This window comes from Anas acuta, chromosome Z (assembly GCF_963932015.1).
Source record: "Anas acuta chromosome Z, bAnaAcu1.1, whole genome shotgun sequence".
Taxonomy (NCBI): Eukaryota; Metazoa; Chordata; class Aves; order Anseriformes; family Anatidae; genus Anas; species Anas acuta.
In genome coordinates this window covers 45,383,162-45,527,340 of record NC_089017.1, presented here as the reverse complement: position 1 = coordinate 45,527,340, position 144,179 = coordinate 45,383,162, and the positions used below count along the sequence as shown (strand labels likewise).

General features: G+C 41.0%; 1 protein-coding gene across 3 annotated transcripts; it reads left to right on the top strand.

Annotated features, from left to right (window-relative positions):
• Positions 1-41,853: 41,853 nt before the first annotated feature.
• Positions 41,854-142,608, top strand: MEGF10 (multiple EGF like domains 10). Of its 3 annotated transcripts, XM_068666692.1 has the most exons (27): positions 41,854-41,967; positions 53,299-53,400; positions 64,897-64,942; positions 68,979-69,105; positions 72,150-72,251; positions 73,216-73,316; positions 81,219-81,311; positions 95,509-95,755; positions 96,359-96,479; positions 98,459-98,595; positions 101,897-102,109; positions 108,070-108,244; positions 109,118-109,238; positions 112,156-112,319; positions 115,420-115,522; positions 125,552-125,698; positions 127,916-128,050; positions 128,424-128,552; positions 130,253-130,381; positions 132,017-132,145; positions 134,576-134,704; positions 135,276-135,512; positions 136,834-136,961; positions 137,125-137,248; positions 138,290-138,334; positions 139,820-140,026; positions 141,006-142,608. In XM_068666692.1, exons 4-27 carry the CDS (start codon positions 68,996-68,998, stop codon positions 141,164-141,166), a joined length of 3,387 nt encoding a protein of 1,128 aa, XP_068522793.1. In that variant the 5' UTR covers positions 41,854-41,967; positions 53,299-53,400; positions 64,897-64,942; positions 68,979-68,995; the 3' UTR covers positions 141,167-142,608. The 3 variants fall into 3 exon arrangements, with proteins under 3 accessions (XP_068522793.1, XP_068522791.1, XP_068522792.1); XM_068666690.1 differs by lacking the exon at positions 64,897-64,942; XM_068666691.1 differs by lacking the exons at positions 41,854-41,967; positions 64,897-64,942 and adding an exon at positions 44,361-44,380.
• The last annotated feature ends 1,571 nt before the right edge of the window (positions 142,609-144,179 follow it).

The following is a 144,179-nucleotide window of genomic DNA, read 5'->3' as shown; positions in this document are numbered from 1 at the left end:
CCAGGTCATTATGTGATACTCATGATCTGATGAAAGAGTCATTTTAGAGTGAGAGATAAAATAGTCCACTCCAGAGACATACATTTTGCACTTGACTCCATATATGCAATGTAACAGGTCTGTAGTTGTCTCATGGTTTTCCATTCATGTTAATAAGTCTTCTCACCTTGTCATTTGGTCGGCAAATTTGTATTTGTGTCCTTGCCAAAACAGTGTTAAGTAGCCTATGTAGAGAATAAAATTTAAATACAGTTACAAATCTGATGATTTTTTTTTTTTTTTTAATTCTTAGTATATCTACAATGTTTTGACATCATATGACTTTAACATAAATTCAGGACAATATCTTAGTGAGTTTTACTTTATGCCCAACTTTTCTGAAATCCTTTTATTCAAATACTCACAGTCCAGTAATAACACCAACTGTATCGACCTACCTGATGTTCCTGAGGAGCTTGTGGATAACTCACAGGGCAGGTAATCAGTGATTATTATCAGTTACTGAATTTTAAAATATAAATATTACCCATGAATTTGAAGAAAACTTCCCATGTCAGAACTAAAGAATTCTTGAACCCAAAGGAGACAACACACATTTCCAAGGGTGTGATTTCCAGAAAATACCGAACAGTTTGTTTGAAAATCTGACCCTTTTAAGCTATGCTTTGCTTAAGACAGTTAAGGTTTTTATTTTGTTTTGTTCACCTTCCTCCCCCACCATTTGTATTTATATATATATATATTTTGGATATATAGTGATAACTGTATGGTAAGAATTATCACACAAGATAATTTGTTATTGATTTTTCTATTTAGTATCATATTACAAATGATGAGTTTAGGGGCTAGAAAAAACTTATGCTTATAAATCCAGATAATATGTCTACTGAATATCTTATGGTAAGTCCTGAGGAAATTAAATAAATAACCTATTTTCCATCCCTTCTTAGTAATAAGTTGAACTTGTCTGCCAGTATAGTAAGCATTCTAATTCAGTGGCATAACATTTTTCACAATCAGATTTTGATACTACTGTTCTGATAGTACACACAGCAATATTTTATCCATTGCAAAGTTCGTTGATATGTAATTTTATATTTGGCTCTACTGTTCATTTTGCATTACACATGGAGGTGTTGGTGACTGCTTCCTGTACTTCAGACATCAGAACTCCAGAACGGGAATTGTAGGTAAGATTCAAGTTTTTAGCTGAGAACTAAGACGAGGAATATGACCACCACTAATTGATTCAAAGAATCAATAAAGTGAGCTGAAGTTGCATATCTTCTGTTTGTCCCACTTCTACAACAACTGATGGAGAAGGAATGATCAGAAGTTTGTGTGATGATGGAGTGGAAATAAACCAAAGTTGTTTCAGAAACTGTCAGTATCTGTCTCTGTAAATTGTACTCCCTTCTGTAGTTGCTTCACTTATGCCGAATTTCACTTCTCTTTATAATGGTTTTAATTGTACTGGAGCAATCATAACAGACCTCAGTTACTCAGGGACAGTCATCAGGAAACCACATCGTTCCTTGGTTCTTCTAACTGCATTTCATAGCACCGTTTACAACGTTCCCTATCGTTCTTTCTTGGGCAATAAAATGCAGAAAAATGTTGTTTGACAGCGGGAATAGCGGCACCCTGTGGCTTGTGCTCCACTTTGCAACACTCCAAATACTACAGTAAAGTCTGCTAGATGATGGTTATTATTAAACGCGCATGCAAATGGCTATTAAATGCAGATTTTGTTTAGAAACTTCGATTCTCTGCACATGAGATAGAGTGTATTCAGAGCAAGAAAATAACTTCCACTTAGGAAAGCTATCTAAAATAAACAGTTTTCACTCTGCTTCACCACTTTTCTGTTATTCACAGAATGCTACAAAGTCATCTCTGAGCACATACACAGGCGTATATGTATGCAGTGGTATGGAATCAAGTGTGAATCAAGTTGGTCGGGACCTCCAGCTGTGCTTCATTCATCTGTGCTTCATTCTGCGTTTTACCAGCCTAGAAACCCAATATGTACTATTTAAATTCAGGTGGGAAGTTAAGTAAACCTGCTAGTCGCAGAGTGTTCAGATTATAATGAATAAATGCAAGCACATATTCCAGTTTCAGGAGGCCCTGTGTACCCTTTTTGGCATGTGCAAAGGGCACTAAATAATGAGATAATGTTCTGTACACCTTCCAGTGTTGCACCTATTGCACACCAGCATCTGGCTATTGTGGCAAAGATTGGGAGGTCTCTGCAGCTTCTTTGGGTGTCTGTCATTAATGATGTTTTGACAAAATTCAGCCACAACAGTTACAAATATGAGACGGTGACATAATGACAAAGGATGCTATTGTTTGTGCTCTTACTCAACTGTTTTACTTACTCTTTGTAAACCAGCCCTAAAATCACTACAGCTTCTTTCACAACTGATGTAATGGTATACCACTCTTAATAAACACACCAGAGTTTGGTTCTCTACTTGGGAAGAAATGGAAACAGTGACAAGGGTCTGCTTTGATAGCCACCAAATTTATGGTGCTTTGCAGGGTTCAAACAACCCTGGTTGATGGATTTTGTTCCAAAATCACAAACTCTAAATCCTGGTCCTGAACACCCAATATAAACCATAAACTGTGTTTCTTGGTCAGTAAAGTATACCTAAAGAACATGGAGAAGTGTAAGGGATGATGTCTGGACTGAGTTTGGGTGAAATTTTGGTTATATTGATGAAAGCATGGCTTAACTTGTTGCTCAAAACCAGCCCAGACATTTCTAGCAATAATTTTCAGTTATTTTGTTTACATACAGGTAATGATGGAGGTGCTTGTTTCATATGTCACATCCAAGCTAATGTATGCCAATTTTTCTCATGCATGCTAATTTTTCACTATTTTTTTCAGACATTTGCCTTAGGCGTTGAAACAAGAACTGGGTAGGCTCTGATAACAGATTGTTTCTCAGATACATTTAAATGAAGGTGACCATTTCAGAGTGAGCAATGGTATCTGTTTGTGGCTGGGATGGAAGCAACAATACTGAGGCATGAAATCCCAGAGCAACTCAAGTGACAAATGTAAGAAAACAAAGGGAAAGAGGGCTGAACAAATGGTTTTGTGGATGCTAAAATGGGAGGAAAAAAGATCCTTTTTAAAAATTTATTTATTTATTTATTTCATCTTTGACAGCTATCTATCTATCTATCAGATTATCCTTTCATGCAGAAAAAAGATGGAAACAAAGAATAGGGATGCCTGAGATTGTTTTAAACTGGCTTCATGCAATACTTAGCAGCTTTGCTGTACAATTATAGAGCTCAGTGGGGAATTAGTCTTAATGAGAAGTTAACTAGCACATTTATGTACTAATAGCTACTTACTCTCACAGTCAATAGTTCTAATGGCTACGTATTATCAATACTTAACAATACCAATCATGTCTTTCAGGTTTGGACTGTTACATATTCTGCCAAATGTTCAGGAGCCAGCTCCTTTTGAATGACAAAACTATAACATTGAAAATTTAGTGAGCAGGTCTTAAGGAAATACTCCTCACATTTCAAGTGGATTTGAGAAAAGAAAGCATGATTTTGGCCTCTGAATCATTAGGTGTCATAAGTACCTTTGCAATCATTTATCCTTTTACATTCTAATGCAGAACAGAAATAATAATTCTGACATGTTTAGAGAAACATACTGAAATCTGTCAGTATGAGATTTCAGTAACTGTGCTGTGTTCTGCCTATGGTTATTGATGGATGGAGTTGTTAGCAGTTCAAGACCTTCTATAATGAGATCCTTAGACTTAAGAGAAGTCTGAGAATGAGATTTAAGGTATTGGGAGGTTTCTAGGTCAAATCTTGCTTGTGTTTATCTCCAAATGTATAAAGATGAATATGAAATTCAAAAGAACAATCCAATTATTCAAAATATGATATGAAAGATATGTGTTTTTTTCCAAAATATGTGTTGTATTTAACATTTGAAGAATTTTCCAGACATATCCTGGGCTGCATCAAAAGCAGTGTCGTCAAAATGCATCCGCATTATAGTGGATGGAGTGTCTGCAATTGTTTGTGGGATAGTACAGTGAACTACAGAACACAATACCATGCAAGTATTCCCCCACTACCGTATTATGACTCTGCTGGTTGTGAATCTATAACATAACTAAGGGAACACACATTAATAGGCACCACATAGACTTCCAAATCTTTCAAATTCTGACATGCGAAAATAATTTGTCATTTCTACGAGTGAAGTTAATATTCACTTTAGGCAAAATGAACTTCATAATTAGTAAAATAAACAGTAACACTTCTCAGCAAAGTGTAGGGAAAAAAGAAAAAGTTGTGCATACTTTCCAGTAGCATGTGAAGGTAGACTACTTCATGAAAAAGGGAAAAAAGGTAGTTACATAAAACCCAAAGGTTATAATAATGCTATCAATGCACGCTGAGCTGCAATGTGGTTGCTCTCCAGTCTGAGACTCACACAAGTTTCTGTACTTGATCTATTGCCCTCAACACCATAGGGATTTTGCCAGTAGCACTGCATTGCTGCAAATATAATTGCCTTATTGATTTCTGTCCTCTGAGATATCAATGTGTGCAGCAGGAGAAGAGAGCTGTGTTGAACACAGACACATTTGCAATGTCTCAGGGTTGCATGCAACATCTGTATGTTTTCTGTGCATCCTATTTCCATATATCCTTTGTAATGCAACCATCCCATATCCCATTTATGTTGCACTTAGGGCAGTGGGCAACATTACTTCCAGATGTCCCACGTGTTACAAAAATTGGAAATGTACAACTACATAATGAAAATAAATGTCCAGGACTTGAGTTAGTGCAGAGTGCATGTAGCAAATAACCTATGGCATATAATTGGTTTTCAGGCTATGGAATTACATTGGAGGGAATGTGGCAGTATTTTGAACTTTCATTTTTCTAGCCTGGCAGGCTTTTCTAGACTTTTAAATTCCCAACTCTGACAGAAAAACGTACCTATAAATATAGCTTGCATTAACTTTGAATAACATGCCTTTAGCAAAGAAGACTAATAAGATGTTTAACCTAAATTTGCAATTCAAAAGGCATAATCCCACAACACAATTTTCTTAAAAAAGTAAATAAAAAAGCACTAAATCTTTAAGGAGGGTTAATTAAATGCTCCACAGTTTTACATGCTACAGAATCTGAAACATTTAAACATGTATTTGAATATATAAGGCACCTCTGACAATTCCCAAAGCAAGCCAGTATGTCAGCAGTCAATGCCAGGCAGCACGCAGCACTCCAGTGTTTGTGGACCTAATTGAGTGATAATTTACTTCTGTTCCCTGCGTGTAAAGGTTTGATTGATTTACACTGCACTCAGTTTTATGACGCTCTGAACATCTTAATTTTTTTCTCCAAACTTTGTAGATGGATTTGTGTAAAAGCACATAATTCACTACTTAGCTTTAAATTTTTGGTAAAACAGATTAGATTTAAAACAAAACAAAACAAACAAACAAAAAAGAAACAAAACAAGACAAACAAACACAAAGTGAAGAAATTCTTAACAGCCAATTTGCATATGAATTTGCCTCATTTATCTCGTTTCTGTGTTCTTGTTAATGTTAAATATCATCCTCAGGATTTTTGTAGCTAGGTTGTGTGTTGAGATTTCTACTTGGATACCTCTGCAGCAAATGAACAATTTCCTTTGCTTCCTTATGCTAATGTGATGTACCTTACTGAGAGGTTATAATGAACTGGAAAATTAATTCTGTTTTCTTATAAGGTACTAGAACCTACAAAAGAAGCACTATATTCTTCCAATGGGTTCAGGAAAATCTTTTGCCTTTATGTAATGCAACAAAATTAAATGTTTAAATATGTTACTTAAAAAAACACACCACATAACTAACTTCAAACAATGCTCTTTATTTGTGTGCATTTTTTCCCTACTGTGTTGTCTCAATGCTAGTTTGTCAACACCAACTTGATAGGCTATGTACAAAATTACTTGAGACACAAGTGATCTCAAAACTTACCGAGCTTATTCCTGTCACCTCAAACCACGTATTCCTCATTCATATATGTAGAATCTAATATTGGAATAGGATAAATTATAGTTTTATACTAGACACTGAATAAACAAAATTGCCATGGCTCTTTTGGCTACAGACACTTCTCCTGGAGTATGTGAGTGAGTACAGAGAACAGAGCCTCATCTATTGTCATCATGTTCATGAAAATGTCTTTGCTAGATTGGAATTGTTTCTTGGTATAGACTGTCATATATATTCATTTTTGTTTATATGTAATGTCACAGACAGAATACCTGCATTTGTTGGTGCAGAAGATTGTATGCTGGGCCTGAAGTATTTTTCCAGAAATGAAATTTGAAGACCTTACTAGCAACCTTGAAGAATTTGAAGTGACAGCCAGTCAGCCTCTAGTGCAATCAGAGATTTTGGGCTATGTTTTTCAAAAGCTACTTGTAATGGGGAGAGGGGGGAAACAAGGATCCTAATAGAGAAGCTGTTGAAGTAGGGACTGGATGAGCTGACAGTGAGGTGGATCAAAAAGTGACAGAATGGCTGCATCCAGAGGGTTGTGGTTAAACTTTAGCTGGAGACCAGAAATGAGTAGAGTACCCAAGGGGTCAATAATGGTTCCACTCCTCTTTAACATCTGTATTAATAATCTGGAAAATGTGGTAGAACGCACCTTCAGAAAACTTGCAGACCACATAAAACTACAGAGAGCGGCTGACTCACCAGATTGTCATGTTGCTATCCAGAGGAACATTGACAATCTGAAGGACAGAGTGGCTGGAAAGCTACGCAGAGGAAAAGGATCTGGGGGTGTTGATTGACACTCATGATCGAACATGAGCTGTCAGTATGCCCAGGTGGCCAAGAAGGCCAATGGTATCCTGGCTTGTATCAGGAATAGTGTAGCCTAGAGAGTAGGTGACTGTCTCCCTGTACTCTGCTATGGAGATGCATCACTTCAAGTACTATATTCAGTTTTGGACCCATGAAGTGTCCAAAAGAAAGGCATCAAGGCCCTGGAGCATGTCCAGAGAAGGGCTACGAAGTTGGTGACGGACCTGGAGCACAAGTCCTGTGAGGAGCGGCTGAGGGAACTGGGGTTGTTTAGTCTGGAGAAGAGGAGGCTCGGGGGAGACCTCACTGCTCTCTACAGCTACCTGAAAGGAAGGGGTGGCGATCAGGGGGTCAGCCTCTTCTCACCGATAATTAGTGATAGGACTGGAGGGAATGGCTTGGGAGTTTCAGGATGGAAATTAAGAGATATTTCTTCTCCTGTAGAGTAGTTAGGCATTGGAATGGGTTGCTCAGGGAGGTGGTGGAGCCATTGTCTGTGGGCGTGTTGTGACTGCTGTGAGCCTTCCGGTCCCCCATGCTTGGCAGCATGTGCCACACATGCCATCTCAGCCCCGGCATCGCCAGCTCCTGGGGCACTGTTGAAAAAGAGCAGTGAGTGCCCTTCTTTCCTCGGCCTGCCTGCATGCACTGTTGTAGAAGCATGTAATCTTCCAGGTTGGAAAAGACCCACAAGATTATCAGGTCCAAACATCAGCCTCACCCGGACAGTACCATGACGAGGCCGTGTCCTTTGGGCCACAACCACTTGCCACTTAAATACCTCCAGAGATGGGGATCGCACCTCATCCCTGGGCAGCCCGTCCCGAGGCTGGAGAAGCCTCTCCATGAAGAAACGCTTCCTAACAGGCAAGCCTGCTGCAGCTGGAGCTGCACCCTGCGCATTGCACGCTGGCTCTGCTTTGGCCAACAGCGGGTCCCTTGTGGGGGAGCCAGCTCCATCCCACTTCTGGCAGAAGCCGTCCCTGCAGCTCCCCTTCATGGCCTTGCCACGTCAGCCCAACGCACTTTCGTGCTCAGCATTACAAGGGAAGGTAGTGATAGGAGAAAGGGTGACGCTTCTATACTTCAAGAGGGTAGATGTAGATCAGACTTGAGGCAGACGTTCTTTGCTCAGAGAGTGCTGAAGCACTGCAACGGCTTGCTCGGAGAAGCTGTGGTTTCCCCTTCGCTGGAAGCGGTCAAGACCACAGTGGACGGAGATTTGGGCCTCCTCAATTAACGGCAGGTGTTCGTGGCCATGGCGGGGCATGCTGGGAGGGGTAGTGTGACTGGGTGCTCGTGAGGGACCCTTCCAACCCAACCCACTCTGCGATCCTATGGTTCCAAGGTGGTGTCCAGCAGGACCCCAGATCCTTCCCAGCAAAGCCCTTCTCCCCAGCTGGACAGCTCCCAGCGAGTGCTGCTTCCTGGGGCCGTTCTTGCTCAGCTGCAGGACTTTGCCCTTCACCTCGTTGAGCTTCTTGGGGTTCCTGCCTTGTCTGCACACCGAGCAGCTGCAGACGTGCAGGCCTGCAAATGGGCAGCATGTGTTTTTGGGGGGAGCGGCTCAGTGGTGCCTTGTACGTGGGGAAAAATCACACCAACACCAACACCCCAGCTGGCCCTGCGAAGGGCTGCATCGACGTATCCTTCGGCCACCTGTCTGAAGCCAATGGCCTTCGGGTCCAGCAGACACACGAGGAAGCGGTGGGAACATCAGGAGGCAAAGGGGGAGAAAGCAGCGAGGGTAGGGACAGAGACACCAACTGTCTTGTCACAAATACTGAGACGTTTTCTGCAGTTTTCCTGGCTTTATTTGCTTTGTCTAAAAGCCTTAGAGTGCTGTGCGCCTCCCTGTTCCCCCCCGGTTGCCGGCGTGTGCCCCATGTGCTGGCCCAGCCCCAGCTAGGCCAGCTCCTGGGGCACTGCGCTAGTGTCGCCGGCGGGGTGGCCTCTTTGTGGGTGGGGCAGAGTCCTGGGAAGTGGGGGCCCTCCTCTTGGCAGCTCGCCGGGGCCCCCTGCGTCTTTGGTCCCCACCCTGGCCAGCAGTGGAGGGACCAGCCCCGGCCTCCTCCGGCTCCTCTGCTGCCGCTTGTTGGTTTCCAGGTGCAGGAACCGGGCTGGATGGACGGCGGCTGGGTCCCCGGCGGAGGGCAGCGGTTGAGGTCCCAGAGAGCTCCTGTGCGTTGGTTCCCTCGGAGCTCTCTGGGCCGGCTGCTGGTGTCCCCAGCGATGCGGCAGCGTGTCTGGGGACTGCTGCAGGGCTGCCCTCCTGTCCTGCGGCAGCTGGGGAGGCCCCCAGGCCCAGGATGTTTCGGGCCTCCCCACTGCAGCGCTGCACGGCAGCGGCAAGGAGCCGCTGCACGAAGCCGGCCGTCTGCCTGCCCAGGGAGGTCCTGAGCAGCAGGGCGAGGGCCCCCTCGTCCAGGCCAAAGAAGCGCAGCCCTGAGATGACGTTGCGCTGCGCTTCTGAGGCTGCCCTGCCGTCATCCCTGAGGAGCTGCCCCAGCTCGTGGCGCAGCCAGGGCAGCAGGGGCTGGAGCACAGCAGGGTAGACGCGGAAGAGGGACGCCCAGGCGAAGGGGTGGAGGCCGCCCACAGAGGCTGCGGGCACTGGTCCTGCAGCCTCTGGTCGGGCAGCTGGCTGGGCAGGAGCTGCGTCTGCCTGCTGGGCGCCGAGCGGTGCCTCCGCAGGTGGTGGGATGACGAGCTCCTTGAAGCTGTTGTCCGCCCGCACCGAGTGCACGATGGAGCTCACCCTGCGCTTGCACAGGGGGCACTCGGGCTTGCTCTCAGCCCACCGCTGGATGCAGGCGAAGCAGAAGCGGTGGAGGCATGGCAGCACGTAGCTGGGGTTCACCTGGCTGTCCAGACAGATGGGACAGCGGGCGTCCAGCTCCGTGGCCATGCTCTCCACCTGCTGAGGTGAGCTGGGGAGAAGTGGTGATGACGAGCCGCTCCCTCTCACCGGCGCTGCAGCAGCAGGAGTCACGCTGCAAAAGGCAGACAAGAGGCCATGGGCATGGGCCGAGCCGGGGCCGACTGCAAGAGTTGTGCAGCTCCCTCAAGGAGGAAACCCTTCCAGCTGCCCAGGGCCCAGGGCCCGGGACAAGGTGTCCCCAGCGCGCTCACCTCTGCTGCTCTGAGCGCTCGTCCTGGGTCTCCCGACGGCCCGAACGACGCAGGGCCGCCGAAGAAGCTCCGATGGCTCTGGGAAGGGCACTGAGAGCTACTGCAGCAACTCCCAGGGCACGACACCAGCACCAAGGCCAACCTCGCTCCTCACTCCAGACCTCACGTAACCGCTCAGCCGGAGTGCGGGCACTAGCCGGCGCGGTGGGACTCTGCGCCCGCATATGAGCAGCCAGGGCCACGCAGTCACAATGCGTCGCTCACGGCTCTCACAGTGCATCGCTCGGAGACATCACAATGGGCTCGCTCTGGCAGGGCTCTGGCCCCAGCACCTGCGTCTGTGCCTAGCACAATGCCATTACCACTCTGCCCCACAAAGTGGTTGTCTTCTTCTCGGCATCGGTGTTCTCCACCAGGCACTGCAGCCTTGGCCGTGTCTCCCCAGCGCACCAGCAGCTCATTCTGGCCACGGCAGACATCTCCAAGTCCATTCAACGACAGTGTCCAGTCCATAAAACCCCACGCCTGCCTTTGAGGCAGCACCACAGAGTCCCATAAACTCTCCCCACCCTCCAGCTCTGCTGGCCAGTTCTCTGAGTTGCCCTGCTTCTCCCCATAGCAGGCTCAAGGCAGCCCTTGGCTTGCCCTCGGGGATCTCCTTGATTCTGACCCTCTCTGGGGGGAGCAGGGCGTTCCCCTCTGCTTAGCACCCATCAGGCCTCATCCGGGCATCGCGTCCTCCTTGGGGTCCCGGGCGGGAGAGGCGTCCACCAGCTGGAGGAGTTGAGGGCAGAGCATTGATGCGGTGGGGCTGGAGCACTGGCCCCGTGAGGAGCGTGTGGGGCCGGGACTGGTTCAGCATGGACCCGAGTAGGCTTAGGGGCACAGCGTGGTGCCTGTGGGGAGGGGATGGCTGGAACGGGGACAAGATCTTCCCAGCAGTAGCTGGCAGGAGGAGCGGAGGCAGATCTGGGCCTGGACAAGTCCAGGCTGGTGATAGGGAAAAGCAGAGAGTTGTCCTCTCAGGGTTACAAAGAAGAGTCAGGAAGCCCTGTCGGGCTTCGGAGTGGGTTTTCTAGCAAGGTGGCGTCACCCCTGAGCATGGAGGTTTTCAAGAGCTGAGCGGACCCAGCCCAGAGCACAAAGGAGCTCACAAGCCTGTGAAGGGACACACGGGGAAGTCCCGGCAGGGAAAGCGTCGCCCGTGTGAAATGGAGACAGGGTTCCCAAATGAGCTCATTGCAGCCAAGCAAGCCGTATGGAAACAGAGGAGCCAGCTCCATTGGGCTCTCTCTGCTCAGGGCCCAGAGCCCCTAGGAGAGCACACGTCTCTGAAGAGCTCAGATCACGGCCCAGGGTCCATAGTTGTCAAAGACGGGGAAAGAAGTCCGAAGGCCGGGCCCCATGGTGCTGCGGTGAGGGGAAGGAAGCCCTCAAGACTAGGGACAGCCTCATGGTGCTTGGGTAGGGGCTCAGGTGCCCTGCAAGAGCAGACGATGAATTGCCATGGCACAGGCACCGTGCAATGCCATGGTGCCTGGAGTGGTGGCACACGAATTTGCCGATGGGAAGTAGCGAATGAATTCCTTGGTTTTGCTTGGCTCGTGCGGGTGGCTTTCGCTTTACCTAGTAAACTGTCTGTATCGCAAGCCGTGAGTTCTTGCACTTTCTTTCACCTTGCTGATTCTCTCTCTCATCCAACCGGGGAGAGTGAGCGAGTGGCTGTGTGCTCTGATCTTTTGTGGGATTTGCTGCTCCAGCTGGGTGCATATCAGTCTATGGGGCCCAATGGTGTGTGAACCAATCTGCAGCCAGTAACACAGGCTCAGACCATGCAGGCTCACAGTAATAAACCCAATACCACTAGGTTCTGGAATACTGTCTTTCACAGACTTGTCACCTCTTGCAGTGCCCAGATTGTATCTAGAGTGTTATTTTGTAATTCTTCAGCGATGGCTGAGTTATTCACAATAGCCTTTTTTAATTCACTCACCCCTAACCAATGGATAAAGCACCGCACCCAACTGTGAAATGCCGTGTTCCTTTTCACTAGAGGATTACCTGGAGTCCGCTTCATTCTGCGTGTATGGATCCCAAGGGGCCTTTGGCTTTGTATGTCTTCATTAAGAGTTGCATTTGGAATGATTGCCCCCAGGGTGCAAGCTCTCTTACATCTTAGGGGCAACACCTTCCTGGCTTCATTTCCACATAGCCACTACCACCCCTTGCCATTTGGGACCAGCCATCAGGTTACAGGATGATTCCCAGGTTGTGTCTGGTGTGCATTATATACAATAGCATTCCTATAATTACCATATTCAGTACACTATGGATAATTCCTTACCTCCCAGTTAACATTCCCACACCCCCTGAAATTCCATTACTATGAATAATAATATACATACTAATGTAAAAAATAAAACAAAACAAAATAAAACAAAAGGAAAGAAAAAATAAAATAAAATAAAATAAAATAAAATAAAATAAAATAAAATAAAATAAAATAAAATAAAATAAAATAAAATAAAATAAAATAAAATAAAATAAAATAAAATAAAATAAAATAAAATAAAATAAAGTAAAATAAGAACAGAATTCCTTGGGAACACTGTGTAATCCAACTCTTTTCCCCAGTTACACACTGTATTCCTTATTTTTCCCCAAGGAGAATTTAAGAGTTAATTTACAGCTTTGATTGACAAATTTTCCTAATTTTTAACTCTAAAGGTTCTCCTAGAGGGACAGTCTCTCAGGTCTCAGGGTCAACTGCTGCCTTCACGCAGGCGTAACGAGTGTGATGACTCCACCTTTTCTCAGCTGTTCTTACTGGCACCTCAGTGGTCAGGAGTACTTGCAATGGTCAGTCTCACTCAGGTTATAGCTTTGATTCCCTCCATATTCATATCAGAACCCAATCTGCTGCTCGGAATGGATGGATCAGGACTTCCCAGGGTGGGATATGGGCTAACAATCCACTTGTCCTGAGAGATGCCAAAGAGGACGACAGCCCAAGTTTACAGTTTTTAAGAAAAGCATCTTTTGTCCAGAATTGAGGTAATTCACTCCCTTTGCACAGGTGCAGCAATCCAAATAATAGGAAACATGGTGAAACTACCACTTCTTTTCTTGGTGCCGTTTGCACTCAGAGCAGTGCCAAAAGTAAGCATTTTGTTCACGGGAGCAGAGTTTCCAGAATTAACTTAGTCAGTTGCTCCTTTCCTGTCTGATCCACTGCACCCTTCCAGAAGAGGAGGGATGCCAAGGAGTGTGAAATTCCCTTTTAATTCCTACAGTCTGTGTTAGCCCTTGCAATATTGGTGATGTAAAGTGACTTCCTTGATCAGAGTCAATATTTTCAATGGTCCTGGAGCTGGGAATTATCTGCTCTAGAATTACCTTAGCTACTGTGCTCACAGTAGCAGATACAGAATGGCAAACTTTCACCTGCCCTGAGACATGATCGACCAAGACTAATAAGTATGTAAATCTACCTACTCTAGGGAGTTCTGCAAAAACTACCCATACGCTTTGGAAGGGTTGAATTCCTGGGTATTGCCTCCCTTTAGGATGTCTGTGGATAATTTTCCTATTTACCTTTTGACATACTACACAACTCCTGCATACTTGTTTAGCCAGAATATATATCATCCTACACACACGTATTTCCATAGCACAATGTGTGGATCACACATTGCTTGAACTCCCCAGTGACTCCCTCGATATAAAATAGTTCATATTGGTGCTTTATTTGGCATTTAAGAGACAACCAGTTTGTCTCCTGAGCATATGCTTCTATCCATAATTGACATTATCCCATTAACCCCCCAAACTTCCGTAGTTCTCTCTTAGTTTTGGGTAGGGGTAGCTCACCAGTTCCCTGAATCTTCTCTAGATTTATTCTTTATTTTTTCCTCAGACACCACATGCCCTAAATACTTGACTTCTCGTTCTACACATTGTAGTTTATTTCTTGATACTCAAGCCCTGTTTTCTTCCTTTAATAGCATGTTAGTGGCTTTCTTTACAACTGGTTTCTCCCCTTCTGACAATAAAAAATCATTCACAGATTGTAACAGTAGCACTCCCTCCAGAGGTTGGAATTGCTCCAAAATCTGTTCTAGAACTTGCCCCAAAATTTCAGGGACTCTCTATACCCCAAGGTAAAACTGGCCACCTGTATTGTTGCTTTCGCCCCATTTCAGGCTCTTGTCACTCAAAGGCGAATCTATCTTTGCTCTCAGGGCCTGAGAGCACCCCGTTAATAACACTTTGATTTCAGTCTAAAAACTGATTATTCAAATGTCCAGTTTCATCATCAAATCCCTTACCAGCAAGTTAGTCCTTGCCTCGGGTACTTATAGTAATTGCCCAGTGATCATTTTATCCCCTGGTCTCAGCTTGGTGTCCACCAAAAGTAGCACTGTTACCCCAGTCCTTTCTACCCCTGTCAGCTTCAGGGTTTCATTAGTTAATTTCAGCCCTGATACTTTATGGGCCAGCAAAGACAAAGCTGCTCCAGTGTATTGGGTTTACACGGCAAGGGTTTGGTACTGGGGAGCTGCAGAAGTGGCTCCTGTGAGAAGAGCCGAGCAGCTGCCCCATGTCACATAAGGGCTAGCTTCAGCCAGATCCAAAGGGAGCCAGAGCCGAGCCATGAGTGACACTGTGCTTCTGTGAGAGCACACCCAAGAAAAGGTGGGGGAAAAAAAGAAAACAAACAAACAAACAGAAAATTGCTGTGCAACTGCAGCTGGGAGAGAGAGGATTGTGAAAGCGTGAGAGAAGCAGCCCTGCAGCTCCCAAGAGAAGGGCCGCAGGAGGGCAGGAGGTGCTGCAGGCAGGCAGGCAGCAGCAGTTCCCCTGCGGGCTGTGCAGGGAGAGGCCCCTGGTGGAGCAGGCTGTCCCCCTGCAGCCCATGGGTCCCCCATGGAGCAGATCTCCACGCTGCAGCCCCCCCATGGGTGGAGGAGCCCCCGCTGGAGCAGGTGGATGTGGCCTGGAGGAGGCTGCGGCCCATGGAGAGCCCCCGCAGGAGCAGGCCCCGGGCCGCAGCTGCAGCCCGTGGAGAGGAGCCCACGCAGGAGCAGGGGGTCTGGGGGGCAGGAGGTGTGTGGGTTCAAAATCAGCTGCCTGTGGGAGTCCCAAGCCTGAGCAACATGCTCCTGACGGATGGACCCCGTGACAAAGGCCCACACCTGGAGCAGCTCCCAGAGAGCCGCTGCCTGTGGAGAAACCCACACAGGAGCAGTCCTGGAGGGACGGCACCCCGCAGAAGGGACCCCATGCCAAAGCAGGGGAGAGAGCGACCGTGAAGGAGTAGTGAGAATGAAGCACCACGGACTGACCACAGCCCCCACTCCTGGCCTCCCTGCCTCACTCAAGGCCAGGAGGAGGTGGACGAGATTGCAAGGGGGGAGGTGCCCCTAGCTTGTTTCTTTGTTTCTCACTGCTCCAGAGGGTCAGTGCTAAATGGTATTCATCTCCCTATGCTAAGTGTGTTTTGCCCATGACAATCATTGTAGACTGATCTCCCTGTCTTTACCTCAACCCTTGAGCCCTTCTCGTTTATCAAGGCCTCTCAGTGGGACTAGCTTTCTGAGAAGCACTGGCTCCCCTGGTCTGAATTTAGAACAGCAAACCATGTGTCCTCCTTCTTCCACTCTGGATACTCCTATTGGGAGCGGCCATGGAGCTTGGCCACATTTAAACAGCTTCTCAAAGCCTGTCCCTGCTAGGATTTAGGTTGCAACACAGGCAGCTTTCCTTGCCTGCCATCCCTATGTCTTTCTTCCTCTCCCTTCTCTCCTGGGTCCAACTTCCCCTGGAAGTTTTCTCCAAACTTGATCTCCAAACCTCTGCCCCACCACCTGGTCCCCTGTGAACACTATTAGTTTTGCTCTCTGCTTTTCCTTCTCATCTTCCCTCCTGACATACACCTTCTGGTCCTCCTGCAGGAGCATCTCTAGTGACCGTTCTCTCCATCCTCCCACCTTCTGGAGCTTTTTCTGTCTATCTGGCCAGGCTTTCATCACAAAATGAACTTTCAGGAGCCCTTGGGCTACAGGATCCTCAGGACTCATCCGCGAGTACTTTCTCATTCTGACCCGAAGTCTCTCGTATGGTTTCCGTGTTGTGGGTCATTATTATCCCAGTTGGATAAGCAGGTATGTCTGAGCTATCAGAATTACTCCCAGTCCGGGGGGGTCGGTTCTTTCCCATTCTTGCACAGCTGCCTGCCGAATCAGTCCCCTCCTAAACATTCTTCTCCAGTCAATAACATACTCAAGACTGACTGCTAGGGTCGAGGTGTATTTTCCACCCCACTTCCTCCTGTCCTTCTCCAATCATGCAGGTAAAACCACAGGGTGGCATGTGGTGTGCCTGCACCGTGCCTCTCTCTTGAGTAGAGGAACTGCTGCTCCTCCCAGCTGAGACACAGGTCCCTGCGGGTGAGGAGGAAGGCGTCATTCTCTTCAAGCCAATGAACCTCGAGGCTCTAGAAGATTGCAGGGGCTGCCTGTGCTGCCCTTGTTGTCTTACATTGTCCAAGGCCAGGTCGAAAATAACTTCATTGTATTTCTGCAGAAAAAAATCTTCCTCCGTGTGATTGATCCCTGCACTAGAAAGCCCATGGATAAGAAGACAATACTTGAAAATGCAAGAGCAACCAAAGGCAGAATCATCAGCATGGAGGACCACTACCCCTACCATTGGAAAAGCGGTGCGCGCTGCACTAGTGGGGGAGCCTGGTATCACAGTCAACCACTTGGCTGTAGCTCACGTACCACGAAGTGGGAAGTCAGCTGAGCTCCTGAGGAGGTTTGGCACTGACAAAGATGCCGTTGTGCAAGCTGTTCAGGTGGCAGTGTCCAAATCAAGAAATGCGGAGTACTTTCAAGCATCTTGTGCTGTGTTACACAAAAGCAGTGTTCAGAGAATAGCAGCTTAAAAATTGATACATACATATATATATATTATATATATATATAAGAGGGGGGGTGGGGAAAGGGAAAGGAAAAGGAAAAAAAAAGAAAAATAAAAACAACAAGTGCACCCTGGACTGGAGGGAATGGTGTCAAGCTGCCACAGGGGAGGTTCAGGCTGGATATCGGGAAGAGGTTCTTCGCTGAGAGGGTTGTTATGCTCTGGACCAGGCTCCCCAGGGATGTAGTCACAGCACCAAGCCTGTTGGAGTTTAAGAAGCATTTAGACTGTACTCTTAGTCATACAGTCTGAATTTTTGGGTAGACCTGTGTGGTGCCAGGAGTTGGAGTCGATGATCCTTATGGGTGCCTTCCAACTCGGGATATTCTGTGATTCTCTGATTCTAGGATAACCTGTTGGGACAGGTTCTCCACAGCCAAGATGCAGACTACAGGATGCAGGGAGGAAGAGAGATTTTGTTGGCATTGCTAGGGTTGTTGGGCCACTGCATCCACTGCTGGTTCCTCTCCATCCTTCCAGCTCCTTGGAGCCACCATAGCACTATGTTGGCTTGAATATTCCCAGGAGATTTAAAATTCTCAAGAACTTTGTAGCTGGACAGGGGCAAAAGGAAAGGTGGAAGGAGAAGGGGAAGGTTCTGCTCCTTGCCTCCTGCAAAGGTTGGCTCTCCGAAGAGAAAAGTCTGATTGTGAATCAGCACAAGAGATGGTTCCTGAACTACAAGGGTGATAGCAGTGCTCTGTGCAAACACTGGACAAGGTTCATGACCCGTGCTTTTATCACACCCCCAGTGAGTGCTGCCCAGCACTTCAAAGACAGAAAGCCAAAAGCAACCTTAAGGCAGACCCCAGAGGTGATACACAGTAAAAGAGGGAGTATAAATGGCAAGGAAGGGCGACACAACACAACTTGGAGAGCAAGTAAAGCAGCACTGTGACTGGCAACTATGGAATGAATATCAGGCCCCTAACTAATCCTAAACAAATATCCTCTCTCTAACAGGCTCTGCACAGATTTATGCCAAGTCTTTGTGCCCCGTGTTTGACACCTGGAAGACTACTTTTAGCCAGCAGGCAGCAAAGCACCATGAAGCAATTGGCTCACTCTCCCCAGAGTGGAATAGGGTCTGAAATGAAAGAAGGGAAAGGAACAGAACTCGTGAGCTGATATGAGGACACTTTAAAAAGTAAGTAAGTATAAAAGAAAACAAAATTACAAAAACAAACAAACAAACAAAAAGATGCCCCAAACAATTGCTCACCACAAGCTTTGCCCCACTTCTAACAAAAGCCGTCCCTGCAGCTCCCCTCTGCTTCCACAGCCTTGCCATGTCAACCCAGTACACTTCTCTGCTCACCATTGCTCTGCCCAGTGCTGGTTGCTGAGGGTATTATTTATTTACTTTTTTGTAAAACTCTTTACAAGGGAGGGTACTGACAGCAGAAAAGGTGATGGTTTTCAACTAAAAGACGGTAGATTTAGATCAGACTTGAGGCAGACGTTCTTTGCTCAGAGAGTGCTGAAGCACTGCAATGGCTTGCTCGGAGAAGCTGTGGTTTCCCCTTCGCTGGAAGCGGTCAAGACCACAGTGGACGGAGATTTGGGCCTCCTCAATTAACGGCAGGTGTTCGTGGCCATGGCGGGGCATGCTGGGAGGGGTAGTGTGACTGGGTGCTCGTGAGGGACCCTTCCAACCCAACCCATTCTGCGATCCTATGGTTCCAAGGTGGTGTCCAGCAGGACCCCAGATCCTTCCCAGCAAAGCCCTTCTCCCCAGCTGGACAGCTCCCAGCGAGTGCTGCTTCCTGGGGCCGTTCTTGCTCAGCTGCAGGACTTTGCCCTTCACCTCGTTGAGCTTCTTGGGGTTCCTGCCTTGTCTGCACACCGAGCAGCTGCAGACGTGCAGGCCTGCAAATGGGCAGCATGTGTTTTTGGGGGGAGCGGCTCAGTGGTGCCTTGTACGTGGGGAAAAATCACACCAACACCGACACCCCAGCCGGCCCTGCGAAGGGCTGCATCGACGTATCCTTCGGCCACCTGTCTGAAGCCAATGGCCTTCGGGTCCAGCAGACACACGAGGAAGCGGTGGGAACATCAGGAGGCAAAGGGGGAGAAAGCAGCGAGGGTAGGGACAGAGACACCAACTGTCTTGTCACAAATACTGAGACGTTTTCTGCAGTTTTCCTGGCTTTATTTGCTTTGTCTAAAAGCCTTAGAGTGCTGTGCGCCTCCCTGTTCCCCCCGAGTTGCCGGCGTGTGCCCCATGTGCTGGCCCAGCCCCAGCTAGGCCAGCTCCTGGGGCACTGCGCTAGTGTCGCCGGCGGGGTGGCCTCTTTGCGGGTGGGGCAGAGTCCTGGGAAGTGGGGGCCCTCCTCTTGGCAGCTCGCCGGGGCCCCCTGCGTCTTTGGTCCCCACCCTGGCCAGCAGTGGAGGGACCAGCCCCGGCCACCTCCGGCTCCTCTGCTGCCGCTTGTTGGTTTCCAGGTGCAGGAACCGGGCTGGATGGACGGCGGCTGGGTCCCCGGCGGAGGGCAGCGGTTGAGGTCCCAGAGAGCTCCTGTGCGTTGGTTCCCTCGGAGCTCTCTGGGCCGGCTGCTGGTGTCCCCAGCGATGCGGCAGCGTGTCTGGGGACTGCTGCAGGGCTGCCCTCCTGTCCTGCGGCAGCTGGGGAGGCCCCCAGGCCCAGGATGTTTCGGGCCTCCCCGCTGCAGCGCTGCACGGCAGCGGCAAGGAGCCGCTGCACGAAGCCGGCCGTCTGCCTGCCCAGGGAGGTCCTGAGCAGCAGGGCGAGGGCCCCCTCGTCCAGACCAAAGAAGCGCAGCCCTGAGATGACGTTGCGCTGCGCTTCTGAGGCTGCCCTGCCGTCATCCCCGAGGAGCTGCCCCAGCTCGTGGCGCAGCCAGGGCAGCAGGGGCTGGAGCACAGCAGGGTAGACGCGGAAGAGGGACGCCCAGGCGAAGGGGTGGAGGCCGCCCACAGAGGCTGCGGGCACTGGTCCTGCAGCCTCTGGTCGGGCAGCTGGCTGGGCAGGAGCTGCGTCTGCCTGCTGGGCGCCGAGCGCTGCCTCCGCAGGTGGTGGGATGACGAGCTCCTTGAAGCTGTTGTCCGCCCGCACCGAGTGCACGATGGAGCTCACCCTGCGCTTGCACAGGGGGCACTCGGGCTTGCTCTCAGCCCACCGCTGGATGCAGGCGAAGCAGAAGCGGTGGAGGCATGGCAGCACGTAGCTGGGGTTCACCTGGCTGTCCAGACAGATGGGACAGCGGGCGTCCAGCTCCGTGGCCATGCTCTCCACCTGCTGAGGTGAGCTGGGGAGAAGTGGCGATGACGAGCCGCTCCCTCTCACCGGCGCTGCAGCAGCAGGACTCACGCTGCAAAAGGCAGACAAGAGGCCATGGGCATGGGCCGAGCCGGGGCCGGCTGCAAGAGTTGTGCAGCTCCCTCAAGGAGGAAACCCTTCCAGCTGCCCAGGGCCCAGGGCCCGGGACAAGGTGTCCCCAGCGCGCTCACCTCTGCTGCTCTGAGCGCTCGTCCTGGGTCTCCCGACGGCCCGAACGACGCAGGGCCGCCGAAGAAGCTCCGATGGCTCTGGGAAGGGCACTGAGAGCTACTGCAGCAACTCCCAGGGCACGACACCAGCACCAAGGCCAACCTCGCTCCTCACTCCAGACCTCACGTAACCGCTCAGCCGGAGTGCGGGCACTAGCCGGTGGGGTGGGACTCTGCGCCCGCATATGAGCAGCCAGGGCCACGCAGTCACAATGCGTCGCTCACGGCTCTCACAGTGCATCGCTCGGAGACATCACAATGGGCCGTCCTGCCCCGCAGTGCTTGCTCTGGCAGGGCTCTGGCCCCGGCACCTGCGTCTGTGCCTAGCACAATGCCATTACCACTCTGCCCCACAAAGTGGTTGTCTTCTTCTCGGCATCGGTGTTCTCCACCAGGCACTGCAGCCTTGGCCGTGTCTCCCCAGGGCACCAGCAGCTCACCCTGGCCACGGCAGACATCTCCAAGTCCATTCAACGACAGTGTCCAGTCCATAAAACCCCACGCCTGCCTTTGAGGCACACCACACAGTCCCACAAGCTCTCCCCACCCTCCAGCTCTGCTGGCCAGTTCTCTGAGTTGCCCTGCTTCTCCCCATAGCAGGCTCAAGGCAGCCCTTGGCTTGCCCTCGGGGATCTCCTTGATTCTGAGCCTCTCTGGGGGGAGCAGGGCGTTCCCCTCTGCTTAGCACCCATCAGGCCTCATCCGGGCATCGCGTCCTCCTTGGGGTCCCGGGCGGGAGAGGCGTCCACCAGCTGGAGGAGTTGAGGGCAGAGCATTGATGCGGTGGGGCTGGAGCACTGGCCCCGTGAGGAGCGTGTGGGGCCGGGACTGGTTCAGCATGGACCCGAGTAGGCTTAGGGGCACAGCGTGGTGCCTGTGGGGAGGGGATGGCTGGAACGGGGACAAGATCTTCCCAGCAGTAGCTGGCAGGAGGAGCGGAGGCAGATCTGGGCCTGGACAAGTCCAGGCTGGTGATAGGGAAAAGCAGAGAGTTGTCCTCTCAGGGTTACAAAGAAGAGTCAGGAAGCCCTGTCGGGCTTCGGAGTGGGTTTTCTAGCAAGGTGGCGTCACCCCTGAGCATGGAGGTTTTCAAGAGCTGAGCGGACCCAGCCCAGAGCACAAAGGAGCTCACAAGCCTGTGAAGGGACACACGGGGAAGTCCCGGCAGGGAAAGCGTCGCCCGTGTGAAATGGAGACAGGGTTCCCAAATGAGCTCATTGCAGCCAAGCAAGCCGTATGGAAACAGAGGCCCCAGCTCCATTGGGCTCTCTCTGCTCAGGGCCCAGAGCCCCTAGGAGAGCACACGTCTCTGAAGAGCTCAGATCACGGCCCAGGGTCCATAGTTGTCAAAGACGGGGAAAGAAGTTCGAAGGCCGGGCCCCATGGTGCTGCGGTGAGGGGAAGGAAGCCCTCAAGACTAGGGACAGCCTCATGGTGCTTGGGTAGGGGCTCAGGTGCCCTGCAAGAGCAGACGATGAATTGCCATGGCACAGGCACCGTGCAATGCCGTGGTGCCTGGAGTGGTGGCACACGAATTTGCCGATGGGAAGTAGCGAATGAATTCCTTGGTTTTGCTTGGCTCGTGCGGGTGGCTTTCGCTTTACCTAGTAAACTGTCTGTATCGCAAGCCGTGAGTTCTTGCACTTTCTTTCACCTTGCTGATTCTCTCCCTCATCCAACCGGGGAGAGTGAGCGAGTGGCTGTGTGCTCTGATCTTTTGTGGGATTTGCTGCTCCAGCTGGGTGCATATCAGTCTATGGGGCCCAATGGTGTGTGAACCAATCTGCAGCCAGTAACACAGGCTCAGACCATGCAGGCTCACAGTAATAAACCCAATACCACTAGGTTCTGGAATACTGTCTTTCACAGACTTGTCACCTCTTGCAGTGCCCAGATTGTATCTAGAGTGTTATTTTGTAATTCTTCAGCGATGGCTGAGTTATTCACAATAGCCTTTTTTAATTCACTCACCCCTAACCAATGGATAAAGCACCGCACCCAACTGTGAAATGCCGTGTTCCTTTTCACTAGAGGATTACCTGGAGTCCGCTTCATTCTGCGTGTATGGATCCCAAGGGGCCTTTGGCTTTGTATGTCTTCATTAAGAGTTGCATTTGGAATGATTGCCCCCAGGGTACAAGCTCTCTTACATCTTAGGGGCAACACCTTCCTGGCTTCATTTCCACATAGCCACTACCACCCCTTGCCATTTGGGACCAGCCATCAGGTTACAGGATGATTCCCAGGTTGTGTCTGGTGTGCATTATATACAACAGCATTCCTATAATTACCATATTCAGTACACTATGGATAATTCCTTACCTCCCAGTTAACATTCCCACACCCCCTGAAATTCCATTACTATGAATAATGATATACATACTAATGTAAAAAAAAATAAAATAAAAATAATAAAACAAAACAAAATAAAACAAAAGAAAAAATAAAATAAAATAAAATAAAATAAAATAAAATAAAATAAAATAAAATAAAATAAAATAAAATAATAAAATAAAATAAAATAAAATAAAATAAAATAAAATAATAAAATAAAATAAAATAAAATAAAATAAAATAAAATAAAATAAAATAAAATAAAATAAAATAAAATAAAATAAAATAAAATAAAATAAAAAAAAGTAAAATAAGAACAGAATTCCTTGGGAACACTGTGTAATCCAACTCTTTTCCCCACTTACACACTGTATTCCTTATTTTTCCCCAAGGAGAATTTAAGAGTTAATTTACAGCTTTGATTGACAAATTTTCCTAATTTTTAACTCTAAAGGTTCTCCTAGAGGGACAGTCTCTCAGGTCTCAGGGTCAACTGCTGCCTTCACGCAGGCGTAACGAGTGTGATGACTCCACCTTTTCTCAGCTGTTCTTACTGGCACCTCAGTGGTCAGGAGTACTTGCAATGGTCAGTCTCACTCAGGTTATAGCTTTGATTCCCTCCATATTCATATCAGAACCCAATCTGCTGCTCGGAATGGATGGATCAGGACTTCCCAGGGTGGGATATGGGCTAACAATCCACTTGTCCTGAGAGATGCCAAAGAGGACGACAGCCCAAGTTTACAGTTTTTAAGAAAAGCATCTTTTGTCCCGAATTGAGGTAATTCACTCCCTTTGCACAGGTGCAGCAATCCACATAATAGGAAACATGGTGAAACTACCACTTCTTTTCTTGGTGCCGTTTGCACTCAGAGCAGTGCCAAAAGTAAGCATTTTGTTCACGGGAGCAGAGTTTCCAGAATTAACTTAGTCAGTTGCTCCTTTCCTGTCTGATCCACTGCACCCTTCCAGAAGAGGAGGGATGCCAAGGAGTGTGAAATTCCCATTTAATTCCTACAGTCTGTGTTAGCCCTTGCAATATTGGCGATGTAAAGTGACTTCCTTGATCAGAGTCAATATTTTCAATGGTCCTGGAGCTGGGAATTATCTGCTCTAGAATTACCTTAGCTACTGTGCTCACAGTAGCAGATACAGAATGGCAAACTTTCACCTGCCCTGAGACATGATCGACCAAGACTAATAAGTATGTAAATCTACCTACTCTAGGGAGTTCTGCAAAAACTACCCATACGCTTTGGAAGGGTTGAATTCCTGGGTATTGCCTCCCTTTAGGATGTCTGTGGATAATTTTCCTATTTACCTTTTGACATACTACACAACTCCTGCATATTTGTTTAGCCAGAATATATATCATCCTACACACACGTATTTCCATAGCACAATGTGTGGATCACACATTGCTTGAACTCCCCAGTGACTCCCTCGATACAAAATAGTTCATATTGGTGCTTTATTTGGCATTTAAGAGACAACCAGTTTGTCTCCTGAGCATATGCTTCTATCCATAATTGACATTATCCCATTAACCCCCCAAACTTCCGTAGTTCTCTCTTAGTTTTGGGTAGGGGTAGCTCACCAGTTCCCTGAATCTTCTCTAGATTTATTCTTTATTTTTTCCTCAGACACCACATGCCCTAAATACTTGACTTCTCTTTCTACACATTGTAGTTTCTTTCTTGATACTCAAGCCCTGTTTTCTTCCTTTAATAGCATGTTAGTGGCTTTCTTTACAACTGTTTTCTCCCCTTCTGACAATAAAAAATCATTCACAGATTGTAACAGTAGCACTCCCTCCAGAGGTTGGAATTGCTCCAAAATCTGTTCTAGAACTTGCCCCAAAATTTCAGGGACTCTCTATACCCCAAGGTAAAACTGGCCACCTGTATTGTTGCTTTCGCCCCATTTCAGGCTCTTGTCACTCAAAGGCGAATCTATCTTTGCTCTCAGGGCCTGAGAGCACCCCGTTAATAACACTTTGATTTCAGTCTAAAAACTGATTATTCAAATGTCCAGTTTCATCATCAAATCCCTTACCAGCAAGTTAGTCCTTGCCTCGGGTACTTATAGTAATTGCCCAGTGATCATTTTATCCCCTGGTCTCAGCTTGGTGTCCACCAAAAGTAGCACTGTTACCCCAGTCCTTTCTACCCCTGTCAGCTACAGGGTTTCATTAGTTAATTTCAGCCCTGATACTTTATGGGCCAGCAAAGACAAAGCTGCTCCAGTGTATTGGGTTTACACGGCAAGGGTTTGGTACTGGGGAGCTGCAGAAGTGGCTCCTGTGAGAAGAGCCGAGCAGCTGCCCCATGTCACATAAGGGCTAGCTTCAGCCAGATCCAAAGGGAGCCAGAGCCGAGCCATGAGTGACACTGTGCTTCTGTGAGAGCACACCCAAGCAAAGGTGGGGGAAAAAAAGAAAACAAACAAACAAACAGAAAATTGCTGTGCAACTGCAGCTGGGAGAGAGGATTGTGAAAGTGTGAGAGAAGCAGCCCTGCAGCCCCCAGGTGAGTGCCGCAGGAGGGCAGGAGGTGCTGCAGGCAGGCAGGCAGCAGCAGTTCCCCTGCGGGCTGTGCAGGGAGAGGCCCCTGGTGGAGCAGGCTGTCCCCCTGCAGCCCATGGGTCCCCCATGGAGCAGATCTCCACGCTGCAGCCCCCCCATGGGTGGAGGAGCCCCCGCTGGAGCAGGTGGATGTGGCCTGGAGGAGGCTGCGGCCCATGGAGAGCCCCCGCAGGAGCAGGCCCCGGGCCGCAGCTGCAGCCCGTGGAGAGGAGCCCCCGCAGGAGCAGGGGGTCTGGGGGGCAGGAGGTGTGTGGGTTCAAAATCAGCTGCCTGTGGGAGTCCCAAGCCTGAGCAACATGCTCCTGACGGATGGACCCCGTGACAAAGGCCCACACCTGGAGCAGCTCCCAGAGAGCCGCTGCCTGTGGAGAAACCCACACAGGAGCAGTCCTGGAGGGACGGCACCCCGCAGAAGGGACCCCATGACAAAGCAGGGGAGAGAGCGACCGTGAAGGAGTAGTGAGAACGAAGCACCACGGACTGACCACAGCCCCCACTCCTGGCCTCCCTGCCTCACTCAAGGCCAGGAGGAGGTGGACGAGATTGCAAGGGGGGAGGTGCCCCTAGCTTGTTTCTTTGTTTCTCACTGCTCCAGAGGGTCAGTGCTAAACGGTATTCATCTCCCTATGCTAAGTGTGTTTTGCCCATGACAATCATTGTAGAGTGATCTCCCTGTCTTTACCTCAACCCTTGAGCCCTTCTCGTTTATCAAGGCCTCTCAGTGGGACTAGCTTTCTGAGAAGCACTGGCTCCCCTGGTCTGAATTTAGAACAGCAAACCATGCGTCCTCCTTCTTCCACTCTGGATATTCCTATTGGGAGTGGCCATGGAGTTTGGCCACATTTAAACAGCTTCTCAAAGCCTGTCCCTGCTAGGATTTAGGTTGCAACACAGGCAGCTTTCCTTGCCTGCCATCCCTATGTCTTTCTTCCTCTCCCTTCTCTCCTGGGTCCAACTTCCCCTGGAAGTTTTCTCCAAACTTGATCTCCAAACCTCTGCCCCACCACCTGGTCCCCTGTGAACACTATTAGTTTTGCTCTCTGCTTTTCCTTCTCATCTTCCCTCCTAACATGGTCCTCCTGCAGGAGCATCTCTAGTGACCGTTCTCTCCATCCTCCCACCTTCTGGAGCTTTTTCTGTCTATCTGGCCAGGCTTTCATCACAAAATGAACTTTCAGGAGCCCTTGGGCTACAGGATCCTCAGGACTCATCTGCGAGTCCTTTCTCATTCTGACCCGAAGTCTCTCGTATGGTTTCCGTGTTGTGGGTCATTATTATCCCAGTTGGATAAGCAGGTATGTCTGAGCTATCAGAATTACTCCCAGTCCGGGGGGGTCGGTTCTTTCCCATTCTTGCACAGCTGCCTGCCGAATCAGTCCCCTCCTAAACATTCTTCTCCAGTCAATAACATACTCAAGACTGACTGCTAGGGTCGAGGTGTATTTTCCACCCCACTTCCTCCTGTCCTTCTCCAATCACGCAGGTAAAACCACAGGCTGGCATGTGGTGTGCCTGCACCGTGCCTCTCTCTTGAGTAGAGGAACTGCTGCTCCTCCCAGCTGAGACACAGGTCCCTGTGGGTGAGGAGGAAGGCGTCATTCTCTTCAAGCCAATGAACCTCGAGGCTCTAGAAGATTGCAGGGGCTGCCTGTGCTGCCCTTGTTGTCTTACATTGTCCAAGGCCAGGTCGAAAATAACTTCATTGTATTTCTGCAGAAAAAAATCTTCCTCCGTGTGATTGATCCCTGCACTAGAAAGCCCATGGATAAGAAGACAATACTTGAAAATGCAAGAGCAACCAAAGGCAGAATCATCACCATGGAGGACCACTACCCCTACCATTGGAAAAGCGGTGCGTGCTGCACTAGTGGGGGAGCCTGGTATCACAGTCAACCACTTGGCTGTAGCTCACGTACCACGAAGTGGGAAGTCAGCTGAGCTCCTGAGGAGGTTTGGCACTGACAAAGATGCCGTTGTGCAAGCTGTTCAGGTGGCAGTGTCCAAATCAAGAAATGTGGAGTACTTTCAAGCATCTTGTGCTGTGTTACACAAAAGCAGTGTTCAGAGAATAGCAGCTTAAAAATTAATACATACATATATATATATATATATCTTATATATATATAAGAGGGGGGGTGGGGAAAGGGAAAGGAAAAGGAAAAAAAAGAAAAATAAAAACAACAACTGCACCCTGGACTGGAGGGAATGGTGTCAAGCTGCCACAGGGGAGGTTCAGGCTGGATATCGGGAAGAGGTTCTTCGCTGAGAGGGTTGTTATGCACTGGACCAGGCTCCTCAGGGATGTAGTCACAGCACCAAGCCTGTTGGAGTTTAAGAAGCATTTAGACTGTACTCATAGTCATACAGTCTAATTTTTTGGGTAGACCTGTGTGGTGCCAGGAGTTGGAGTCGATGATTGGACTGTGCACTTAGTCACATGGTCTGAACTTGGGTAGACCTGTGCGGTGTCAAGAGTTGGACTTGATGATCCTTAAGGGTCCCTTCCAACTCAGGATATTCTATGATTCTATGATCCTTATGGGTGCCTTCCAACTCGGGATATTCTGTGATTCTCTGATTCTAGGATAACCTGTTGGGACAGGTTCTCCACAGCCAAGATGCAGACTACAGGATGCAGGGAGGAAGAGAGATTTTGTTGGCATTGCTAGGGTTGTTGGGCCACTGCATCCACTGCTGGTTCCTCTCCATCCTTCCAGCTCCTTGGAGCCACCATAGCAATATGTTGGCTTGAATATTCCCAGGAGATTTAAAATTCTCAAGAACTTTGTAGCTGGACAGGGGCAAAAGGAAAGGTGGAAGGAGAAGGGGAAGGTTCTGCTCCTTGCCTCCTGCAAAGGTTGGCTCTCCGAAGAGAAAAGTCTGATTGTGAATCAGCACAGGAGATGGTTCCTGAACTACAAGGGTGATAGCAGTGCTCTGTGCAAACACTGGACAAGGTTCATGACCCGTGCTTTTATCACACCCCCAGTGAGTGCTGCCCAGCACTTCAAAGACAGAAAGCCAAAAGCAACCTTAAGGCAGACCCCAGAGGTGATACACAGTAAAAGAGGGAGTATAAATGGCAAGGAAGGGCGACACAACACAACTTGGAGAGCAAGTAAAGCAGCACTGTGACTGGCAACTATGGAATGAATATCAGGCCCCTAACTAATCCTAAACAAATATCCTCTCTCTAACAGGCTCTGCACAGATTTATGCCAAGTCTTTGTGCCCCGTGTTTGACACCTGGAAGACTACTTTTAGCCAGCAGGCAGCAAAGCACCATGAAGCAATTGGCTCACTCTGCCCAGAGTGGAATAGGGTCTGAAATGAAAGAAGGGAAAGGAACAGAACTCGTGAGCTGATATGAGGACACTTTAAAAAGTAAGTAAGTATAAAAGAAAACAAAATTACAAAAACAAACAAACAAACTAACAAAAAGATGCCCCAAACAATTGCTCACCACAAGCTTTGCCCCACTTCTAACAAAAGCCGTCCCTGCAGCTCCCCTCTGCTTCCACAGCCTTGCCATGTCAACCCAATACACTTCTCTGCTCACCATTGCTCTGCCCAGTGCTGGTTGCTGAGGGTATTATTTATTTACTTTTTTGTAAAACTCTTTACAAGGGAGGGTACTGACAGCAGAAAAGGTGATGGTTTTCAACTAAAAGACGGTAGATTTAGATCAGACTTGAGGCAGACGTTCTTTGCTCAGAGAGTGCTGAAGCACTGCAATGGCTTGCTCGGAGAAGCTGTGGTTTCCCCTTCGCTGGAAGCGGTCAAGACCACAGTGGACGGAGATTTGGGCCTCCTCAATTAACGGCAGGTGTTCGTGGCCATGGCGGGGCATGCTGGGAGGGGTAGTGTGACTGGGTGCTCGTGAGGGACCCTTCCAACCCAACCCATTCTGCGATCCTATGGTTCCAAGGTGGTGTCCAGCAGGACCCCAGATCCTTCCCAGCAAAGCCCTTCTCCCCAGCTGGACAGCTCCCAGCGAGTGCTGCTTCCTGGGGCCGTTCTTGCTCAGCTGCAGGACTTTGCCCTTCACCTCGTTGAGCTTCTTGGGGTTCCTGCCTTGTCTGCACACCGAGCAGCTGCAGACGTGCAGGCCTGCAAATGGGCAGCATGTGTTTTTGGGGGGAGCGGCTCAGTGGTGCCTTGTACGTGGGGAAAAATCACACCAACACCGACACCCCAGCTGGCCCTGCGAAGGGCTGCATCGACATATCCTTCGGCCACCTGTCTGAAGCCAATGGCCTTCGGGTCCAGCAGACACACGAGGAAGCGGTGGGAACATCAGGAGGCAAAGGGGGAGAAAGCAGCGAGGGTAGGGACAGAGACACCAACTGTCTTGTCACAAATACTGAGACGTTTTCTGCAGTTTTCCTGGCTTTATTTGCTTTGTCTAAAAGCCTTAGAGTGCTGTGCGCCTCCCTGTTCCCCCCCGGTTGCCGGCGTGTGCCCCATGTGCTGGCCCAGCCCCAGCTAGGCCAGCTCCTGGGGCACTGCGCTAGTGTCGCCGGCGGGGTGGCCTCTTTGTGGGTGGGGCAGAGTCCTGGGAAGTGGGGGCCCTCCTCTTGGCAGCTCGCCGGGGCCCCCTGCGTCTTTGGTCCCCACCCTGGCCAGCAGTGGAGGGACCAGCCCCGGCCTCCTCCGGCTCCTCTGCTGCCGCTTGTTGGTTTCCAGGTGCAGGAACCGGGCTGGATGGACGGCGGCTGGGTCCCCGGCGGAGGGCAGCGGTTGAGGTCCCAGAGAGCTCCTCTGCGTTGGTTCCCTCGGAGCTCTCTGGGCCGGCTGCTGGTGTCCCCAGCGATGCGGCAGTGTGTCTGGGGACTGCTGCAGGGCTGCCCTCCTGTCCTGCGGCAGCTGGGGAGGCCCCCAGGCCCAGGATGGTTCGGGCCTCCCCGCTGCAGCGCTGCACGGCAGCGGCAAGGAGCCGCTGCACGAAGCCGGCCGTCTGCCTGCCCAGGGAGGTCCTGAGCAGCAGGGCGAGGGCCCCCTCGTCCAGGCCAAAGAAGCGCAGCCCTGAGATGACGTTGCGCTGCGCTTCTGAGGCTGCCCTGCCGTCATCCCCGAGGAGCTGCCCCAGCTCGTGGCGCAGCCAGGGCAGCAGGGGCTGGAGCACAGCAGGGTAGACGCGGAAGAGGGACGCCCAGGCGAAGGGGTGGAGGCCGCCCACAGAGGCTGCGGGCACTGGTCCTGCAGCCTCTGGTCGGGCAGCTGGCTGGGCAGGAGCTGCGTCTGCCTGCTGGGCGCCGAGCGGTGCCTCCGCAGGTGGTGGGATGACGAGCTCCTTGAAGCTGTTGTCCGCCCGCACCGAGTGCACGATGGAGCTCACCCTGCGCTTGCACAGGGGGCACTCGGGCTTGCTCTCAGCCCACCGCTGGATGCAGGCGAAGCAGAAGCGGTGGAGGCATGGCAGCACGTAGCTGGGGTTCACCTGGCTGTCCAGACAGATGGGACAGCGGGTGTCCAGCTCCGTGGCCATGCTCTCCACCTGCTGAGGTGAGCTGGGGAGAAGTGGCGATGACGAGCCGCTCCCTCTCACCGGCGCTGCAGCAGCAGGAGTCACGCTGCAAAAGGCAGACAAGAGGCCATGGGCATGGGCCGAGCCGGGGCCGGCTGCAAGAGTTGTGCAGCTCCCTCAAGGAGGAAACCCTACCAGCTGCCCAGGGCCCAGGGCCCAGGACAAGGTGTCCCCAGCGCGCTCACCTCTGCTGCTCTGAGCGCTCGTCCTGGGTCTCCCAACGGCCCGAACGACGCAGGGCCGCCGAAGAAGCTCCGATGGCTCTGGGAACGGCACTGAGAGCTACTGCAGCAACTCTCAGGGCACGACACCAGCACCAAGGCCAACCTCGCTCCTCACTCCAGACCTCACGTAACCGCTCAGCCGGAGTGCGGGCACTAGCCGGCGCGGTGGGACTCTGCGCCCGCATATGAGCAGCCAGGGCCACGCAGTCACAATGCGTCGCTCACGGCTCTCACAGTGCATCGCTCGGAGACATCACAATGGGCCGTCCTGCCCCGCAGCGCTTGCTCTGGCAGGGCTCTGGCCCCGGCACCTGCGTCTGTGTCTAGCACAATGCCATTACCACTCTGCCCCACAAAGTGGTTGTCTTCTTCTCGGCATCGATGTTATCCACCAGGCACTGCAGCCTTGGCCGTGTCTCCCCAGGGCACCACCAGCTCATTCTGGCCACGGCAGACCTCTCCAAGTCCATTTGACGACAGTGTCCAGTCCATAAAACCCCACGCCTGCCTTTGAGGCAGCACCACACAGTCCCACAAGCTCTCCCCACCCTCCAGCTCTGCTGGCCAGTTCTCTGAGTTGCCCTGCTTCTTCCCATGCCAAGCCAAATGCAGCCCTTGACTTGTTCTCAGTGTTTTTCTCCCTTCTTTCACCCCTCTCTGGGGTCATCTGCTCTGCTCAGCACTTGTCCTCCTTGGGGTCCTGGGTGGGAGAGACATCAACAAGCCAGAGGGGTTCAGGAGAGGCCGCTGATGCGGTGGGGCTGGAGCACTTGCCCTGTGAGGAGGGTGCGTGGAGCTGGGGCTGGCTCAGCGCTGACCAGAGGAGGCTTAGGGACACCTGACAGCACTGCCTGGTGCCTGGGAGAAGGGATGACAGGGATGGGGACAGGCTCTTTCCAGCAGTGCCTGGCAGCAGGAGCAGAGAAAAGCAGCATCAGCTGGGACTGGGGAGGTTCAGGCTGGAGATCAGGAAATACCAAAAGTTCTGGGAGGCTCCCAAAACACCTGAATGGTTTGTCCAGCAAGTTGTTGGCATCCCAGAGCTTGAAGGTTTTTGAAAGCTGTGTGGGCCCAACCCAGGACACAAGTGTCACAAGCCCATGTAGGGACGGACTCCTGGGGAAGTCCAGGAAGATACAGCATTGCCAGTGTGAAATCCAGCAAAGATTTCCAAATATGCAAGAAATTCCAGAAGTAACTGTTTCAGAGGGTCCATTGGCTGCAGAGCTTCACCCAGCTCAGCTTTTCCCCAGGTTCCTGCTGTGTGTCTGCAGGGTCCGATGTGGCTCTGCCATTGGGACCTGGGTCTCCCTGGAGGACCCTGCAGCAACTCTTGGTGCTCCAAAGCAGCAGTGACTCCAAGGTGGAGTCCAGCAGGACCCCAGATGCTTCCCAGCAAAGCCCTTCTCCCCAGCTGGACAGCTCCCAGAGAGTGCTGCTTCCTGGGGCCGTTCTTGCTCAGCTGCAGGACTTTGCCCTTCACCTCGTTGAAGATCTTCCCCGCTGTAGCTGGCACTGCTCTCTACAACCATACAGCCTCCTGAAAGGAAGTTTTGGAGAGCTGGGGTTCCGCCTTTTGTCACCGATAACTAGTGATAGTACTAGAGGGAAAGGCCAAGGTAGTTTCTCAATGGAAATTAGGAGATATTTCTTTTCCTGTATCGTATTCAGGCCTTGGTTGGTGTTACCCGGGAAAGTGGTGGAGTCACTGTCCTTGCAGCTGTTTAAGGAAGAGCGGATGTGGTACAGAAACATGATTTATTGGGCAATATTGATGGCAGGGGCAAGGTTGTACCAAATGATCTTGGATGTCTTTTCCTACTTTAATGATTCTATGATTTTCAGTCCTGCATGTGGTGAGGTGCAGCCCCAGGTACGAGGTGATGCTGGGAGTCACCCACATGAAAATCAACTTGGCAGAAAATGACCTGGAGGACACAAAGTTCTTCATGAAGCAGCAATGTGCTCTTGCTGCTAAGAATGCTAATGGTATTTTTGGCTGTATGAGGCGAAGTATCACCAGTAGATCAAGAGAGGTGATCCTTCTGTTCAGAATTGATGAGGCCACACCTGGATTATTGTCTTCAGTTCTGGTCCTCCCAATACAAGAAAGACTTGACCAAACTGGAAAGAGTCCAAGGTAAGACCACCAAGGTGATGAAGGGACTGGAGTATCTCTCCTGTAAGGAAAGGCTGATACAGCAGGGACTATTTACCCTAGAGAAGAAGAAGTTCAAAGAAGGTCTTATCAATGCACTTGACCTTAAAGAAAACTCTGCTGAACTTTTGGACCTTTGTGATTTCTGTAATTCTACAAGCAACACTAGTTATTAAATGAAGGAGACAATAGGTTTACTTCCAACAATGGGTATAAACATGTGGTAAAGTATATCTGATTGATTATTTCAGTTATTGTGTGCTATTCATGGCTTTATTGCTGCAAGGGATATTACTAGCTTGGTTGCATAAGCTGGAAATAGCTTCCTTCTATTGCATTGACTGTTCCACACATCAGAAATTGGTCTACAGTCTAGCACAGAAACATAAAAAATGAGTGAAATTAAAAGATGCTCCTCTTCTGAAAATGAATACATATCTTTTAACATCTTATGTGGGAATACTGAACTTGAATTAAACTGAACTCATGTTTCTGCATTAAAAAGATTTCAAGGACTAGATAACCGATCAGCCTGAAGTTTTGGCAACTCTCCTTCCTTCCTCCTGCTCCCTTCCCTCTCTGCCCCATCCCCTCCCATCCCAACCTTGTATTATAAATAGTTTTCGTACAAGTATAAGCATTGCTACAGAACTCTTTTGGAGTAGATTGCAGCTCTGTTGCCCTGCAACAGAAGTGTACTTCACTAATGTGAATGCTTTGGAACAGTATTATCATTTAGAAAAGAGAAAGTTCATTGTACATGGATATTCTTTAAATGTGCTGTTTAGATTTTTAAGTGGAAATATGTGAGTTTGGTCTGAGACAAACAAAAGAAACAGAAACATTAAATATTTTTTTGCTAAAGATAAAAGAATACCTGTAGCATTGTTAATTGAGGTGATGCTTAGCTGTTAGATGACCTGTTCAGATTATTCTTTTTATCACTGCGTACCACTTAGAGGATATAAATACAATATCATGTTGAAATATATATCTTTGCTTGTTGTCTATGCCAAGCTTGACCATATTCTGGAGCAGCATGAGGAAACCCCTTTCTGGCTTCTGCTACCAGCCTCGGTGCACTACTCTGAGCTGTTGTAAACTAGCAGAATGTTTGTGTCATATTGTGTGATCTGAACTGCCCATTTGTCTTCTTCCAGAAAGTCAAGAGCAGAGAGACAGTGAGAAGATATGGGGGCACACTTATGCAGAGCATTCCATGGGGAAGGGGAGGGAGGGGGCAGTCTCCTTGACTAGTGTCACCTCTGGTTAGAGTATAGTACCCCCTTGGGCATTACCAGTTCTGCTTACTGGAAAGTTACAAAGCAAAATCTTATTTAAAAAAATAAAATGCATTGCCTTAGTTTGCTGGAGTGTTTTTTAAAGAGAATGTACTTCTATTTCTGTCAGTAAGTCTGAAGATGCTGTTACAGCTGCTCTTTTTACCAGTGAGTAAAATCTGAGGTTTACTGAGAAGCACACCAGGCAATGCATTTCATTCTGAGGTTTCAGAGAAAACAAAACAAAACAAAACAAAACAAAACAAAACAAAAACAAAAACAAAAACAAAAACAAACAAACAAACAAACAAACAAAACACTAATTCCAAGTTTTAGTGGTGGTGTGGGGCTGTGTGTGGGGTATATTTGTAGCAGTGTAGAAGTCTGATATGTCTCATATGGTATTGGCAAATAGGGAATAAGGATTCAAGGCATTCACACTCATTAAAGATGTTAAGATAGGAGGAAGCCTAAGATGCAATGACCACACCCTGATTGCATTTGTGATCTCAAGGAATGTGGACCTGGCTAAGAGCAAAATCAGGACCCTGTACTTCAGAAGAGCCAAATTCTAGCTGTTCAAAGAATTAGTGGAAGAGATCCCATGGGACACAGTCCTTAGGGACAGAAGACCTGATCAGATCTGGCAACTCTTTAAGGATATTTTCTTTGGAGTGTAAGAGATCCCTATTCCCATACTTAATAAATAAAGCAGGGAGGTGAAAACTGGCATAGTTGAATAAGGATCGGCTGATCAAACTTGTGCAAAAGAAATAAAGTCGCAGATGGTGGAAACAAGGCCATTGTGCCCTGGGAAGAATATAAAAATGCAGTCTTGATGTTCAGGGATGGGATCAGGAAAGCCAAGGCACTGACAAAAATAAACTTGGCGAAGGATGCAAAGAATAACAAAAAGGGTTTCTACAGGTACTATGGCCACAAAAGAAAGACTAGGGAGAGTGTAGTGCTTCTGACAAATGAAGACAGAGAACATGTCTGATGACATGAATCCCAGGGAATTGGCTGATGTAGTTGCCAAGCCTCTCTCCATCCTCTTTGAAAGGCCTGGGCAGTCAGGTGAAGTTCCTGGTGACTGGAAAAAGGGAAACATCACTCTCATTTTTAAAAACAGTAGAAAAGAAAACAAGGGGAACTACAGACTGGTGAGACTCAGCTCTGTGCCTGGCAAGATCATGGAACAATGCTTCCTGGAGGCATTGTTAAGGCACATGCAAGACAAGGAAGAATCCAGAACAGCCAGCATGGCTTTGCCAAGGATAAATCATGCCTGACCAATCTGGTGGCCTTCTACGACAGAGTCACTGCATCAGTCAAAAAGGGAAGAGTGATTGATGTCATCTACCTGGACTTCTGTAAGGTCTTCAGCACAGTCCCACATGACATTCTGATCTCCAAATTGGAGAGATATGGAATTGAAGAGTGGACTATTTGGTGGATAAGGAATAGACTTGATGGCCAAACCCAGAGAGCTCTACCAGTCAAATGTTCTATGTCCAGGTGGAGACAGGTAACAAGCAGTGTCCCTCAGCGGTCTGTCTTGGGGCTGTTGCTTTTCAGCATCTTCATTAATGACATAGATGATGGGATTGAGCATACCCTCAGAAAATTTGCAAAAGACACCAAGCTGAATGGTGTGGTTGACGACAAAGAATGAAGAGATGCCATTGAAAAGGACCTGGACAGGCTGGAGAAGTGGGCCCATGTGAACTGCATGAGGTTCAACAAGGCCAAGTGCAAGGTGCTGCACATGGATCATGGCAATGCCAGACAAGAGCACAGACTGGGAGAAGAACTCATTGAGAGCAGCCCTGTGGAGAAGGACTTGGGGGTTCTGGTGGATGAAACGTTCAACATGAGCCAGCAGTGTGTGCTTGCAGCCCAGAAGGCCAACTGCATCCTGAGCTGTATCAAAATAGGTGTGACCAGCAGGTCAAGGGAGGTGATTGTCCCCTTCTGCTCTGTTCTTGTGAGGCCCCACCTGGAGTGCTGCGGACATGTTTGGGGCCCCCAGCATAAGAAAGACTCTGGTCTGATAGAGAGAGTCCAAAGGAGGACTACAAAGGTGATCAGAGGGGCTGGAGCACCTCTCCTATGAAGAAAGGCTGAGAGAGGTGGGGACGTTCAGCCTGGAGAAAAGAAAGCTCTGGGGTGACCTCATTGCAGCCTTTCAGTACTTGAAGAGGTCTTGTAAAAAAGATGGAGATGGACTGTTTACTTGTGTAGATAATGATAGGACAAGGGGGAATGGTCTTAAACTAAAAGAAGGAAGATTTCGACTAGACACTAGGAGGAAATTCTTCACTCAGGGGGTCGTGAGGCACTGGCACAGGTTGCCCAGAGAAGCTGTGGATGCCCCATCCCTGAGGTATTCAAGGCCAGGTTGGTTGGGGCCTTGGCCAACCTGGTCTAGTGAGTGGTATTCCTGCCTACGGAAGGGGGGTTGGAGTTAGATGGTCTTTAAGGTCCCTTCCAACCCAAGACATTCTATGATGATGTGGTCTGTTTTAAGCTCTATCAGTCAGCCAGGCGGAGTCTCTGTTTACTAGTGTATGTGAGATATATAAGGATCTCAAGATTCTCTGAATTAATGCTTGCAAGAAGCTGAGAGTTTTTTGATAAGTAGTGTTATAAAAGAGTGAAGAAATATTTTTAAGAACTCTACTTAAGTTACTTCTGTTTGTCATTTTATTGGCAGTAGGATAAGCAGTCCTGGATTTTCCTATTACATTCCTTTAAATATCACAAGCATGTGTTCACTGTGTTTTACACAGTGAAAACTTAGGAATTCCAACAATGTCTTTTTTTTTTTTTTTTCCTGTGTCTTCAAATAGTAGATGGTTCTATTGTTACACATAAGTTTTTGACATTTTTTATCTTACAGATTCATTTGAAAACCTGTAATGATGCATCCCCAATTCTACAACAAAAAGAAATGGAGATCTTTGTTAAAAGAAATAATTGTTGACTAGAATATTATGTTAAAAAATAGTCATTGATTTTTAAATTGTTCCATCCTATCTCAATGTCACATGTCACAGAAGGATTACCTCTGTTACTCGTGCCCAGAAATAGGCCCACAATACTACACAATACAGTACAATGCTGTAAAATGATAAGAAATTGTAAAAAAATATTACTGTTTTTCTTGTAATGCAGCATGGACTTAAAGACTCTGACAATTCATAAAACATTCTTGCATGTTCTCTTCTGTATATTTTTTCTTACACCTTTCTCCTTCCTTGGTCTACTTATTGCTTTGCCTTTTTATCCTTGCTATCTTTCTACTTTTCCACACTCATTTCCTTTCTTTCCTTACTTTTTTTCTCTTGTTTTCCCATCACCATTCCCCAGAGCCTTTTACATTCAAGTTTATGGCCAGCTGATGATCATTTCAACTTTTACTTCTGAAGGCGAAAGCACAAATAAGAGGAGACAGACTGATCTCAGTGACTCCCTTCTTTAACTTTTTCTCTTGCCTGTTTTTACAGTTTCTAACAAAGTAACACTTCCCATATCACACACACACACACACACAAAGAAAAAAAAAAAAAAAAAAAGAGTATAAAGAACCACTCAGAGAATGCAGCAGCATTACCATGCTTTCCTGAGCCATTGAAGAGGTTATGGGATGAGAAAACCACTTTGGACTGGGAGTCACACCATTTCTCTTCTTTGTACCTCATTTTCTGAGAAAGAATACCTCACCTTGAAATCATGACAGTGTGAAATTATAGACACAATCTGGACTGTGAATGCAGGTTTTGTGTTCTAATGAAACATGTTGCTGTGTTGCTGTTGAGTCAGTCAAGTTATTTATTTTCAGGTGTAATTATTTTCAGACCAAATAATTTTGCTTGATAAATTATTGGTGATAAATAGAAATGGTCCCAGTCTAGAAAATATTGGGTAGGTGTATTTGTAGATAACGCTTCTTGTGCTGTACTTATACATGCATATTTTATACCTCTGTAATTCTTTTTCTCAGTACACATTGTTCAGCACCTTTTCTCTTCTGTATCTGTACTCCTCCTGTTGCTGCTTTACTACTTACCCAGTGTCACTTTGGGGTGTTGCGTTACATTATGAGTGTGCTCAAAGGCTTTGAGATATTGGTATGACCAAAGATGATCCCCCTGTGATTTCTAATTGCTATCTAGAATCCAGAAGTTCCACAAAATAATTTAAAAGTCTTTCATACTGAAAAAAAAGAAAAAAAGAAAAAAAAAAAGAAAGAATCACAGACACCATCATACAATTTATTTTTTCTGGGCAGTCAAAGAGTGACAATGGCTATTTTGAAGAGGTACATCTGTGGAGAAATAATCACACTTACATAGAAATTAAGGCAGACCACATATGGACACTCCACTTGGAATGTTTTGAAACTAAGACTTGTTGGTTGAATTGAAGGGCATTACTGATAGCGGGAGAGCGTAGACATGAGAAGTCTCATTCTTTGTCCTTTAATCCTCAGAATTATTAATACTGTTTAGATCTCATTAACAAGTCAGGCATTTTTATCATCCAGCAGTATTCAAGATATACAGCTTCCTCCTACAATTCAGAACAGGAATTACATCTTCATTGCAAAATGAAGAGAAAAGAGAAAAGAGAAAGACTGCAGCTCACCATGAGCTTCTGTCTGGCAATCTGGAACTGCCTAGAACATCCCTGAGCATGCAGCATTGAGTGGCTTTCATCTCACACCACCTATCACTGTCTGAAAGCTAAACATCCAATCCAGGTTGTGTTTAGTCAGCAGTGATAGACAAACACCTTTAGAGGCCAATTCACCACATCCCAAGAGCAGTGTCTTACCACAGCCAAGTTGAATTGTCCTTTGCAATGATGACTAGCTTAACCTGATGTTTAACTTTCAGTGATGGCTGTATTTTCTTATAATGTTTGATCTTCTGCAGGTTCATAATTTTTAGAGTAACACGTGAACTGCCAAATGAGTTTGAGCATATTCCCTGAACAGTGTTACAAACTTTGTCTGATTAAGGAGGTCAGATTAAGATGGTTGAAATGAAAACACAATATTGTTCTACACTTGCAGTTACTGAGAATAATACTCCAAATAACCATAAAACAGTGTAGACTTTAAGACTGAGAAGTAGGAACTAGCTTCTAAAGCAAATAATGCTGTCTCTGTCCCTGATTTGTATGTGTCACAGACCTCTAAAATGGACACTGATTCTTAACCTAATAGTAAGATGTGGACTATCTGAAGATTTCCGTTGGAAGCCGTACAAAGAGAAAGAGAGAGAGAGAGAGAGAGAGAGAGAGAGGAACTTCTCAAAGGAGATGCAGTTTTCCAGTAGAAGATCTCTGTATCACTTGTTGCTAAGTTTGTTCATTTTCAACTTGGTATGTGCATTTCCATGACAACTGTGCTAAAGAGGAAGTTGTCTTCAAATGGGCACTTAGGGCCATATTCTTACAGCACAGTTCTTTCTGCAACTTCCCTTTAAGAAAATGATACAATTCACGAAAGAATGTGGTTCTCACTGCAAAAGGGGATGAGGAATATAAAGCACTATTCCCACTATTTCATGTGCATATGCATATGTAACAGTTGAGATTAAGAGAAACAGAGAAAATGTCCTTCAACTTGTAAGAGATGCCAAGGAGTAGCACAGCACTAGCATAACTTTTTTTTGATGTGCTGACTAGGATCTGAAAATGAATATTTAAGAATATCCCTTTCAGACACCAAAACTGGAGGAGCAGTGATTTGCAATTAAATTATGAATTTACCATTATTTGGAATGACTGTTGTGTTTTAAAACACCAATAAGTATTAAGGCACACATATTGAGAACGAACAAACTGATACATTCTCCCATGAAAGGCAATGAAGCTAAATTTAAGCAACAATCTCAAAAAAGAGAGTAGTAATCTTTTTCACTCGGGTAGAAACACTCCTTTTGCAGACAAATCCCACTTAGTTCTGGATAGTCTTAAAAAGTCTAATCAGGATTTTTAATCTGGTTCAACCTGGAAATAAACTTTTTATTATTATTATTATTATTATTATTTATTATTTGCCATCTTAATGTTAGTATTATTATTATTTTTAAATCACTTAGACTTGAGATCTGAACACCTTCTAGTGGGGAATGTCCCTTCCCATGGCAGGTGGGTTGGCATTAGATGATCTTCAACCCTTCAAACCATTCTGAGATCCTGTGAAAACTGCACTTAGCTCTAACAGGATCAGACACAGGGAATAGGAGTGTACGTAACAAGAGCGTTCGGCTCATCGATTTTCCTTTTTTTTTTTGTTTTGTTTTTTTCTTTTTTGATTTTGATTCCTGAGAGCTGAGGTGGAATCAGACCCGCGGGCCTTCACCTGCCGGGTCTCCAGGTGCCCGCGGAGCCGCTGCAGCTCCGCGCTGTGCCCGAGGGAGGGCGGAGGCGACCCGTCCCGGCAGGTGTCACTGCTCCCCACCGCACCCGGCAGAGGTCCTCGGGCCGAAACTCACCCGCTCTGCCGGGAAGCCGAAGATGCTGCCTTGGCACAGCTTCCCCGTGCGGGAACAGCAGAGCCCGGACCTCCATTCCCGGGAGGAAACAGCGCTCAGTTTGCCCTGAGCAAAGGGCTTCTCCTTGCAACAGCCAATTTGGCAGGTTACATACTATCCTGGGTATTTATGGTTGCTTTTTTATATTTAAAGCGTATCAACCAACGCTGCAGAAGGTGTGCTAAGAGGAGTTTTAGGGGATAGGATTGCGTTTGTCCGTCCTTCTGGGGCTCTTCTGCAAGGCAGTGCTTGCTTAGCTTGGCGAAACATTTTCCTTCCACGTCCGATTCACCTGAAACGTGTGGGAAACAGCCCAAATCCTCTCCCCACTTAATTTCGCGTGAGCACACGGCAGCGGAAAAGCCGTGATGTCCTTCCCCACCCGAGCGGTGCCGAGGCGGGGGCACGGGACGTCTGTCTGTCCGGGCAGGGCTTCGCCCCTCGAGCACTACAATCCACCCAGCTTTTACCAAACAGCCTCCCCGGGTAATTTTCACGCCGCTCGAAAGGGACTGCACGGGGATTATTTGGGGAGGTGGTGCAGCCCTGCAGCGGCTGAGTGCCCGCCTGTCCCTCTGTCCGTCCGTCCGTCTTTCCGCTGGGGGGGAGGCGGGCCGGGCCGGGCCGGCGTTTGGGGCGGGCGGAGGGAAGGAGAGGAGGGAGGGAGAAAGAGAAGGGAGGGAGAGGAGGGAGGGAAGGAGGGGCAGCGCCCCGCCGGCCCCGCTGCTCACACCGACCGCCCCTCGCCCGGCGCAGCGGCGGCGGGGACCCGGCGGCGGCAGCCAGAGCCCGGTCGGACGGGGCAGGTGGGCACGGGGGGGCTGCGGGACGGAGGGGTGCGGAGGGGTGAGGAGGGGGGCTGAAGGGTCCTGCGGTGACCACTGGTGTCCCCCCGTCCTTGCGGAGCAGCTGGCAGCAGCCCCGCGCGCATCCCGCTCCGCGTCGCTGAATTTTTTGGGGGGGTCCGGCTCTCGTTGGCGGGGCTGCGGGTCTGGGGGTGTCGCTGCTGCCCCCCGAGCCCACGCTGCGGGGTAGGAGGCAGCTAGAAGCTCACCCCCTCCGCCGGCTTCGGGCGCGCTGGTTTGAGCGGTTTTATTTTGTTTTTCAAAGGTCACCATCGCTGTCGTGGAAAGCTTTCGGCAGTCCTGAACAGAGACTGAAAGTAGGGCGTACAGTGAGGGAGAGGGATGTTTGTGTGCGTATGTAAATAAGCATGACCTGCACATGGAAATGCACATCTGCCTAATAGCTTGACTTCGTTCCAGCAGACGTCTTTCTGCACAGGCTGCCTAGAAAAATTCGCACTTGTGTGGCATCCCGTACATATTTTGTTTTGGCTGCAGTCATAGAAGTGTAAATATTTCCTATTTTTTGTTTCAGCCAAGAAGGAGGTTCATATTGGAAATGTAGGTACAAATCAGTTAGGGAAAACGAAACACCCCAAAACAGCTGCTTTTCCTAGAATGAGCTGGGAATGTCGTCTTATTTGTAATCTTATAAATTACTTAAGTGTTGCTGCCAATCTCTGAGTGTTTTTGTGTAGTCAAAGCAGGTGTGCAATTTCAGTATCCCTAAATGAGCTCTGAAGTTTTGCTTGGGTACCTAACTTCTGTTTAGACAGAGTTTAAAACCTCAACTTGGAATATGCCATCAGTACTGAAGGTGTCTGATGTTGTACTTTCTCAGGTTTGTAATTGAGATTTGGCAGCAGCAGATTAATATAATGACTATATGTAGGAAAAAATGATTTTACCCACCAGCTTGGAAAAAAGAAAAAGTCTGGAGAGTGACATTTTTTTTCCCAAGAAGATAAACTACAGACCCGTGTGGAAAACTCTTAGATGCTTTGACTGACCAGCATGTCTGTCGTGAGACTGAAACTGAAAGCTGGCTTCAGGCATCAGTTTCCCTGTCAACACCCCTAAATGGCATTTGTGCCCAATAACACAATAATGGGAGGAAAGCAGACATAATTAGCCATGTGTGTTCTTCTTGAAGTGTGTAAGTGTGTGTGTGGGGAGGAGGGAGTATGCAACTCCAGAGAAAGAATTTAGGAAAAAACAGGCTGGGTGGGCAAATTGTCAGTTGCTACTCTGTGGACCTCCAAGTAAAACGGTGTTAGGAAGCCTGTTTTTGTCTTCCGCCTCCATTTCCACAGGACCTGGAGTTGAGGACCCTTATGGGTCCCTTCCAACTCAGGATATTCTGTGATTCCCTGATCTCGAGTCAGAAATGCTAGATGAGCAGGTGTGGTCTGGATTTTCCAATAGGTTGGACAAACAGTGTAATTTAGGTACAAGTTCCTAGTTGTTCATACAACTCATGTGGCTGCACAGCTTCAGAACATCAGACCTAATCTAGTAAAATGTAGTATTTCACTTCTCTTACAAAGGCAACTGCAATCACCATGTGCCGTTGTCATACAATCAAATTTAAATGCAGATCACTCCCACAAGAGGTAGATCAGTTGCATGATGCTAACACTGATTGTTAATAATGCTTTGGAGACAGTACGACTTTGCATTTGAGTTCTTTGGATGCTGAATTTGTTAGTGTTATAGATTTAAAGGAATCTCTGGTGGAAGCTGAGCAGCTCCCAGGACTGGCAGTGAATTGCTATTTCTTCCTCACTGGTTCAAATCCACATTTTGGGGAAAAAAAAAATAAATAAATCACAACTGCTGGCTGCTCAGTGACCTATGGGGAGTGAGTTGGTTGTGTCTATTTAATTTTCCTGGAAATCGCCTATCATACTAGCACTATTCTCCAGGGGCAGGACAGTGGACGCGTTTCAACCCTCCATAGGCAGCACCAGTAGACACAAACTGTGATGCCTTTGCCCCTGTTATGTGATTTTTCACCCCTTTTGTATACCATGACTGTTTAGCTGCTGTAGCTGAAATGTGCATAGCTAATGCCTACACTTCAAACACGATTAGAAGCCTGGAATTGTGTGGCAGGTATCCAGGGAGGGCAGAAGGTGGAGGAGGAAGGAGCCCAGGGGTGACAGTTTTGGCCTTGTGAGCCATTGGTGGCTTTCATAACCATGTTTTCCACAAAAGGATGTTCTACTAAATGGGGGTGTAGACCCAGGGAAGCAAAGGCACTTTAGCAAAAGCAGTTAGCTCAGCTGTGCAAAGAGCACAGGAACCACGCATTAACATACTTAAGTTTGATTAACATCTAACAGAGTTTGGAGTGGGCTTTTGACTGCAGCTGGTAAGTGTCCCTTAAATTTATATTCAAATTACTTGGCAGGAGTTTTGCACCATGTCTCTACATACCTTTTTGTTGTCTAGGCACTTTCACTTCTTCTCATTAGGGAAAGTAAGTGGCTTTTGAGGGGGAAAAAAAAAAAGATTCTCTTCACATGTGCTACAATTTTAGTCATAATTACAATAGGTTAATTCTTCTGTGGAGAATGCTGTAACATGGATGTGATATAGTTTGTTCATTTCTTTTTTTTTTTTTTTCTTTTTTTTTTTTTAAAGAACACAGAATACAGCAATAAAAATCCACAGTGAACCTTTTCTTAGGTGTGGGGTGGAATAGAGCAGTGGAATTACGGTAAAGGTTCTTACACCCATATTCCCGTTAGGTGGTGTCTTGCTTGATGAACGATGCCAGTGGCACTAGGTTTCACTATATGGTAGTTATGTTACCAACTGTCTGTCAGCAATACAATTTGGTTCTGATTTTTAATATTAAGAGATTGGTTTCAGAGTAATTGGTACTCATATTTCCCTTCAAAGATTTGAAACATGCACTAGAATCAATAGAATCATGAACTTAGATGAAAAAATAATGCAATGATATCTATGATTAGATTCTGTTTCTGGATATTCCAAATGTTTTTCTTATGAAAAGAATAATGTATGATCTAAAGCCATCTGTCAGAAAAGTAGGAGGAGTATTCTGGGCAAGGATTGGCTTTACTAGAATAGCTTTATTGATTGTGTCAGCATTCTTGTTAATTAACCCATTCAAACTGTCTGGATTTTAATTGATGTTTTGCTTGTGTAAGGATTTGTGGTTCATTTCTTTGGATGTACACATTAGGTTTATATTAAAATGTAGACAGCCAGCTCTTAGTGTTTTATCTGTGTTTTGTATCTGTTTGTCAGAGAAATTAGTCCACAGCCAGCAATGAGGCACTAATTCTGAGTCTTTTCAATATGCAAGACAATGAAACAATATAGATTGGTAATCAGAAAGCATAACTTTGACATTGACTTGCTGTGTGACCTCAGAAAAGATGTTGATTTTTTTTTTTTTCCCGTGGCTGTAAAAGAACACTGCTCCTAACGCTGCTACCAAATTATTTTTGTTGAAGAGATGCAAGTTAACATTTGCAAAGTTACTGGAATACAAAGACTTACTATAAAAGTATCTTATATTTAAAGTAGAAATACTAGCACTGCTAACAGCTGTAGGTTGTGCAGCTCTAGTAACAGGAGCTGTATAACAGCACAAAAACAAAAGCAAAAATGATCTTGCCTTTTATAGTCTAAAATCTAAGACAAAAGACAATAGGAAAAAAAAAAAAGAAGGACAATGAAATCATAAAAACAGCTGTCAAGCCACAGTCATAGTATTGTCCAGAAAAATCATGAAAATATTTGAAGAGGTTAATGTAAGTTTTTTCAGGTACTAACAGTTCCTCCTAAGTGGGGGTCTTTAAACAGAAGATGGCACAAAACTGTTTCCCTGCAGAACTAGTGTATTACCAGTGAGGGCTGGTGCCATGGCCCTTCCAACAAGATGCTGACCCCTTTTTTGGATACAAGAAATGATGGGTATGGGAAGAGGCCATGAAAGGCACGAGTTATGAAAACAGGAAGCAATTCAGGAAGTGTTTCAGTGAAAGCTGACATGTTGTCACATAGAAATGGGGAAATATTCTTTGTAGCAGTCTTCTGAAGGTATATGAAAAAGTATTGATCAGATTTCCAATTCACCAAAAAAAAAAAAAAAAGCTGCACTGGTCAGAAAGGTGTCAGGCTGCACAAGAGCTTTGTGTGTGGATAGGAAGTTATAATTTGGACATTTGCAGGAAACATCCAGGAAAATTGAATTCAAAACATAGGAATATTTAGAGAGAGAACTATATCAAAGATGATTCATCAGACACTGGCCCGAATGGCTAAAAGGATGGTGTCCCACAGATACCGAGAAGGTTTTCAGAAGAGATGAGAGCACTCCAGCTTTAGTGGTAAAGAATTTCATTTGATGTCCCAAGAGGCAGTAAGTGAAATAGCTTGAGATTGTGTGTTGGCTCAGAGGAGTCATGAGCTTATGGAGATGCAGAAGGCAGAGTTGTCAGCCTGGTCTAGAGAAAACCAGCAGGGCTTTGTGGTGTCAATGAAGGTGTCCAGACATGAAGATGGGGGATCCTGACCTGTCCTGGTGGTGTTTTTCAGGGGCAGTGCTGGTCCAGGAGGGAACGCTTGAAACAATAACAGAGGATGCTGAGAGCAGGGAGGGCTGGTTGATGCACCTAAAGAAAGAAACATGAACAAGAGAGCAATAATGTGTGCTTAGGGTGACTGACACATCTGTGAGAAGTAGTAGGATAGAATATGAAACCTGGGTTTAGCAGCAGCTATGTTGCTTTAAGGGACTACAACGGAAAGAAAAATGAACTGGGCAGGAAACAAATAAACAAGCTGGTAGTTTGTTGTTTTATGCACACTCCCATGTCTTTTGGAAAGAAGACATTGTTTTTTAAAGTTTTGCAAACATTGCAAGCACTATACTGTAAGTTTTACTACACTTATCTCCTTCAGGGTTAGATCCCATAAGCCCTCTTCAAAGTGAGTAGTACTATATCCCATAAGCAACAGTATGAAACAAATATATGCAGTGCAAAATGTTTCAAAGAGATGGTGAAGACATGAGGATGTAGTTCTTAACATATTTCAGTCTTAGCCTTGTGAGAAGACTTTGTATTAATGAAAACAAAGACATCTGTTTAGAGTCTCAATGAGTTCAGCATGTGCACAGCATCTTTTGAAGTTTCTCTTACACTAAAATCTTGTTTATCTACTTTTCAGGACATCTTTTTGTAACAGAGTCTGATTGGGTGCTCAGTAAATTTAAAGGATTAACATAACAAGTAATAATATTTTCACCTGCTAAGTTACTCATACTTATCTTGTAGAAATATTTTGATATAAATTTTATCTTGCAAGCATTTTTCTAAGGTACAGGAGAAAAATATTCAAGGTGGAGACGGAAAATTTCAAGTCAAATCTGTCTCAGGCTGTTATTTGGAACAAAATACTTGACTACCAAAAAAGCGTAGGTAAAGTCATGATGAGATCTTTAGCCATAGTCTGCAGTGTGTCTGGTGATGCTGTCCACTGACTGAGCTCGGCAGTCACACCACAGCTCTGCTGCAGTGCTAGCCCAGGTTTTGGGAGCTCTCCCAGAGCTCCCCAGCTTCAGCTCAGACCATGTGTGGGGGCTTCACATGAGGAACCAGCGTGTGCTCGAGGAAGCCATATGCTGCAGTCTCGTTGTGACATGCAGTTAAGACGTGGTCATAATTCATATCTAAAGATCAGGGCTGCAGGGTGCATCTGCCTTGCATTATAGACCCAGACAGGAACAATGAGGTTGTTAGCTGGTGGAACAAAGGGGAGGAATTTGCAGCTGTGATGCTGTGCTTGTCTTCTCCTAAGCTGGATTTTAGGGGGATCCCACTAACATGGTGGTATACTGGTTACATCACATACTGCAAAGGTGAACTAGATTGATTTTTTTTTCTGTTTTCACTCAGTGTTGGCCTTATTCAGACCTTTTGTACCATAGCTGTCTTTTTTTTTTATTAAGCACTTGAGTTTAATTTTGATTCATGCATAATGATTTAGCTGATGGTTATTTTACATTACTTGCCCCTTTCTTTACGTAGAGAAGTTTTGGAATCAGTTGATTTGGATGACAGCTTTTGAATCCTTATGTTTAAAGTTTCAGAATTGCTAAACTGATTAACTGCAGGAGCGAAAGAGTCTTCATCACAGGGCTCTGCCAAAAAGAGCCCCCAAAGTGAACGTTTTGTGTGAAAGCATGCCTTGCAGTTTAAGCCTGGAGTGACAATAATTGTAACACAACACTGTTCATGTGACAGCCAGACAAAGAGGCCATTATGCATGGCTGGCTGGCATCAGATCCTCCGAAAGCCAATAGTCAAACTAAGCTTGGTAGCCCTGAGAATGTGAATACGCTAGAAGCAGTTGCATGTTAAAAAGAAGGAAAAGACATGTATGTGTCCATGTGTACACACGTAGGTGTGCCAAGGTCTAGTTAAACTGTACTACAAAATAACATAACTGGTTTGTGTATTGTTTTAGGAAGTTGCTGTCAGGAATCAGCAATAAATAAATAAATAAATAAAAATGTAATGTAGAACTGAGAACAGACATGGTGGAAATCAGAAAGAGTATGTCAAGAGACCGTGCAGATCTTTCAGTTACTTTTGCCCTGTGCTTCTATACAGTGCACTTTTAAGCATGCATAATTGAGTTATAATTTCCCCTAGAGTGTTTACAGAACTTAGAACCACACTGGTCTGTCAACACATACATGTTATGGTTACTAGAACTTATGCACAGATAATGGTCATGTGTGTTTGTGGGAAGCACTTCTTTGGTGACTTAAAATCCCTCTTGAAAGGGTTCAAGTTGATATATGAAGAAATGTCTTTAACAACTTGTGAACTGCAGCAATCTTGGCCCCCGAGGCAGCATACTTGCATCAGCCATTGTAAATGTACTTAAAAAATAGGATACAGCAGCTGGAGTGGAAAGCTCTTCAATTAGAAATGTATTTGTATAATACCAACTGTTTTGCCTTTGCAGCCCTGAGGGCTGGATTGTCTTCTCCAGCACACATGCGGTTGCACCCAATGCTGGCCAGAGCTGCTGGGGATCATGCCTGGCAGAGGTGCCTTGGCCTCATTCCTCACATACTGCCATGCGTTACCTTTTTTGTTTGAATTCTGACGGAAGACTATTCAACTTGCCCGTAAGCCCTCAGCTGAAGGGAAATGTGATTTACAGTGGTCTTTGCCTATTTGTTGGTATATTAGTACTAGTATAAAAACAGAGCACTATGAGGTCAGTACCTTTAATTTCCTGAAAAGTTCAAATATGTGTTTTTCATTTGTGACTATTATAATTTTGAATATAGAATTCAGAATAAAAAAATAATTCTGTATTCTGTGGTTGTGTTTTGTTTACACTGACACATAATTCTTACTCTGTTTACACTTTCCTAGTGAATATTTTACATTAGAAAAGCTTTTGAAGTGCTCAGAGAAAGAAAGTTTTTTTTTTTTTTTTTTTTATGTAACTACTAACGGAGTTGTATTAAATAATTCATCTTCCTATTTATTCAGTCCTCTGTCATAAGGCTTTTTAGTGGAGGGTTTTTGTCTATACTTTTGGGAGAGGCTCTCACCAAAATTACTTATGCTTGTATTAAGAGTTCTGTGTCAGCAGAAGTAAGCTGGAGAGGGTTAGGCTGTATTTTGTGTTTGGGGTACAAATGATAAATCAAAAAGCATGGTATATTGATATTTGTATGTTAATAAGTGCCTGGAGAGCTGATTTTTGTTTCTTGCACTTGCACCAACAAAGGTCTGAGCTCTGCCCTGCTTCATCCAGCCTTTTGCCACCCTCACTTCCCACACACCAAAAACATCACTGTCAGGTGTTCTTGCAGGCTGTATATGGACTCAGCACAGATTATTTTTAATGACAAGTTGCTTGTGGTTGAAGGTCAAAAGTGGAGACCTTAATGACTTTATCTGAATTTTGTATGTCAATAAAAATCCCATCTAATTTTGACCTGGCCCCTGGACAGTTTTTGGTGCTTGTTGCTTCTTTCTTGTATCTTTAGTACACATGAAGGACACCGAAGAGTTTTGTTGGGAAAATACCAGGAGGTGTTGGTTTTGGGGATCAAGACAAGCATAGTTAGACTCCTGACCAGCTTCTTCAATACTTAAGTTATGTATTTTAGTAAGTTTTTGTAATAGAAAAAAATATATAGTGAGGATACAATTACTTTAAAGGAGGCTATAGTTAGGCGGGGATTGATCTCATCTTCCAAGCACCAGGTGGGTGATAAGACAAGAGGAAATAGCTTCAAGTTGAACCAGGGGAGGTTTAGGTTGGATATTATTAAAATACTTCACTGAACGGGTTGTGAAGTATTGGAACAGGCTGCCTAGGGAAGAAGTTGAGTCACCATCCCTGGAGGTCTTTAAAAAACATATAGATATAGTGCTTAAGGACATGGTTAAATAGTGAACTTGCCAGTGCCAGCTTAAAAGTTGGACCAGATATCTTAGAGATCTTTTCCAACCTAAATGATTTTATGATTCTGTGATACAGCCTAGCTGGCATCCAAGAGAGCTGATCTAAGAAATTCATCCCATTGATAAAGAAACCTGCTGGGATGAATGGTTAGTGAGTCAGATGAATAAAGGCTTCCCAATAGTAAAGCGGGGCTAAATAGGTTAATAGGCTGTTTGTTTTTTTGTTTGTTTATTTTTGTTTTGTTTTGTTTGTTTGTTTTTGGTGGCAGGAGGAAGGGAGGTGTGTGTTTTTTCTCCCCAAACAGTACTCAAGAAAAGGATTTGGTACTTCTCCATATTTTTAAACTGTGTTAGGAAGATGACAGCCTGTGTAGGAGCTGGGTTTCCCTTTTCTCCTGAAAGTGCCATGGAAATGATGCTTGTGATCTCTGTATGTGCTGCCACTAAAGGATGTTTGTAGGCCACAGCACAGCCTTTTTACTGCAGTGGATTTTAATTATCCATATAATTACTTTTTTTTTTTTTTGTGTGTGTGTGCATAAGAATCTCTTAAATTATAATGTCATTTCTAATGTCTTTAAAGTGCACATCATATGAAACAGGAAATTGTCCTTTTCCTAAAAACAGCAAAGCAAGAAGACTCTTCAAATATGAAATCTGTTTTCTCATGTGGCCATTATTCTCAGTGAGAGGAAATTGTTTTCAAATACCAACATTTGGATTTGTACAAATGAACTCATGTCCAAAGTATGTTTTTCTGTTAAGATCACATCTGTCTGTACCGTGTTTGTTTCTGAGGCCACAAAAGCAGGACATTTGAGTACGTATTTTAAAAATTACAGGTAGGGCATAATGCTGAGATGGCGCTGTATGTTTCTTGCTTATTTCATAGAGTTTGGTGTCACTGTCTTTCATGACATAAGATCCCACAGTCCTGCCTGATGCTGTCAGATTCTCCCAATCTTTTGGAATTTTCTGATGCATTGAAAGTATGCAAAATACTATGCTTGGTGACTATTATTATACTTTTATTATATATATGTTTTTTTCTTAATAAATACTGATATGTAAAATATATAAATAAACCAAAGTTTTAGTACATCAAAGTTTTCTCTTAGGCATATATCGTAGAATCATCAAACAGCATGGGCTGGAAGGGACCTTAAAGCTCACCTAATTCCAATTCCCCTGGCATGTTCTCTTGTGCCACCCACTAGACCAGGGTGCCCAGGGTCCCATCCAACCTCACTTTGAACACTTCCAGGGATGGGGCATCCACAGCTTCTCTGGGCAACCTGTTCAAGTGCCTCACCACCCTCTGAGTGAAAAATTTCCTCCTAACATCTAATCTAAATCTCCCTCTTTTAGTCTAAAACCTCTTTCCCCTTGTCCTGTCATTGTCTGCCTGAGAAAAAAAAGTTGCTCTCCACCTCTTTTATAAGCCCCTTTTAAGTATTGAAAGGCAGCAATGAGGTCACCCCAGAGTCACTCTCTTCTCCAGTCTGAGCAATCCAAGCTTTCTCAGGCTGTCTTTGTAGGAGAAGTGCTCCAGCCCTCTGATGTGTGTGTGCTTTTTTTTCATCATGGTTTACAACAATAATACCAATATAGAAAAAAATAAAGAAAAAATGACAAAGGGAAAAATAAAGAAATAAAAAAGTAGATAAGTAAGAGTGCATTATCAGTTTCTTTAGAGATGACCAAGTAACACACATTATAATAATTATTACTTAGTTACTATCATTGTCATAGCAGATTCTGTTTAACCAAATGATTGTTTCACGTGCCAATTGAGAAATAGTTTATTCTCCTGACATAACAAAGCCCTTGGCCAGTCTGGTGCTGCCACTGCTTTGTACCTGGGGTTGCCTTCCTGGCATAGTGTAAAGGAAAGAAAAAATACTGAAAACTGCAGTTTCTCAGAGTCGTGTTTACAAGCAGAAGAACTGGAAGCCAAAACCCACCCCCTCTGGAGCATGCTGATCTCCTCCACAGAGCTGGGCACTGGTGGCCTGCATGGGCGCTGTACCTATCAGTCACGCCTGGCCTGTGGGGCCTTGTTGTGAACTGTCAGCCCTCCCTGATTGCCTCTGCAATTGAGAAAAATCCGAGAAAAATTGATTCAGTCCCCTGTGCCCACGCATCCCCTGCCATGGGCGGTATGGGGGCCGTCTGGGCACTGCACCCCAGCATCGAGGGCTCCGTGGCCCCTGCGCCTCACGGCCTGGCCTGCCCCACCATGGTGCTACCCAGGCCCGCGCCACATGCGGGTGGGTGACCCGAGCAAACCCTGCGGGAAGACAGAAGCCCTGTTGTGTGCTTGCGGAGCAGTTGCTCAGAAGCTGGTGTACAGCTGTGGCCAGGCTTGTTTAGAAGTGAAGAGTAACTTGATCCTTTAATCTTTTTTTTTTTTTTTTTTTTTTCCCCAGACTGATATTGTAAATAACAACTGTTTCTGACGGGTATCTGCCAGTGAGATTGAAGTGTGTATTTTAAATTGAGGAGTACATGTCATGAAGATTTATGCTGTCTGCAAATATACGTATTTTAAATTTTACCTATTTTAATTTCTTCTAAAATAAAAGGCATAAGAGAACAGAGGCTGATGGCCTGGTGTTCCCACTGGCATCGAGTAAACCAGTTAAAGCTCAAGTGAAATCAGTGGTTAGGGGGTAGATGAGGTGAGGAGTATGAATGCACCATCTTCACACTTTGCCTGGGTAACGTGCATGTGAGCATTCATAAATCCCAGTGCTGCGTCCACAACCAGAACAATTTATCTCTTTTAAGAGATTATTATTTTTTTCTTTTATAGAAGAGCTGCATTGCCAACTCTGGGATGGACTCTGCTGAGGACGCATAACATCATTAGTGCCCTGTGTGCTTCAGAGTCACTTTGGATGCAGAGCTAGGTGTTGTAAGTATTGCTGTGCAGGTATACAACGGGGCTTCACCACTTTAAGACAGAAGATGGCACTGAACAGAAGTGAATTTCAGTAGTTCTGGGCAAGCTACCATGAATTCACAAAATAATCAAATTTTAATTATTGAGTAAGCAGGTTGGGTGAGTAGCTGTTGAAAACCAAAACAAAAGCACAGCAAGGAATATAATTCCTCACTGTAAATATCCCAGCTGCTGTCAGTAGATTTTTCCATCTCCATAACCCATTTCAGAGAGCCAGGAGACTTGGTCATATCTCTGAAATGGTATTGTTGTTCTGTAACTTTAATGCACTTTCAAGATGTGCTCAACTCTTTCTTGCTCAATGCTAGTTTATGCCAATTTGCATTATGTATGAATAACAACAGCCAGAAGTTGTGAAGTGAACCTCCAAGGATGCAGTGATTTGGAAAAAAGTCCAAATTTGCAGTCCTTGTCTGCACCACTAAAATACAGATTTTTTTTTTTCTTTTTTCAGTCTTTCAAAACTGTCAAGCTTTCTATGCACACCCCACCCTTTTACAAGTTGATTTCTGTTTTGACAGTGAATCAACTTCAGAAAATAGATTTTTGTTTGGTTTGGTTTGGTTTGCTAAAGTAGTATTGGGATGCAGGGAGGAAATGCTTTTCTCCTGGCAATGAGAAATGTAAAAAATTCCTAGCTTTCTGCTTCTTGTTATTTGGTAGGAAGCTGTTGGAATGAAGTAGAAATCCACTGCAGTCACTCCAAATATGTTTAGTGGAATTCAGAAACATCTGTGGAGGCTGCATGCGAGGACATACTTGAAGCTTCCTTTTCCTCTCCTGTGGGAGTCTCTTACCACACTTCCAAAAATTACCCTGCTTTCTTCTGTATTGCCTATCTCCAGGGAAATACCAAAGTTATAGTACATGAAGGTTTTCTCTTAGGCATGTGTGTGTGTTTTTCTTCATTGCAGTTTACAACAAGAACACCAGTGGGAAAAACACAGAAATGCAAAAGTGAACAGATAAGGGGGCATTACTGGCCTCTTCTGAGACAAACCAAATCTGTTAAAAAATTGTCTCAGTCATGATTCTCTGTGCAGTGATTCATTTGTGAATGCCCAGTACCCCCAAACGTGTCTTTTCAGGTTCTAATAATGATGCTACAGACATGGTATGCACAATGTGGCAAAATAATATGCTGGAGGTATTGAGTCCTGAGGGTTGGCTGAAAACAGGGACTAGGAGACCTAAATTCTATTTTCTGCTCTACTGTTGATGCCTTTTATGAAATTAAATAAAACATCTAGACAGAAGTTTAAATACTTTGTATACACAGTGTGTTTCTTGATAGTAGCCTAGAGAACAAAAAGCCTTACAGTGTTGGAAAAAATGTATAAATCGAAGGGAGTTATGCTGATAAAAATACAATATGCAAGATTTTTTCATGACATACACTTAAAAGTAATTTTGCTTAAGTAAGTGAAGCCTAAATTAAAGAGAATAAGGGAGATCAGGTATTTGCAAAAGGCATACAAGAAGAAAAAGACCTGCAAGGTAGAGAATTACGCAGGAACTTGCTGGAACTCCTTGTAGTCTGGAGAAGCCTTGGACTCCTGAGAGCACAACAAAGACCTTCAGACAGTAGCAGAGAGCATCTGCCCTGGCTCATCTCAGCCAGTGGGGAAGACTTTCCAAAAAATGTTCACTTATTGTCATGAAGGGAGTGAATTGGAGTGTCCCAGTCTGCCCTCCAAAGAGAAGAAAGGTTTATTCATAGATTAGTTCATGAGGCAGCTGATAGATTGGGTCGGATGAAGTGACTGTCTTTTGTCCCAGCCCATGGTAGACAGCTTTTTTTTTGGCTTTCAACATAAGGACATCCTGGTGCCTTTCAGGAGAGGATGCAACGGATATTGGTAGAGTTTTTGTTGCTCTTCTACGCATTCCTACCTTTCTTCTGACTTGCTAGCACAGAGCAGAAAATCAGTGAGGAAGGTCAAATAATCCCTTGCTCCTTACTGGATGAACTGGATGAAAAGAAGCAATTTTAAGCAATATGGCAGCTGGCCTGTCCATCTTCCTTGGTAACAATAGCAACATACATTTCTGTGCATTTAGTAAAAAGGCTGTGTGAAATTGGAAAAGAGCAGTTAGTTGAGGGAGAATGCCTGAGTAAGCTGAGTCATTTTGCTATGTCAGGACTAGTAGATGTGAATCATTTGGATTTTAGAGACAAAAGAGTATCAGCTGGTAGTAAAAACACTGTAACAGTGGTCATACACCAGCCTAGGTGTGGAGTTGTCATAGGTGTCATTACCATGAAACTGGGTCTTCAGTTATAAGAAGTCAGCTGTCAGCATCATCCAGCGTATCGCCATGGGCAGGAGGAGGGATGTGCTTCCTCCTAGCATCCCGCAGTTCTTCAGGGTGGCTTCTATGATTGCTCCCACTAACATGGGCTTTTACCTTACCTGCGTAACTGCAGTTAGGTTTGCTACCCCTGCATGAAGTGCCCAGTTAAGATGCCTGGGGCATCACTGCTGCAGTCAGCCAAGTGACCTGGCAAATGTTGGCAGCTTTGAGCTGTTGGGCTGCTCTGTATTTCAGAGGGAATAAGAAGTTTCATGACTTAATTCAGGTTTCATCCCAAATTTCCACACCAATCAGAGGAGAGTGTCCATGTTGTTTTTGTTCTTCCTAGAAGCTCCCTGACTGTGACTGTGCAATCCTTCTGCAAATTCTGCGCTGTTTTTCACTGTCCTCTCAGCTGGTTGCTCATCTGCTATCAAACTAAAACAGCAGTTGTACTACCCAATGTTAAATTTTCTCCTGGTTGGTTCTACGGATTGCTTATATTGCTCATTAATTAATGAGAGATGACAACATTCACACATTCAAATGGCCATTGCATTTCCTTCTGAATGTTGCAAATGCTTAAAAAAAAGCACTCTTTTTTTTTTTTTTTTTTCTTCCGATGAATGTCTGAATCAAGGCCAATGTTCCTGTAACTTTAACTGAGTAGCAGCAGAAGTTGTAACAGAGATGCTGTTAATACCAGTTGAGCTATAAGTTATAACTCTGCTTACAAAGTTTGCCTGTTTTCTGGCATGGTCTCTGACACATACACTCCAGTCAATCACAGTGAAGTGCCTAATAACAGATGTGGCAATTAAGCTGAAGAATTCTGTCTGTCTTTTAATTTTTATTACAGAGAATGACAAAGTACCTCATTAAACCCACCATCATAGAGATTCTTTGAGTTTGGCATACAAATGTCTGCAAAAATTAGATCTCTGAATAGAGTGCCTTGTTACTAAAGGTGCTTTGTCAGACAATGCTATCAATAGACCGTTTTTGTAATGACTGATATGTGCTCATGCTACTGCTGTCCTTTTACAACCCATACTGCAAAGAGGTACAGATTTAAAGAATGCAACATGTGTCCTAAAGGATAACAATTTGAGGGATTTAAGACCTTGTGCTCAAGTTAATAAAAATGCAGTCTTGATTCTTCTAGCTTCAAATTACACTGCTTTCAGCTGGAATTAGCAGCAGACATCATTTTTAGGAAGGTTTCAGATAACCTGGAACCAAAGCAAATTAACATATTTTAATAGGAAAATTTATCTTGAAAGAAATATTAATTAAAACCAGAAAGGTCTTCTTTTGATTGTTAGAGCTTCTAAGGCAATTGACTTCATTAGTTTCTTTTAATGATGAACCAGGCACTCTTTTTAAAGGAGATTCTGGTTCATCATTAAAATAAATGAATTTAAGAAAGTAATAATTTGGAATGTATTCAAAATTGAGGTAAGAGAAAACTGAAAATGATACAAATCATGACTGGGAACTTTGATATGAAATTACTTTCATATTATCAAAGTATTTTTATGCATAAAATGCACAGTTGTTTACTTTGTTATTGTTGGAAATAACATGTTTTATTACTACCAGTCACTAGTGTTGGGTAGCAGCTTTATTTCTTTAGAAGTAGTATTTATTCCCTAATGCACAGCACCTTGCCTTGCAGCTGCATCTAGTTAGCAAGTCGTATAGTGAATCTGTATGTGTCGGTGTGCATTTACCTGCATCTATATATATGCACCAGTGCGTGTGGATGTGTGCAGGTGTTCATGCATGCAAACGTGGGAGAGAGAAAACCTCTAGACCCCATAGGCCAAGCTGAACTTCTCTCCAGGGCTATCTTTTCCTCTCTGTTGACAAATAGGAACACTAAGTACTAAAATTACACAACCATAAATATATTTTTAAGTTTGATTTTTATTTTATTTTTATTTTTTATTAATGAAATGTTGGGTTTAGGTGTCTTAACTGATCAGCTGTTCCTTAACCCCTTGGTTATTTATACATCTGCAGATATTACAGGCTACAGATGGAGCAATATGACCAATCCAGATCATTACCCAGTAATGTCAAGGAGCAGTACAAATCAAACAAGCTAGTCTAAAGTAAAGGTCAGGGATTATTTAGAGAGAAGGCTTACACATGCAAGCATTGTTTTCAGAACTGCAGATGTTCATAAGCTTTACGAAGGGCATACAGTTAAGAGTAAAACAAAGTCTTGCCCATGCTCTCCTGGGGGCGGAGGCAATGAGGTAGAGCGACAATAAATGGACACGATGTGATCACTTGGCAGCATCTCTTAGGGTCTTCAGATGTAGTAAAGTAGCTGTGGTGAAGGAAAATAAGTGAGAAGTGAAATGACAAGATGGGAAAGTTGGCCTGATCTTGCACGTTAGTCTATGTCTTGTTCCATTTATTCCAGTTAGTAACAAATCCAAAAGATGCACTAAAAGGAGCTCCCACTGTTATTAAGCCACTTCACTGTGGTAACCATGGTCTCAACATGTTGTTCACTCTGTAGGTTAGCCTCAGTAGGTTATCTCCTAGGCTCACTGAAAGCTGTTCAGGGAAGAATCGCCTTTGACTTTAAGGGAGTAGGGTTTACTCCTTTAACTGTGGGCTTGCTATCTTCTAAATAGAATTATTCAGGCTCTTTTGGTTTTGCATTATGGTCTTCCATTTTCCCCTTTGAGGAAAGAATGGAGGAGTACTTTCCCATTCTAGTATCCATTCTAACTTAAATTTTAAAAGCCAAAGTGTGAAAGAAATGAATGAATGAAATGTGAAGGAAGTCATCTTCACAAAGTTCCTTGTTCTTTTATCAGAATGTTTTGGGTTTACTTTGTTGTGGGGAGGGGACTCTTGTTCAGGTCATAGATGTTTTGAAATAGATTGCTGGAGATTGAAAACAAAAGTTGGTGAGTAATGCATTAAAATGTTGAGAAGCTACATAGACTGTTAAAATGAGTTGGCATAAGAATTATTTTTTTTTCCTTTGAAACTTGAAGACTGTAACAAAGTTATGCGATAAGAATTTCCAGAAATGAAATGCTCAGTCTAAATAATGAAAACAGGAGTTAACTGGAGGAGTTGGAGGAGTTGTGGACTCTGTTGAGGGTGGAAAGGCCTTGCAGAGGGATCTGGATAGGTTGGAGAGCTGGGCGATCACCAACCGCATGAAGTTCAATAAGAGCAAGTGCCGGGTCCTGCACCTGGGACGGGGAAACCCTGGCTGCATGTACAGACTGGGCGATGAGACGCTGGAGAGCAGCCTAGAAGAGAGGGATCTGGGGGTCGTGGTAGACAGCAAGTTGAACATGAGCCGGCAGTGTGCCCTGGCAGCCAGGAGGGCCAACCGTGTCCTGGGGTGCATCAAGCACGGCATCGCTAGTAGGTCGAGGGAGGTGATTGTCCCGCTCTACTCTGCGCTGGTGCGGCCTCACCTCGAGTACTGTGTGCAGTTCTGGGCACCACAGTATAAAAAGGACATGAAACTGTTGGAAAGTGTCCAGAGGAGGGCTACGAAGATGGTGAAGGGCCTGGAGGGGAAGACGTACGAGGAACGGCTGAGGGCACTGGGCCTGTTCAGCCTGGAGAAGCGGAGGCTGAGGGGAGACCTCATCGCAGTATACAACTTCCTCGTAAGGGGGTGTTGAGAGGCAGGAGACCTTTTCTCCATTAACACCAGCGACAGGACCCGCGGGAACGGGGTTAAGCTGAGGCAGGGGAAGTTTAGGCTTGACATAAGGAGGGGGTTCTTCACAGAGAGAGTGGTTGCACACTGGAACAGGCTCCCCAGGGAAGTGGTCACTGCACCGAGCCTGTCTGAATTTAAGAAGAGATTGGACTGTGCACTTAGTCACATGGTCTGAACTTTTGGGTAGACCTGTGCGGTGTCAAGAGTTGGACTTGATGATCCTTAAGGGTCCCTTCCAACTTAGGATATTCTATGATTCTATGATTCTAACTGAAATAACAATTTTGTTTGCTAAAGTGTCATATGTAAATGACATTTCCTTGGATGATTTAAAAATATTAGTGTACTGACACAGTATTACCAACAAATTTATTCACAAATTACAGCTAGTTGTTAACAAGTAGAAGATATAAACAAATGAGGATGTTTATACCTGTGTTGTTCATAATGAAACATTATGAAATATTTCAGTGAAAATGCCAGTGAAAGGCTGTTGCAAGTGTGGGGAAGTGCAGACTGAAGATTTTTGTCAAGTGATAGCAGAGGCTATGTCAGGAAAGGAGAAGAATCTAATGTAGGAGGGCAATGTATGTGGAAAAAGAGAATGTGTATGTAATGGGGGAAGGAAAAAAAAACAACAGAGGAGGTCTTTGAAGAGAGCTGAAACAAGAAAGCAAAAGACTCTTACAGGAAGATGAACACATTTGAAATGGATCCTAAAATGCATAGGAAGCTCAGAGTCTTGTGGTTGTGCTCCTTTATCCACTGGCAAAAAGTTGGATACAATGTCTGGAAGGCTGGTGCTTGAGATAAAAGGAAAAGAAAGTTCACAAAAGCTACAGTCAAAAGAGGGTAAAACCATGAATTAAAATTTCCGCATAAGTGGAACCAGGGAATTGGTGTATTAAGGCGACCACAGGATTGTGCCAGGCAACTTGTCAGCAACCACAAAGTTTTCACAGTTGCATCCATGAATTCTATATCCTTAGGAAAACAAAACAAAACAAAATGAAAAAAAACAGATGTCTGGTCATGTTATCTGATAAAGGGACTATGCTAAAAATTCAGTGAAGATTACTTCCTGTGTTATTCTGTTAAAAACAGAGCTTTTATACATGCCATTAACATCTAAATTTAGAAATAATTAGTCCTAAACAAATGCATCTGGATAATCTGGATAGACCTTAGTGCTCTAGCCTTCACCTGTACTATTGAAACAGCACTGGGATTACCATATGGACTGATAGTCCAGGAAGGAGTGCGTTATTTGATTAAAAAGGAAAAAGGGAGGGGAAAAGTCTGTCTGTTTGGATATAGCTTCTAGATCAACTCCTGTAGTGCATAGCCTTTCTTAAAATGTATGTTATTTGCTTTCTGTTATCTGTCAACAGCCACGCTGGGAAGGATGCCCAGGGCTGATGGGTGCCATCTGTGTACGGACTGAAAGCTGCTGGTGCATCTCTGAACAGTCCCGTGCCTGCCAGCCCTGCAGACTTGCGCCTGGTGCCTGTCCCCCTATCACTGCAGCCCCCTGCACTGGTGGCATCGTCCCAGCCGGGGGAGGGCACCAGCCAAATCCCAGCTCCTGCATGTTCCTATGTCCTGACACTTTCTTCCAAAATGTGGTTGGTGGCTTCCCCTGGAGCAGCTGGCCAGACATGGTGCCTTCAGATGCTGTGAGAGGGGCTGGAAGGAGAGGAGGATGACCTCAAAGGTCTGGCTGGAGGGTGCAGGCAACAAACAGGTGTAGCAGCTTGCTTGTGTTCAGGTGGTCTGCTTGGAAATGGTAACCTCTGAACAGCTACAAAAAACCTGAGAGAAAATCAGGCAGGACAGGCTCCTGTATGCACTTCACTTTGTGTGGAAGAGAGAGACCAAGGTTCTCCACTGGTGAAAGCTGCAGGTTGCAGTGACCCTGAGGCAATGCTGCCATCAATGTACAGACACAACCTGTTAAGACTTTCAGTGATCTGTGTTTACAAAACTGGCTAATTATAAATTCTTCCCAGAACTAATTTCCATTTGTTTGTACTTCCTCATTTCACTTCTCTGTCCATCACTTACTCTTGTTACATTATTTGGCTTGGGATGAAGGAACATTAAACATATTGAGGAATTTCCTTCGTTTTGTTTTGTTTTGTTTTGTTTACTTTTTGTATGAGAACTAAATAAGTCATTCTCCAGGGATACCCAGAGCAGAAATAGATACTAAGATAGTAAGTACACTTACTTGACATAGTTTTATATGGTTCACTTCATGTTTCTTGTTTAAAAGAAGTTATATCAGGATTTATGCTCTAGCTGCCATTTCATCTTCTGGAAGTGTGCTTTTCAGATACTTTGGCTTGGATTCTAGACAGCTTTAACGGTCTTTATTTGGTAACTTTTCATCTGAGTAGAAAATAGGTGGACAGCACATTTAGCCAAAAGATTTATTTGTTAACAATTCATCCTTTCAGCTTCCTGTGTGAATTATCTTTAAACATGTTCAGTGTGCCATTCACACAGTTCCATGTGCTATGACTAACCTTAATGATCACAAGCTTGCATGTTAACGACCTGTACTTGTTATCTTCCCAGAAAAAGAGAAGGAAAAAAAAAAACAACACAACTTTTAATGCGAACAGTGCTCTAAGCACAATGACAGCTACAGTGAAATGACCCCATGCTTGTGATGTTTGGCAGCCTGCCCCAGAGGAATAATAATGAGTCCATCTGCAAAGGATCTGGCATGCTGGCATTTGTTCTTTACCATGCCTCCTTGCCCCATGCAAACTTGATTTCCACTGAACTTTCTTTACTTTTCCTTTTAATACTGATCTGAGGGAGGAGAAGGGGACTGATGAATGGATGTATCATCCCTGGCACCGTAACGCCTGTGGAAGTTCTCACTGTGCAGTCAGTGTGTTGCATGGCAGTGTGTGAGTCTGGTGAGCCAAAGAGAGTCTTATTTTTCAGGAGGCCTGAAGATCCTAGGGAAACTCCCATTTAGTCTTTTACAGTGAGGTTGTATATTGTGAAGAATACTGCTCAGTGACTTGCAGGGAAGTCCCAAGTGCTCAGGACAAACTACCAGTTTCATGGCTGTGATGGAACAGCGCTGTGTTTTGTGCCTGTACTGCAGTGTGATGCTGGGCAGCAGTGCTGCAGGGTTTCCAGCTGTCTGGACCGTGCTGCAGCACTGGGTGGCACAGCTAGCACAAAGCTGCAAGTTTGCTGAGGGTTAAAGATTTCTGATTCTTCCAACGTGCATAGTTACTCTATTTCATTCTGGAAATAGAAATGTCCTTGTAATTGAAGTCTGGAGCAATATGCAGTGTGACACTAGCCAGCTTCTCCAGGTTCCCACCTGAAGGTTTTCACACTTAAGTAGAAGGTGCTCCAAAACACAAATTAACAGGTGCTCTCTGTTATTTAATATAAAATCATGTATTAGTCCTCTTTTTATTTTGTTTTTATTTATTTATTTAGAAGAAGCAGTTCAGACATGCGGGCTATGAAATGATATCATTTGTTAAAGGATCCTGATGCCATAGCTTCCAAATCAGGCATTTCTGTGACTTATGGGCAAATAATTCCTGGTCATCTGCAGACATGGGTTGTCAGTGGATTCTCTGGAACTTGGTGAATCAAGACTTCTTTCCCTCCATTAACTTCACTTGAAATGACCATCAGATTTGGAATTTATTGGAACCATTGGGGCCAATACATATACACAATTAGTAGGACTACATAAGCCTCATTTTTTTTAGGAACTTCTATAATTAAAAGGACACAGAAAAAAAAAAGTAACTGAATCAAAAAACAGTGATTCATTATTTGTTTTTCTTCATAATGTTACCCTTGAAAAAAATAGCAAAACATCTGTCCCCATAAAGGAGAATTTTTCTAGCACACTCAGCCTTTAATTTGGTTATTTTACAGATATCAGCCTAACTTCACGTTTTTTCCATTTAATTTTCATGGTCTGTTTTAAAGAGCTTTGGACTCTTGAAAGTTTTCATTTTTTTCACTTTGAATCTTAAAGACGCTAGTTTTTAAGTTTGAGACTCTGTCTGAGATATAGCTGTTCTTGAGACTCTTAAGGATATTCGTGTCTTCATGCAAGACCTGCTAACAACTGAGAAAGGGTGTCTGGGACATTGCTGGGTTGCTGTGTTAACTGGTGTTAAACTTGTGTTAACTAGTGTAAATGGCTACCATCCCCCTAGACACTGCTGGTATGAAAAAACCATTGGAAGAATAAATGTGTAAGGAATGGAAGGCTGGAGGGACTAAGTAACTGGGGTCTTGTAGGATGTGGAATCAGGAAATCAACATCCTCTCTTGTGGGGACAACTTGCTTGGTGTCTGGGTTACTACATGTCATGGCTAGTCATACATCTAGCGTATTCAGCAAGCAAGGTCAGGTTGTCATTAAGCATGTGGCTGAAGTGGCCCATCAGTCAGTAGACATTTGGATGTGCATTACTGCTTAAAAGTAAAGAAGCACACATTAACAGAGTTAACTTGATTAAGCTGCACCAAGAAAGGGCCTCTCGTCATCTCTGATCATCAAGGTGTGAAAAAGTCCTGCAGTTTAGGGCCCTATCAGGTTATCACTTAGCTCCAGGTTCCACACATGTTCTGTCAAGCATGTTCCATACATGTTCTGTTCAGCCTTGCCAGATGAGTTGCAGTTTGGTCTCTTCTGCACTCCCCTAACTGGGGATGATGCCTTTGGAGTGACATATTTTGAGCACTCAAGAAAAGACAGTTGCTTTATTTACATCTGTAGTATTTTATTTTTATTTTTATTTTATTTTATTTTTATTTTATTTTTCTCCAGCCAGTCTAGGCTCTGTGTGATAATGCTGCCATTAAGGTTGGTTCATATTTGTTTTATGGGTGAAGTTCCATGTGACACCACATCTAACTGACAACCAAAGAAAAATCACCTCCTATTTTTCATCTATTAATTTTCAAATGTAATCAGTACAAGTAGTCACTTTTGTTTGTTTGTTTGCTTGTGGGTGTGTGTGGGTGTCTCTGATAGAGCAGCTGAACCTCGAGAGTGACAATAGTATAATGGTATGGAAAACACTAAATAGGAAGTGAAGAACCAAAGAACTCACCACAAAATCTTTACAAAAAGTCTTTTCTCATCTGGAGCTGTAATTTCTAGTGGGTACTAGCAGTCATTAAGCCTATTTTGGGTCTCTGGCTTAGTCATGGTATGGAGGTGGTGAAGGCAGAGGTGCTAGCAACAGAGTCTCCACTAATGAGTGTGAAGTTTACAGATTCAGTCTGGAAGTTCAGCTACAGTGGACAGAATGAAGATTTTTTTTTTTTTAATAGTATTTGCTGTATATGTAGGATAATGCAATGTTAGCATAATTAAAAACAACCCATTGGATTACAGCCCAGATAACATTATTTGACATACTTCTGCTGTATCACTGCAGGAAGATGGAAATGAGTGTTGTTAAACCTTGGATACACCATCACAGAGTATGAGAAGCTCTTACTATCCGGAAGTTCTTCCTCTAATTATATTGTATGTTCTTGCTTCATTTTTTATGTTGGAGTGGTAAAAACACTTTTGCAACAGTAATGAGAAAGCTACATCAGCATTTCCCTTGCTCTTGGGTCCATTATGTCATGTTAGCAACTGTATCATCGTATTCTCTATTGCTCATGCAGTGCTAATCCTGCTTAATTCACTAGCAGTGCTTGATTTTGCTGACCATAAAATATTTGTTCACAGCCTTAAGCAACCTTCACTTTCATGTTTTGCATTGCTTTGTCTCCCTCTTCACCCCCAGTTCCATCTATTTATTTTTATTTTTTTACCTTTTGTGCAGAGCAACATAAGGGAGAGCTGTGTGCTCTGTGTTCTGCTTGTAGCTCTGCTTGGGGCAGGTGGAGAAACTCATTTGAAATCATGACTTCATTTTCAGTAGATGGAGGAGAAATGTTTAGTTTTATTTTTTGTTTGTTTATTCTTTTTCTAGTTTTGATTTTGGACTGTACAGGGAAAAAAAAAAGTGTACAGAACTGGCAGCAGTCACAGAGAAGGTGCCTACAAATCTCAGATCACGTGTAGCATGGTTTAACCGTCTGTGTTTATGCAGTACACATACAGGCTTTGCCATCTGCTTACTAGTGGGATGAATATAATTCATCAAACGTATTTTAGGTGAATACCTGTAATTTCTAGGAGTATATTTTTGGGATAACTGTACACCTGTTATACCATCTTAAAAATGAACTTGATAGTAATTTTAATATGCCTTGGGATGATCAGAAAAAAGTGTTACTATGACTATTTTTGATTACTATTAATATCTTCACTTGATATAATAGAGATATCACTAGCTAAATTTATTTAATAGGAATAGAGAAATGCATGGGGGTAATCTGCAGATGTTTCATGCAGCTGTGCTGTTCTCCTATTAGAGTTTAAAAACCACAGACCTGTATTAAAGTTTGTGGAGACAGAGACATCTCAGAGCGAAACAGACCATGATCTCATATTGCACAGGCCTTGCCTTAAAGATCCTGCTCAAATGAGAGTAAAGCTGCAGCTTTGTCAACTAAAGTTTTTTCCTCTGATACAATGTCAAGGGGCAGTAAGATTTTAGTGCTCTCTTTAGATATACGTGTTCTGTTGTGCACTGTACTAATAGTACACTATAGCGTACAACGCTAGAAAGACCTGGCTGTAAAACACCTTAGGCTCACTTAAATTAATTGTGTGTTCAGTTAGATGTTGAAGTCATAGATTGAGAGAGTTGTACATGCTGGTTAACAATCCAAATGACTGGAATATGCATTTTGCTAGCTTCCCTATGACTTGGTCATTGCCATATCGCCTTAGCCAGCAGTTCTATAATTCTGCTTTTTGTTTAAATTCTTTAAACAAATTGTTTAAATTGTTTAATTGTTTAAATACAGTTTCAAAAGTGTCTTTTTTTTTTTTTTTTTTACTGTATATGCAAACGTGTTGCTGGATATTAGAGAGTGTTTGGGAACAACCATTTGCCTCTTTGAAGTTGTTCTTCATTGAGGTCAACAGTGCTTCTCACAGGAGAGGGCTGGATGACTTGTAGAAAGTGTTTATAGCTTGGGGATGTGAATTATAAATATATGCTGTACTAGGTTGGAGGAGCTTTCTGTTTTAGCCTGAATTACTATTTCCCTCATATTTGAACTAATCATTGATTTACATAGAGAAAGCATTCTGCAGAGTGAGCACTTTTAGTACTGAAACCACAGGTACTATGTATACATGTATGTATTTAGACAGCGAAGACACTGATGTTGTATTGGGTGAGATGATTTAAGCAATAAGCAAGAAGAAAAGTGAATCTCTTAACAGGGTATCTCAGTGCCAACTGCAGACAGCAAGAGTTAAATCAGTCATCTGCATTTTTTATTGCTAATATAAACACTTTAGCAATGCTAATCAGTGGTACTGATTTTCTGTTTTGATTTTCCTTAATAATTAAGCAAAAGATTGGGAATGCAATCAAGTTTTACACTAGGGGGTTCATGCAAATTATTATTTTTTTAATTTTAAATTTTGTTAAATGTATCCAAAAGGAAAGTTACTGAAGTTGAGAAGAAGAAGAAAAAAAGAAAATACAGTTTATAGTCTGCATAATCAAAGTGCATATTTCTAATGAGGGAAATCACCACTTCGTTGAAATTATTAACTGAAAATATAGCTGCTTTTATTCTGTCTTAAACTGCTCCACATTGACGACACTGCTATGCGGTGTTTGTGCACAGAAACAGTTATAGACCATGAAATGTCCTTCAGCAGCCATGGTTTTTCAAGAGGGATTTAGCAAAATGGGATCATCTCTGTGTCCTCAGATATCTTAAATATAATATTTTCATTTTTTTTGGTGAACTTTTTATGTTGACTTCTGAAGAAGTTCTTGTAAAGTAAGACTATTACATCTCTTTATTTTCATGGATAAGTGGACTTTTTTTTTTTGTCTTAATTATTGGTGTGTTTTACTCTATTCTGTTCCATAATATTTAAAGTAAAACATTTCCTAGTTATTTTACTTTGTTAAAAATATGTTATTTTTGTTAAAAATATTTAGAAGATAAAATTAGAAGTTATTTTTTTATTATCCTATGGATTACACCCAATTATCTCAATTTTTGGTGTGATATCAGAAACCAGTATTAAAATTTGTGTGAAAATGAAGATAAGAGGTCAAATGTTTCCCAGAAAGGGACGTTTGAATCATTACAGGTTACCTTCTGCCAGCTTTCATTCTGGCAATTTTGAACTAATGGTAGGTTAGATTGAAAGTGTTTTGGTATGCAAATGAAATCATTTGCTTGAAAACTAAGATAGACCCAGTCAAAGTACTGGGATAATCTTTTAGATTTTTATGTTATAATAGTAACTTTTTTATGAGCAGAAAGCTTTTTCTGTTTGGGAATTGTACAACTGGCATAGAAGGGGATATTTATGCAAACTATACTGGGAATTCAACTTAAAAGAGCAGTAACACTAGAGAATAAAATGTGAGACTGTCTGTTAACAATTTAAAGCAAAGTCATTTAAACCCTTCCCCTGACTGATTAATTTGCTTGCATGGGAATTATTAGTTAGTAAAAGGCACTGTGCCATTTTTAGCAAGTCCTGAGCTGACATTGTAGCTACTAATAATGATGTTTAACATCTTGAAGAACTGAGGAGCATTCATGCATATATATATATATAATTTCACGTATACATTTGCGTAAAAGAATAGCACACAGACACACACGCACCCATCACGGAACACTATAACACTGCTTTTTGCTCCTCTGACATCCATCTCTCTGCATTACGCTGCTGCGTCTCCCCACAGAGAGGCACCTGGGTTTGAGGCACTGCCCTCGTATTGAAGTACAGCCTTCCCCAAGCATCACCCCCCTGGTGGCCCAAGTATACTCAGTGCTCTGGCATCCCTAGGGATGTGCAGTCACTGTGTGATTTGGGGGTGAGCTTTTCACAGATGCTGCTACGTGGATTAAAGCTGCTTGAGGTGGGGCTTTATCTGGGGTGTTTAAGAAGTTGGTGCTGCTATGCACTTAACCAAAATGCTAATGGTGTAGCATTTTGGTTAAGTGGTCTTCAGGCTTTCTGGTGGCATGTTATCAGCAAAACCTTGAGCAAAGGTGTTTCTACTCTTGTGGTCTTGAGCAAGTGCCAATCTGTTTTAAAACTGCAGCTCTGTTACCTGGTATGTATGAGCCATCTCTAAACAGACTGACCCTGGCTGCCTGCAATGCGGTAGGACTTGCCGGCTGCCCTGCTACTTGCATTAATTACTCTATTTGTCTTCGTCTACCAAAATGGGCATGTATTTGCTGCTACTAGGCATGCTTCATGTGTTTCTTGAAGTACCTATTCATATATATCACTAAACCTTTGATTTTATGCATAGCCTAATAAAATGAGTCAATGGTTTTGGCTCCTGTATTGTTTATGTAATAATTAATGTATTTTATATATATATATTTTTTTTTCTTACAGGTCACCTTTTTGAAAAGATGGTTCTTAACTCCTTTTTTGGCTTTCCTGTCATACTCCTGTACCATTGGGTGGGGATAACTTTATCTTTGAACCTTGAAGATCCAAATGTGTGTAGCCACTGGGAAAGGTAATAATTTCTTTTATGTAAGACTTGACACAAATTCTGATTGTAAAAGTTTTGGTTTGTTGTGCTTATTACATTTTAATTGATTTATAGCTTTCAGTTAAATAATGATCCGGGAATAAAATTTTGCATAACCATGTGGGCAAGGTAAGTTCATGCATAACTAAAAGACTATTTCACAGTGGGTTGAAGTGCAGCCATCTTTGCAGTAGTGGTTAGGAAAAACACAACAGTGGCACCAGTAATATTACAGAACTGTCTAGGGACAAGAAAGAAATTAAAAATAGCTTTTTTCAATTTAAGTGAAAAGGAGCTTTTACATATGCAAAATGTAATTAGCCATATTGGAGTTTGGCCAAATTTGATTATGCTGATTCTTTCTTTTTCAACATTACTGGAATCTAAATTAAGATTTTTTTTTTTTTGATGAGGTTCAGAAATTTATAATGTGCAGCTATAAATTCATCAGTTTAGTTAGTCCAATTGTTCACCCAATTTCAGGTTAATTGCAAGTGGATTGCTCACAGTGGGTAGGAGAGGTTGAACCACAAGCATTTGTTGTAGTTTTCTTGAGCAAAGATTATAGTAGTGAAACCAGGCCTGAATGTCTCATTATTATTATTTAATTAAGCCCATGACTGATCAGCTAACCCCTGAGACAGTCTAACTGTTCATTTGAGACCATAAGTATTTCCTCCATTGGAGGTAAATTGTTTTTTATGTTTAGTTTCTGGAAATGCTGCTGAGCCACTGTACATATATTTGCAATTGTTTGGGCTAAACCTTTGTAGAGGAAGTTGAAACTTGTATTTAAATTTTTATGGTCTGTATATCAAAAAATGTACTTAAGGACTTCCCCCAGCCATTTATTTTAGCTTATGTGCAGCAAAGGTAGGAGCAGATTCTTGGTATGCAATTCGGCGTATACGAAATTGTGTTTATGAAGTAATTACCATACTAAATACCTGGTTACAATATTCAGGCACAAGACTAGATACCCATGGTTAGGAAAAACACAATAAGCCTGATACTACTCCATGTTGTGTACCATTTCTTAACTGTTTTTATCTATGCAAATGTTTTTTGAGGGAAGAAGCAGCATAGTGAAAGCAAAATGGAAAAAAAAAATAAAATATAGTGCATAATGTATTTTAAAACTAAGTAATTAAAGTCTACAGAAGAGAAAATACACTCATCACATGTTTCCAGTTTGTTGAACGAACTGAAAGATCTGTGCTGTGTCTCAGAGCAGGCAGCAGGGGAACATAGCTACGAATGAGTAAAACCGACAGATCCCAGTTCATTGCTGCTGCTGTCACTGGCAGCACTATATCCTTTAAATAAACCTACCCCGCCCTGTCATGAAACATTCTTTACAAATGAACTGTGATCACAGCAAGAGCGGATGGGCTGAGCATCGTGTCCAAAAACAAGCGCAGACGTTTTGTCGGGCTCGCTCTGACAGCTGGAGAGATTAGGGATGCTTGCCTCTATATGGGCATAGGGAAAACAGGGAGCAAGTGCTGGGCAGCGAGGAGTAAGTAGATCTGGACACGTTTTCTCTGAGTGTAGGTGATGACATTAGGAGGAGGAGACTGTGGCTTTTACCCTGTAGTAGGTGCTGAGGGGGTCAAAGACAGTGTGAGTAAAAGCCAGATGGGCTGTGCACTCAGCAAGTGTTTTGACTATTCCCAGGAACCAGCACTACAGCAGGAACGGACCACACGTTCCCATATTTTCTAACCCCCTTACGCAACCAAGGACTGTCGGACTGCCAGCACAAACAGTCTGTGCAAGAGTTTTCTAGGGTGATTCAATATTTTTCCCTTCTGCAGCAGCCTGTGTTCCTCTGGCCCCACTGACTGCTCTGGAGGCTCTGGATTTTCACTATACTCATAATTTGACAGGCAGAAGTAATAGGTCTTCAGTATAGTACTTCTGACCAAAAAATAAATAAATAAAATAAATAAGTAAATAAAAATCTCTGTTCAAAATTAGCCAGAAAACAAGAAAAAGTACACATTTAAGTATTTTATAATTTCTGATTGCTCAACAGACTGTTGGATGGTACAATTGTCCTATCTGTTTTCAGTAATTATTATGTGGGTGTACTTCTGTATTAACACCCACCTTTATATGTAAGTACATTGACAGACCTTTCCACTACCGATGAAGATGTTTTATTATGGATACAGCTACAGTTTTTAAAAAAATATTTTTTTTTTCAGAAAATCGTGTGAGATTTTTCTGTTTTGTATGACAAAAGAATAAATATAATCTTGTCTCTTAACTAGTTCTTCAGCTCTCGGGTGATGTTAGTAAAGCAGGAGAAAATGTGCCACACTTCTCATTGCCTTGCTGCTTCAGTTAGCTGCTCATTCGAGACAACAATTGCTTTTAGAATTTAGACATAATTACTTTTCTTTAAATGTCTAGTAGTACCATTTCATCAAATGTATTACACAGAGACATGATTGCTTTCTACATATACGTTTTTCTTCCCTTATGTTCTATTTTATAAAGTTAGCTGGTTCATATTTAGCCTAAACTTGCACTTGCTGTTTTGTTGCATATTAATATTTTGTTATTTTTTATATCCTTATTTTAAGCATTTCCTCATGAATTTTGATACATATTTTATGCCTCCCTTTTTAAAGAGGAAATTAAGAACTAGTAGCATTTAGATAGTTGTTAAAAACAATAGCAGACTATAATAGATCCTTTGTAACAGACAGCATTAGGCTGAAATTGACTAAACAACTTTGTGAGGGCTTATGGAGCACCTTTTTAGCGGACTCCTCACCTTAGAAAGCAAAGAAGTGTTTGTCAAAGCCATGTCTGTCTATTGCTAAGTGTGCTATGACTGTGTGTACATCCAGGAGTTACAGGATGTGCCTAAAAGGTGTGCCTTGTTATCTGTTCTTGTTATGTGCCTTGTTATCTGTTCTAACTACCGCTACTTACTAGGACTTTGTTAAAGACTTAATAAAATCACTGTATTGTAAAGGACTTGCTCAATAATTCACTCTCTCTCTCTTTTTCCACAGTTATTCAGTCACAGTGCAAGAGTCATATCCACATCCTTTTGATCAAATTTACTACACCAGCTGTACTGACATCCTAAACTGGTTTAAGTGCACACGACACAGGTGATGTATAATTGCAAAATTGTCAAACTGCTGATATTGTAGATACGTGTAGAGACCTTGTGTCTGCTAAAATCAAGCATGGCATATAGGATACTTCATTTATAGTGACTTATTTGTGTAGCACTGATTGTCTGAGTCAACTGAAAAATGTCTGATCCAAGCAAAGTCACATATCTGTCATTAGCATGTCAGGGTATATCACCCTACTGAGGGCTGACAGAAAAAGAACAGGTTAAGAAAAAAGCATGCAGTGCATGAAGTGAAATTCTCCAGATCCTACCAGGTGCATTTGTTCAAAAACTTCATGAGACACTTTGCTGCTTTGAACCTTATGTTCTGGGGAAAATGTGTGTAACTTGAAAAGGAAGTAAAAAGAAGGTTGGAAGGCACATCTGGAGGTTATCTGGTCCAACCCCTATGCTCAAGCAGAGCCACCTAGAGCAGGTTGCCCAGGATCATGTCCAGGTATCTCCTTAGAGATATTCAAGATATCTTCAAGTGTATTAACTAGCACTTCTCTTGTCTTAATCAACACTGTGTCTCTGCCCCAGAAACCAGACTCACCCTTGTAAGGATACACCCCAAGTAGTCTCTCCTTGGAAACTGACACCAGTAGTGATCAGGGAAATGGATTTGTTTTGCCACACTCTAGTCTCCACTGGGTATGCTAATGGCAATGATATTCTAGTTTCTGATTTGGTTAAGTAGCCAGAATCCTTAACGTTACTGCTGTCTGTCCAACCATGGAAATAAGGTTTATTGTGGAATCAACAAGACTATTAAATACATCAACAGATAAATAAAAGTCTCTTTCTGGAGATTTCTCTGAGATATCTCTGATATCTCTGATATTTATGAGATATCTTTACTGCTATCTGAAGATTTTAAAAAATATGTAAGCATATAAATGATTTAGTTTCTGAACCACGAAATATATGCATCAACCATTCATTCTTTTCTTTAGAATCAGTTACCGTACTGCCTACAGACATGGTGAAAAAACGATGTACAGACGTAAATCCCAGTGCTGCCCTGGATTTTATGAAAGCAGGGAAATGTGTGTCCGTAAGTCTAGCTTCTTTTTGCTTTGAAATTCCATACGTTCATTGCAGGGCTGGTTTGGCTCCCTTTTGTGGATGATTTGTGGGAGCTGCATTACTGGGGGCTCAGTTATTCATCAGTGGTGCGCATGCAGATCTTGTTGAAGTCAATTGGTGTTGTGCATATGGAAATGACAGGATAATTGGATCTCAGAAGTCTAAGTAACCAACCTTGATGTGATTCTCACTAATGATTATATGGCACATTACATCTCAGACAGCACAAGTGTCAGAGCACTTTTTAAAAACAAAAAATAAACACCAACAAAACCAGTAGGGAAATGCAAGGCCTCAGCATGGGCCCAGGTTGATCCCTGAGCAACTCTTGCAGGTATGAAGGTCTGTAACAACTGTTTGAAGGCAGCAGCACCACCCTGTTGTAGGGCACATGTTGCTGTCTCCAAAGCTTTCTAAATCTAGAATTTGAAGAACTCTGTCCAGACTGGCAGTGACCCTGGCTTGGCTCTCTTTCTCCCTCTTGTAAAGCCTTGTGAAGAACCTAGAAAGGTCTGATTCTTAAACTAATATTCATTCAAGATCACAGCAGAAAGGAGGAATGAAAATAGAGGGTGTGTTAATCCATAGCCTTGAGAGTATATGTGAGTGGCTGAACACAGGTCAGCTGGGAACTTGTTCAAAGCTGTACGGCAGAGTGGACAGCTAGGGGCTTCCACTGGCAAGAGTGACAGCGAGGAGCTTATAATAGGTGAGCACATGTGAAGGGCAGTGTGTCCTCAGAGATGTGTAAATGTGTACAGCTAAAAATAAAATTAATTCAGTATTTAACATTATTTTCCTCTGTGGATACACACGTACACAGCATGGACTGTAGCTGTAAATTTTCCAGAAGTCAGGACACTGAATTTGTCTTCAACTTTTAATCTCCTTGAAAAACTGGGTTTATCAGAGCCAGTCTTTTGTCAGTAATGTCATTTGTGGGTGTCTTTAAGAGCAGCCCAGCGAGGGGCTGGAGCCTCTGGATTGTGGGGGCTGGTCCCAGCTTGCCACCGAGTTGCTGAGCAGGCCTGTGCTTGGCAAGCCCAGCCAAGGGAAAAATGTGGCAAGCCCTACGTACTGGGAGAGCCACAGCGTGTATGCTGCCCTGTTGGACATGTGAGTTGCTTGCATGTGTAGATCAGCCTCATGTCCCCCCAGCCCAGGCCTGGCCCCCAGGGCCTGCACGGCGCAGCCTGCGGGTGGGCTCCTGCCATCCTGGGGCAGGGCAGGCCTTGGGCCCTGTCACCTTGTGTCTGTCACCACACACCTCCTGCCTAACCATCTACAGCACTCTTTACCTGGTGCTTATTCTCATCTGAGAGTGGGAGAAACAGAGATAATTTCATAGGTTTATCGCCTCCCTTACTGCTTCAAAGACAGTGGTGAAGCGTAGTGTTCAAAGTTTGGAGGAGCTGCTCCAGCAAAACGCTTTGCAAAATAACAGATAACAAGAGATTTGCCATTGCTTCTGGATTTTGCTAACCAGGTTAGGAGAATTCAGGACAGTGGATGCATCTTTGGTCTCTGGTAAACAGAGTCTGAAAAATTAGTATCAATACATACATTAACATTATTTATTCAATATAAATGTGAAACAGTGCCTAGATTTGTTCAGAGGCACAGTTCTGTGTTTTGTGAAGTGCATACTGGAAGTGACTGATTGGATTTAGTTGTATATTGGAAAATTGTACGCCGTGAATGTCAAAACATCATGAAATCCTCGTTTACTTTTTTTTTGTTTTATGGCACTCACTGGAATTTGAAAATAAAGCAGTAAGATCTTTGATTTAAAATGTATTTTCTGCACAAGACAAAGCAAAGTCAAAATGATACCAAAAAACCCACCCTACTTTAATAGAGAATCAATCTAAGATCAGATCAGCATTTTTTTATTTTTTTATTTTTTTTTAAACGTATTTATTAGACTTATAAGAACCAAATTTTGTCTATATTTGGTTATTATATAAATGAGAATGATCATAGAATCATAGAATCATTAGGTCAAAAGACCTCCAAGATCATCTGGTCCAACCATCCCCCTGCCACCAATATCACCCACTAGACCATGTTCCTAAGCACTACACCCAACCTTTCCCTAAGCACCCCCAAGGACAGTGATGTTTTTCATTTGATGTTTTGTTTGTTCCTTTGCTTGACTTCTCAGTTTAAAAAGCTCAATTAGAAAATTCTACTGGCAGATGATTTTGGTATGACTCAACACTTCAGTGCATTTAGTGATGAAGTGAAATCTTGTGACTTCCTTTTTAAAATACTAATTAGGAATTTACAGCATGAATACTCACCAGTACCTATTGTCCTAGTGGTAGCACTTTCTAATGGTAGTGCTACTGCACTATTGTGGGAAGAGAATTACTTGTCACTGTATAGAGTTATAGCAAGAATGTGGGTGCCTCACATTGCTGAAGTCTCTAAATGTAGTATTCACAAAGAAAAGAATGACCAACAGCCAGAGAAAAGCATTGGCTGAAATTTAAGTGGTTTGCATATATGTTTTTGATTTTTTCCAAGTTCAATCTGAACATATGAATTTGAATTTGTCTTAGGATATAAGTTTTATGTGGAATTGTGACTCTAACTTTCATAGCTGTTCCTAAAATCTTTCAGTTTCAGGTGGTTCAATAGGTGACACTTCTGTTAAGATTTCACTTTTCAGTTAAAATTACATTTGTGTTTTGTTTTTGGATTCAGTAAGTAAACTCATATGTGGAAAATATACAAACAGTCCTTTTTATCACTTAAACAATAATTTGTATTTTGTTTGTTCTTCAGTTGTATTTTGTTTGTTCTTCTCTAAACGACAAATTACTGTTGTAATGTAAACTGTTCAAACCCAGATTCAGAGTTTTAGTATTACCTTTTACTAATGCCATTGATAAGCCTATATATGGTGCTACAAAGTAAAAAATTAACAATATAAATACACATATGATTGCTCAAAAAAATCCAAACTCTTTCACCTTTTAGCCAAGAAACAGGCAAGTAACACTAGTGGTAGAGACTATAACAGAATATAACAGAATCAGATATTGTTAGCAGTATCAGTAGAAAAATATCATGACACTGTCTGTTAAAGTAGAGGTATTTACATGGATTGCATAATTCTGACTCGTCTTTTATTTAGTTAAGGAAGTGTAAAGCATTGTGAATACTGCAGCTCTCTTTTATTAATTAATTTATTTATTTTAATTTGGAATATGGATGCTAGTCTGGGCTACATGCTGAGACCTTTTTATTAAAAGTGTATTATTATTATTATTTATTAAGTTTACAAAATCCATTCAATTTTATCATGTTTCTGAAGCAAAAGGATTCAGGCTTTAAGACGTCTTCTGGTAGCTTTGCTGTAGATTAACGCACATAAAGTAGATTCATCCTTGTGGCATATTGGTAGCGTGAACATTAATTTACAGTTTCTGACAACATAGCAGGATTAAACCTGTTGAATTTCCTTGAGAAAGAAAATGGAGAATAGGCAGAATATAGGTAGAATTATGAAGCTATTTTACCACGTAACTGAATTTCCCTCACCTTAATAAAAAACAGATGGTAAACACAGAAAAAGAAAAAAAAAAAGAAAAAAAAAAAAAGGTTTAACCAAAGGATACGTTCTAGCATACAGTATGGAATTGAAGAATTTATTTGAAAGAACACATTTATAATGTAGTTTAAAAGTTATGTGTGTTTCATTTTTCACAGAAAATGCTGAGGGACTATATTTTAATTAATTTCAAGGAAGTCGAAGTTAAATCTTGTACAATATGTGGAAGAGTTCTTTTACATTTCCAATCTAACTTGGTTTATGCATTCAGTTTTCATTCACAAAATGTTGAGGACTTTAACAGATAAAGAAGCTTATTTTTTTTTTGAAAAGGGATATATCTCTTCAAATTACTCTTTCTGAAGACTCTAGGAATCCAAATCAGGATACAGTGGTATTAGCAGAAATGACAAACCCAGAGCATGCAGTCATGCATGTGGTATGACTTCTTTTGTTGGAAGTGATTTATGTGAAAGAAATAATACGGAGATTTACTTACAACCCCAAAACAGACCTTGTTCAGGTATCACTTTTTTCCTTCTAATATGAATTCTCAGTGCAGTTGATCAGAATTATATTTAATATGAGATTTATTTAATGAGATTTCAGGTATGAAATTTCATGAAATCAAGTATGTCTTCAGGTAGCTGCTTATTTGATGTTGTGACACATTTATTTTAAAGCTGAAAGTCTAAATTGGGAACCATAGTGGATTCTCCTGGTCATTTACATACATAAATAATTACAGACAAAATATCTCAAGCTTTTGTTTGTGTTAGTTGATTTACGCCTGGCTTTTCAAAGGAAATAAATGACAGATAATATGATCATAAAAATGCATTCATGAACTTCCATTAAAGATAAAAATAGCCTTTTCACATTTGATTACTGGAAATTCTTCTGTATCTTCTTTTAACATCAGATAATGAAATGTACAGCTGTCTAGATGTTGTCTATGGTGATTTATCATTAAATAACTTCATATCACTTTCTTAATCACAGAGAGCAGATTCATAAAATGCCATTCAGAAATTTCAAGTCTTATCATATTCCACTCTTCATACATGCTCTAGTTCAGAAGTGGAAGTGGCATGAGGCATGAGGCACTGAAGTTACTCCACTCAGCTGTGATCCTTTAAGTAGGCATCACAGCGGAGGAGCAATCTGCATTTCCACCGCAGGTGGTATGGTGGAGCCCATCAGCATATAAGTAGGTATTTGAATTGTAATCTTCTCCTGAGTTGGAGCACTCTCTCCCTCCCTTCATTGGTATCAGTATGAGCCACGTAATCAGCATGTGAAAATGACAACTTGATCTAAGATTGCATTACACGTGATATGCTTCTGGCACGACTGGCTTAACCCCCCTTAGTATGAAGCTATAGTGCTGCAGCATGTCTGTGAGCACTTTTGTGAAGCCCTGGCTTCACGCTGCTTTCAGCTTGCTGTACTAGTTGTGTCGACGATCTGCACAGGTTATATGTGTCTTTTCATGTTAATTCACATTGCTGAGTTTTCTCAACAGGGCATTATCATTTGGCTGGGTGCAGAAACACCAGTGCCTGGTGTTAGGAACAGAGACGAAGATACACTTGTGTCTGGGGAACTGGGCAGCCCCCTCCTGCACGTGTGCGCAGCAGCAGGTGTTTTGTAGATATTTCAGGTTGGCTGATGATACTCTGTAGTCAGAAAAAGCAAATCTACCTTCTGTGTTTAAGAAAATGAAAAAGATGTGACCTGCTGAAATACAGACATGTAAGTAGGACAAGGCAAAATTTTAGGGAAGATTTTGAAAGAAACAATAAGAAACAGAAGAAAATGGAAAATAGATAAAAAAGCAAGTATGCAAGTTTCAGCTCTCATTGCTTTTCGTATGTTGATTGATTTTCCTTTGCAAAAGAATAAGATATGACTTATGCAATTTACTGCTGTCAGTGAATTATTGGTGCTTCTTTACACTGCTCATTATCAAAGAGATTTCACATTAAGTTTTTCATCTGTTTTTGCCCATAAGTATTTTCTTACATCTTGTCTACAAGAAAAGTCTCTCTGTTCCAGATGTACTTCAGGTCTTTTCAGCTTGAAAGCCTTGCACACTTTTTAGGTCATGTAGTAAATTGTGGTTCTCTTGTCCCAGTGTTCAGTGAAATAATCTTGGTATATATGCTGTCTCTTAGGAATGTTACCTACAATTCAGTTAATAAGAATCAGTTAGCCCAGTTAGTGTCTGGAGAGTAATTTCTTTTAGTTACAAAATAGGTATATCTAGAATATAGAAGGAAATACTTATTGATAAGATATATTTTGGGGCATTAAGTAACTTAAAAAAGAAATAAAGGAATACTGGATAGTTATTTTTTATAAATCTTGAACATTTTTGAAACATTCTTGATCTTTAACTTCTTCAAAGTAAAGAATTTCATGTCACCCTTCTCAGAGAAAGAAATTTGTATGCCATGTATATATATATATGTATATACATACAATTTTAAGCAATTTTTATTATGTTTATTTGGAAACAATAGTATTTACATTTTACATTTTATTTACATTTACATTTTACATTTTAAGAGGTCTTTCATTGGCCCTTATCCCATGTTGTTTAATTGCTGAAGTTAGCAGAGGTTTGGCTGTCAAAAAATGTATACAGTGGTAATGATGTTGGGTAATGTATGTTGGTATTCAGTAAGTTATTCAAGCATGCACACATAGCATGTATGTGCACTGCTATCTCATGTTGTTTTATGGTTCACTGGGAAGATTTTTCACACACTTGGTTTAGGGAGAGCTTTAGTGCCCATGTCACCACTTATTATGCAAGAATCTTCAAAGATGTAAGTAATTCATATCTAGATGTAAAACTAATGGAGTTGTGGGATGTATTATTTAGTCATTATTTCTGTAATAGAATGAAATAGCTTAGGGAGTATTAATACACATTAATGTTTTTTTATCTTTTGACATTTAAAAATACATATTCTCCCTGTGGAAGGTCATTTTAATGCACATCTGAAAAGTAGCTTATTAAACATAAAAGTTGCAAAGGAAACCTAAAGTCTGTAATATGTAATTAGTGGCTGGGATCCCAGCTAACCAATGATTTAAGTAATATATACTGTTGATCTCTTTGTGGCTTTCTTTCTTTGTGACCACACAAAATATAAATATGACTATCCTGCTTCATCATGTTTAATTAGAAAAACTATCACAGGACATTTTGCAAGTATTTGCTCCAATTATTGTATAGCACTTTCAATCTGTTCAGCACAGAAATGATTTGTGTGAAGTCTCATTAAACTTATTGTAAACACCAACTTTGTCTTTCCCCATTGTTCACCTTGTATTAGTTGGTACACTGATCATATTCCTGTCATTTTTTTATTTTTATTTTTTTCTGGAAATGTAGGTTCAAAGAAAATTCTCATCCTGTGCACATTTTTTAAGTTTTATTGTTGTTTGAACTGGATGGAAATGATTCCAGTGTATATATTTTGGAAAGCTGAGGGCATTTCCTTATGAATATGATGCCAACAAAGTTGCTGGTTGCCAGTTCTTCCTCTTGTATTATGAGTCAATTATGTTGGTGTGCAGCATACAGAAGCTAATTCAAGTTTTCTTTGTGTCAAATAAGACATTTCAAAATAAGCCTTATCTGCAGAACCACACACATACATTCTTGCAAATCGTAACAAAAAATAATAATGAAAACTTTTAAGCAGCTCTGATTATCACTTATTAAAAAGTTGCAGTGATTCATAGGGTTTGTACCTTGTGCCTTACCTTAAGTGTCATCAGTGTATTGTTGTGCTTTATTTGAACTGTGCAACTATTCAGAAAAAGCAATATTAAAATCCTGACGTGTTGCAAATCATATTTTGTCCATGCTGTTTCAAGAGAACCACGTGTTTGGCTTGCAGTTTTCCCTTTCTTAGGGTAAAGGGTTTCATGTTGCTCAAGCAGGGCCACCAAGAGCAGGCTGCCCATGACCATGTCCAGGCAGCTCTCTAAGCTAAATTACACTATGACTGTTTTGCCATTGAATGTGGACAATTGTCTCTTTGTTAAATGCAGAAGTATTTGAGTAGCACCATCCTGGCTTAGTTGGATCCTTCAGAATAAGGAAAAATGGAAGGGACAGAAGTCAGATAACTTATTTTGAAGAGCAGCCATCAAATATTAGTGTGCTAATATTTATTTTACTTTTAAACGGTATTTGAGACATGAAACATCTGGAATGAGAGTAAGTTTTGAATATCTTTCGAAGTGTTAAAAGCTATAATTAATTTTTATTTTTATTTCCTTCTCTGACAGCTCACTGTGCTGACAAATGTGTCCATGGTCGCTGTATTGCTCCAAACACCTGTCAGTGTGAGCCTGGCTGGGGAGGACCCAACTGCTCCAGTGGTGAGTTTTCACCTGCTTCTGCCTGTCTTGGGCTCTTTCCAATGTGTTGTCCTCTATTTTGGGTGGATTATCACTGATCCTGTGCTTGGTCTCCTGGTCAAGGCATTTGTTTTGAGTTGTGAGATTACTGTGTCTGTTCTGATTTTTTTCTTCGTTTACTTGAAGACAGTGTTACCTTGTAGTAGCACCAAATGTCTTGACCTATTTTGTTCTCAGAAACATTCTGAAAAGTACAGGTCTTAGTATCTGGAGTAAGTAAACAAAGTTGTATTTGAGCAATAAAATCTTTTTTTTTTTTCTTCTTTTTTTTTTTTCCCATTATTTTCTTGCTCTGTGAAGAATGATGGTGCAAGGTCATGTACAAAAGCTCTAAGTAAATCTTCCAGACAACCCTATCTTCCTTTTTTTTTTTTTAAGCTGTGTTCTTCTCTTGCAACAATACTTCCTCCCTGTTTGCTCATTCTCTTTACATTTTTCTCTCACTTCAGTCATCTTTCTCCAACTATCTTCTCCTTCCCCTTTGCCATAAGAGTGTGTGCAGAAGAGAAGGGAAGCAAGAAAGGAGTATCAAGGACATATGTAGAATGAGTCTGGGACACCTTGGTATGGTGTCCTGGTTGATAAATGGTTTCATACTTAATAAGGAAATTATGAAGGTGGAGGCCATCACACACTTAATACAAGAACATAGCAAAAACATGTAGTGAAGTACTAAACTAATAGCAATTGACAACATTTTTAGGCATTGCAATTTTCTAGACCCTCTGAATGTGAAACCAGGTGCTGCAGTCAAGGAACGAGGCTGTCATAAGACAATGGGTCTTGACAGAGGGCAGAAACCCCTCCATAGTAGGAGTGGCATTTTGTGTACTCTCTCTTCATCTGTCAAAGGTAAACAATTCATAGTCTGCACAAATTATTTTTTGTCTTTACCCAAAATAGAGTTTCTCGGAGTAATTCTGTATTTTTGCTCATTATAACAAGTTATTTATTCAGTCTTTCTATTCCCTTTTGTAAGGTCTTTGGAAATATTATGTTTAGTCTAACACTAAATCATGTACTTCATTACAGTCAAGTTCAAAGTAGGTCACTGCTAGTGACTGTCCACTTGAAAGGAATGCATTTTTTTTTTAGTCAACAATAAAAGATATGTTTATAATTTAAATTTAAAAGACCATATAAAAATATAATTCATAAAACAGCTTATGTCTTGCATAGCTATTATGCTATTATGCTACCGGTTTACTTAGTATGGGATTCCTGTAAAAAATAATAACTGTGAAAAACATAGATAATCAGCAGGACAAAAATAATTTTGGTTATATTTTCACCCTAATTTTTTTCACTTAATAAAAATATGGATTTTTTTTTAGTAAGATACTTTAGTGACTCTTCATCTGGAACTGATCATGTGTTGCTTATTTTGTGAAATATGAGAGAGAATTAATAAACTACATGAAAAATAATTTACTATTTTAAAATTATCATGTCTGGTGTATAGTGTTTGTATGTACTTACAAGTGCTTCTTCTCATAAACAGCTCTAAAGAAGCAGCAAATTTTGCTTAAGGCATAAAATGGAAAGAGTTGGCATTGCAGTGTTATGGTAATGCTGATCTTAATCTAGTGTGCTGAATTGTAAAAGGAAATTGTCAAGAAATGTTATCTTTCTTTTTGAAAGCCTTATGAATTGAGCTCCTCTGTAACTAATCAAATGTACAAAAGAAACGTGTATCACTATACAACCTAGAATGAGGAAATACTTTTATTTATTGAAATTTCCAAGTTTGAAACTCACTGAAAGGGCAATTTTGATGAGAGAGGAATCTCTAAATCTCTCTTTGGAAATAATCCTTCCTCTCACAGGATTTTGTAGAGTCCATTTCCCTTACCTGTCTGGTATAATTCATTCTGAATACATGTGCGGCTATTTTCCTGTGCTTCTTCCTCAGTTCACTGCCTTTTACTGCTTGTCGTGGCAGTCTCAATAGCAAAAATACTTTCTGGTGTGAATATACAACAGGCCAAAACTGAAAGAGCCTTTGTTCAAGCACTTTTGAACAGCGTGATCTCTTGAGAGTTTTGTGATCCTCGGAAGGCTTCTGCATGACATTAGAGCTAACTGGAACTGCAGAAATTTGTTTCAGATTGCTAGTGTGGCCCTAGAAGTGGGGTAGGCTAAGGAGGGGGATAGTTTTGTTCATGTGTTACTGGGAGATTTGGCTTGGAATTTGTCCCATTCCATGCAGACAAATTTAAGTAAGATGTTGCTTTCACTAGATTGTCCTTTTGAGTGTTAATGCCGCTATTTGTTGCTAACCATGTGTGATTTACTTGTCCATGTGTCTGAGAGCTACAATGCAGATCACATCAAATTGTAGAGCAGACAGTAGTCTTGGAAAGATAGGTTGAATCTCTGGCACTGGCTTTTATTGTTGATTGCCCTTGCGCTTGATGTAGGAGATTTTCAAATTTTGCTTTTAACTGTATTTTCTACCTGATCCCTGACTTGATTAGTGTTAGTAACAGAAAGGCACAATGGGATACAATGAAGAGAGAGCTTTATTTTTGCAATCATTTCTGTTGATACAACAAGATATTAATTAAAGCAAAATACACGTAAATTGCCATACTGTATTAATGTGCATCATATAAACACTTGATTACTTAATTGAATAATGAAGCAGGAACAATGGTTAAAAGACATGCCAGTACAGTAGTGGTTACTGATGACTAAATAAGATAGTCTGACTGAAGGGGAGAGACTATTCTCAAAGTGGGAGATCTTAGGCAAACTCTCAGATTTGGAACTCTGTTCATTTTCATGGACACAGATACCTTGGAAGCAACTGTTTTCTACCTAAGCACAGAAATTTTCATAAAACTTCAGAACTAAAGATTTTCTTCAAAAATGTGATCCTTTCTCTATTGGGATTGATTATTCTCCTTACAAAGGAATTTCATTTGTAAGTATCAGAACAACACTGCTAGACCTGTTGCATCATCTGTCCATCTGCCAAATTGCACCCTATGCTTTATTTGTTGGCTCTCAGTTCTATTTACCCACTTTGTTTAAAACAATTTTTTAAACCATATGCTGTGGCCTCTGTATTACAGTGAATTCTGAATCACAGTGGTGGTAATTGCAGGCGAGTGCTTCCTGAACACTGTAATATTCCCTCTAAAAGTGATAGTAATTGCATGGACTAAATTGGTGTATTGTACAATAAAAGCTGGGTAATTACGTTTCCTCCTATCTTTGCAGACCATCACATGCTATGGTCTAATAAACTTGTCAGGGACTAAACTTCTTGGTGGACGCTCATTTCCTTTTGTGGCAACCTTTATGTCCCAATAGCTTAGGTCAGCAGCTTCTTTCAGTTTGGGGGAAAGAAGGATAAAGATTTAAGTAGAATACTCTGTCAATGTCTCTGAGGCTGTCCTCATTCAGGGCTTATTTCTAACCTAACCCTTAGCTCTTCTGTCCTTCACATCATCTGCCTTTCTGAAAACCTTATATCCTACCCCAAAAAAAGTATGAGTGGATGTTTTCTGCTGTGTGTAGAATATGGATCATGTTTTATGAATTTGACTAATTAGATAGTATCTCCTTGGAGAATGTTTCCTCTGTGAAGTGCTGTTGTTGTTTTTTTTCCTTCAGGCTCTTTTTTTTTCTTTTTTTTTTCTTTTTTTTTTTCTTTTTTTCTCCAGTTAAAGGTATTGCAGTGTATTAGGTAGTATTTGCTTGCAGTGAATTTCAGTGGGAATTGATGAAGTAGATGATGCTAACATACATCTATCTAAAAAAAAAAAAAAAAAATTAAAAAAAATCAACAACTTGAATTGGGATGTCACTCATTTACAGAACACTTCCATCCTAGCAGAAGGATAAAAGTCATACAAGATAAGTTATTCTAATAAAGATTTATTGACTGAGCACAGTAGACAGATTAATGACAAATGAGTGGACAGAAGACATGTTGAATGCCTTGAAGTACCTTGAAGTGAGTCAATCAGCACAAACAGCACACTCTCAGCACCACTTTGAAGTGTTTTTGAACTTCAGGAGTGTAAGTTGATAGGTCCTGGGGAGAAGGACAAAACTCAGAAAGGGACACAGATAGATATGTTTATAGATGAAAAATGTGAACAAATAAATTTTATTGAAAAGAAACATCAACCAACCAACCCCAATCTTTCCCTGCTAAACTAGATTATTGTTTGTATCAGATTTTTAAATTGTGTGTGTCAGGTTGCGTTGTTATTTGTTATAAGAGCATTTTTGACTATGGGCTGTGTATAGAAGTCTTCTGTAAAAGTTGCTAAGTGTAGTGATGGCTGGCTGTCCAGATGTGTAGAGCAGATCAGACTATGCTTTCCATTTATAGATTATATTTTCTGCCCATTTTCTTTTCTCAGTATTGGAACAGTATTTTGCTGTAATACATAATATACAGACCTCATCATCAGTTTTGAATGTGTGTGCAAGTTAGATACATATGCAACCTAATGTGGATCCCCAGTAAAGCAATCATGACATTCACTTTGTTTTTCTTCTTATGCCCAGTAGTCCACAAATAATTCCTTCAAAATCAATAGGACAATTTCGGAATAAGCTGGAGCAGAGGCAAAAGGCCAAAATCGATATTTCACTGGTATGTCTGCAAGGAATATAGCCTTCGCGATCCCCAGCTAGCTTCAGTAGTAAGGCAGAAAGGGAATGACATGTATTCCATTTTGGTTTATGGCAACTATGCTAAGACTGTCTATGGAAACATGAATATGCACTGTCTGTTCTGTAATCTCAGATTTGTTTGAATCATTGGATTTTCATTTGTAATTTAATTCTGTTGGTAATTAATAGAATAATATTGTGACTATAGTCTGAAGGCATGGAGGTAGAACAAGTAGCTTTATGGCATTAAGCAGTTTGGCTCCAGAGTTTTATAAACCATGAGAAAAGAACAGCTTTGTTTTTTTCTTTAGTATTTCAAGTTGAATGTTGAAAGCTGTCAGCTCAGAAAAACATCTTTGTACCCTTAAATGCACCTGTTAAGGAAAGGTACAGTAGCCCTGCTACTGTCAGATTTCATTTACTCTTGTGGATGTTTATAAAGTTTACAAATTCCATGAAAATCTTGCTGCTTTCTTCATGGCACTTGGCAGATGCAGAGTATGGCAGAAACTGGATCCCTTGGCATAGCTTGTGTGAGACACTCACGTGAGCTGCAGACACTGCCAGTTTCTCAGTGGGGCTTTTAATATCCATTAACCCTGAGGAGGTGGATGTGTGAATATTTTCTGCAGACAACATTACACCCCAAATAAAATGGCCCCCAAATTCTAGGTGCTAATCAAGGTGCCTAGGAGCATCTCATATGTGACAACACAACTTGTGAGCCTTGAATGCTAAGGCATTGCTTTCTGTTTTGTTTCTCAAAAACATTTGAACTGAGAGCTTGCAAGATAAAGAGCCTAGTTCTTCCTTAATTTTTCTAAGCCAATCAACAGGCAGTAGGAATGAGTTCTGGTTTTAATCACGTGCTAGTACTACAGAGGATTAATTCACAGAACTTAGAAACTACTAAACACACTAGTAAAACTGCAGAGTGTCCTGATATGGAGCCATTTATTTTTATGGAAAACGGAGAGAATTAGCTCATTCAAGTAATTTAGAACCCCCCTCCTGCCCCTCAACTTCAGAATGGCCACATGTAAATGCATTGTGTTAGCAAAAGTGACAGAACAACATAAACAGTCTTAAATTCAAACTTTTCCTATTATGCATATCCTTCTTATAGTTTTCACTTCCCTTAGGTAGGACTTCTATAATTCCATAACTGACATAGCAGTTTTGCCAGCTGAACAATTTATTTTCTCCTCTAACAAGGCTAGTATTTCTGGGATGAGAAACAGACCCACCAGCAAGTTAGGACAGGTGCTAACAGGGAAAACAGATGTTAATGGAAGTAGCCATCATGTTCATTGTCAGTGGAGTCACTGCAGTGGGACCACAGAATGTCATATCAAAATTCCCAGGGCTACACAGAAGCTGTGCTTTTCTGGAGTACAACAATGCATTTAAAACTATATTATTATCATGTGTAAGATCATTTCTATAAAGCAAGTGAGTTGCAAAGTTTTAGGATTTATAGGATGCTTCATTTTTTTTGGATGGATTATCATTTCAGTCTTGAAGTGAAATCATAAACAAAAATATATATTCTACAAAGCTGAGTTATCAGTTACAGAATTTACTTAAACTGAGATTTACTGAAAAAAAAAGACACCGAAGTAAGTGGCAATCATTTTACTCATTTGTAAAAAAAAAAAAAAAAATCTGGATCAGAGAAGTCTTTCATTTTGTCTTTGACCAATTTTTTAAACTCAGTGTATTTGTGGTGTTTACCTGAGTTGATTTGTTGGATAACCTATTTTTTTATATTTATTTTTTTCCAGTAAAAATGCAGAAGTATTTTTAGAGTTGGTTTCTTTTCAGTCTGTCTTATGTATTTGGTCACTGGCTCATGTAGCAGATTTCAAACATGTGAAGGATAATTATAACATTTTTTACTAACTTAACAGTTAAGATGGAATTTCCCAATTAACTGGGGGAAAGGAAAGAAAAGGAAAGAAAAGGAAAGAAAAAGGTTAATTTATGGTCCTACATGGAGGTCTGTGGAATATCGGAATCATGGACAACAATATATTTTATACAATTCAATCTTTTGTAACTTTTCTTATAATAGTGATTATTTTTAACACATTTTATCTCAGTATCAAGTAAACTGAACACCAACAGCCGTCTGTATGTGTTTTCCCTAGCCATTATCCAGACTTGTGATCTGATGTCCAAAGCACTTTAAAGAGTCTTCTGAAATTTATGGCATGTGAAAGGCATATAGTTCTAGTCTTTTATAGTATCTGAAAAACACATTTTCATTGTTCTTCCACTTCACGGATCAAAAGGCTTTTACAAAGTAATAAAATAAAATAAAATCCCTAAATTAAATTAAAGCTTAGCATTTTGAATAAAAATCCTTTCTTTTGCACAAAACAAAAAGAAAGAATGAAAAATATGCCACAGGGTAAAAAGCCTTCAATATAACAAATGAAATCAGATAGAAACAAAAGATTCAAAGGAAATTCAGATTTTAATAGAAAGTATGTTCTGAAAAGCAAAAACAAAAACAAACAAAAAAAAACATGGTGCATTTCTGTGTCTAGGTTGTTTTCATACTAAGTCTTTTACTAAAAGTCAATGATATTTTATAATTATTATAAGTGATTCTCTGCAGGAAAAGATTTATATTCTGATATGTATGTGCATGTATTTTCATAAAATCCTGAGGTGTCTAGAACAGCATATCCAAAAATACATGGAGAATAATCTCATTTTTTTTATTAAATCAGACTTTGAAACTTTTCTATATTTTTATTTTTGTATTCAGAATAGCCAGCTTTGTTTTCTGGCCTTTTAGACTCATCTCTTAAATTTTTGTTTGTCACGTTCCATGTTTACTGTCTTGCAGTCTGTGCTGACATAAAGGTTGTTGGCACTAGGGGCTTATTGCATCTTGTCAATTTTTAAAAATACTTGGTAATTTATAGATTTCAGAATCAGCAGGACTTGAATTTTATTTGGTTTTAATTCCACTTGGGAGATTAATTATCCTGCAGGAATGTTCTGAGGGAAACAAATGCCATCAGTTCAGATCCACTGCTAACCAAACCATAGTATCAGAGAATAGTTTTAATGCTCTGTAAACTTCCCAGTAAGGTTTATCTGGATTTAGATTAGTGACAACTTTTATATTTTTGTCATGGCTTTTGCTTAGTGAATCAACATATGTTGTTCTAAACACAAACATGCTCAGAAATTAAGAGTAGCATCTGCATGGCTAAGACTTTTCCTGTTCATATCAACAAAGAGTAATTAAGGATCCATAAAGTGTTATCACATTTAGTTTTGTATAGATCAAAGTTACATAATGTATTAACATAAAATATGATCTGACTGCTGTTATGTATGTGAAAACCTTGTTTCCTGTGAAGGTTATTGATCTAATTTTCTGACAAGATTTTAATCTAGAGTATGGTGTATGCCATGCCTTTGCAAACCTTCATATTGTAATTATAGGAATTGAGGAAATTCCCATAATTGGGGAAAAGAGTGAACACATGTTCATGTATGCAATACATGAATTAGAACTGAATTTCCTTTTTCCTGTTGACAATTGGAAGTCAGATGGGGCATCTGTTGTTAATTGAGAAAAAGGAAGTATGTGTGCATTTATTTATTGAGGTCCTCAGAAGGGTAGATGAACTGAGTGGCTATTTCACCCATGAATGGAAAAATAGCCTTCATAAAAAGTCATTTTGTTTTGTTCTGAATTTCTTACTGAGATCCATCAGATTTTATTAATACTGGATATCTGAGATACTAGTTCTATTAACGTGTATTTAGGTTAGGACAAGCATTTTTTCACTTCTGTAGTTGAGGAAAAAGAAGCTATTCCAAATTCAAAACTATGGGTAGCTTTTGAGTGGTTTTTGACAGCCAGATTGTCATAAATCAAAAACTGATGTTTAGATACATCAAAGTTTTCTCAGTGTTAGTCTGCTTCATTAACATCGTCAATTCTTAGCTGTTAGTAGCTGTTATTCCCTGATAATCAGAATTATAGAATGGTTTGGGTTGGAAGGGACTTCAAAGACCGTCTAATTCACACCCTCCCCCCCAGCCATCGGCAAGGACCCCTTCCTCTAGATCAGGTTGTCCAATGCCCCATCCAAGCTGGCCTTAAACACTTCTAGGGGTGGGCATCCACAGCTTCTCTGTGACAGTGCCTCACCACCCTCAGAGTAAAAGTTCTACCTAATGTCTAATTTAATTCTCCCTCTCTTAGTTTAACGGCATTCCCTCTTGTCCTATAACTTTACTTCCTGACAAAAAGTCCCTTCTCAGCTTTCCTATAGTCCCCCTACCACTCTTTTAGGTACTGGAAGGCCACTACAAGATCTCCCTGGAACCTTCTCTTCTCCAGGCTGAACAACCACAACTCCTTCAGACTGTCTTTGTAGGAGAGGTGCTCCAGACCATTGATCTGGCCCTCATCTGGACTTGTTCTAATACATCGATGTCCTTCTTGTGCTTGGGGACCCAGAGCAGAATGCAGTGCTCCAGGTGGGGTCTCACAAGAGTAGAGGGGAACAATCACCTCCCCAGCCCTGCTGGCCACACTGCTTTTGGTGCAGCCAGAATACAGGTGGCTTTCTGGGCTGCAACTGCATATTGCCAGCTCTTGCCAACCAACACAAGTAATGCAAGTCACCTGTGGACACTCCTAGAAATGTTACTCTTTTCTTATTTATATCCTCTGCTCCAAAAGACTGGAATACTTTTTAAACAGGATATGTTACAGTTGATATACTCCTAGTTGTAGATGGTGGTGGTTCCTGGAGTCCTTGTAGACATCTTTTCTGTCCCTGCAGTACCCTGTACTTATTATTATAAAGTAGTCTTAAATTCCTTCTGCAAGAAAAAATACAGAATAGAACATTGCTTCTGTCCTAGAGAACCCATCACTGAAGGAAAAGGAAAGACATAACACAAAGCTCAAAACATAGGAGATGAGGAAGGAAGCAACACTGACAAATGACCATAGCAGATACTGATTTCAATGTACTTGCTGCTTAACGTCTACTTTTTGTGGACTTCATGGGAAGGAAGAGTTACAAGGTAGGGGCATGGAGAAGAGCAACATGACAGTTTTATAGTTTGGGGTTGTGGTGAGCTGTGCCAAGTTGTAGAGGAAACTTGAGAAGCAAGAAAAACAATGGTCTGAAAATGTAACAAAGGGGCTAATGTCATGGACAGTGTAAATGTGGTGGTTGATATTTGTATACTGAATGATAAATGAGGGATAGACCACAGAGGCCATGAAGTAAGGACAAGTTAATAGAAATCTGAGAGTCAATGGAGGGATGCAAAGGGAAGAGCAAAGATTTAGACTTGTCCTTGATATGGCAGCCTAGAAATGAGGAAAGGACAGCCACAGATATTACAGGCAGCTTCAGTTTGTTTTCCATACTGAAGCAAGGAAAAGTAACTTTCATTTAGAAAAGGCTGTGATTCCTTGAACATATATGAAGAAATTTTGCTGATGTTTTGGAGACAGAAAGATAGGAATTCTGCATATTTGCCACTGTTTATTTATTTTAAATTTGTACTTGACAATGTGTTTGCAGTGAGAGAGTGGTTTAATGTATTTCTGCCACTTGTGGAAGGGGATATTATTTTAAGTTGTTTTAAAAGACCATAACAATACGATAGCTATGCAGTAAGGGTCTCCTCTGTTCTGGCAACAATGTTATATATTGCCAAAACCACACAACAGCATTTTGCTGTACAAAAGGGAAGATATATAAACCAAAATAAAATCTTGGTGCTACATGTAAGACAGCTGCAAAAAGCAATGGTAAGAAAAGTAAAGTTTTGCTGTGATTTTTTTCCTTTTACCTTCCCATTAGCCTAAAAGAAAGACAAAAGGAGAAGGAAGTCAGATTTCAAAACAAACAAAACATTCACTGACTTGAATGTGATGTTATAAAGGGAGCTATAGCATACTTAAAATGTAGTTGTAAGTCAGAGTTTATAAAGAGAATTTTCTTCTGAAATGTTCTTTGACTTGATTTGATAGCCTTATTTTGTTCTCATTATGGGCCATTCTTTACAGAAGTATACAATTGTAGGTGATCAAGGTGGGTTTGTCGAAAATACTTGCTCATTCAATTTTTTTTTTTTTTTGCCTTTCAATGAAATCAACTAAAATGAAATGAAATCAAATTAAAAAAAAAAAAAAGGACAGAAAAAAAAAAAGACAAATATGCAACCACATTTTGTTAAAAACATCTTTGTTTAGAAGGAGCAGAAATAAGCCACCAAATTCTTCAGATATGCTTCTAATTATTATATAAACCAATATTCTGTGATATAAAATATCAGGGCTCCCTGAACTGAAATTTGCAAGTCACCAGCCGCTCACAGAAACCATTTGCATAAAAATATATCTCACCTTGTATAGTAAATATATGTGTTAAAGTTATAGGAAATACACAACTTCAGTTTTTCAAAGATGCTACAAAAGGCCCAAGAATTATAGCAATTTGGCATCAATACCACAGTGTTGTTAAACATTTCCTTTGATGCTTTTTTTTTCCCAGCGGTGTAAGATGAAGGTAGTGAGGATCCCGGGAATCTACTACAAAAACTGGTAGTGAGCATTACAGCTAGCTATCTTGTCTGTTTAAATCAGAAGAAAATGGGGGTGAATGCAACATATGTGAAAAGGGGAAGGAGAGTGACCTTTCCAAGAATGGTGCTCTGCATGAAACAGCAGTATCAGGCAAGTTGTGTATGAGAAATACAGAAAATTAACCCTGGTTTACAGATTGGGTTTTGCATTTCTGCAGTATTGAGACTGTTTTCAGGAGTCAGTGGGGCTAAGATGCATTGTCTTTATGTTGAAACCATTCCGAACAGAGGACTCCTCTCTCTCTGCTTTGCTTCTATTTCATGCATACCCTCTGCTGAGACAGATGATGTACAACCTCAGCTCTGTTCAGAAGCCAGGAGCTGGCACTTTGGTGTGTGTGTGCATGTAGTGTTAGCATATGCGCGTCTGTGACCTTGGTGCAGTCAGGACAGTGGAGCAGCTATTCTGATTAAACTCCAGCTGACAGTCTGTAACCTGACAATAGTCATTAGCACAAACACTATCCATTCCACCAGATTAGCAGCTGTGCAACTTCCAGTCCAGCTTTCTCAGTTTCTGAATACTAGGAAGCAGCAGAAATAGTCTGGTATTGTAGCTGGTAAATTTAGCTTCCAAAAAGCAATTAAAAATAAACAGAACTCACCACAGAAAACATTTCTACCCTTTGCCCTTTTCTGTTTTAATAGTAAACTGCGTATCAGTTTCTGACAAATCACTTTAATTTCCTATGGGGACCATTATTGATTAGCAGTCAATGGACATAGAGGTAAAATACATGATTTATCTGTCTCATTCAAAAATACTGCTTTTTCCCATTAATCCTGCAAATTTCTCCACAGCTCTGCCCATAACTCACAGTTAGGTACTACATTGGTGACAGAACTTGCATAATGGACTGTTGTGCAGCCATGCTATGGTATGGCCATCATGATCCTGGTGGGATGCTTCACTGTTGTGATGTAGTGAAAAATTACATAGTCAATATTTGTTACCCACCTGGCCATTGCCAGGAGAATGGTCATGAGACTGGAAATCCTATTAGCAGCCATACCATGCTTTTTATTTTAATGATTTCCTGCAAACATAATGTGAAGATCACGTCAGGAAACTAATAAATTATTATGTACTGTGCAGTACATGCTCTTGCAGTAAAATAGTCTAGAGAGGTTCAAGTTCACAGACGCAGCACGTTCACCTCGAACATCAGTAAATCTGCAGGTGTCAGCAGGATGTGTTCAGGGAGGCAGACTGGGGATGGGGCTGTAAAAAGAGCAAGGGGGCTACGAGGATCCTCTGCTTCACAAGTGAGGCAATCTCTAGCAAGGCAATCTCTATGCCTGGGCGTCTGATGCAATGGTAGATGCGTGGTGGATGGTTTTGGTCTGTATGGCTCTGAGACTCATTGTGCTGATTCTACAAACAGCTATGTGTTGGGCTCCACCATTTCCAGCTGTTCGTGGAAGAGCACAAGCTGGAATTTTTCAACCAAACACTGTCTGTCATGTCTTTATATCTAGGGTGGGTTCAGGCCAGTTTCATCCTTGAATGAGCTCTGCACTGGAAGACCAATGCTTGGTCAGTCTGAATTCTCCTGTTTATCAGGCATCTCAGGACCTTCTTTTTTGTTTTAATTATTATTCCATGAGGAATAACTGAAATTGAAATTATCTATTTTGCTTGGGAGCAGAAGGATGACTGTTATCTGAATCCAGACTAATGTGTTAAGTAAAAAAAAAATAAAAATAAAATAAGTATAGGGATCAGAGACATGCAACTGTCTCAGTCCCACTGCCCTTACATATAAATATATCTCCAAATATCTCGTTTGCTGAGGACAGTTTGAGGACTGATTAAGCAGATTACATGTTCTGTTCCATGCAGACATTTAAAATAAGTATATACAAGTTGTGAATGAGCGTGAGTTATCAAGGGTAAAGGCATCTTGTGACATGCTGTGTGGCACAGATAACCATGTGTTGTGTGTATAGTTCAGAACAGAAAATAAGAACAGAAAATAAGCATCTTCAAATAGGTAAATGGAGAAACAATGGCAGTAATCAGATGGACAGTCACTCTGTCAGTTTGAAAAGTAATGCTGGGTGCTTATAATGCTTCAGGTTGCTCTGCATTTTCTTGCGTCTAGTTGCTCCCAATATCTCCATTAAGCATGTGCATTCTTGTGACCTTTGCTGGGGAAAAAAAAAATCTTAAGGAAAAGATTCTTTAAAAGACCTTAATCCCTTTTTATTTGTGTAGCCTAAGTGAACAGCTCCCATAGCTCAATAATTCCTACCCTGAGGATGTGTCTTGAATTACGTCGTCTTACTCTCGGAAAACGTGCCTGTTCTTTGCCTGGCTTTTTTGCCCCAGGAGAAGACAGGGAGAACAATGCTTGTCAGTCACCAAGGGGAGAGCCCAGACTTCCAGTAGCTGCAATTGAGGCTTTTCTGTTGCATTGCTGTTATCAACAGAACATAAAAATAAAACCAGGTCATTTGACCATATGATTAGCACATTCCTGTTGAACTCTGTGTGACCTTAATCTTCCGGCTATTTACAGAATTCCTATGTTTCTCTCTTAAGAAAAATTTCTTCCTAAACAATGCGTTTTTTCTTTTGATGCTGAAAAATCCTGACTGGTTTGTTTATAGGGCTTAATGGGCTGCATTGGGGCAGACGAGAAAAGATGCACTTGAGTGATTGTGATGACACATTGGATAACCAAAACTGTAACATCCATATGTTTTAACACCAAGTAGTTCATTTCTATTAAGGAGCTGAGGAAGCACCACATAACCTTTTTTTTTTTTTTTTTTTTTTTTTTTTTTTTTAATTTTTATGGTTGACTCATAGTATCTTCAGTGCTCTACCACAAGCTATTTACAAAAGTGCTATAAATTGTTCCTTCTGCCCTTTCAGCATGTGACCCTGACCACTGGGGACCTCACTGCAGCAGCCGATGCCAGTGCAAAAATGGAGCCTTGTGCAACCCCATCACAGGAGCCTGCCACTGTTCCTCGGGGTTCAAGGGCTGGCGCTGCGAGGAGCGCTGTGACCAAGGGACGTATGGAAATGACTGCCATCAAAAATGCCAGTGTCAAAATGGAGCCACCTGTGACCATGTGACTGGAGAGTGCAGATGTCCTCCTGGATACACTGGTGCCTTGTAAGCAGAGGGAATATTATAACCTGGGGGGAGGTTACAGATTGAAATAGTGCTAACAGGAGAAATAAAGTCTGGAGTAAATTCTGCCACTAAGTTGTTGTTCATTCTGCTGTGTAACATGGAGAAGCAGGGCTGGCTGAGAGGCTGCTGTGCAAACCATATTTCACTGCGTCCTCAAGTCGTCTCGATCTGTGCTGCTAAGTAAAAGCCACAAAAAGTAGCAGCAGGAGCTTCTTTATGACAACCATGAGGATTGTTTGGCTACAAGTTTGGAAAACTGCGTTGAAACACTTATTTGGTTTTGTCCTAGCAGAATATATATTGAGTTTGTCAGCAGAAGTGAATGAACACCAACCACTGCAGAAAAAAAACATCTTTATGAAGAAATAATTCTTAGTTTGCTATGTCTGTTCCCTAGGTTTTGTTAGTTTTTGTTTTTGTTTTTATGGATGTTATATTCAGTTGGCTTCTCTTTATTTTGGACTGCTTTCTGTTGCATACTTTTGGCCAGAAAATTTAACAATAGCATTAAAAATGAAGAGGTGGCTGGGGACTGGGGCGCGTGCTGAAGTAACAGTTGTCTGTTGTGCACCAACTCCCCAGCTGCGAGGATCTCTGTCCCCCTGGGAAGCATGGGCCGCAGTGTGAGGAGAGGTGCCCCTGCCAGAATGGAGGCATCTGTCACCACGTGACCGGGGAGTGCGCCTGCCCATCGGGATGGATGGTAAAAAACACTTTCTGAAATCAACACGACCCCATAAAATTTCCATATTTGTAGATTTCAGGCAGCATCAGGAATGGATAGCCAATTAGTATAGCAAACGCAGTCTCCCTGTAGCCAGGAGTACTAAGGATTGTACTTTAACACCAGGGACTGGAATAAAATACTTGCAAAACCATCTGTTACTGAAAGTCCTCCAGTTCTGTGCTGCCTTTTTAACCGTGTAAGATTCTGGAATGCTAAGGACATGAATCACGCTATGAAGAGACAATATCCTTTAAATTTTGTCGAGAAGGTGCTCATTTCTAGATATAGTTTGGTGCTTTAGGGAGATCATAACCTTCCTAGGTACCTCCCTAGAGAGAGGTTATTATTATTTTTTTTAATTTATTCATTGGTTGTGGTGGATTTTTTATCTGTTCTCAAGTGTATGGTATGCATACATTTCCAAGAAAACACCAAAGTACCATGTTCCATGGTTAAATGGCGGTGACAGAAATAGAACATCAGATCTTGGACATTATCTTTAGACTTCCTACCCCCTTGTCAGTGGGTAGGGAAAGAAGAATCTACCTCTGAGCCACAAATGAAATTCCTTGCTTGTCTGTAGGCCCCCTTACCACAAGGCTGCCGTGCCAATTCTAATTTAGAAAAAAAGGGAGTTGGAAGGTGACCAAAAAGTTGGAAGTAATAAAGCCCAACTATTTTCTTAAAATACAATTGCTGATAATATTTATCAATTGTATTTATTAATAACTTTTTAAAGCACATTAAGATAGTGGGGTCAGTAAATAGGTAGATAAAAAAAACACATTTGTTTTTCTTCTAATTATCTCACAGTACATGAGGACTTTGGTGGTGGTGGTTTTTCACCAACTAGAGAGCTTTTCTGAAAGTGGATGATGTCTCTTTGTGTGTTTGAGTAGCACTGTTTACTGTCTCCCTAGCTTGGATTATGGTAATTTTTGCTTTTTATTCCACTTCATGATAGAAGAACAGAAATTACTGATAAATTTGTGCAAATAAATTTAAATGCAAATACTCAAAATATTTGCATAAATTCTTTACATTCTCTATTATCCTCAATGCAGCTAATGAAAAACAATATAGCCTATGAAGAAGTGATGGAAATTTTATACCAGTGTGTGTCTTAACTAACAAATTACTCATTTTTTATGTATCTTATTGACTAATTTTCCATTGTAGTTATTTAAGCACAACTTGTTAGTTTTAGATTTTTCAATTTTATGAAACAATTTTGTCAGCATAATCTTTTTTCCTTTTCATGTAATGATGGAATGAAGAAGCCAGGTACAAGCTCTGTAGTGTCTTACGTTTGCTAAAATACCTGTGTATTTTTCATCTGAGATGTTTGTAAATCTGCTTTGCTTGAATTAGCTTCTTAAAAGTCTTAAGGTCTGATACTCCTATCACTACCTAGGTGCAGTTAATTCCAGTGATGTAATTAGCAGTGCAGAAATTCAAAACCTGTGGAAAAGAAGCAGAAATCCTACCTAAGCTTTTAATATATACTGCTTTCAATGAAATTAAAGGAGCTTTTCCTTTTGTCAGAAAAAAAAAAAAGATCATAAACTAGTATAATTGGGGCATTACAGCAATTACAGATTTGTAAGCCACTATTCATTGGAGAGCATTTCTAGATGTCTTGAGGTATACTACTCCTGATAAAGAAATTGGGAAGAGATTGACATCAATTAGACTTAAATGTCTGAGTTTTTTCACTGTTGCTTAGAGATAGTGTTTTCCCTGAGCTTTGGCCTGCAAAATGGAAATCCTAGAAGATTGTTCCTACATTCCTGAAGCGTACCCTGTGTTTAAAGCTGGAGAGGAGTATGGCATTTCCAAGATCAGCACTAGATGAGTGACACAATCTTGATCTTCCTTCATTACAAACCTTTCTTCACTGTCCATCTGACCTGCAATTCCAAACCTAATGTTAAGATTTTTTTCTGTATACACAGGGCACGGTTTGTGGTCAGCCTTGTCCTGAGGGTCGTTATGGGAAAAACTGTTCCCAGGAGTGTCAGTGCCACAACGGAGGGACCTGTGACTCAGCGACAGGCCAATGCCATTGCAGCCCAGGTTACACAGGGGAACGGTAAGTAAAAGTTTTTTTTTTTGGTGAGACTGCTGAAACTGCAAGGGGTCTGCTACAACAGAGAAAATTAAGAAGCTGCTAGAAAGATGAATGAGAATGCCCATGATATGATTAAGAGTTTTGTGAAATGTGTGCTATGTTGCTTAGCTGACAATGGGTCACAATTTAAAAAAGCCTACATGATTACTCTTCTGTGAAGATTTGGTCTGTTTTAGAATTTTTCTGCTGTGTCACATGAGTTGCCAGTATCCTGTGTGTCTTCATTTGAGTGCTGTGCAGAATAATGCAGTTTGGGCTGTGGGGTAAGGTGGGAAGCTCTTGGTTATGTGCAGATGTTTGGCAGTGGTAATAGGAAGGAAAGCTCATCCAGCTCCTCTTCAAAATGAGCACACTGGAGAGTTGTCTCATAAAGTATTCCATTCAAAGTATCGAAACTTCATTATTTTCTGACTTTGCTGATAAAAAGTCTTTAGTAGATGTCAGAGAAAAGAAAACATAGCAAGACATCATTTGTGAAGGCAGGAAAAAGGTATAAAAGAAGTGCTTTCCTGCATATATTTTAAATACTACACAACTCATTTGCTGAAGTCAGCGGTAGCTTAATCACTGGGGTCAGTCCAGGGGATCTCTGCCAACAATAGTAGGTATTACAATCATATGCACTTCCCACGCAACTGTTCACAGGACATGGGGAGAGCCATGCCAGGCATAAGGGAAAACAAAATCATGAAAAAGAGACACAATTAGTCCAGAGCTTGCAAAAATTAAATTTGCTTCTGTGAAGAAACGGTGCAGAAGGTGGCAGATGCATTTAAAGAAACACATTTCAGCAGGGAAATCAAACGAGTATCAATGTGAGAATACACATACCACACTCTGATGTTTCTTAAAGCAGTTAAATTTTATGTCTTGTAATTTAAATCTGACTGATTTGCCTTACCGGTTTCTGTATTTTGATCTATTTTGCAAGTCTGAACTCCCTCTTTCCTGCAAAACAGGCTGTATTTGCAATCGTTTTGTTTTTCAAGATACACCAAGGGCAGGAATGGGTCAGAAGCAAGGTTGTAGACAGCTGGTTCTTCTTTCACGTCAATGGATTGGCAAGGGATGGAAGTACTAAAAGAATTGTGTGGGCATTGGCTGCATGCACCAGCAGAAAAAAGGACAATATTTAAAGGTTCTAAGCTATTTTTCAGTTTTGTTTGTAACTTAGTGGTGTTTATCTGAGATTTCAGTGTGGTAGTGACTCCTGGAAGTTGGCCTAACAGCAAGAAACAGAGAACTCCTCGGGCATATTAACACAAGGGAATGCAACTTAAACTAGAACTTCCTGAGGCTGAAGAAGATGAAATTAAAAAGAAGTAGAAAGGTTAAATTTTGTCTAATTTGCCTGGTGTCATTGATGGTCATTTGGAGAGATTTCATTCTCACCTTTATTTGTATAACTACATTAAGAAATATTTAGACAGGACTGTCCACTTTAGTGTAATGCTTCAGCTGTAAAGTAAAAGGTATATTATTGCTGGCTCCACTCAGAACAGGGATAGTGTTGTCGAGAAGTTTCAAGGTATTTATATCAATTTGAGGCAAATACTGCAGAAGTGTGAAATGAACACATCTTCCTATTCTACCTCAGGCACAGGGCTTTGCTAAGTTGTTACATGGTGCAGTGTCTTGTATCATACCAGTCTTTGAAATTCTCCTGAAATCAACCATAAAAGAAAAAAAATAATTTAAAAAGAAATGCTATAAGAAAATTCATAAGAAAAATGGAAAGACACCACCATGGAGATCCTTTTATAAGACTGGGGAAATGAGCAGGTTATAATCTGATAAAAGCATTAACAGTGTGCCATATTGTCAAGTAATCAGTAACTTGATATAATTTACAGGCATCCAAGATGTTCTGTGTGTGATATTCTGTGCTAAATTGACTGCAGACCTCTGACTTTCAGTGTCATCGTGTTCTGATCTGATGCTTTGATATTTAACTGTTTTATTGTTTTTGTTTCTGTGGAATGGTAAACATAATTCATAATTTATAGGATGCTTATATTGATAAATATGGGCATTTTCTGTGTCATGCAAGCTATGAAATGTTGTCATCCCTGACACCAAGGCATGAACATGTTTAGCTGAGAGGTCTACCCTGATGCACATATAAAATATTTTGTGTACTTACTGCTGGAAACTTTAGTTATGCTGTAGAACTATTGACAGTTAAAGCTGAAAAAAATAAACTTGCATCGTGTCTCTTAAAATCACCAAATGAACTTTATGAACTTTTGAAACCAAATGAACTTTTGAAGCTCATTAGTAATTGATTTGAAAGTTATAAAAGTGGGGTATTGGAAATCATCTTTTAGTAGTCAGGCTGGACATCTAAACATACAGTCTGATAAAGTTAAATTTCTTTAAGCTAAGTTGTATTCCTTTAATGTTTTACATATTAAACATCTGTCTTCTGAAAGCTCTGTGAAAAGGGAAAGGTTTAGTGAAGAACTGTCTTTATTAGGAAACATTCTGCTTAACAAGCAACAAAAAATATTACTACTCTTCCATATGGGTTAAACCCAGGTTTTTTTCTAACGTATGAACATAAGTAAAGTCAGATGAAAGAAAGAATTTGGGGATGTTGAAGATTTTCCTATGTTGTTCTATAAATTTTCGAAGGACAAATACAACTTCAAAAAAAAAGTTTAGTGTAAAATTCTGAAAATAAGGGTATTCTGGAAACTTTACGTTTGCAAACATTATTAGAAAATACTCTCTTCAGTCAGCTGATAGCAGTTGTCAGGGAACCTCCAAGCCTGACTGCAGGGGCACAGATGTCTGCTGGCTGTTCACAGTATTACTAAGTGGAGAATCCAGAACACTTAAAAAGAAAGGAAAAAAAAAAAAGAAAAAAAGTTACAGGTAGACAACTTTTGAAACAAAATACTTGACAATTTATTCCATTTCATTCCTAAGGTCTAATTTAAGTAGATTCATTTTTGTTCTGTTTCTTGAATGAGAAATGCAGTGGTCTCTGTATGCATGTTTTCTCCTTTACTGGAGAGAAGGGAGAACTTTTCCAGAGAAATCTGCCGAAGCAATGTTTTAATGTCTTACTTACTAAGCAGCAAAGGAAGCCAGAGAGACAGACACTTTAAAATATAAAGTTATATTAATTCCTGCTCTACTTATGAGGAGTTTTAGACCTGTATTAGAAATTCCTCATAAATCCTACCTCCCTTAAATCCCCCGAAACTATAGTTTATGGGAAGTAAACCTAATATTTGTTTGTTTGTTTTTCTCACAGATGCCAAGATGAGTGTCCGGTGGGGACTTACGGAGTACGGTGTGCTGAGACCTGCCAGTGTATGAATGGTGGAAAATGCTACCATATTAGTGGTGCTTGTCTCTGTGAACCAGGATATACTGGAGAGCGCTGTGAAACACGGCTTTGCCCTGACGGAGTTTATGGTCTCAAATGTGACAAAAAGTGTCCCTGCCACTTGCCTAATACCTGGAGGTAGGCTTTACACCATTTAGTGTGTTCTCTTTTTCTGGATAGGACATAGAAATCAGGATATAGTCTGGAAAAAATATATATATATTCTGAGGTAGAAATGTTTCCTGATATACTTTCATGCAAACAAAAACAGCTGAAGAATTCTGAGAATGCTTAGTATTCTCTAACCATATCAAGAAAGAAAACACCAACCCAGACCTTCTGAATGTTGGTGTTTGCAACTATATTTGATCTTAATATTAACCTCCATATTCAATTAATGATCCATGAAATAAGACAAAGTATGACCTTTGTCTATATTTACCACATGAATAAATCTTTATATTGTTCACTATATGGAGCCAGTATTCTCACATATTGTAAATGAGAAGTAACTGAATTGAAATCAATGGAGATATCACATTAAGAGATATGGCATAAGAAGAGAATCCATTTTTCTTTTTACTCCTCCTCTATATGTATAGAAGAATTGGAGTAGGTTCTTTTAATAAAAATATCTGAAGTCCTAGCAATTGTAACTCTAGATTTCAGAAATACTTTTTTGTTTGTTTCACTTAAATATTTTTTCAAGGAACAGCTTAAAATCTGATCCCTAGAAATCAAATGAAAATAGTTTTCCAGTTGGCTTACCTTCTATCATCTCTCCTCATTCAGGGATAATGAGTCCTATTTTTGAGTTTTGTATGTCTTCCTGGATTCCACACTGTTTGGACATATTATGATGAAAATCTATAGACTAGCTATTCAGAGACAGTCTTTCAGCTGTGAAGGAGGAATGTCAGTTGAAGCAAGCCAACGTATTTATAGAACAATTATTTTCTTATAACAAAACACAATTGTTTTGATGAAATACTTTGGTCGTTGTGCATGAGTTTATATACATGACTTTATTAATAATCACAGTACCTTACATAACTTCTGTGAGCATACTGTAAGGTTCAGCTGTTGAAAGCTGTTGTGGAAGAAATTTGCAGAAATCGACTATTGCATAGAATGGTGCTGTACTTTGTATACAAGATGCAGTTTTCCTCACAGATGAAACAAAAACCTTTAGTCAGAATGTAAAAGTAATGTTAAAACACTCAAGCGCTTATGTGGAAATACCTGCTAGGCCTATGTGAAAAATTACTTTGTGGATTGCCTGAGTTGTTCAACATATCTTTTGCTGGCAAACCATGTGACAGCAAACTGAATTTACTTTCCATTCATACTCTTTCACAGTTGTGTGCTTGTACTTCTGTTTATCCCATTTACTTGAAAAGCCTTTTGAAAAAAAATACTGAGTTTTCAACATAAAATCAAGCCATTTATTCTCTCGGCAATGCATTCAAGAATAAATGGAACTATAATGCTGACCTGTCCAGCTCTCAAATTATGCTAGCAGACTGAATACTATTGTGTTATGAATTATGGTTAGCTGCGTTCCTGAAAATTTGTCTCTAGACTGTTGTAGAAGCTTTGTTTGACAGGAATGCATGACGTGTATAGTATTTCTGATATTACGGGGATTACTTCTGATTCATGTTCAACACAGCTGTTTCTTCATTTATACTGTTGCAAGACAGCTTGTGGTCAAATCGGATCACAAGTGTTCACATGTAAACAGTAGCATATGGTTGGTTGGTCTTTTTTTGAACATTTTTACCTCCATATGACAAATCAAAACAGCACTTTAGATTTGGAAGCACATTTGCAAAGGCATAATAAAAGTGAGGAAAACAAAAATTTTCCTGACTTTACAAGTGTATTTTTCTTATACATTTCATCCCCTAAGGTCAGGAAATGATTAAGACCACCGAATAAGAAAAATCAAAGAGTATCTTAGGAACAGAATGGGAGAGAAAGCTCCCTTGCGGACATGTTCCCTTATGCTTTTGAGAATCTTTTAGGGGTTCATCTGTGACTAAATATCAGTCATCCAGGAGACAACTTGCTAAATACATCAGGGAATAGCCTCATCCCTTACTTGCTTACCACAAGTAATATTTAGGCTGGTAGTAGCCAAAGGATCTTCATGGCATTAACCATTTAGCAGTGTAACAATGAGTAATTCCAAGTTACTTAAAAGGGGGTATATTTCCTTCTTTGAATAAACGTTGTGTGTCTGTATATCTAGTATTCTGATGGGACCTTTCATCTGGGTATGACCACTGGTTTAGATGTTCTCAAAGAGGAGCTGTTGGCCAGCCTTGAGCCCCAGGTTATTGCTAATGTTTTTGTATAAGAAAATGCTCAGATAATGAACTAAAAGTTAATTAAAAAAATGCTTAGCAGAAAAAAAAAAAATACTGTAAAATACGTGTAGGTAAGTCGAACCATACAAGAATGTAACTAGCCATTTTCTTCAAATGCTTAAAGGGACAGATACAAGATATAATTAAAAAATATGTATTTCTATTTCTGTACATTGACTGAGGAAAATTAATCAGAACAGCTTTGCCAATCAGACTTTTTTTTTTTTTTTAAACCTGAGTCAATTTACGTTTTGGGTAGGACAAGCTACATGGATTTCACTGCTGCTGTTAGTTTATAGCACTTCCTGGGAATGAGAGGCATGCCCATCGTTGTTCTTGGGTATATCAGCAGTGAAGCATTCCATAAAGGGTTAGATATAGACGTACTTGAGAGATTTTGTTCTTTTTGAGTTGCCCAGAGGACAGCAGTGGATAACAACCCTCTTGTGTCAAGTTATTTTTTTACACATGGTTCTTCTCTGTTGCATCTTGTCATATGGATGAAAGGATTTGAGCTAGAGCTCAAATCAGACACAGACCTCCCTCTGAACTCTGCGACTAGGTGACACTGTTGATTTTTCACCTTTTCACTATATAGTCAACAATAAAACTAGATTAAGAGTTAGCTGGTTGAGACTATGACCACATAAAATGCTCTTCGTTGACAGGAGCAGTGCTGTGAGATGGTATGAGCAGACCAATGTGTGCCTGCCACCCACACCCACTGCATTTGGGGCTTATTAAAAGTTGTCTTTATGATAATCTAGTTTGCTGGAATGAGCACAAAAGACTTCCTGATCTGCTTTTGTCAACATGACTACTTCATTTTTTACAGAAGCGTTCTAGGCTAAAACACGGCTAGGCTGGGTTTCATCATGGCTTTGCTTAAGTAACACCCAATGATTGCTTGAAAAATTTAAAGAGATCAGACTGTAGTTGCATATTTGTCTAGAAGCTTTACAAAGATTTACATTACACCTGTGTTACTGAATGAGTACTCCTTTCAGCTTGATCTCCAAACTAAATTTGATCTCTTCTTTTAAGCTCTTTCTGGTAATCTTCTAGTACTCGTTAGACACTACTGTAGGTAGTATCATCTGGGGTCATTCTGGATTACCAGTAATTTCCTACAGTTCAGGCTGGAATTAGGGTTTATTCTTGACATGAGCCCTAATGGCATTTCTGTTGTCTTATGCCTTTTCTGAGAAACACACAGTTGAGGGAAATTTTATGATGTGATACATGCTTAACCCAGATAGTCAGAGGGTGTTTTTAAAATCAGGATTCAAGCATCTTGTGATTTTGCATTTTTCTGATGGGCTTGTATGTACATAGAATCACACAGAATCACAGAATTTCTAGGTTGGAAGAGACCTCAAGATCATCGAGTCCAACCTCTGACCTAATACTAACAGTCTCCACTAAACCATATCCCTAAGCTCTACATCTAAACATGTAGAACTTTTCATGGAAATTTTGTACTGCACAAATTGATACAGAATTTAAGTGTATCAGGTTGTTGTAGCAGTTTAGAATCTATATAAATCATTAGAAAATGATCAACTTCATCTAAGTCTTCCTAATGCATATTATCAATTATCCACAAATATTTTTTGTCTGTGTACAAAATAAGGTTGTATTTCCAGAAAGTGTGAACAAAAGACCAGGAATAAAAGCAAATGTACTGTCAGCATCTCTCAATGTATCTTTATTTCCCTATCTTAACATATAAATCTTATTGCCAATTAAGCTAACTGCATGAGAAGCCATCAAAAAGCTTCAGAAGTGCTGCAGCTTCCTACATCTAATTACAAATTATGGAATACTAATTTTGGTGTCAATCAATATATGTGCAAGTATGCCTTAGTAACACTCACTGGGGGGCACAGAATATCAATGCCTCTGTCTGCTTCATACCCAATGCTTGCTCATGCATGTAGTCTCCTCTTCTACTGAAGGGAAAAAAGCCAACAACAAATAATGCTGGAGTTTATGTCTTAAAATGACAGTACCGCTAATTTTACAATTTAAATAGATCCTAATTCATATTCTAATGACTATTTGTTCAGGATTGCACAGTCTTTCCGTATTCCTCTGCTGGTAAGAAACAGGGGAATTGGATCCAAAATGTCACTTAGGTGCCTACAAGAAGGAGTTATGACTAGGGTACAAGTCTGATTCTACTGCTGTATCGTGTGTTTTCATAATCTCACATTTATTTTCTATGATAATAGTTCTGTTTCAGTTTATTCCATAGTAAGTATACTTATAACTGAATAAATAACCAGTACTGTTGACTGTGAATGCCATGGGTTTTAAACCAATACTGCATGTATCATTTAGTTGAAAAGACTTTTCCTCTCACTTCATGTAAACCAGCTTAATACTTTAAAAAATAGATTTTAATGTCTTTACAATCCCCAAATTATCGGAGTTTTATAGTGTAGGCATTAATATGCAGCCATGTTAATTATGTAGGCATAATATCATCCCATACCTTTTATGATTCGTGCTTTCTGTGATCATCACTACATTATCAGGTGGCTGCGTTTGTCAACAGAAAATTCCTGGCTTGAAATAATGTACCTTGAGACCAAGAGCAGTTGCAATTGATACTGCTTTTCCTTGTTGTGATGCAACTTTTTCAAATAACATTATTATTACTTTTGTTATATCACCTAAAAGTGTTGTAGGTGTTTTTTCAAGCTTTCAGATGGTTAGAAAAATACACACCCCCACACAACATGTCAGCAAGTCTTGCAGAATCAGGCTCTTGTCATGGATCATTTAATGTGTCTGGACGAAGGCACATTTTTTCCAGCACACTTAAAGGAACTTTACTTCAATCAGTGGAGACAAATATCTTTAAACAGTCTTCCCATTGTAAATATATTGGATTTGGATATTAAGACTTTCCTTTGGTGAGAATTAAGCAAGTGCTTTGTCTGCCAGAGTGCCACAGAGCACCCCATTGTGTCCACTTTTCCAGCACATACATCTTACCACAGCTGATGATGTCCATTTGTCATGAGGCAACAGCTGTCTGACTGGCCCTTCAATGGAACTGCTGTTCCAGGTAGGGACAGCTGGTCTCCTACCAGGTATGGCCAACACAGGGGAGATACTCTCCAGAAGGTCACAGGTCTGACGGTATATCTGAAGTTGCTAGCTGTCCTCTTTTCAACCAAAGGTTTAAGAAAAAAGAGCGTGCTTGCTTAGATCAGATGTTGTGTTATTATTTTAGCATTAGATACTGTGATATTATTTTTGTAAAGCATCATATTTCTCAGACAAAACATGGATGAATATGGGTGGAGTTATGAAAAGGATCCCATTTTACCTACAATGGAAACCTAGTGATACATTTTGTGTAATTTAATGCTTTCATCACGTTAATATGTGTAACTATTGTTACGCATTTTATAGTAAAACCTATTTTTTAAGACATGTTTGTTTTCAGCAAGCCACGGAAAAATAATCTATCTTTTCTTCTTTCTATGTTCTACCCAAATGTCTGCCTATTGTACAATGCTGCTTCTTCTTATCTTAGTTAGCATGCATTTATATATCCTCTCTGTTCTATGGTTTGCAGAGGAAAACCATCTCTATGCATAGAATGCAAGATCCTTTATGCAACCTATCTATAACAGCATTTTGTTCTCTGGAAAAAAATATTGGTGTCATGTTTAGCTCTGAATTATTTATCCTTTCATCCCCTCCTGGCAGCTGTCACCCTATGTCTGGGGAATGCTCCTGCAAGCCTGGCTGGTCTGGACTCTACTGCAATGAGACATGTTCCCCGGGGTTCTATGGTGAGTCTTGTCAGCAGATTTGCAGCTGCCAAAATGGTGCTGACTGTGACAGTGTGACTGGAAAATGCACCTGTGCCCCTGGATTTAAGGTAAATACATTTCACTTTCACAGTCCATTTTCAACTCCTCTGCCTTTAGTTAAGTGTGAAATTGTTCAAGATGCCAGAGTGTCTCTACAACAGGAAAGGAGAGAGAAGAGTATTTAGGTACCACTGGCTGTGTTACAGGATAAGACCCTGGAAAGGCCTTATGATTAGCTCTCAGTTCTGAAATGAAACCATTTTAACAAAGAAAAGTTCATTGCTTTATAAGACATCGCTACTAATGAGGAGGTGCTCCTGAGGTGTAAAAAAAGGAACTATAATTTTCAGTCATCCTACCGCACCAACTCATGATCCATTCAGAGAAACTCTAGATAAATACGTTTGTTTTTACAGTTTAGGATTCTGTAGCTTTTACACATTTGCTGTTTGTGCATTGGATGCTTCTAGTCTAACACAGAAAACATTTTACAGTATGACTGTTCTTCTAGGAATAATAGTTCAACCAAAATAATTCTTAAAAATATTTTACAAGCCATATTATTTTCCATTAAACTAATACCTTAGTGTGTTTTGGTTTTGCAAAAGGCATCCTTATTACTGAAAATACTGTGCATTGGTCTCACCATGTGCTGTTCACCATGTGTGATGAGCTCTCACAGCAACTAATAGAAAACGAGTGGCTTTATGTAGACCTAGAAGCCATGAAGAGCCCAGCTTGAAGGACTCCCTTTTACTAAATTTAAAATGACTTTGTGACAGCCTGGAACGGTCATGAGTTGCATGTTTTCTGACTGTTGTAGCACCTGAGTCAGTGATCACAGCCAGTCAATCCCATGTTTAGGTCACTTGTTAAAGATACAATTGTATTGCCTGATCTTCCTGGAAGAGTTTTTAGACTCTGTTTATTGTATAATTCAGGGTGCCGACTGTGGTACTCCTTGTCTACCGGGGACATATGGAGTGAACTGTTCTTCTGTGTGCAACTGTAAAAACGAAGCCATCTGTTCACCAGTAGATGGTTCTTGTACCTGCAAAGCAGGTAAGTATGTCTTCAGATTAACTTTCTGTAATCATAAAATCAAGTTGAGTGTCTGAAGTAGAGAGGAAGCAGGACATTTGATTAGTAGAAGACAGCCTAGAAGGCCATATATTCAATACTTTATGCTTCTGCTGCACTGGGAAGTGAAAAATGGGAGGACATTTGCTCAGGGAGAAGAATATGTACTTTGTGTTCATTCTGAAAGATATGTGGCTGGGTGAATTACTAGTACTTACTTACTCAGAGATGGGCTGTGTCTTGTCTCTCATGGCAGGGCTATGAGCTGCTAGAATGAGTACTGGTATGCAATTTCTGTGTTGTCAGCCTACCTAACCAAAACACTTAGCCCCATTTCTGCTCCATCTGGATGAATACCATCTCTATCTGCTATCCTCACCCATCTCAGTACCATGGAGGCACAGTCTTCTTTCCTGCCATTTTAGCACTGACATGGATACCTTCCGGCAAGTTTTTCTTCTTGAATACTGTTTTTTCTCAGCAGTTCTCTGACAAATCTTTGTCTAATACACTTACATGCTTTAGCTTCAGGACACCATCAACAGTGCTAGCTTCTGCTCCCTGCTTCCAAAACTTTCTGCATCTACCAGCATTACTGTGGGTGGGCTCAGGCCTTTCAGCCCCTCTGCTGAACATATCTCCTCCCAACAGTAACTTTGATGATCAGTGTACCTCCTACAGAAATCATGTGTGCCTGCCTGCCTCTGCATCTCCCAGCAGCATATGCTTTTGGCAGGAACAAGGATACCTGACAACCTCAGGTGCATTTTGCAGAGATCTTTTCACATACTAAGATCCAGAGATCTACATCGAGTTCCTGTTTGCCAAAAATACTATTCTAAACTCCGATTAGAGATCCCCTCTTGAAATACACACTGATAGCCTGTTGTTTTTTTGTTTTGTTTTGTTTTGTTTCTGCTGTGAGGAAGGATTTATAGGCAAGCATCTCTTAGCTGTGATGCTGAACTGCTGAGAAGAGAGGGGGCAGGCTGTTGAATGCTCCCAAGCAAATCCCATGCCAGAAAGTTGAGAGTGGAGAAGAAATGTTAGAGTAAACGTAGACAAATGGCTGCTAATTTTCATGGAATGGCTCAGGTTGGAAGTGACCTTAAAGATCAACTAGTTCCAACCCCAAATTTTACTGGGGATTGTTACAATTAAATCAGCCCTGCAGTGAATGTGCAGACTTTCCAGCTTCTGTTCTTCTGTTTTCTGTCCAGAGACGGTGGAGCAGATTTGACTCTGTTGCATGTCTGCAGAGTAGCTGCATTGTGAGGAGAGAAACTACTTGAGCCATATATCATCCTATCTTCTTGTGCATTTTAGTCATACCGCACTGGAAAAGCACAGCAAAGGGTGAAATGGATTTATTAAACTGAAACCCAACACTCGTCATGTAAAAGATGTTGGATCAAGTCAAAAACAATAACATAATGTATCTTTCCGTGTTGTCTCTAATAATTAGAGGTATTTCCCACATATGGAATATCTCAGGTGCCCAGCATTCTGGAGGTTGGTATGACACCACTGAACCGGTGATGAAAATCCCATTGATTTCAGTGAAGTCAGAATACCTTCCAGTTTTCAATGTTGCATATAACTGAATATCTTCCCTGCTTCACTCCGTCTTTAAGAAAATCCTGCCTCTGCTTTTTGAACTAATAGTCACATTGCTGTTCAGACATTATGTTAGGAATGAGGCAGCTCTAGCTCTGAGAAAAACAGGTTAATGTGGATGGGTCAGCACGTGGCTGGAAAATATAACCTCTCTGCCTTAGAAGATTCCAAACCTGATGTTATATCTCATGGTATTGCCATTTTTAATAGTGCTTATGATATGGGAAGCTCTTTTAGGAAGTGTGGAAGGAAACTTTAAAAAGCTTGAAAGACACTTAGAGAAAATATCTCAATTTTCTATCTACTACAGTATAACATTTTCCTGAAATGACCCCTAAACTCTGAAGTTAATCTAGGCCATGAGGCAGCTTTATTTCAATACATGTGTTTTGCATAGTCTATTGATTAGGCTCAGCACAGAATTATTTTTCCCTTCACTTACTGTAAACAAGGTACAAAATTAGCAACTTGGCCTGTGTCATTGCTGATGATAACATATGACTGGCTCACTCGGTTTCTGTCATATCCAATAGATGATGACATTTTTGAAAACCTATTTACATTTCTTTCTATCCAGAGCACAGTCTGTGAAGCATTGCTATCAGGCATAATCAGCGGTGAATGCTGCATTTTAGAAACACTTTCCATTGCAATCTATTTTGTATTTGGAGAGAAGTATAGAAATCATTTAAAATGTCTTCTATGTATCCTTGAAGAAATCCAACCTACACTTTACTTTGCTGTTATGCTTTCTCTATGGTGTGTTTTTTGTTTGTTTGTTTGTTTGTTTGTTTTTGGGGTGGGAGTTGGTAGCAGGGAAGTGAGGCAGGAGGTTGGGAAGAGTCTAAGATTTCTGTTAAAACTGTGCTGCAGAACTGTCTATTGAATGATGGTGGAAGAATTATGAAAGCAGCAGCTTAAGTGTAAGGAAAAAAATCCTGTTTTTTTTCAGGCCGTCCTTTGAAACTTTCAACATAGTTTGGTGCTTCTCAGCAAAATTTCAAGGTGTCTGTGTTTTCCTTTCAGATCTCCCATCAATAGCTCTCATATGTTGGCACCCATCTGCAAAGTATGTGCTGTGCACAGATGTTACAAGGTGCCCTTCAACTCCTTTACTCAAATCCGGACAAATCAGCTGAAACAGCTAATACCGTCCTGTAGTTAATGTTACTGGTGCTGTGCATCTCAGAGATTCCAAGTGGGACACGGAGGGAAACATGTCCTTAGTGAGGAATGGAGGGAAACCTGATTCATTTGTCACTTTAATTCTTATTCTTGGCAGGTTGGCATGGTGTAGACTGCTCAATCAATTGTCCCAGTGGTACCTGGGGACTTGGCTGTAACTTGACTTGCCAGTGTCTTAATGGAGGGGCTTGCAATGCTCTGGATGGAACCTGTACCTGTGCCCCAGGCTGGAGAGGAGAAAAGTGTGAACTTCCTTGCCAGGTAGTTTAATAAATATTATTAAATATACCAAGTGCTCAGTATTGCACTGTGGAATACTGGGCAAGGGGACACTCCTGTGATTCTCCTGTCTTAATGTGTATAAATCCTAAGGATCTCTGTACCTGTTAGCCCATATTTTACTGGGTTCAAGATTAGAAACACACACCAAAAAAATCTTCTGGAAGAATCCTACTGTGCAGCACACTAAAGCAAACAGAATAGATAGCCACGCAAAAAATGAATACGTACAATGAAGATGCAGAGATGAACATTTCCTCTACTTTCATACTGGAATGTTTAACCTGAGACTTTTCACAAGCTCACACAGAATGTGTGGAAACACTCAGTACCAAATTTTTTATTCTTTTTCAGCATCGCATGCCATCCAAACCACTTCTGTTAAACTATTTCTAAGAAGGATGATGAGAGAAAAACGTAGCAAAAATATATTCCACATCTAACAACATAATTTTAATTAAATTGCCTTATATCTGTGATAAACTTTCCTACCTTCTCAACCAGACATGAGCAAGCACCCTTTTCACCCAATTCCATGACAGATCTTCACCTTTGTATCAGGACTCAAACTTCCGTCATCTCCCAGACTTCGAGAACGGCACAATTAGAAATCACTGTGTATAGATGAAGACAAGTTTCTAATCAGTTTTGTTCCACATTGCAATCTGTAGCCGAGAGAAGCCATAAAAATATTTAATTTGCAAATACAAAAAATTGGAAAATGCAAAAGCATATTGTTTTACTAATCATTTGTTGTAAGTACATTTCATAGAATAAACAAACAAACAAAAAAAAAAAAAAGGAAAAAGGAAATTTTCTGCAGATAAATGTGGCTTTCCAGATTCTATCTTTTCCAATGGCAAGGTTCAATTTTCTGGGAGATTTTAAACAAAAAATCTGGGAAATTTTTTATTTTACCTCTGCTCTTCTTTTCCTGTCCTTTGAATATACATGAACCATATAAATTCTCCACCTATGTCATATTCAAGCTTCTGTCATTTTGGATTAGCTCTGCTTAGCAGTAATATGATAAAAGTACCCGAACTACAGCATATGACTGGAAGGCACACCTTTGTTTTGAATAAAAATTTGATCTATTGAACTGTTGTGGTATAGCATATGCTGATTCTGATATAGTAAGTTAAGTGGCAAACAAATTCTGAAATATTCTGGAAAGCTGATTAGAATGTCTACAGTGTGTGTTTATGCAGTATTTCCAACAAATGCATCTCCATCAGAAGACTATTTTTTTTTTGTTTCTAAAGCTGTTTTGTTTATTGCTTAGTGTCCAATTTTGAAGATTACCCAAGATCAATAACTTCCAAAAGTAACTTATTAAAACAAAAAGTATTTTATGCCATTTGTTCCACTGTTCCAAATATAGCAAAATAATGCTCAAAAGAATTTCTGTCTCAAATAACTCAGCATTTCCACACTCAGTGTCTTGGTCTGTCTCTTTTTCCCTGATTTATTTATCTCTGCATCAAATAATGTCCATAAACAGTTACACACTGTAGTGCATATTCTACCTCAAAATTCCAGAGTGGGAGAATAAAGAGAAATATAGTTCTCATGGGTCCAATGTCATCTGAATGTTTTTCTTGTCTGAGCAACATATGCAGATGGTTTATTTAAATTGATGTATTTCAATTTGTTTCATTAAGTTTAGAAAATCAATATCATTGCTCAGATTGTTAATCAACATTTGACTGAAGTTTGGAAAACATACATAGTAGACTAGAATTACCTCTTTTCAAAAATATATTTGAGAGTTTTCTTTCTTTCTCTCCAAATCTGATTAAATGTGTAGGAATTGCCTTTCTTCATCTTTTATTTTCCTCTCTATAAAAATTGATTATTGAGATGGGCAAAACACTACTTATCCTCAATAAATATTTGATTTTTTGTCTACTTGAGACTTGAAAGACTGGGGTTTGAATAGCTAAATCCTGTGTAACTTTACAGAAATGTAGACACAAACATCAAAGAACGGCAGATGAATTTTGATACAGGTTTAATTCCAGTTTTTAATGTGACTGTGACCAATTTTTAGTCTTGAAAGTAAATGATTGGTTAAACGTGGCATGTTTCTTTTTTCCTTTTTTTCTCCTTTTTTTTTTTTTTTTTTTTCTCCCTTGGTGTGGATTGCCTGAGAAGTATTATGTGAAATTACATTGTGTTTTCCTTGGATCATTCTTCATTGGTTTTTGCAGAGATTTTGTTCTTAGAGTAATTTTGTATGGAATTATTGCCTAGAAGTGTGTGCAACCTTCTACTGAAGAAGGAGAAAGGCATATTCAAATATTCACATATAGTGCCCTGAAAATTGGCAATGTTCTTTTGGCACAGCTGAACACACTGAGAAGGATATTCAGCTTATAACATTAATCTCTTGATAACTTTCTTTGTGGGTTCAAAAATGCTCCACATCCAAAATGTAATTTTATTTTTTGTTCCGTGTCATAGGCAGATAACTTCTCTTTATAACATAGTATATACTGTAGTGCAGAAGAAAAGACTGTTAATTGAAAGAAAGTAGTATAGTTTGCATTGTTTATGCAATAAACTTCACTCTGAACATGTATTTTAATATAACATTTTGCTTCTCTGTTTTAGAAATTATGGCTTTACATGGCATCCTTTTTTTGGCAAATAAGGAGATATCAGGGTCTGAGACAGAAAGGAAACTGAAATACTTGCCTGTTTAGGACCCCTGGGTCCCAGAGTAGGCACTCAACTGTAAGGGAAGTTAGAAGGATAGTACAATAGAGCTTTCATTACTACCACTGATAACATAGGCTACTATTTTCTGAATCACAGTTTCCAGACCCCTCAGTCTGTGATTTGTCAAGAGAATTTAATTAATTCTTTATCTTCTCCTTATGGATGAAAAAGTGAAAATGCACAACATTAAACTTTTCCAAAAGCCAGAAGAGTTTTATACTAAGTAAGCTGATTACAGACTTAGCAGAGATCTGAGGTTTCCTTCTAGGGCAGGACTGACCAGAACTTGTTCTCCTCTAACTCTCAGTTCTCGTCATCTCTCCATTTTTTTTATTTTATTTTTTTTTCCTGTCCACAGGACGGCACATATGGCATGGATTGTGCTGAACGCTGTGATTGCAGCCATGCAGATGGTTGTCATCCTACCACGGGTTACTGTCGCTGTCTACCAGGATGGTCAGGTACAAAAGAGACTGTTGCAAAGTATGATGAAAGTTTCCAGTATGATGGTATTCAATCTTGGCTTTTTGTGGGTAGAGGAGGAATATGTGGGCTTGGAAGAAGAAGGGGCCAGTTCTGTGGCTGTTGTGTCCCTTCCTGTGATTCACAGGCATGGGCATGGAAACTTCATTGGGTGTGGGTTCCACAGAAAACTGGAAACAGAAGGCAAAATCTTACAGCTTGGGCACCTCCACAATATGACTTCTCATGAAATTGGGGAACAACTGTAGATAATCAAGATTCTGCTGGCAGTTTTGTTAGGGAAGCATCATATCCAGAAACTGAGGAACTTTGATCAGGCAGCCATAAAGATCATAAGTCATGCAGAAGCTGTGTTGCCATATGGGTTTCTCAAACTTTTGAAAAAAAAAATAAATCTCTGTATATATATATTTTATCATGTAAACAGTTGCACTTTTTTTTTTTTTCTTTTTTACTAGGTTTCTCCAATATTGTCTATGTGGCTTTAGGAAATATATGTATTTAGTAACTTATCAGATTCATGTTTCACACTGTTGTCACCCTGTTTGTGTAAAGCAGGATCTCTGAAAACATGATGAAACTATGCAGAAGTGTGAAACATCATGAAATAATTAGTCACTTTAGAAGATTTAGTTCTCACGTAGATCTCTGCTCTAAGTGATAGAAAAGCTGTTCCATCATCATTAATGACTAGTTGAAACTGTAAGTTTGTCTGAGTGCTCAGGACTTTGTGTCCCACTGTTGCAAGGGTCTGATGTCAAGGAGAGACTCATACCATGTAAGGATGAGAAGTCAGGAAGAAAAACACACTGTTTTGTTTCTGCAGCTTTAAGAAAGGATTATTTTTTTTTATGCTTTCAGGTATAATAGAGATCTAGGCAAATTAGAGAGCAGGGCAATCACCGACAATAAGAAGTTTAACAAGAGTGACTGACAGATTCTGCACCTGGGAAGGGGCAACCCTGACTATACATACAGGTCGGGGACAAGAGGCTGGAAAACAGCCTCACAGAAAGTGATTTTGTTTGACTGCAAGTTGAATATAAGTCATCAGTGTGCTGTGATAGCCAGCAAGGCCAGCTGTGCTCTGAAGTGCCTCAAGCACAGCACTGATAGCTAGTTGAGGGAAAGGATTGTCCCTTTTTGCTCTGGGCTGCTGTGTCCTTACCTCAAGTGCCGTGTGCAGTTTGAGGTAGTACAGTCTAAAAAGGACATAAAACTATTAGAGAGTGTCCAAAGGAGGGCTGCAAAGACAGTGAAGGGTTTGGAGGGCAAGATGTATGAGGAGCAGCTGAGGTGCCTTGGTTTGTCCAGCCCAGAGCAGAGCAGGCTGAGGGGAGGCCTCATGGCGGCCTGCAGCTCCCTCACGAGGGGAGCAGAGGGGCAGGTGCTGAGCTCTGCTCTCTGGGGACAGCGACAGGACCCGAGGGGACGGCATGGAGCTGGGACAGGGGAGGGTCAGGCTGGGGGTTAGGGAAAGGGTCTGCACCCAGAGGGTGCTTGGGCACTGGGACAGGCTCCCGAGGGATGTGGTCATGGCACTGAGGCTGACGGAGTTCAAAGAGTGCTTGGACAACACACTTAGACATCTGGTCTGATTTTGGGGTGGTCCTATGCAGATTCTGTGAATATAATATGGTATTGTTCTTTCTCTGACACTTCCAGACATACTAGATGGAGATGAGCACGTAACCTGCAACAAGTTATCTAATGTACAAGTTTAGCACATTATTCTGCTCAAAAAAATTTCTTTGAGCTTATAATGTCCTCAGAAACAATCACTACTGATCTCCTTCTCCCTCTTCCTCTCCCCCTCCCCACTTTGAGTTTCACATGTTTATTTTTTAGCTCTGTAGATGGATCACAAATATTGTGTTCAAGCTACTTAGTGCTCTGTGTCTGCAGTTCAGGTTGATTAGTACTTACCCATTCCTTATTTGTGCAATTTGTTTGTAAGATTCTGCCAAGTCCTTTGAAGAGGCTTTTCTCCTTGTACCTCTCTCTTGTTGCTCCTTTCAGTGTGAAAGAGAGAGGCTTCCAGAGCCAGCACTCAGCTAACTGTTGTAGGATTTGATTGAATTTATTCTTTGCCCACAAGCTACACTGTGACTTGCAGTCAGGAACTTATACCTCTGGGAAATGAATACTACAGTAACGCAAAAACAATAGAAGTGGTTTGAGTGAATTGTAAACAAAACAAACAAACAAACAAAAAGATAAAAAACATGAACTATTATTCCATTGATTAATATTTCTAAAGGTGCTGCTTTGTCTTTTAGGCAACCATGTTGTGACTTTAACAGCCTTTGATGCTCTCATTGTCAGGTAGTCTCAGAATTGCATGTGTGTGTTTGGACATACTTCCTCAAATTTTTTTGAACTGTTTAAAGTATGATTTTTTTAAAAAAGTTAATAGACATATCCCACATTAAAAATTACATGGTCAGCTGGTGATCTTGAGCAACTTGGTGTAGATAGATATACGTTCACAAGCTTTAGAGGTACTGTCTGAAGTGTTACAAGTTTTCTAATACTGAGAGAAATCATCAGACACCAAAAGTATGTAAATGAATAAAGCCAGATTAAAAGAAGTAGGTTTGAAAGGCCACAATAAAAATCTGGCAACTTTTATAACAGATCCAAAAAATTTCCAACCAGTGCAGGATAGCTAATGTAGTATGTGACAAGAACTTCAGGCACAGCAGAAATCTTGCCTGTGCTTGAACTCAGGTATTGGAAAGGATAAAATATTTTTGCCTTTAGTAAAAGCTTGTTTCAATTTCATATTTATAAAGCAATAAGATTTCACTAGGAAAAGACTTCTTGCTTGATTATAGATATAATTGAGTATCTGCCCCTGGATGATGTCATCTCAACAGCGTGTGTATCAGACTAGTTTCAACATGTTGGTGATGTCTAGACACACAACATGACATAAATGGGATAGTTTGCTTTATACTGAGTGCCTGGAAAAATCCTACTCCCACACTTCACATGTCAGAGCAGTACCCATGAGGAATCTGTTCTTAGTGTAGACACTTATATTTAGAATAATTAAAAAAAGGAAAGAAGATCTTAGAAACAGGTTCTCAAATAGCTGTACTGTAATGTTACTTTGCAAGGATAGCATTAGTCCACAGGATTAAGAAAAGTTTTTGAATACATGTGTGGATGCATAATACATGAAGAAACAGATGGAGAATTTATTTTTTTACACACACACACGCAAACACACACACAGACACACATACACGAAAGTACTGAACTGCAAAAAATTATATTAGAATAGGTTAGTTTTTTTTCTATTAGATTTGTTAAAGTAACTGTCAGACTTAATAGTTTCTATTTGTTAGTGTTATTTACTCCCCATCCACGCTCCTCATCCCCCCAAAGGAAGGGAGAAAATGATTTTGGATCAGTCTAATTCTTATTTAACCCAAATGAAGGTTTTTTTTTTGTTTGTTTGTTTGTTTGTTTTTAAACAAGAATAAATTGATGAATCCAAGACAATACAAATGTTTTGATACCAACAGAATCACATAAAGCTTCTGAGAAGCTACTTTAAATGCAACATTTTTCTCAGCCTTCTGAACAGGGCAGATTTCTACTGCTCTGTTCTCCAGGGAATTTCATCAGAGGGAAGAGTTTATGTAACTTTGCAGAAATAAATCAGGGTTGGAAGATTTTTCCCTTGCTGGATGACACAGTTGTGCCACAGTGCTGGGGAAGAGGAAATACACTGCCCTGGTGGCAGTCACTGACCCAGTAGGGTGCGTACTCCCTCTGATAGTGTGGGAGCTCCGTGCTTCTGAAGCAAGCACAAGTGCTGTTGTCATGTACCACGGAGCAGCCTAGCTGACATGCTACCCTGCCCTTTGGTCTCAAGACAGAGCTGCAGCTGAGCATTATGTCAGCAATGAGGTCCTATGTGGCATAGTTTCTTAAAGAAGCTTTTCTTTATTTTTGAAAACGCTTGATGTATTATCTGGAAATTCCAGTTATGAATGAAATGGTAAGTTGTTTCTGACTACTGCAGTGTCAATAGCTGTTATAAAACTCTAGAAATAATTAAAATTTTTTTATTGACCTTCTGATTTTAATTTAGTTTCTTTTACCTACTCAGATTTTTCATCCTAAACAAGTCACTTCATTTATAGGACTCCTGTTAGAGATCCTACTCTCTGAGATTTACTGAGTGCTCACTATAGAGCAACTTAATTCTGCTGAGAAAAACAAGAGTTAAGGGTGATGTTTTTTTCCTGGCAATCTCACCATTCCATCACGTTCCAGGAGCCACATGACATGATGGTACAAATGAGAAACATCCGCCCACACTGAACATGATGTCTGCCCCAAACACTCTCATCCCTTGACATTTTCACTAGAACTTATAAATAACTTCTCTTCATTTAGAAGGAGTGCAATAGTCAGACAATGAAAAAGAGTAAGAAGCATTAATATACAGAGCCATGAATTAGAGGAAAGACACAGAAAATGTAACCTCCAGTAGATAATAAAGTCTCCTGGTAGTTTTTACCAAAACCTTAAGTTAACTTGTGTGAAAGAAGTTAACCTCTACCACCTATCTCAATAACCATAATCCATCAAGCACCACAGTACCTGTTAGTTTCATCCCATCATTTTTGCTGTCCTGCAAGAAGCTGTCAAAACACAGATATTCAAATTCCCTGAAATAGTAGAGAATTCATATTTCTGCAAATTGAGATTTTTCACAGAAGCATTGTAAAAGAGGCAAAGGTTTTCTTCTAGACAGTTTGTGTATTACACTGCAACATGAGTGTCAGTGGTAACACATTAATTCCTTCTGTGTTTTCTTGGATACAGTTCTGTTGGACATTTCTGTTTGTAAAGAAATGTCGTGTCATACTAATAACCACACTTGTTATTTTTAAAATCAATTTAAAGGTTGTGTGGTGCCAGGGATTGTGAAACACCAGTAGTCTGCTATCTGAACCAAAACAATAGCATTGGTTTATGGAAAAGACAGATGCAGAAATATCAGCCTACATTTTACCAGCACGCATAGTGTTTATAGGATATTGGTGACTTTCTGCTGTCTCGGACACCTGCTGATGCTAGTCAGATTGTCCATCACCAGATGTGTTGTTGCTGTGAGGAAGTGCTGTGTCTTTCCATGTGCTTCTGACATTATTTCAAGAGGCACATTTGTTACTGGATTATAACAGAGAGGATCGTCATCTGACACCCATCCCACTGATGCAAATAACCAGGTCCCCAGGGAAGCACCAACTAGACCTTTCCTATGCTCCTTAGCTTTTAGTGCTTACACAATTATTTTTTTTTCCACTACATGGAAGAAAAAGACACCAAAGCGTACTGTCATAGGCCTTTCTCACATTCAGACTGAGAAATGAGATGCTGCTGAGAGTGTGCATAGTGTTTGTGCCTTCATGCACCCAAGCTGGCAGCCTCTTCCAAGACATAGGTTTTCCTCCATGTCAGCTGATTTTGCCTCTGCTTCTGAAGCATGAGTTCCTATAGCTGTGAACATCAGTGCACCACAAAGTGAAGCAGTGTCATGATAAACTGTTTGCTTTCCAAACTTTAGTATTCAGTATTAGGCATATACTCTACCTCTGGACTTTATTGTGTCTGCATCTCTGTTGCCTATACTTTGCAATAGGTCTTCATGTGAAAGAAATAGTACTATTTTAAAAGAAAAATGTTAAATCAGTAAATTAAGTACACTTATTTTATACCTGTGAAGAAGGCAAGAAAAGGAGAAGTGTCTTTTTTTCTGTAATTTTCCTGTGGTAGACGATAAGAAGAGCATCACTGGGTCAGACAACAGTATGCAGCAACAATACAGCCCTCAGAAAGACACCAAGCTTATCTCAAAAGTGATTCTTCCACTAAAAATTACAGATACCAATGTTTGCTTTCAAGCTGATACAGCACTGGTTTTGTAAAGAAGCATTTGTATCTGGCTTCCTATCAAAACTCCTGGGTGCAAACTATTCTACTGCCACCAGTGAAGAAGCCTCAGTAAGAACATTTGGAGAAAAATCTTTGATCCTTTCCCTAGCCCCTTAAAGAGACAATTATATTTACTCTTCCGGCTATCTTCAGCTATGAAGCAAGGCCTTCTTTTCCCCTCAGGACAATGAGGATACTTCTACAGCATCTCTGAAATGTTCCACCACTTTCCTGTGTTGTTACTTCCTTTTGGCTCTCACCATTTGACAAAGAAGTAAGGAAGGAATTCTCTGTTTTCCCCCATCAGAAGTCTCAGACTCCTTTAATGGCAGTGATCTAGTGCTTAATAGTTTTTCTCAAATAATTAAAAATAATTAAATAAAAATAACCTTACTTTTTAATGTTTGGATAACTTTTATCAGACTAAAGGAAACAAAATAAACTGGGAAGTAATGCTTAGTCCAATAATAACTTTAACTTGGAAGATCATAAGAAATAATTGTTATATTTTTCCAGTTCAAGTGCTAAAACCCATTAACTCTATGTTGAACTGACTTGGACAGATCACTGAGTCTCAACATATTCAGAATATAGTATAGGGAGTATTTAAACACTCTGCTAACAAGGACAGAAACATTCCTATCCTTAAATAATTATTTTCTTCATTCATGCAATCACAAATGCTGGGGGAATGCTGATTTAGATGTGGGGCCCCTGGCATAAAGCACTGGGCATAAAATGCATGAGCATTTCTTCAGAGCAGCTTAGCTGAAGTTTATCATGACCATTCAGCTATTGCCTAGCAACTTGTGAAGGCCATCAAAGAGCTCTTTGTCCATTGCTCTGGCAAAAACATTTCCTCACAGATATCCTTATCACTATCAAAATCAACATGAAAACTTATCAAAACCAATTTTGTTGTATAAGAAGTTAATATTCACTTAAAACTGTATCAGTCATAAGCTTGCTGATACCATTGTGAAAGGTAAGTCTAATCCTGCTTCCAACTTCTAGTAAAATGTTATTTTCTCCTCTCTGATGTCTAGATTTTCTCTTCAAGCATAGCTCTTTTTATGGAAATATAAAGCATCAGGCTCAGGAAAATTCTTCTTTTCTTTTTCTGAACTCTTTTAATATTTCCAACACATTCTTTCTCAAAAATGTATGTAATTAATTCTGTGAAAATTTTAAACTCAGTTTCCCAGTTTTAAATGGCTTTTGGGCTCATCTAAATACCAGTGAGTGAGTGAGACTTACAACAATATTCTAAACAGAGATGCAGTAAACCCCTGAATCAATTTTTGTTTCTGCCCTGCTACATTCATTCTTGGCACTATCAGGCACAGGAGTGTAATTGATTTTGTTTATGATCAGTAGTGAATTTAATAAAATTCCTTTTATAGTGAAACAGATGCCATACGCAGCACTCTTTCAGTACATTATGTTGTCACAACTGTTATTCAGAGATACCTAGGATGCACTGTTGCTTTTCAAAGTAGAGGGATGTCATTCTGACTGCCTCCTCAAAGGTGGTGAAAGTGGGGAACAAAAGCTAAATTTCATTTTCCCTGATGCATAATTTTCCCTGATGTGTGCTGGAGGAACTTGCTCCTTTTTCATTTTTAATGGTGCTTGTTGGCTCTTTTAAGTTCTGTGGATCTGTATAGCATGGGGTCCCTTGTCTTTTCTATCCCAGTATGCCCAGTATCACCCTTTGACACTGCACTGTCATAAAGCATCCTCTGTGCACTGATCAAGACGATATAATTGAGCCTGGTGTTATTGTATGTCACTGGTCTACATAATCTCAGATAATGCACTGTGGTAACTCTTGGCAACCACTGACTTGTTAACAGTGACCATTGTATATTGAACACCACTGAAACCCATTAAGACTCTGTGAAAAATGTCTTTTCTCTGGCAGGGTTCACTGAGTGAAGCTCTGTATGATATGACAGATAACACTCAAGTGAACAGAGTGTCAGGCTCAGCACTGAAAGCCCCTGCATGTGTCGGCTTGTGCTTTCACAGACATAAACCCAAGTTTTCAGATTTGGGAACCTCAAGCAGAGAAGTCTGAAGTGTCTAAAATAAGTGGTCTTGTTTCTAAAATATGCAGTGATCTCATCCTGCTCATGTGCATCATCATCTCTCTGAATCAAACCGCTCTCTTCTATCTGGGTTCGTGCACAAGTGCACTTTAGGAAAAAAGTTGTCCCAGACTGCTGAGAGGGCAGTTTATGCTCTCTGCCTCTCAAATGTGGATGCAGCTAGGAGAATGACATTGCCCGTCCAGGCAAAAATGAAAAAAAAAAAAAAAAAAAGTAATGGTAGAAGAAACCTTTCATTTTTTGTTTGTTTGGCTGTGTTCTTGGCAATAAATTCTTTTCAGGTCAGTATTAACTAAATGATCTTCTACAAACTGTGCTTTTAGGTGGCCCATACACTGTCTGCTGATGGTTATTATCTGGCTTCTAAAAATCAAGTGTTTTCTCTACTGCCAGCATTAGTTGGTGCAGTCTATTGAACCACGTATTTGATTATTCAATCTGTTGATTTTCTTGCAAAGAAACAAACAATTTGAGTGTCTGGAGTTTCACCTTTCCTTTAATTAGAGACTTGGTCTTTGGATGTAGGCAGCTTTACACGGCACATGCTGTGGGGGTTGGGGAATTACCTCTGTGCCTGGCCTAGGAATAAACACTGTAATTATTTTTCAGTGTTGCTACAAACACTGGGGTTTGCTCTTCAAAGTTAAAGATTTTTTCTTGTCACATGTGAAACTGTTTTGCTTTTTTTAGGATCCTGGCAGCCACTGGACCTGTGGCATATTTTGCTGGAAATACTTACAAAGCAAGACATACTTGTGGTTGGATTCAGTCCACTTTTCCCTTAGCGAAGGGCTTCATTCAGTAGAGGCGCTACAATAATACTTAATTGTTAATGCAAAGTACTGTAGACACAATGCGGTCTGAGTTCCACAGTGGAGCCTGCTGGCATTTAACATGCAGCGTACTTTGTAAAAGCAGATAGTGTGAAAAAGAAACAGGAATGTTATATTTCACGTTTCTGTGCTGCAGTGGAAAAAAAGGCAATTAGGTGATGATAGTTAGTGGTTTGTGCTATGGCTCATGTATAGGGGTTCAGGTTGTGGGGATCTTCTAATCAATTTTATGCTAGAAATGGTTAGACAAAACACTGACTGACCAGCATCCTTAACACTGTTGCAGCTAAGCATTTTGGAATGCTCACATGGTGTGTTTTGAAACTCTTTGTGTGCACTACATTTTTCCATTTGGTATGAGGCTTAGCAGTAATCAGCTCACTACTAATTAGAAATCATTCTGTGTCCTGCACCCCATTATTAGACAAAATTATCTCAGACTTTAAGAATTTTTACATTCAGGGGGAAAAGTTCCTGCAATACCTTTTCATCAAGTATTTCCTAACAGAAAATTTGAAAATAAGCGTTTGCTGTTTTAAAGCAGTCATTATGGAGGTAGCAAAAAACATTGTTTTGCTACATTTGAATTACTTTCTACTTTCATTTCTCTTTATTGATACCAGTGGTGAGAGGAATAAAAGACTCTTTTTTTTTTTTTTTTTTAATATATACGTGTAACGGTCCTGGAAAATGATGGAGCTCTTCGTAATACCGAGAAATTTGCATTCATCTTTGTAGTAAGTCTTAAAGTGTTTGTGGGAAGGAAGCCTAGAGTTAGCATCCCATGGAGCTCTTATGTTCCATGTGAATTGGCTGCGGAAGTGCTTTCCTGTTACGGAGCTCAGGATCAGCCCTTAAGTACATCTCATCAAACTGCAATATAAAAGAAACTCATTGTTTGGGGGTCTGGGGAAGGCAGGAGCAGAGATACAGGTTTATCTTCTTCTCGTTCTATTCTCCTGATTTTGGTGAAGTTTTCATAAGCAGTTTTTTGTAGTAGTGTTTTAAAAAAATAGTCCTCCGGGAACCAAAGGTTTAAAACAGCTATGCATAACAGTGCTTTCTATTTATGAGCTGACCATTTGTTTTTTCTTTGTGGTTGCAGGCATACACTGTGACAGTGTGTGTGCTGAGGGACAGTGGGGTCCAAATTGCTCGCTGTCCTGTTACTGCAAAAATGGGGCATCTTGTTCTCCAGATGATGGAATCTGTGAGTGTGCACCAGGATACCGAGGCACCACTTGTCAAAGAAGTAAGGACAAAATAATTGCTTTAAAACTTCTGCTTCTTCATCCTGTAACTGGAATACATAAGATACATGTATGTTGTTAATTGTGCTGTCAAGTACAGTCCTTGATCAGACATTTTAATTTTCAAAATGTATGAGTGCACAGAAATGTGTTACCTGAACTCAGTAAATGTTTCCAACTAGTAGTGCTCTTCTCTTTGTCGTATAACTTTACTTTTATTCACATTGTGTGCAGTGACATTGTTACGCACATGACTTTTTGAGAAACAAATAGAGTAGGGAACTCTGTTCTAAGGCCAACATTTCCAAATGTTATTGACAAATGTGAATTTCTCAGTACACATCTTGACAGGTAAATAAAACATCCATGATTTTCAGAAACTAAAATCCTTAGCTTCCCACTGTCCCACTGAATCTGGTAGGAATCATTAGTTTAACTACTGCTTTTTTCTCTTTTTTTTTTTTTTAACATTTATTATGAAGCATCAGAGAATGGCTAATAGGATCAGGCCTCACAGTAAGTACAGGATAGCATAGGTGTGTATGCTTGCATTTAAAAAACTTGTCCTTGCAAACTTTAAGTGTTGCAAGAAGAAAGATACAGATGAACTGAGGCAATTCATACCAGAAATAAGGAGGGAAAAATAAGATAATGTACAGATATCTACCTAACCAAGAAAATGTATCACCATTTCCCAGCAATGAAGCTTTCTTAAGTTTACATTGTTGAAGCTCTGAGGGAAAGGTGCTCAGGGCAGAGAAATGTGAGTCCTCTGCAAATGGAAGGTAACAGTGTTTTCATAGCTCTCCCAGGAACAGGGTCAAGAAGCAGGGGGAGTAAAGCCCTGGCTATGGTACTCGGTCCTCTAGAAGTGGCAGAAAAGGAAGAAGGAGACATGAAATGATTACCAAAAGGTAGAGTGACGAAAAGGCAGAGGAAGACAAACAGTCCAGGAATGGGCAAGATTTCAAGCTGAAGAATGTGATTGCCTCTGGTACTTCTAAATCCCACATCAGTGGAGCATTAGTATTCCTTAAGCATTTCTAAGTAAGTGCAGTAATTATCCTCGCTATCTAATCTCTAAAGGACTTGCAGTTAATCAGATAATCCAAAGGTAGAGTAAATGTAACACTACATGTACAAATGTCCCTTGTGTTTTGGAACTATGCCTAAAATCAGGACAAGTGACTTCCATGCCAGTGCATCTCAGAGCCCCTCTCTGGTGCATGGTCTGGAGGCCGAAAGACAAAGGTCATAGGAATAATTTGGATCCCAATCAGAAACTGCCTTTTCAGTAAACAGGAAGATCTTTTGGTACGGTTTCACTTGGAAAAGTTAGTTTCTTAGAGAGATGTGGCCACCTAATTTGTATTAAGCGTATAACCAAAAGACAATCTTGAATGAAATTGAAATATCGAAAGATTCCAACAGCATTTTTGTCAGTGCTGATTGCTGCTGTGCAACATGTATTTCTTGTGATTGTATCACGTAGTATTCTAATTTACAAGGAAAAAATGATAAAAGGAATTAGAGCAACAAAGAAAGAGATTTTATGCAAAACTCCAACTCCTCTCTCCTCCTTCCCCACCCCCAAAGAAATGAGTACCTTTGGCATAAGTATTAAGTGGAGCACTTTGTATTTTTCGTCTCTTCTGTAGAAGTTAGGTGGTGTGTAGTTGTCTGCACAAGGTAATGAGTTACGGTGAGTATCTAGATGAATGGATGACTTGAAAACATTTGTACATTTTTCTGAGTGAAGAGCTGGCAATTTGTTTGCCAGGTTAGGAAACAGAAGAAGTTAAGGTTTAAGGTGACTGTATTCATTACAGATAAAGCTAACCCTGTTTTTTAAGGTACTTTTATTCCAATATACTTTAGAGGACATTCACATTGTAGAGGGCATATAATGTATAGGCAAGTATGCATAATATATGAAATATATATGCATATCAAACATAACACAAGTAAAATATGGCCTGAGAAGTTACATAATGTCAGATAAGTAGTTACTGACTATAGTACAGAAAGCTCCATAGGAAGATGAGCAAATCTTCCACAGGTATAAAGCATTGATCTGTACAAGTAGCGATGACCATTGCAACCCTTGCATATTTAGAAAGCAGAGCTAATTAGAAGTTATAAACAATTGCACTGAAGAGCAGTTCATAACTGTGTATAAAGTGCAGGAATCAATGGCAATTTGCTCTTTCTGATTCCAGTTTGTTCCCCTGGGTTTTATGGACACCGCTGCAGCCAGACATGTCCACAGTGTGTACACAGCAGTGGCCCCTGCCACCATATTACTGGATTATGTGACTGCTTACCTGGATTTACTGGAGCCCTCTGTAATGAAGGTACAAGCTATAGTAAAAACTCTGTGGGGTGCAGAGACCAGGCGCTGTTTTTCATTCCGTCTACTGAAAGTATAAAACAAAAAGTGATTTCTGTTGTGGCATGTGCAGTTTACAAATAGAGAGTCTTAAGCAGTTTAAAGCTCTCTGAAAGTATGAAAAATATCTTTCTTCAAAACAGCACTTTATGCTTATATATATTATTTTTATAATGAGTATGTATAATGGGCTTACCAGAATTTGTAATGCATGCTGCTATATTATACTAAGAAATACTTTTCTTGATCCAAATATAAATCTCTTATTCTTGAAATAAAGAAATCACAATTTTGTGCTGATTACTAAAGGAATTCTAACACTGGTAACTTGTTCTCAGTATGTCCCAGTGGCAGATTTGGCAAGAACTGCGTTGGAATATGCACCTGCACCAATAATGGAACATGTAATCCTATTGACAGATCCTGCCAGTGTTACCCTGGTTGGATTGGTAGTGACTGCTCTCAGCGTAAGTATCAGCTTTTTTTCCTTTATTTTTGAAGCAATCAAGGTTCAGCTACATAAATTCTCTCTTTGTTGGTAAAGAAATACTGGATAAATCAGAAATGAGGACTTCATGGTATTTAATTAAGAGATCCTAAAGTTTACTGCATTTCATTTGCACTATCATAAACACAATGAATTTTCTAGTAAGTGGGCTGGAGCATACAACTGGGTAATCCATTTTCAGTCTTCCTCTGCCTACAGATGAGTTTTAGAGAATATGCATCAGGCTTGTCTCAGAAGTGTGCTGCCAAAGGACAAGAGACAATGCTCACAGATTACATCAAGGGCAACTCTAACAGGATGCAAGAAAAAAAATTCCTCCAAAGCTCCAAAGTCTCCATTCTGGAAGAACTTGTGAAATTTTTATTGTTGGAGATCCTTGGAGTAGAATATTGGACCAAATGATTCCAAAGGTCTCTTCCGACCTGAAGCATTCTGTGATTTGTGAATTTGCATTGTGCAGAGGCTACATGACCTGTTATTTGCTAGCATGTGCAATTATGTAGTCTCCTCACAGTAAATGTTGTAAGCATCCCATGATTTGTATCCTCAGGACAGTTTTATGAATATTCGTGGCCTTTTTGTTTTGTTTTGTTCAGTTTTGTTTTTTAACTTCCATTGCATAGAGAGCTACAGGCAAGGCTCAGAACAAAGCCAAGATTTTCTCAAGTAGCAAGTCTGTACTGTGGTTGTGAGAACAAGCTCATTGTTCTTAAATTTGTTAACATCTTATTAGGAAATCTCTTTCGCTATGACTTTTTGTAAGTACTTTTTTTTTTCCTTCCTTTCATAAAGAAGTTTCACAGATGCACATTCTTAGTGTTGTTCTACCTCACTTGATTTGTGCATGGTCTGCTAATCAGTGAAGACTTGGTTACTGACATAAAAAGCAGGCCTGGGCCCTAGTTTTCTTATATTTGATCAAGTTATTTTATTAAATAATTACTAAATAAGGCATTCTCCAGATGCCTTACTGGATCCATACAAATTACTGTTGACAAGAAAGAACTAGATGAAGCAAAATTTTCAGAGGAAGCACATAGCTAATTGTATAAGGTACCAAAATCCACACAATCTGCAATGCATGCATGTAAAAATTTCAATCAATGTTACCCACTAAACCACATCTCTAAACACCAGGTCCAACCTTTAATGTAGCATCTAAGAGTGTATGTAGCATCTAACAGTGGAAATGCAGGGAGCAATCTTAGTATTGTTCTTCAGGTGTAGGCTACAAGATATATTTCAGACTTCTCTGTTCTCCTTCACATCTGGGGCTTGAAAGGCTTATCTCTTTAACTGTGCTCAGGTTGTCTTCAACTGTATGTCTTCAGATGAACTTAAGGAAGCTTACATGGCTTTCTCCACAAGAAAGCCATGTAAGCCATGTTAAGCGTCCTAGTTCCTAAGAATTGAATATGTATCACTGGTTTCATACATTCAGTCTTTTTGAGCACTTTTTGTCTTTAGTAAAATGAATCCATAACTTATAAAAGTCTGTGGCTATTGTCTCTAAATGGAGCAGCCCAAAATATTTGTTTAAAAGAAAAACTACGAACCCCAAACCAAACAGCCCTCTCATGTGCTTGTAAGCAGCTCTCCATTCATGAGTACCACAGAACTTGTCATTTGTGATTGATTACTTTCTCTTGGTTGTTTCAGCTTGCCCACCTTCACACTGGGGACCAAACTGCATCCACACGTGCAACTGCCATAATGGAGCTTACTGCAGTGCCTACGATGGAGAGTGCAAATGTACCCCAGGATGGACTGGCCTTTACTGTACACAGCGTATGTAACTTATTGTCCATTCATAGTCTTAACATGTCTACAAATCAGTGACAAAATTTTCCTTCAGTATTTTCACACTTTGTTAATTTCTGCTGCTGCTGCTAAGCCTTTCTCATCCAGAAGATGCAAGGCATAGCCTCCACGGTTGCAGGGGAAGGCCCTGCAAAATCACTGGAGGCGTGCTGGCCATTGCATTTGTGCTCCTTTTTAGCCTTCCTTCAGAGGAAGATAACCTTTGGCCACAGGCAGACATCCCAGTGGAAAAAGCTGTCATGTGCACATGCAGAACAAATGACTGGCATTCAGGTGCTACCACTATACCTGTACAGTTATGGCTGCGGACCATAGCATGGTTAATGTTAAATATGTACCAGGCAAGATGACGGTACCATGTAAATCTTTCACTCTCCAAAACCTCCCTAAGAAATACTGTTGCAGTGGAGAACCAACAACCAAGATAATAACATAACACAATGCTCACAAAAGCCATGAGAATAGCTTCTGGCTTAGCTGTGGCTGTGATCTACCGAGGTGTAGTCCCTGTTGTCATTCCAAAATGGTCAGACTACATCTCTGACCTGTAGCTGTTACATCCAGGGGGCAACTGCAACAGCAGCTGTAGGTCAGTAGCTGTAATTCACAGTTCTATGTAGAAACGATTTTACTTGGAACTTAGAAACATAAATTCACTAAGTTGTTATTCTATCATTTGTTTTGGATTTTAGGTAATTAGTACTTGAATACTGATTTTTTCCTGAGACCTTTTCATCCAAGTAAAAATACAAAAAGTACAGCAACTGTGTAGGTATGTGGCACACATTATGTGCTTGGCAACAATTCATACAAAGTCTGAGAAACTTTAGATACTGACAAGTTGTCTTCTTATCTTTATTACAAATTATAAATTAATGGCTTCAGTTTGGTTTATCAATAGAGGTATCCACACTTTCTGTAATCCGGGCACATCCATTATCTTCAAACTAACGAAAAATAAGACTACTGACTGTTTAGCATGCCATGTTTAAATAACGTTTTCATAAAATCAGAATTCTCTTTTTCAGCTGAACAATGTCATAGTGGCAGGAAGTAACACATACATTATAGTGCCATATGGATGCAGCTCTGGAAAACACTCACTGTTTTGGTTCAGCTGTCAGCTATCATGGTTATTTTGCTTCCTGCTGGTGAATAATGATCTCTTTGCGGTGATATATCTTCTTCATACTGAAATGGTATCTTTGTGAAGAGCTGAGATTCAATATGTTATTTTTATTCTTTTATGATTTGACATCAGCTGTGTAGAAAATATGTCCAAAGGTTCATTCATCACTAATCAGAATGACTGCTCTGGTTCACAAAGTACCCTCTTTCTCCTTAAAACATATTTCTTCGAGGAGCCCTTCTTGCTGCCTTCTTATGATCATCTGCTGTCCCCAAAATTTGCAATCTCATTTTTATGTATTTGTTGCCTAATGAATATTCTAAATCCCTTAAAATGAGGTAGGTCTTAATCTGTTGTGTTTATACAGTGCCACATTGAAATGGCTTTTCAATGACATACTTAATCAGAATATTTGAATTTATTGCTAGAGCACCTGTTTCACTCCTTTTTTCCTCTCCCTCCTTGTTTTGCAGGATGTCCCCTTGGGTTTTATGGGAAGGATTGTGCATTGATATGCCAATGTCAGAATGGAGCTGATTGCGACCACATCAGTGGGCAGTGTACCTGCCGCACAGGATTCATGGGGAAGCACTGTCAGCAGAGTGAGTAGGAACGGGAGTTGTCCATGCTTGATAACTAACACCAAACCCTGAGCCAAGCTCCTGTTATTTTGGCAAGTGCTGTGATGCAACCTCCTGGCTTCAGTGAGAATCTTAACTGTGCAAGAGCTTCAGGAGTCAGACCCAGGCTAGTTCCAAACAGATAAATGCCCCCTGAATTAGTTATTAAGACTGATTATGATGGTGGTTGTTTCTTTCACCTTGTAGCTACATTTCAGAGGCGTTTGTACCATATTCTAGCTGCTTTGGACATAATGCTTAAAAAAAACCAGCTCTGACACGTAAAAGTAACAAATTAGTCTGAATAATTATCATTAGCATAAAGAACAATGAAAATTATTAGTTAGAAAACTATAGATAAGTAGTATCACATCATTACTAGGATAAAATTAAAATTTGTGATGTGTCTTTACAATTCAGATGGATTATAAAAGCATAATAAATGTCATTTTATTTTCCTACATGTGATTCTTTACCCCAGAAAATTAAGAATAGCACCACTGACATCAGTGGTGGTATAATGTTGTACAACATTAAAAGATAATCAGGCTCATAAAGACAGAAAGCTCGTGAAGACAGAACTCTATTAGTGAAGCATTACAGTGTGAGTGGTGCTCTCCATATTCATGCATTAGTGCAATGTGAAGCAATCCATTCCACACAAGGTCCCACATACCCCTAATTTAACTTAATTACTATTTTGAAGATTTAAACTTGTGTTTTTTGTCAGCACTGTGCATAAGTCTTTGGTTTTGATATGTGGGGGTTGTTCTGTATTATCTATGGCATGTCACACCTGGCAGTACTCTAACAGAAGGGAGGGGAGGTTACCATGTATTGAACTTTATCCCCACAGACACAGTTTATTCCCTCAGCAGTGAGCCTAGCTCCAGCTGCTGGAGGTGTTTTGTAGGTAAGGCTAATGGGCACCTGGGGCAGAACCACTGAAAATACAGTAAAGTACTTTTTTTTCCTAAGAAAAATACAGTTACAATGAAATCAAAATATTTTGGAGGAATATGTTTATTTCAGTAAAATGATACATTGCAACATGTAATTATTAGTTATTTAAATTTTCTTATTCTACTCTGATGATATCAGGATGTTTCACTTAAAAATGAGAATAATGCTTAGGAAAAGGTGAAGTTTTTAAGATCCTCTTCTGATGTCATCATATCAAAATATTATTTCAAATACTTTAGCAAATCTAGCTGTGTTAGGATGTTTATAGATTTGACATTTTATACTATAATTTGGTAATGATGGTTCAACAATATTAAACTAAGTGTTCTGATATTTATGAATTGGAACTTCAGTTTTAAAGAATTGACTTTGCATTCCAGTTTAGATTTCAAGATGCCAAAGTATATCTTGGAATAGTATCTTTTGCACAGACATTGACTTCATTGGTTGTAATCTTGTTTTATGGAATGTAACCAAGAGAAGGTGGTGGTATATAAGCAGGAAGTTACACGTGCATCTGGATTTATCAAGATTGCAAAGAAGTTTTTTTGTCACCTATTGTGTTATATTATCTCATAAATTATTGTAAACTAGGAATACATAAAAGATGTGTTAGATTTTTTTTTAAAGGACAAAATAATATAGTTAAAAATCCTGAGGTTCAGAAATTTGAGTCTCAGAAAGAGAAACACCACCCTTCCTCAAACTATCAGTACTACAACAATGTAACAACTCACACAGTAACACAGGTGTCAATATGAAAGAAATAATTTTTATCAGTGTAGGATAATCTTCTATCATGCTAATTATGTGATGAAGGATACATTTTGATTGGTAATTATTTATTGTATACAAATCATTCTGGGAGAGACAAATGCATGTAAAACTGTTCCAATTAAGTTATTTTTCATAATTTAATATTTTTCTACTCCGTGTAGCTTCTCAGTGTACACATTATGGTATCAAAGCGTGCTATAAGCAGTCTGGGATCAGTTTAATTTTTATGTAAGTAGGTGGTGCATATTAGTCTTGCAGTCCTAGTCTCTTGCCCTGTCACCACATTAACACATCTGTCATGGGCATAACACCAGCCAGATGCCTGGCATCACTCCTGTCATTACAGGGTTCTTCAAGCACTTAGATCTGTGTAACGTGTGAGACCAGGCATGCCTAGTCTTCGCTGTCTTCTGCCTTTCTAATCTGTTTCTTTTTCCGTTTTTCACACGCACACACACACGTAGGTAGAGCGTTCCTCTTCATAAAATCTTTCAGTTCTACCACTAATAAGATATCGCCATCTGCGGGCCATGTGGAAAAACATCCGTGGTTAGACAGCAAATGGTAGCTGGTGTAGTGCTGTAGGCCTGCAATACATTCAGATCTGTATACATTTCAGAAGCGCTAACTGTCTGCTTTTCATTTACACGTATTTTGTCTAATTCTGTGCAGAATGCCCTCAAGGTACCTATGGGTACGGATGCCGGCAGATATGTGACTGTCTGAACAACTCGACCTGTGACCACATCACAGGGACGTGTTACTGCAGCCCGGGCTGGAAGGGGGCCAGGTGTGATCAAGGTAACGTGCCAAAATTACTGTAGATGCTGAAAATTACTGTAATTATTTTCTCTAAAACTTAGTCAACCTATTTGACTATTTGAGGTCTACCTATTCAACAACCTATTTGAGGTCGTCTATGCATCAGCCATTAAATTAATTTTGTGTGTGTTTAATACGTGTTTAAATTGTCTTTTTACAAATTGTATATATTTTGTATATTTGTGAGTATTAGATGCCTCAGTGGTAGTTTATTGGACCAAAGCACTCAGGTGCTGATTGCATTAAATGTTTTACAGTGCTGTACTGTCCAAAGCTGCTGATAAGAGCATGCACTTTATCTGCTCTGCACTTTTGCCTAGAAAATTTCTTTTTTCTTACTTTTTCACCTCTTTCTGTGAAAAAGATGAACGATATTCCTCCAGGCTAGGGCTGTTTTTATGTTGGTTTCTGACATAGTTCTATTTTGGCATTATGAAGTACAGTTAAAATTAACAGAAAGAAAGATTGAGAAGTGAAATATTGTCTTCTGCTCCTGACACGTGAGCCTCATAATTTATGTAATATATTTTCATTTCTTTTTGTATTTCAGCTGGTGTAATTATAGTGGGAAACTTGAACAGTTTAAGCCGTACCAGTACTGCCATCCCTGCTGATTCTTACCAGATAGGGGCTATAGCAGGCATTATCATTCTTGTCTTGGTTGTACTTTTCCTGCTAGTGCTGTTCATCATTTACAGACAAAAGCAGAAAGGGAAAGAAACAAATATGCCCTCAGTGACCTATACACCTGCTATGAGAGTCATCAATGCAGATTACACCATTTCAGGTAAGTGAGATTTAGAACAGATTGTTTCCTCTGTCTCTTGACTTTGTGTTTTCAGTCGAGCTCTGACAGGGTTCATATAACAGGGTTGAATGTGCGTTTCACCTTTCTACATTAGTGAAGGCTGCTCTGAGCAGGAGTGTATTTGTCACCAGAGAGTGCATCTACAAGTCTGCTTTGCAAGCCTCTCTTGAAAGAGACGGGGAGGGTTCTTCTGTCTTTAGGAAAGAGGAGTCAGACTCACTGTTTCCTATGGCACTTTATAGCAGAGCAGCCCCTGGGACCACACTACTTACTAGTAAACCAGCACACCAGAGCAGTGGCAGGCTTGTGTCACCTTCCAGCTGCCAGAGACAGTTCAACATGGTTCAGAAGGATGCTGGTTCAGCATCTGTAACTGTTTAGTTTGTTCTGTATCGTAGTCGTTTCATCTGTGCATTTAGTACAAAAAAGCTGGTATATGCTGGTAAAATATGCTACTTGCTAAATAAAGGATCAAGTGGTCATATATCTTGCTTTACTCAGTAACATTTTACACCCCTAAATATTTTTCTGTATTAATCAGTGGATATATGGACCTCACTATTCCTCTGTGCCTAGTTTTAAACAGACTTGGAAAGTGTGGCAAAATGTAGTTTCTGCTGGGACTTCAAATTCAATGCCAACAGCTTGTATACAGAAAGACTGCTATAGATTGAGGAAATCAGAATTTCTCACTAGCTGCAGCAAGTCTGTGTAGAGGGGCAGAGTGGTCCAAGTTTGAAATAGGTCAGGGGAAGGAGCAATGTTCCTGAAACAGGACAGGAGTTTTTGATCCATGGATGTGAGTTGGGATGCAGGTGTACATGAAAATTCAGGTAATCCTTTGTTTTGCTCACAGCTATTAAGGAAGCTGGCAGCTAAAGAAGCCAGCAGAAGCAGTTGTCAGAGCAAAGAAAGATATACCAGCGAAGACAGTGGTGCTGTTTAAGCACCAGAAAATGTTGCTGTGAACTCTATGGTGAAAGTGTCTATGACTTGGACAATGCCATGGTTACAGATGCAAAATGAAACAAGGGATCAGAGCAGAAAGGAAAGTCATTAAGACTTTAATGTCTCAAGACATTAATACTTGAGAATGCTCTTGCTAAAAGTGGGGATGCAACTAGTCAGTTACTGCTCTGTATCTCTTATTCATTTAGATGTATGCAAGATTTCTAGATTTTTATTCAAGAAACTCCAGACTAGATTCTGAAATCAATGTAGCACTGTGGAAAACATAGATTAAGAAAGAAATTGCATGTTATTTTAAGTTGATCATTTTCTTTTTTCGTTTCCTTTTCAGAAACCATCCCTCACAGTAATGGTGGAAATGCTAACAGTCACTATTTCTCCAACCCTAGTTATCACACTCTAACACAGTGCACTACCCCACCTCATGTCAACAACATGGACAGGCTGACCCTGGCAAAGGTAAAGCTGAAAAATCTAGATTCTTCTGTGTAGATTAGCTGCCAATTTATTTTACTATGTTCCCTCTCATTGGATTTATTTTGCTTTCCCTGACTATCTCCTAGTGGCATGCATCAATCCCCTAACAGTTTCAGTTTCTATTATCTGTCTTCCTTTGAAATAGGCAAAAAACAATCAGCTGTTTGTGAACCTTAAAAATGTGGAACCTGGAAAACGAGGCACCATGATGGACTACACTGGAACACTGCCTGCTGACTGGAAACATGGTGGTTACCTCAATGAGCTCGGTAAGAAAAAAATCAATGTTATTTTTATTGTAGCTGAGATGGAATAGAAAACAGATTTTTTATTTTTTTTTTCCATGTTCTCCAGTCAGCATATCAGAATGGTTCTTCTGTGACACTAGTAAGCCTTGTTTGTAGTATCAGGTTTGTCAGATTCTGTGAGGCTCAGGGTTATGGGTTTGTCCTTCCTTTAAAGCAGTACCCATACAGAGGAAAAAGTGACTCCTTATGAGGGACTGTCAATCAATCTGATGCTCCATTTCATGCCCCATGGAGGCGTGATATGCAAAAGATCTCATTTTTATAAAAAGTTTTTCATATTAATTAATGTCATAATGCAATGAATGTTTTACAGTAGTGTGTTTTGTAGTGTTTTTGTTTGGCAAAACTATGATTTCATAGTAAATAAATGAGAGGTTGCATATATCTTTTTTTTTTTTTTTTTTTTTTAATCCCCATTGTCTTGAATCTGAGATTTATATTGAGATAAATTTGTTCCTAACAGCTAATTGTAAAGCTGTAGACCTAGGCACTAGTAGTTCAGGCCATTCCCTCAGGTCAAAGAGCTGTAAATGAGTGACCTTGGACAACACAGTGGGAGTAATTAACTGTGAAAGCAAAATACCAAGAAGTGGAGTGAACTTCCATACTCTGAGGTTTTCAGGTCAAGATGGGATGCCTTTCTGGTAGATACAGTTTACCCAGACAGAAGTTAATATGTGTTAATCAAACATCAGTTATTAGGCTCATTCAAGAGTAACTGGGTAAAATGTAATGGCCTGTGACTTGTGTGAGGTCAAACAGGTAATTTCATAGTCCTTTATAACCTTACCCACCTTTCTTGTTCAGAGAGCTACTGAAAGCTTGCAGATACTAATAATGCTTTTGCAACCCTATATTGGGCAGTCTCACAGGGCTTATGAGAGAATACTTCCACTAAGGTAGAAATTAATCCCAAAGGTAATTTGAAAAATATAGAAGCTGTTATGTAATCAGTTTTCTTTGATTTTAAAACTTCTCTGGTTTTGATGTCATTTTTCTCAGGTGCTTTTGGACTTGATAGGGGATATTTGGGAAAATCCCTGAAAGGTGAGTTTTTTCCTGTTGCATTTAGATGAAATGACATCAATATTCAGTTTAGTCTTATAAATTATATTTGGTTTCTGCAAAGAGAATATAATATAATTTTGGACTAAATTACTGTGTAATTGAATCAATGCCATAAATGCATGAATTTTTGTTTGTGTATTTTATTTTTTGTTTTTTGAGGGTAGGTTTCTTAAAACAAAGTGAACCACACACACAAAAACAAAAAACCTCAAGGCTTTCTAAGTCCATTATGTGTCCCATACAACAAATGTTTCTGTAATGCACGAGGCACAAAATGGCTCTTATTCTAGACAGGTGAAGAAGAATTTCAGCTTAGTGAGCTAGGTAAGGATGCATGCTGCCTCAGATGAAAGGCTTTAAAAGAGAACCAATTCCTCTTGCAAATGGCATGGACAGTGTAGGACTACATAATCACAAACAAGCCTGCAATGCTTCAACATGCTCACTGCAAGACTTTGGAATGTTTATCAAAGTATGAATGCATAGAGAAGAATAAAAAGCTTGGGACATTCACGATAATGATGGTATTTTGATATTTTGAATTATCCAGTTTACTCATAAGACTTGATGCTGGACCATACTTGTGAATGCAACTGTTTTTGTTTTATGACTGAGGTATAGCAAGGGTGATTGGAAAAGTGTAGCTAAGTAAGTTAAATATGTTGAAAAGAACAGATGGTTTGTCACCTCACTTATAATACTGGACAATTTAAGCTGGAGAAGTAATTTGCAATATATTGCTACTTGAGATTCCCTGGTTTTGCTGGACTAGAAGGGTCTTAATGCAACATATCTTAAAGGAGACACAAGTTTATGAGCACATACCCACTGGCAGGCTTACCAAAGTCATTCTCAAGCTGAATCTTTACTCAGGAACCAGTTGAGAAAGTCTCAGCTCTGAAGTTTAAATAATACAACATACCACAGAGCAACACAGAGAATAAAGTAACACAGACATCACAAAATCTCTTAAGAAAAACTTCTGAGAAACTCTTTTGGTGTGGCTGCATGCTCAAACTTTGCACCAAATAGGCCATCTCTAGAAGCCACCTTGCCATTGCTATCAGAAATAGTCTGTTAGATCACTTATTTTAATCCTGTCCTTAGTTCAGCACTTGCAAAGGCAAAAGTATTCTGAAGACCGTATAAAAATCTGATTCTACACATTGTCTGTATTTAATGCTAGCTTCTATCTTAATCAGAAGTGAAGTTACTCAGATGTTTTGCTGATGGCAAGATCTATCTTGCCATCAGCAAAAGGGGTTAATTGCTGTATAACAATTTGGAAATGTTATGACTAGTTTCAATATAAATACTCATGTATGAGTGACTTTTAAAACTCAAGGTTAAAGAAAGTCTGTGTAATTTCAGAGTTGTGTAAAAGTGGAAATGCATTTTGCTCTGTTTATTATCAACATCCAAATTACATTGTGTACTTGAGAGAGTATGTTTTTCTTTTTTCAGATCTAGTGAAGAACTCAGAATACAATTTAAGCAATTGCTCATTGAGTAGCTCTGAAAACCCTTACGCTACTATAAAAGACCCACCAGCTCTTGTACCAAAGAGTTCAGAATGTGGCTATGTTGAAATGAAGTCACCAGCTCGCAGGGACTCCCCATACGCTGAGATTGCCAGCTCTGCTTCAGCCAATAAAAATGTTTATGAAGTTGGTAAGTAGAAATTCTGCTTCGAGATTTTGAAGGTTAATAAGAGGAAGCACAAAATTCTTTTCCTTTGAATCAATTTAATGAAAACACATGAAAAAATACCTACTGAAAAAAATTATGATCCTTTCAAGTTCTATTTTTTGTTCAAAAACTGTAAAAACAAACTCATTATTGTCAGATAAGTGGTGTAATTCACAAGAGCACCATTTAAAAATGCCTTGAGCTCTATGTTCCATAATCCACAGGTACCTCTGGATTTCCTTAGTTTGAAAGTCTTTCTGTAAACAACAGCAGAAGATATGCTCAGTTTTTAACTGCAATATAATTCAGATCTGTTAAGTACTGAACACAGGTGGAACAAGTATATAGGAGGGATAGAAAAGGTCTGTTTCCTCTCCATGAGCAGAAAAGTTCATTTTCACCCACAGAAGTGATATTTTGATGATAGGAGTCCTATATGGTTGCTGCATTACTGTAGTTACAGAAAACATTAGGGTCTTGTAGCATATTATTTCCCTAATGGTCTCAAGACCAGAATAATGTGTGTGTCACACATTACAGGACACCATTTTCCATTACTGTTCACAGTTAGCTATTCTTCTGAAATACATCAGTATTTATGTTGTATTTTTTAAGGATTTTTATAAGATCTTGATTAAAATCCCCCATTTAAAAAAAAAAATAATCTTTATTTTTTTTATTTGTCCATATAGAGAGAACATACATGTATGCTGATCCACTTGGTTCTGTCATTAAATATACTCATGGTAGGGCCCCGATGCAAGCTTAGAGACATTATTTGGTGTAAAGCTGGAATGCCTTAGCATCAACTCGCCAACACACCTTCATTTCAGGACTCAGCATGACAAGGAATCTTTGTCTTGGAGGAGATAGAATATTTTGTTATGCAAACTGCAATGAAATACAGTGTTTTCTCTTTGCCATTTCTTGTGCTGAACATATGCGCTCTCTTTTATTGCAGAACCAACAGTGAGCGTTGTCCAGGGAGCATTCAGCAGCAGTGGACGTTTCAGCCAGGATCCTTATGATCTTCCGAAAAACAGCCACATTCCATGTCACTATGACTTGCTACCAGTTCGAGACAGCCCCACATCCTCTACAAAGGAGGTTGGCAGTGAATGACCCCAAAAGCTGAAGTGTAGCACAGTGGGACTCTCAAGGGGACAAGTGGCATGGCTCCTTCCTCTAGTTTACCATCCTATGGCTCCTAATCTGTCCAGCAGGCGATTGCTGTACATAAAACAGGAATCTCTACATGAAGTTTGTGTTGTGTATACAAGTGACGGATGGACAAATGCCACACTTGGGAGACCTTGATTGTTCTTTTTTTTTTTTTTTTCATGGCAGTTAATTTTATAGAAACAGGTATACAACACATTTATACTGTAATATACTGGCTTAAAAATCTTAGTTTGCAGATTGGTTTTGCTAACAGGTCCCACTTCAGCTACTTTATATGTGGACTTGATATTTGTCATGTTTCAAAGTAGAAATACTCCCAGGACAGTGTGACTTGCCAAATGCCACTTTATACAGGTGATTAGTTATGTAGAAGAAAAACTGCCTTGCCAAATTTTACCTTCCATTCTGATCTTTAGTCAAGACATACTAAGAAACAAGATCAGATGGGTTGTGAGTAAGCACAATGCTGCAATTGTTTGGGAATTCCATCATTAGGCATTTTTTGTCCCTTACTGATGGTGGGAATACTTTGCTTGAATAGTTTTGAAGATGACAAAAGCATTGCATACATCAATATTATATGATGCCTCAAGATCTCTGGGTACTCCAAACCCAGCACCAGTCCTCAACAAATCTTTTGCTACATTTCAACTCCATATGCTGCAGTTCTGACCACTATTTCTTCCATACACAACTAATAATCCACAACATATCAGTAATTACTTCATAAAATATGTAAATTAAATCAGATTATTTTTGTCAGCATGGACTGAGTGTGTAAGGAGTGGAAAAAGGTGATGAATTATGTAAACCTGACTTGCAATGAAAGGTTTACATTTTATAAACAGGTAGTAATAATTACTGTAATATAGGGTAAAAACAGTTAAATGTTGTGATTTTTTTCTTAGAAATAACTAAGCAATCTCTGTGCATACTTGCTAAAGGCACCTTTTCTTTTTTATAGTTGATGTAGGGGAAAACATGCTTAAGCTGGTCTTTTGCATTGCTAATAACGTGACACATGTACTCCCATTCTTCATTAACTTCTGTCTCAATTTTTAAGGTGTATGTCTGTGTTCCTAGTGATCTAGCTTGTAATTGCAAAAAATATTCTACTGTGTGTCTTTTTTTTTTTTTTTTTTGCATTTTTGCATTTTTGCCAACTGGCCTTTACTTTGTCTGGTTAAAGAGACCTCTGGGTGGAGGAAGAGGATTAAAGTAAGGATAATGTCATAGTGATACTATAAGAGGTGGTTAGCAATTACATAATAGTTTAACTTTATGAAATGAATTCATTGGAAAAATAAAATATCAAGGTGTTTTTGTTGGGGATAATAACAATGCAAAAAAAGTATTAAAAAAAAAAAACGGAAAAAAAAAAACAGACTGCCTCTTTGAAGTGTAGCTCATTCTGTTGACTACATGGATGGAGACCATCCTTCCAAAAGGATCTTTTCTCTGTTTGAAACAGTCTGAAAAAGTAAAGATACCTTTAGAAACCTAAAAAAGATATTCTCAGCTGTTGCAATATTACTTCCAGCTGCTTGTACGGTGATGCCATCTGCTGATGTGCTTGTGACACAATCGCAGCAGTCTTCACCCTGCCCTAGCACCAACTCTGTAGCTTGTTATGAGGAGTTTAGTGCTTGCATACTATGGCATACAATGGGAAGCATAAAGTCCTACTAGTCTCTTCTTTCTGCACTGGAGTCACATTTTGGCACATGAGACCTGTGATACACTCACTATATGATGTGAAGTGGAGCTGATAGGTCAGTAGTCTGGTATGTGTGCCGGCTCAGCACAGGGACCGCTGTGACAGTTTTAAGCCTGGAGTGCAGCAGAGCCTGAGACAATGAATTATCTATCATGGTGGAATAGATGCACTCCTGTGAAAATCACAACCAGTTGCCATTGAAATACTAAATGCAACAGGGTATCAAATGGAAAAACAAACAAACACACACTTTTGGAAATGTTTTTGAAAACAAACCCCTCGTTTGAAATGGAACTACCATGTGCTTTTATTTGTTGTCATTGAAGTGGTGATACATGAGAGTTCTGCATCAGAGACTTTGTAGCAGGTGTGCTTAACCTCGGGGAAAGCACATGCCTGTTTGCAGCGCCCCTTAATGGTCCTGGTTCTTGCTGGTTGTAAGCACTGACCTTTGCACTTCCTTGGAACAAACTTGATCAGCTTTGGTCATTGTCAGCATAGCAATTAAATACAAGGTTTTGAAAGCCAGTCACCATTTAATCCCTCCATAAAACAAATTTGTGTGCATATAGGAACATGTAGTGCTAATGGTATATACATGTGTTTGTACTGCGTGAAACAGACTTTAAAATAAAACCTTTCTTTGAAGCCGTGAATAGAAAATGCTGTATTTGGCAATTGTAAGCTCACAAAAAAATATTTTCTTACTCTGTATAAAATGTGGAGACCTCTAGATAAATAAATCCTCATCACAGAAACAGTTCTTTTTTAATATGAAGCAATGAAGAGCTCAATACATGATTTTTAATTGGTTTGAAAACTTCCTCTAGTGATATATTCAGCCAGATATTTGTGAGAACAAATGAATTTCTGATACTTTTGCCAATTGTGTATGTTCTAAGTATATACATAGCCATGTATACATAGCCAACCTTTCTGTGAGTAAAAATCCTGCTGTGTAGTCAGCGTAAGCAATGTCTGGATATGTCTGAGCTGTATTTGCAGTACATCTAGGTCAAGTAAATGACTTGTGAATTCACTTCAGCGGATGGTTGTTAGTAGACACTCACAAAATGGGTTGCCTGTAGGGGTAATACATTCCTTTTGAATGGTATCCTTATATCATTCATTTGAGAGGAAAAAAAGCACCTGGGACTTCTGTTTGCAATCTTTCTATCTCCTGCACGGCTGTTAAGGAGGCTAGCTCTGGAGTACATCTGTTATCAATTTAACAGA

Bases quoted from the DNA above. Each gene is read 5' to 3' on its own strand.
- MEGF10 (XM_068666690.1), top strand. From the start codon at position 68,996: ATGGTTCTTAACTCCTTTTTTGGCTTTCCTGTCATACTCCTGTACCAT. The intron at 72,252-73,215 runs GTGATGTATAAT...TCTTTTCTTTAG, and splicing joins TTTAAGTGCACACGACACAG to AATCAGTTACCGTACTGCCT. The intron at 130,382-132,016 runs GTATGTAACTTA...CTTGTTTTGCAG, and splicing joins TGGCCTTTACTGTACACAGC to GATGTCCCCTTGGGTTTTAT.